Source organism: Lonchura striata, chromosome W, assembly GCF_050655825.1.
Source record: "Lonchura striata isolate lonStrDom1 chromosome W, ASM5065582v1, whole genome shotgun sequence".
NCBI lineage: Eukaryota > Metazoa > Chordata > Aves > Passeriformes > Estrildidae > Lonchura > Lonchura striata.
Genome location: NC_140743.1, coordinates 1872399 through 2016577, shown reverse-complemented (window position 1 = coordinate 2016577; position 144179 = coordinate 1872399). Strand labels below are relative to the sequence as shown.

Sequence of the window (144179 nt, the reverse complement as noted above, 5' to 3'; positions counted from 1 at the left end):
TACAAACATGATACATTCATTTTGATACATTCATTTTTGATACATTCATTTTGTTAGCTCAAGTGATCTCTGGAAAATCTCATATTTCACCATCTCTCAGAAGATTTTCAGATCTTTTATTTGATTAGGACAATTTCTCCTATAATGCCCTTCGATCCTGTGAGAAACTATAGACTGAGGTATTGTTTATTAAGATATATATAAAGGTTAGGAAACGAAGTGTGAGAAACTACAGACTAGGGTATTGTTTATTAAGATATATGTAAAGGTTAGGAAACGGAGTGTGAGAAACGACAGACTGAGGTATTGTTTAGGAAACGGAAGATATGCAAATAGCCTGCGGGCACAACATTTGCAAGATAAGAGAACCACAATCACTTACACCTGGGGACTGACAATACAAGATAAAGATAACCACAATTACTTACAGACTGCTTACGTAAACAGAAGGAAACTGCAAGAGGATCCAGGAATTAGCTTGCAAATTCCAGGAGAACAAAAGGAGGCCCCCAGAACTTCATGGAAAGGATGGAATAAAAAGAAGGCTGTTTGAACGAATCGGCACGGCAGAGGTGGAGCGGAGACTCCCCGGCCGTCCAGCGCTGTCTTTGCTCATATCCTACTTGCTGTAATTAATAAAATTCTAATTGGATTATGATCTGTTGCGGCGTAAATTTATAACAGATCCCACAGTAAAAATAGACATTTCTGGAATGCCCCTGAGATTTGGTTTGTATTGGGGTTCTGTTCTTTTACTTTCCCCTGTCTCCCTCAAAAGCCTTTATAGCATTTTGCCTTCAGGGTGCCGCCTCTTTTATTCCCGTGATTATCTTGAGGAAAAACAGCTGCCGTTACCAAGGGAACGGGACACAGGGCAGGAAGGAGTTTGAGGGGAGGAGTTCGCGCTGATCTTGGTCCTACAAGGCGCAGGCGGGGTCTACTGCTGGAACTGACAAAGGAGTGGGGGTCTTCCGGTGGAAACCAAACCGGGGCGTGGAGAGTGCGCACATGGCTCTTGGAGGCAGACAAAAGAAGGCGGAGCGGCCCCGGCAGCAGCGCGGCGCGGGCAGAGCAATCGGGGATGGGACAGCGGGGACAGCCGCGGGAGGAGCGCTCGGGGAGGGGACGGCCGGGACCGGCGGTGCAGCCGCGAGCGGCGAAACCGAAGCCGCGACAGGGGCTGGGGCGTGGTGCAGCCACGAAAGGTGGGGGAACAAGCGGGAACGCAGGAGTTAATACTTGCAAAGGATTCCAATCCTTTTCTTTCCTCCTCTTTCTTTTTTCCTCTTGTTTCTAGCCCTTTTCTTTTCTTGTTTTGTCTCGGGGGAGTTTCTGATATTTTAAAGATTTTTATTCTCCTCAGATCTCCCACACAGCATGCGGCATATTCTCTTTCTTCTGGATTAAAAGGTTCTTTTAAATTTACAAATAAATTTAGAGCCTGATAAATCTAAATTTCTAGTTGGATACTTTAAAATGGTCGAAGAGCCAACTCACGAACTCCTAATGTTGTTTTTCTCATCACCTTTTTATTTATCTTTTGACAAGTTATATATCTTTCAGTTACTTGTTTTGCTAATTGTGAAAAATGCATATTTTATGATTGGCTTTTCGCAAATATTACAATGAATATTATATGTGTAATGTTAGAAAATTATGCTGTATTAATTCTCTTAAGTAGTGTGTTAAATATAGTTTTAGGTTCCAACATAATGTTAAAATAGAGACTATATATGTGGGGAAGTTTTTTTTTAGGAATGAGATACTCGCTTCGAGGAACACCTAAATCTTCCAAGGGAGAGGAATTTATGGCTTCTTATCAGAAGAAACTAATTTCTTCAAGCCTTGCTCAGACTCAAAGATGCCAGGGGATTAAAGAAAACAGTTGACATACAACAGACAGAGTTTCTTGTTTAGAATAGAATGTATGCATAACCATAAAGAATGTATGAATGTGAAACAGTGTATTGGTTTAAGGGTGATTATTTTGTTCACAAGTCATGCTTTTCCTGACTTAGTGTCCAAGAGCATCTGGACCTCCAGAATTCTTTGCTATTTATTGTCTCGTAATTGTCCTAACTCTAAACTTTATTACTCCAATTGTATTACTATTTTTCTATTATTATTAAACTTTTATTTTTTTTTTAAACCAAGTGATTGGCGTTTTTCACACTAATCTAAAAATCTCAATACCCATAGTTCCTTAAAAAAATTATCACATAAAGCCTGAGTACTCCAATGGGTTTTCTGATGCATGTCTTCTAATTTTTCCTAGTAAGAGTTTTATTAAGCAATTGGCTTCCATCAGGAAGTTTCCATTTCCCAGATTCATCTTGCTGTCCTCCTAGCTTACTTAATTCTTTCTCCTCTGTTTCACTAAACTTTGGAATTTCCAATTTCTCCTTATTTGGAGTTTAAATTAACATAACTCTCTTGGCCCCATTTTCTGCTCTATCTTTAGCTTCTTGATCTGCCAAGTTATTTCCTCTTATTTCTGGGCTCATTCAATTTTGGTGTCCCTTAATATGTACTATAGCTATCTCTTCAGGTAATTTTAATGCCTCTGAAATTAGTCCCTCATGTACTAATCCCTTTCCTCTTGAATTAAGTAATCCCTTTTCTTCCCAAATTTTTTTTCAAATGTATGTACTACTCCAAAGGCACACCTTGAATCAGTGTATATATATAGTTCCTTTCTTGTGTGCTAAATATTCCAGTGCTCTTTTTAGAGCATATAATTCACAAGTTTGAGCTGAAAAGTTTAAGGTTAATTTCTCTTTTTCAATAGTTTGCATATTTTTCCCATCAACTACTGCATACACAGTATTTTTTCCTTTTACAAGGATTTGTATCCCGGTTAGCTAACATAACTCCCAAAGGGCTATCTTGGGGTATCTCTGCTAGTACCCTTTTACTCAGTTGTTTTTTTTTTCTTTCCTGTACCCAACTTAATGTTTTTCTGTCCGGTTTTTCAAGATCTTATCTATTTGTGCCCTGCCTCTGTTTCCCACTTTCTCTAGCAACCTGAATACCACCTTCTTCTGACTACACACGCAAAAAAACCCTTTTTATCACAGTACTATTCAATAAAATACACCTCCCTCCAAGGAGATTAATTGAAGCTCAAAATAAACAATCTACATCACATATACTTTCATTCATCTACATTTACTCACCTTAATTTCTCACTCACTCTGACACACATTCACACCCTCGGGCCTGTTCATGCTTCTCTACTCCTGTTTAGCCGAGTTTTTGGTTCTTGGTGCCTCGCCCACCTGGACTATGTAAAGTACTTTTTTTTCTACACCCCAGAACCTTAAGTACTGACACCCCTAAATTTCCCCACTGACTTAGGTTCAGCACTCTGTAAATGTTGCCCTTTTCTTTTATTGGACAGAGGAAGGAAACGTTAGCAAACATCTTAGACTTACTTACACGACGTGAATTCCTGTTGCCAGAGAATCATGTATCTGTGTAGGCCCCCACCCTGACCCCTTCCACCTCCCCAAGGTTTGGCTATCCCTCTTCCCTAGAGATTGCCTCAGAGTCAGGGGTTTGGACCTCCGCACCTTGCCCGATCTGGACTCCCCATCCCCCCTACCTTGAGGAATGGGTCACACGACTACCCCTTGCAGCCGTGGTGCTAAAAAGTCTTACCCCTTGTGGAGTTGCGTTATGTATATGTTTTATTATCCCTGTATTATGTATTGGTTTATTCCTTTGTACCCCCGTGTGCAACTTGGTTTATCCCCAGTTTTCCCGCCTTGTCCTCCCTTCCCGCCTTCCCAGTATCTATCCATCACCCTGAAAGAGGCATTTTACCCCCCCCCGGGTGCCTTGTCTATCACTCAGTGCCCCTTCCCATCCATCCAGAAGCTTCTACTCAGGGAACCGGGTGATTGGGCGAGGACCTGGGGCTCCCCCCATATCCTTCCCCCATTGGACCCCACCATATCCCCCCATCCCGGAGCCACCCCCTATCCCTATCCCCATTGGTCGTTGGATACCCCTCCCTCAGGGTTTATAAACCCGTGCAAGCACCTTGTGCTTGTTCCTGTTGGCTGGCATCGTTCTAGGATATTTGGCCCCGTTGGGCTACAATAAACTTGGACTTAGCCCCCAGCAGGATCCGCTCTTCATTTACCACCGCGAGGCTTGCTAGCGCTGCCCGGAACCCACAAAGGCACTCTCCAAACCCCAGCTGGGAGCGGCGGAGGGTGCCTCAATCGCCCACTCTCGCCCCAGAGAAGAGCTAGCCGGGGCTGAGACAAAGGGAACCGGGGCGGGAGCGCGGCAACCCCTTGCTTTGGGGTCAGCCTCTCTGGGCTTCTGTACTGCCGGGCCTCTGGGAAGTGCCCTGAATTTGGTTGCCTCTGGTGTCAGTTCACCTGTGAGGCTGTCTTTGTGTCATTCACACTCTTTAATTACAGCCCCCTCCACATGCCTGATGGAACAATGGTTTGTTTGCAGGTCACCTACACCTTTTTTCACAGCCCCCACCCACCCGGGAAGCTGAGGTTGTTTTTGTGTTTGACTCACTCTCACACACAACAAGACAACAACCTTCTACTTTCAAATCACCTGTTACAATTTCAGATGATACTGGCCAGCCCCGGTACTCTTGAATATTCCTCAATCCAGCTGTGTTGTCCAACCCCAGATTCTCTTGGGCATTGTCTTCAATCTGGCAGAATTTTTCTCAACCCTGGATGCTCTTGGGAATATCAGTCCCTTAACCCAGCAGGTTTACTCCTGGATGCTCTCGGGCATCTCAACCCAGCAGAATTTTTAGGATCCCCTTCTGCACTTTTTGCTTATTTGCTTTATTTTATTCTGCCTTCCCAGTGTATTATGCCGGGAAAACCCTCAGCTCCCTCTCTCCAAGGGGTCCTACCCCTTCCCTGAGACCCATTCCCAGGTTCCGCGGTGGGGGAGGGGGGGGGATTCTCACACTCTTTTTGTCACTCACTTCACCTCTTTACTGGCCCCTTTTCTCGAAAAGACAAAACCGCAGCATGGGAGACTCATCACTCACTTGGCAGGTCTGGGATAACCAGCCCGCCTCTCATTCACACACATTCATCCCCCCCCTTATCCACCCCGTCCAAAAAAATAACTACCTGTTGTTTGTCCTTGAGTTTCTGTCCTCCAGTACACTTTAGTCTTAGGGGCCAATTACTGCGGTTTTAGGGAGTCTTTTCCTTTTCTTTGTTTTATTGTCTCTTTTTGTCCACCGGTTGCAACCTGCCTCTGTCAGCCACCCAGAAGAAACAGAGCAGGGCTGCCAAATGGGCAGGGGGCACCTTCCCCACTCCAAATCCCCTAGAGCCCCGGCAGCGAGGTGTTACTTCCTGAGTCTCGGCACCAAATTGTGAAAAACGCCAATCACTTGTTTAAACATTTTAAAAAGTTTAATTGTAATTAAGTAGTTATTAAAAAATGTAATAAAATTAGAGCAATAAGAATTTGGACAATCAGAGTTAGGACAATAAAGGACAATAAAAAGCAAAGAATTGCGGACACCCGGATGCTTTGCTCAAGATAGTATGTCCACTAACGAAGGAATAACCCTTAAAAGCCATAGCCTGTTGCATATTCATATATCTCATACATGATGCAAATATTCCTTTCAAACTAGGAATTATTTTGTTTTCTGCCAACTTTACTCCTCATCCTGTCAATCAATCCTTTCAGCTCCAAGGTGTCTGGAAGAAGTCGGTACAGTCCAATAAAGAGGCCATAAATCCTTGTCTTGAGATTTTTTTTTTTGGTGTCCTGTTGTTGTTATCTATATGTGAAGAATTGCTTGGTTATCTTATCCATTCCTTGTGTTGGTCACAAAAAGGTATCTTATATCACATAGCTTCTATATTAACATTATGTTATGACCTAAAACTAACACACTACTTAAAAAGTATTAATACAGTACTACAAAATAACTTTTCAACATACCACATATAGTATTCAATTTAATATTTGTGAAAAGACAATCATTTAATATGGATTTTTCACATATAGGGGGTTTGAATTTCCTGGGCTTAGAAAGCCAGTTGGTTGGGATCTCTGCACCGCTCAGCTCCTTGACCAGTGGTATGTCTGCATTCTGGATTGAGCATGATTGGCTTAGGTCCCTTTTTGAGTTCAGATTTATCCTATGATTGTTCACTCAGGGACTTGTATACTTCTGAACTAGGCAAGCCAAACTGGATTTATGTTATGGCCAGATTTATCTCGCCCAACTACAGACCGGCTGTACTGTGACATGAAAATAGGTAAGTTTAACCATATTTCGATGTGGAAAGTACTGGTGTTCAAGTCCTGACCAAAGAAAAAAGATAATTTTTAACAAACTACTCAGTAGTAAGAGATTATAGCAAAAATTATGCCTGTGTGTGTGGGAGAGGGCAGGTCAGGCCTTGCTCTGGCGAGACAGTGTCCTGCCCCACACCCCTCAGCCCAAAGAGCATCCCAGACCTACAGTGTCTGTCAATCATTTGCCACACCAGAGGCAGTGCTCCACTCTGCCTAAACCAGCTCCTGAGTGGCCAAATGACCAGAAGTCCCACCTGGGAAGGGGGGCGGGGGGGGGGGGGTGGGGCAGGCCACAAAAGCCCAGAGGTATTTAAGGCTGCGCATGAGGCAAGCACATGTCTTGACCCTACCCTGCTCTTGGAGTTTCTATCTGGACACCACCTTAACCCAGGAATTGGTTGCTATATGTGTGGTTTTTTATCTCTTTTCTGTCTTCCTCTTCTTTGAATTCCCTCTTCTTGGAACATTTTGGGTAACTTAATATTAAATGGGTTTAAGTTTAGAGTTTGCTTAGTTGAATGGCCCAAAATATAGCTGTGAGAAGTGTTTTTTGTTGATTGGATGTTGTACTAAAACTTTTGACAAAGTTCCTTGATTTTCTATATTTTGCCAAGTAAAGTAACTTTGATCTCTTGAGAATATCTAGTCGGTATTTCTCCCACGCATCTAACCCAGAGTATAGGAACCTCTGTAAGCCCCTTTCAGCGAGTTGTTTGGGGCCTTACACCATGCTGTTTTGGAACTCAGCTTACAAGTCCAGCAAGTACCAAAAATTGCTTTATTAAATTGTCTAATGCTTGATATTAATGAGCAAGGAATATGTAAAATACTAGACCTCACCGAAGAAGAGTACAATATCAAGAAACATGAAGGAAATTACCAACCAGTCTGCTGGACTCTTTGGTCAATGCAGCCAAAAGATTGGTTTAATGAACTCTCCCCCTGGATTCTGGTTGGCACCACACAAAATTGCCTGCAATTTTAGAGACTCACGGGATGGGGAGCAATGACTTGCATAGAAGGAAATTTTTATATTGACTAGACTTATGCTTTTGATTACTGAAATAGCAATTGTCCGTTATATGTTTTCCTGTATACTTTCCTCTCCTTTCTCCTCTGTCTGCTAGATTAGCATCCCACTGCTGCCACAAGGTACCATTATTGTTGTGCTGGTCAATGTCTTGAGCCATGGGGTGGTATTGCTGGCTTGAAACATTTTGGGTGCATGTGTGGGGGGAAGGGGCAGGTCTGGCCTTGCTCTGGACACACACACACACACCCCACACGCCCCCCCGGACCTGTATCCCAGCCCCGGAGTGGCTGCCAATCACTGGCACACTGGAGGCAATGCTCTACATCCCACCTCTGGAGCCCCTAACCCAGCTCCTAAGTGGCCAGATAACTGGAATTCCCACCTGGGGGAAGGGCCCAGGAAAGCCAAAGGGTACTTAAACCAAAGCATGAGGCAAGCACATGTCTTGACCCTACCTTTCCTTGGATTTTATATCACTGCTGGAACCAGGAGTGGTAGCTGTATTTGTTCTTTTCTATATCTTGTCTTTCTTTCTTCTCCTTCTTCTAATTTCCTCTTCTCTGAGTTTTGAGTAACTTAAAAATGGATGGGCTTGGAGTTTGCTAAGTTGAATGGGCAAAGTTAGTGCTTCGTGAAATGTTTTATGTTGATTGAATGCTGCTCTAAACTTCTGCCAAAGTTCTCTGATTTTCTGAAGTTGCCAGTATTTTTGTTGTTTTGACCTCTTGAGAATATATTGTCAGCATTTCTCCCGTGCATCTAACTCAGGGTACATAAAAAAAAACATAAGTCTTTTTAAGAGGCTCATTGAGCAAGTGTTTGAAGCCTTACACTTGGTTAGTGATAGCCTTGGCTGCAGTGATTACAATATTGTGGTGTTTGGGACCTGGCTGTGCACACTGAAAATTAGTACTAAGAAAAAGGTTTTCGATGTTAGAAGAACAAATTTCAGCTTGCTTAGAGCTCACTTGTGAGGGATTCCATGGGAAGCTTCTGTGGAGGATAAAGGACTTAGTGAGTGCTGGGAGCTTTTCAAGAAAACTTTCATGGAAGCACAAAAACAGTCTCCTTTAAAGGTAAGGGAAGTAGGTGAAGCAAAAGACCTCCTTGGCTTAATTGAAAGCTTGTGAGTCTGCTCAAAACCAAAAGAGAAACATACCAGAGATGGAAAAGCCGATGAATACACCTTGAAATCTGTTAGGAAAATAAGGCCTTTTTGTTCATAATATAGAGTCTCTCATATTCACAGAATAGAGTTTTAATTAGAGTTTTTACTTGTCTGAACATGTTCTCATCTTGCCAGGCATTCCAGTGTCTATCTCATGCATTCCAGTGACTATCTCTCAAGGACGACTTCGTTACAAACTTTTTAGGGAGTTAAAACTGTTTTGAGAAAGCTGCTGCTAGGCACCCAAACACCTAAGCGAATAGATATGTTTCAAGGATAGTTCCGTTACAGACTTGGCAAAACATGCAAACGTGCCTAGAGATAACATTTCTTGTTTTTGAGGGAATTTCCAGGTCGCAGAAACACCCTTAAAGAAGACCACTGGCGCCACCAAGAGGCAGAGAATGACCACCTAACAACAGGGTGCGCCTGCGCAGAAGAGACACCAGAGCGTCACCAGAGCGTCACACATCCGGAAGAGACAACCCAATAAGTGGGGGGGAAACGGAGAGCTAGGCGCGGTAGTTGAAACGACTGCCGCCCAGCGCGCGCTGGTTTGCTTTCGCTTTCTGCTATTAATAAATCCTTTTAATTGGATTTGACAGCCTATTGTGCTCGTTTATAACAAAATCTACAAGGGCATTGCTAGGGTGTGCAGAGATTCAGTTAGAAAAGCAAAAGCTCAGCTTGAGTTGAAATTGACCAGACACATCAAAAGCTACAAGGAAGGGCTCTTCAGGTCTGTAAACAAGCAAGCAGAAAGAGAAGGAAAATATTGGTCCATTGCTAAACAAGAGAGATGGATTAGTCACCAACAACACTGAGAAGGCAAAGGTTCTCAACACTTTCTTCACCTCTGTCTTTACCAACACTGATGGGCCCCAGGACTTAGGAACAAGAATCCAGGTGGATGCAAACACAGACTCACTGGCAGTGAAGGAAGAGTTGGTATATGACCTATTACAGGAGCTTGACCCTGACAATTTATGGGCCCTGAAAATATCCACCTGAGGGTGTTACGAGCTGGCTGACATTGTTGTGAGGCCACTCTCCATGATCTTTGAGAAGTTGCGAAGACTGGGGAATCTGAAGAAGGCTAATGTCACCCCCATCAACAAGAAGTGCTTAAAGGAGGATCCAGGAAGTTATAGGCCCATCAGTCTTACTTCAGTTCCTGGGAAAGTTATGGAACAAATCCTCCTGGGGCCTATCACAAGTCAGATGAAACATGTGATTGGGAAAAGCCAGCACAAGGGCAAGTTGTCCTTGACAAACCTGATAGCTTTCTGTGACAAAGTAACCTGCTCAGTTGATGTGAGGCAAGCAATGAACACTGTCTACCAGGGTTTCCCCAAGGTTTTCAATACGTTTTCCTAGTCTCCTCCTAGAGAAACGGATGTGTTATGGTCTAGACAAGTGGTCTGTGCGGTGGGTGGGGAACTGGATGACAGGCCACACCCAGAGGGTGGTGGCAAATAGAGCCTTTTCAAACTGGCAACCTGTCACAAGTGGGGGCCCCCAGGGATTGATATTGGGCCCATTGCTGTTTAATATCTTCATAAGTGATCTGGCGGATGGGATGAAGTGTACCCTGATGAAGTGTGCCAATGATACCAAACTGAGTGGGGAAGTGGACACTTGGGAAGGGAGAACCACCCTGCAGGAAGACCTGGATAGGCCAGAAGAGTGGACTAACAAGAACCTTATGAAGTTCAACAAAGACAAATGTAAGGTCTTGCACCTGTGAAAACATAATCCAGGAGTGCAGCTGTCCTGGGTTGTAAGATAAGCTTGTATTCCATTTGCCATCTGTCGAAGGCGAACCGGTTGGACAGGTTTTTGTTATCTCTCTCAAAGACAATGGTTTGTCCTGTAGAGGCAATGGTTTGTTTATACACCATTGACTGATTTAATGAAGGGCTGAAAAAATGTAACACCGTGAGGGGTCCCACCCAGAGGGGAGAAGCAGCTCTCTCTCTCTCTTCGCGGGATTCCCAGAAAAGCAGCTCTCGCTCTCTCTCTCTTCGGCGGCACTCGCAGCGAAGCAGCCGGCGCGCGCAGAGGCGACGGCAGCGGAGCTCAGAGGCAACCCCGGCGCAGAGGAAGACCGGCCCCCACTGCCACCAGATCTTCAGAGGAAAACTATACCCTTCTAAAGATCACCACTGCAGCTGCAATTCATCAACCATTGCAAGGGAAAGCAATTGTCCCAGCAAAACTGACACTGGCATTCCTCAGGTTCTAGACTTTTTCTTTCACTGGTTTTGTTTGTACCGATTGCATTTGCCTTTTTTTTAAATTGTTGTCCAGTTTTCTCCTAGTAAAGAATTGTTACTCCCACTCCCATATCTTTGCCTGAGAGCTTTTTAATTTAAAGATCCTGGTAATTCAGAGGGAGGGGGGTTTGCCGTTCTCCATTGTACAGGAGGCTTTGCCCTCTTTCACAGACTCCTGTCTTGTCTAACCAAGACAGAATTTGGCGCATCAACGTGAGGCCCGAGGGCATTGAGAGGGAAAAAGGATTAACAGTTCTTAAGTAATTTGGTTTTGTTGTGTGTAAAAACATCTTCAGCATCACCATGTGGTCTAGTTTACCTTGGTTTGGGTGGCATGTGATCGTAGCTATACTTTTCCCATTTGCAGACCCTTATCTAAAAATGGGTCCTATAACTAAGGCTACGGTGTCTGTTATCAAGTTTGGCTTCTGGGTTAATTGGGTGAGGAATTCATGGATCTTTAATTTCCTCTGGAAGGCAGGTACATGGATTCATAGCTATCACACGTTAACTGTATGTTTTTGGGGTTACTTTAATAACGGTACCTACTGCGAGGAAATAGCACCTGGGCAAACTTTCTCTCAACCTTTTAACCATCTTTTTGGGTCTGCTCCACCAGTTCTCAAAGGGTTAAGATCCTTTATAAGTGCTAATGATACCATACAATGGGTGGTGTTGCTGATAGTCCTGTTATATTTAGCATTCAGAGATAAGGGAAGATTAACCTGGATAACTACCCTCACACCTACACCACAGACTCGAGATGCTGCTGCTCCAGAGCCTGACCCTGCCCCACAGCCCACCTCAGAAATGAACCGCCCAGATTGGGTGAGGGTTCTGGTTAAGGAGATACGAGAGATGCTGAAGGAGTGCATTTCCCCAGCTGGTGAGAAACCGGCCCTTTGCCTTGAGGAGGGACAGTCTAATAGTACAGCTGTGGAACCCACTAATATTACAACTGTCCAGGTTCCAGCTGAACCACAAGGGCAGTCACGGTCAGCAGCAGTGGCCCCGGTAGAAACAAGGAAGTCTAAGGTGAAAGCAGAGCACCCTGCAGATAGGGACAGGAATGGAGGAACCTCACAACCCACAGGGGAGCCAGAGATTGCTATCATCACCGAGTCCCTGACGTACGAAAGTCTTCGCAATCTGCATAAAGACATTGTGCGACGAGGGCGTGAGGCTTATGCTACCTGGCTACTCCGGGTTTGGGATCTTATGGGTACAGGCGTGCAGCTGGACGGTGGTGAGGCAAGGAACTTGGGACCCTTGACCCAGGACTCAGGTATAAATCAGGTTTTTGTAAGGGAACCAGGGTCCCTTTCTCTCTGGGAGCGGCTCTTAATGAGTGTCAGGGAGAGGTTTATCCACAGAGAGAGAATGCAAGAGCACCATCATAGAATGCGCTGGAAGACCCTCGAGGAAGGGATCCAACAGCTGAGAGAAGTGGCAGTATTGGAGGTACTCTTTGGGAGGGATGGACGACACAATAATGATCCTGACAAGGTCAGGTGTACGGGACAAATGCTGTGGAGTCTGGCAAATCTTGGGCCATCTCAATACGCCACCTTCATTGCAACGATCAATGCTGACACCCACCGGGAGACAATAGGTTCTGTTGCCAACAAACTTAGGAATTATGAGAGTATGATTAATGGCCCAATGCAGGCTCATATCTCAGCTGTGATTAAGGAGTTTAAAGAGGAGATGAGGGAGGAGATAAGGAAGGTTAATACAGCACCCGTGAGAGTCACAGGCCCCAGAATCAGCACCCAACAATCCCCAGCTAGAGAGAGAGGGTACACCCCAAGGGCTAATCTGTGGTTCTTCCTGCGTGACCATGGGGAAGACATGGGGAGGTGGGATGGGAAACCCACTTCTGTCCTGGCAGCACGGGTCCGTCAACTTAAGGAGGGAAACTCTAACCGGGGGAGTTCCACCAAAGTGAAGGTAGCCTCAACCTCCCGTGACCAAGCTTGTGGGTACGATCTGTCAGACCCCCTTGAAGGGACCTCTAGTATGTATGCCCAGGGAAGGAATGATAACCAGTGTTAGAGGGGCCCTGTCTCTAGCCAGGGAGAGGCACGGGAAAACCGGATCTTCTGGACAGTGTGGATCCGATGGCCTGGCACATCAGAGCCACAAAAATATGATGCTTTAGTTGATACTGGTGCACAGTGTACTCTGATACCATCGGGACATGTGGGGGCAGAGCCTGTTTCCATTGCTGGTGTGACAGGGGGATCACAACAATTGACTCTGGTGGAAGCTGAGGTGAGCCTGACTGGGAAGGAGTGGAAGAAACACCCTATAGTGACTGGCCCAGATGCTCCGTGTATCCTAGGCATAGACTTCCTCCGGAACGGATATTACAAAGACCCAAAGGGACTCAGGTGGGCTTTTGGAATAGCCGCTGTAGAGGCAGAAGACATTAAGCAATTGAACACCTTGCCTGGACTGTCAGAAAACCCATCTGCAGTAGGACTCCTAAGGGTGGAAGAACAACGCGTGCCAATTGCGACCTCGACAGTGCACCGCCGGCAGTATCGGACGGATCGAGATGCCGTGATCCCCATCCACAAAATGATTCGGGAGCTGGAGAGCCAAGGGGTGGTCAGCAAAACCCACTCACCCTTCAACAGCCCCATCTGGCCTGTGCGCAAATCTGACAAAGAATGGAGATTGACTGTGGACTATCGTGGCTTAAATGAAGTGACTCCACCGCTGAGCGCTGCTGTGCCGGACATGCTGGAACTCCAGTACGAGCTGGAGTCCAAGGCAGCAAAGTGGTATGCCACCATTGATATTGCTAATGCGTTTTTCTCCATTCCTCTGGCAGCAGAATGCAGGCCTCAGTTCGCTTTCACCTGGAGGGGCGTGCAGTACACCTGGAACCGACTGCCCCAGGGGTGGAAACACAGCCCCACCATCTGCCATGGACTGATCCAGGCTGCACTAGAAAAGGGTGAGGCTCCAGAACACCTGCAATACATTGATGACATCATTGTGTGGGGGAGCACAGCGGCAGAAGTGTTTGAGAAAGGTGAGAGGATCATCCAGATACTACTAGAAGCTGGCTTTGCCATCAAGAAGAGCAAAGTCAAGGGACCTGCCCGAGAGATCCAGTTCCTGGGAGTGAAATGGCAAGATGGACGGCGCCAGATTCCCACTGAGGTCATCAACAAGATCACAGCTATGTCCCCACCAACCAGCAAAAAGGAAACACAAGCTTTCCTAGGTGCCATAGGTTTCTGGAGAATGCACATTCCTGAGTATAGCCAGATTGTGAGCCCTCTTTATCTGGTTACCCGAAAGAAGAATGATTTCCACTGGGGCCCTGAGCAGCAACAAGCCTTCACCCAGATCAAGCAGGAGATCGCTCATGCTGTAGCCCTTGGCCCAGTCAGAACGGGACCAGAGGTCAAGAATGTGCTCTACTCTGCAGCCGGGAACCATGGGTTGTCTTGGAGCCTTTGGCAGAAAGTGCCTGGGGAGACTCGAGGCCGACCACTGGGATTCTGGAGCCGAAGTTACAGAGGGTCTGAAGCCAACTACACTCCCACAGAGAAGGAAATCTTGGCTGCCTTTGAAGGAGTTCAAGCCGCCTCGGAGGTAATTGGCACAGAAACACAACTCCTCCTGGCACCCCGACTACCGGTGCTGGGGTGGATGTTTAAAGGAAAGGTTCCTACTACCCACCATGCCACTGACGCCACATGGAGCAAATGGATTGCCCTCATCACTCAACGCGCCCGTATTGGAAACCTGAATCGCCCTGGGATTTTGGAGATAATTACGAACTGGCCAGAAGGTGAAAACTTTGGTCTCACTGATGATGAGGAGCAAGTACAAGTGGCAAGGGCTGAAGAAGCTCCACCATACAACCAACTACCAGCAGAGGAGACCTGCTACGCTCTTTTCACTGACGGTTCCTGTCGCATCGTAGGGATGAACCGGAAGTGGAAAGCAGCCGTATGGAGCCCCACACGCCAAGTTGCACAAGCTACCGAAGGAGAAGGTGGATCGAGCCAACTCGCTGAACTCAAGGCCGTTCAGCTGGCTCTGGACATTGCTGAAAGAGAGAAGTGGCCAAAGCTCTACCTTTATACTGATTCATGGATGGTAGCCAATGCTCTGTGGGGCTGGCTGGGAAGGTGGAGGAAGGCCAACTGGCAACGTAAAGGAAAGCCAATCTGGGCTGCTGATATATGGAAAGACATTGCCTCTCGGGTGGAAAAGCTGACGGTGAAAGTCCGTCATGTAGATGCCCATGTCCCCAAAAGTCGGGCTAATGAGGAGCACCGGAACAACGAGCAGGTAGATCAGGCAGCAAAAATAGAAGTGTCAAAGATAGACTTAGATTGGCACCATAAGGGGGAGTTGTTCCTGGCTCGATGGGCTCATGATGCCTCAGGTCATCAGGGCAGAGATGCCACCTACAAGTGGGCACGAGACCGAGGGGTGGATCTAACCATGGACAGTGTTTCCCAGGTTATCCATGACTGTGAGACGTGTGCTGCCATCAAACAGGCCAAGAGAGTGAAGCCCCTATGGTATGGTGGGCGGTGGTCCAAGTACAAGTATGGGGAGGCCTGGCAGATTGACTACATCACACTGCCCCAGACACGCCAAGGCAAGCGCTACGTGCTGACCATGGTAGAAGCCACCACTGGATGGCTGGAGACTTTCCCTGTACCTCATGCCACTGCCCGGAACACCATCTTAGGCTTGGAAAAACAAGTCCTGTGGAGACACGGCACCCCTGAGAGAATTGAGTCTGACAACGGCACCCATTTCAAGAACAGCCTTATCAACACCTGGGCCAGAGAACATGGTATCGAATGGATATATCATATTCCCTATCATGCTCCAGCTGCCGGCAAAGTTGAACGGTGCAACGGACTCCTTAAGACTACCCTGAAGGCACTCGGTGGGGGAACATTTAGAAACTGGGAAATTAACCTGGCAAAAGCAACCTGGATGGTCAACACCCGGGGGTCTGTCAATCGAGCTGGCCCTGCTCAGTCAGAACCCTTACACGCAGTAGATGGAGATAAGGTCCCTGTAGTACATATGAAAGGTATTTTAGGGAAAACTGTTTGGATTAATCCCACCTCAGGCAAAGACCAACCCATTCGTGGGATTGTCTTTGCTCAAGGACCTGGTTACACTTGGTGGGTAATGCAGGAAGATGGGGAGACCCGCTGTGTACCACAGGGAAACTTGGTCTTAAGAGAGAACTGGGTGTAAGATTTCATGGTGTGCAGATGGAAATAGAATAAGGGGTGGATAATGTCCTGGGTTGTAAGATAAGCTTGTATTCCATTTGCCATCTGTCGAAGGCGAACCGGTTGGACAGGTTTTTGTTATCTCTCTCAAAGACAATGGTTTGTCCTGTAGAGGCAATGGTTTGTTTATACACCATTGACTGATTTAATGAAGGGCTGAAAAAATGTAACACCGTGAGGGGTCCCACCCAGAGGGGAGAAGCAGCTCTCTCTCTCTCTTCGCGGGATTCCCAGAAAAGCAGCTCTCGCTCTCTCTCTCTTCGGCGGCACTCGCAGCGAAGCAGCCGGCGCGCGCAGAGGCGACGGCAGCGGAGCTCAGAGGCAACCCCGGCGCAGAGGAAGACCGGCCCCCACTGCCACCAGATCTTCAGAGGAAAACTATACCCTTCTAAAGATCACCACTGCAGCTGCAATTCATCAACCATTGCAAGGGAAAGCAATTGTCCCAGCAAAACTGACACTGGCATTCCTCAGGTTCTAGACTTTTTCTTTCACTGGTTTTGTTTGTACCGATTGCATTTGCCTTTTTTTTAAATTGTTGTCCAGTTTTCTCCTAGTAAAGAATTGTTACTCCCACTCCCATATCTTTGCCTGAGAGCTTTTTAATTTAAAGATCCTGGTAATTCAGAGGGAGGGGGGTTTGCCGTTCTCCATTGTACAGGAGGCTTTGCCCTCTTTCACAGACTCCTGTCTTGTCTAACCAAGACAGCAGCACAGGCTGGGAAAGGGGCCTGGGGGTCCTGGTGGGCAATTAGCTCAATATGAGCGAACAGTGAGTTGCTGTGGCAGAGAGTCAACAGGATGCTGGGTTGCATAAACAAGGGCATCACCAGCAGAGATAAAGAAGTCATTATCCCACTCTACTCAGTGCCTTGTCAGGCCTCACCTGGCATACTGTGTTCAGTTTTGGTCCTTGCTATATGAAAAAGATGTGGACAGGCTCAAGAGGGTCTACAGAAGGGCCACAAAGATCATCAAAGAACTGTGACACCTGCCATATGAGGAAAGGCTGAGAGAACTGGCTTCTGAGGAAAGGCTTAGGGGCAGACCTTATCACCATGTTCTAGTATTTAAAGGGTGGTGGTGACAAAGAAAACAGACACTCCCTTTTTACATGGAAAAGAGGAGGGGGGGTAATGGGTCCAAGTTACTCCTGGGGACATTCTGAATGGATACAAGAGGAAAATTTTTCACAATGAGAACAATCAGCTACACCATGTCAATTCACCACCAGAGCATCTCTTTCTAACAGTTTGCTTATGCAGCTATAACTTCACTGGGATATATATGTACTTGGCTTTTAATTTTTGTTTCACTTGCCTAGTGCTGACTTAGTAAAAATTTAACAGTCATTACCTCTTCGTATCACCTAAGCAGGGCCCAGATTCCCCTGTCTCAGGACATGATTGTAGCCTTTTTTTTTTTTTTTTTTTTTGCTACAGTATTTTAGCTAATGAATTCATAAACGAAAAACAGAATTCTCCTCTCCCAGCCTTCCCACATTTTACCACAAACACAAAATTACTGGCACACTAAAGGGTAAAAAACAGTAATGAAGAGCAGCCTTCTTTTCTCCCTAACACAGATGCATTAAGCAACCCTTAGTTATTAAAAATTAATATATATCTCTAATCCCTGTCAGAGGATTACTTAAGAACCTCTACTACATGAGCAGTAATTCCGGTGCTAACCCCAGGAGGAAGGAGGGAATTATTTAAGAAAAGGTACACCGTTACATACATGCATGTGTTTATAAAAAGCCCTTACATCTATCATCTCCTTACAAAGAGGAGGAACTAAAGAAGCAGTAATTTCAAAACTTCACTTTAAATGCTACTACATTCATTTTTAAATTCTTTGATTTTCACACAGTTCAAAAAATGGTACAAAGCAGCAGTATGAGCTATCACAGCTGAAGCCAAGCACTTTGAAAACAGTGTCTTGGTCCTCAAACAATATATTTGCCTGCTGGTGAGTGATGCTCCAGAAGAACAGCTTATTTTGACATTGCTACTAATGCCCTCTCCAACCTTCCCCCAACACAGTACCCTCTTAGTGCTGTCAGCGCAGTCTGTAGAAGAAACAGATTCAGCTTTTAAAAAACATCCTACCAACTTACAGACACCACACAACAGTGCAACAAGTGAGCACAATTGAACAGGACAATATTTCTTAAGACTGCTGTCCTGAAACAAAGTATAAACCAGTTCAAAACAATACAGAATTTAGGAAAAATAAATAAATACATTTCAAGCACAAAGTGGTTTTGTTGGTGGATTTTGGTTTTTTCAATTTTAGTACATGCATAAACATTCCACATTGCATCATGACAGACTTCAGTTGCTTTTCCAAGTGCTTAAAATGCTACACAGTCTAATACCTTTTCTTCTTTCTTCAAGGAAGATTTCTGACATAACAACAACCAAAAAACCCAAACCCAAACAACCACCAAACCAAAAAAACCAAAACTACTCTAGAACCCATTACACTGCAATATCTATCAGCATCACTCTAAGTTCAGAGAACTTATTTGCCATAGTTTTAAAAATCTGTTCGAGTTTTTAAAGCTTGTAGGAAAAAACATACAAAATCCTCAAGTCCAACAGTTAAAACAGCACTGCCATTTAAAAGGTAAATTCATGGAAACAATAGCTGTGAGGTAGTAATATTTTAACATCCTAGTCACGTTTTCTTTTCCTCCTTTGCCTATGGGCTTCTTTGATTTTCCGGACATTATCTGTGGTGTAGCATACAAGCAATTCCTCCTCTAACCAAAGAGCTTTAAATATTATCTGATGCTATCCAGCTAGGGACCTGTGTTTGTTTTGGCTGGGGAAGAGTTAATTTTCTTCATAGTAGCTAGTATGAAGCTATGTTTTGGATTTGTGATCAAAACAGTGTTGATAATTCAGGGATATATTTGTTGTTGATGAGTAGTGCTTATACAGAGTCAAGGCCTTTTCTGCTTCTGCTTCTAGTACCACCCTGCCGGTGAGAGTGCACAAGAAGTTGGGAGGGGACACAGCCAGGACAGCTGACCCCAGCTGACCAAAGGGATATTCCATACTGTATGACATCATGCTCAGCAGATAAAGCTGGGGGAAGAAGGAGGAAGGGGGGACGTTCAGAAGAATGGTGTTCTGTATTCCCAAGTCACCATTGTACATGATGTAGTCCTGCTTTCCTGGGGATAGCTGAACACCTGCCTGCCCATGGGAAATGGTGAATGAATTCCTTGTTTTGCTTTGCTTGTGTACATAGCTTTTCTTTCCCTGATAATCTGTCTTTATCTCAATGGATGTGTTTTCTCACTTTTACCCTTCTGATTGAAGCCCCTATTCCAGGGAAAAGTGAGCCAATAACCGTGTGGTGCTTGGTTGCCAACTGGGGTTAAACCACAACAGTCCTTTCTGATACCACACTTGAAGGGTTTGTGATAATGACAGATTGACTAGGATATGCTAGATAGAATTTATAGCTGTTATTGCTGTGCAGCTATTGATAGACAGGCTCCTGTGCTTGCCATGGTACTTGTTTGCTGTTGCAGATGATAGATAAATATGATTGTTCATAAATAATACAGCTAGGATGAGAACAGTTCTCCCAGCTAGCCGGATGACACTCCTGCCTTTAGATGAGTCCTGGGGTAAAATGGACTGTTCCATCCCACCCCCCAAAAGATGTATGGCTCATCCCACACCTCTGTACCCTCCCTAAAACATTAGTGCATGTAATCCCATTGGATATGCCTTATCCCAACCCACCTCGAAGCTCTCCTGATAAGGAGGCTTCGAGGGGCCACGCGCCCTCTTGGAACCTCTTCCCCCCTCTTGGAACTTCCTCCCCTCCTGGGGCTTCCCCTCTCCTAAACCCTCCTTTTGTCTCTCCCCTCCCCCATCCTCTCAGGGCCAGCCACATGCTACGCCTGGGAGCACAAGGCAGGACCTTCTGCACCCCCAATAAACCTCTTTCCCCAAGAGCAACCTTCAGAGATCTCTGCCTCCATCCATCCACACCGTGCTGGAGCGTGGAGTTCCCACAGTTTGCCTCACTGTATATTAGTCTACTGCTCATTAGTGGATGCTTTTCATAGAATTATATAAACATTTAAGTTGGAAAAGACTTCAAAGATCGAGTCCAACCATTAACCTAACACTGATCAGTCCACCACTAAATCATGTCCTTAAGTGCCACATCCACATGGCTTTTAAATACCTCCAGGGATGGCGACTCAACCACTTCCCTGGGCAGCCTCTTCCAATGCTTGACCACCCTTTCAGTGAAGACTTTTTTTTCTAATATCCAATCTAAACCTCCCCTGGCACAACTTGAGGCCATTTCCTCTTGTCCTATCCCTTGTTACTTGAGAGAAGAGATCAACTCCCACCTCGCTACAGCCTCCTTTCAGGTAGTTGTAGAGAGCAATATAAGGTCTCCCCTGAGCCTCCTTTTCTCCAGGCCAAACACCCCCAGCCCCCTCAGGCGCTCTTCATAAGACTTGTGCTCCAGCCCCTTCACCAGCTACATTACCCTTCTGTGGACACACTCCAGCACCTCAGTGTCTTTCTTGTAGTGAGGGGCCCAAAACTGAACACAGGATTTGAGGCATGGCCTCACCAGTGCCAAGTACAGGGGGATGATTGCTTCCCTGGTCCTGCTTCCTGCACTATTTCTGATACAAGCCAGGATGCCATTGGCCTTCTTGGCCACCTGGGCACACACTGGCTCACATTCAGCTGGCTGCTGACCAGAAGCCCCAGGGCCTTTTCTGCCAAACAGCTTTCCAGCCACTCTTCCCCAAGCCTGTAGCGCTGCGGGGGGTTGTTGTAACCCAAGTGCAGGACCCAGCACATGGCCTTGTTGAACTGAATACCATTGGTCTTCGGCCATCAATCCAGCCTGTTCAAATCCCTCTGCAGAGCCTTCCCACCCAACTTGGCGTCATCTGCAAACTTACTGAGGGTGCACTCAATCCCCTCATCCAGATCATCCATAAAGATATTAAACAGGACTGGGCCCAATACTGAGCCCTGGAGAACACAACTAATGACTGGCCACCAGCTGGATGTAACTCCATTCACCACCACTCTCTGGGCTTAAACATCCAGCCAGTTTTTTACCCAGCAAAGAGTGCACCCGTCCGAGCCATTGAGCAGCCAGTTTCTCCAGGAGAATGCTGTGGGAAACAGTGTTAGAGGCTTTACTAAAGTTTAGATAGACAACATCCACATCCTTTCCCTCATCAACTAAGTGGGTCACCCTGTCAAAGAAGGAGACCAGGTTACTCAAGCCTTTCATAAACCAATGCTGACTGGACCTGATCACCTGGTTGCATCTGATTATGATGGCACTCAAGATGATCTGCTCTATAACCTTCCTCAGCAGCAAGGTAAGACTGACAGGCCTGTAGTTCCCTGGATCCTCCTTCTGGCCCTTCTTGCAGATGGGCATCACATTTGCTAACCTCCACTCAATTGGGACCTCTCCAGATAGCCAGGACTGCTGGTAAATGGTTGAAAGTGGCTTGGCAAGCTCTTCTGCCAGCTCCCTCAGTACCCTTGGGTGGATCCCATCTGGCTCCATAGACAAGTAGTGTAGCAGGTCACTGACCATTTCCCCTTGGACTATGGTGGCTTCATTCTGCTACTCATTCCTGTCAGGGAGCTGAGTACCTGGAGAACAACTGGTCTTACTATTAATGACTGAGGCAAAGAAGGCATTAAGTACCTCAGCCTTTTCCTCATCCTTTGTCACTATGTTTCCCCCTGCATCCAATAAAAGATGGAGATTCTCCTTAGGCCTCCTTTTGTGGCTGATGTATTTGTAAAAATATTTTTATTGTCTTTTACGGCACTATCCAGATTAAGTTCTAGTCAGGCTTTGGCCATTCTAATTTTATCTGTGCATTACCTTACAACATCCTTCTAGTCCTCTTGAGTTGCCTGCCCCTTTTTCCAGAGTTCCTAAACTCTCTTTTTGTTCTAAGTTCCAGTCAAAGCTCTCTGTTCAGCCAGTCTGGCCTTCTTCCCCACTGGCTCATATTTCAGAACATAGGAATGGCCTGCTCCTGAGCCTTTAAGATTTCCTTCTTAAAGCACATGGATGTGTCCTTCAGGACTGCCTCCCAACAGACTCTGTCAATCAGGCCCCTAAACAGGCCAAAGCCTGCCCTCCACAAGTCCAAGGTGGTAGCTCTGCTGACCCCCATCCTTTCTTCTCCAAGAATCAAAAACTCTTATCATTTTGTGACCGCTGTGCCCAAGATGGCCTCCAACCATCACATCGCCCACCAGTCCTTCTCTGTTCACATACAAGAGGTCCAGCCTTCCCTAATTGGTTCACTCACCAACTGTGTCAGGAGGTTCTCTTCCAAACACTCCAGGAACCTCCCCTAGACCGTTTCCTCTTTGCTGTATTGTATTTCCAGCAGACATCTGGTAAGTTGAAATCCCACATGAGAACAAGGGCTAGTGATTCTCGGACTTCTCCCAGCTGTTTATAGCATATTTCATCTGCCTCTTCATTCCATAACAGACTCCCATCAGATCTGCCTTGTTGGCTTTTCCCCTTAATACTGACACTTAAATGTTCAACTCTATCAGTGCCATCATTAAGCTCTAGACAATCAAAACACTCCCTAATATACAGGGCTACCCCACCTTCCTTGCCTGTTCCTTCGGAAGTGTTTATAACCATTCATTGCAGCACTCCAGCTGTGCGAGTCATCCCATCATGTGTCTGTGATGGCAACTATGTCATAGTTTTCCTGCTGCACAACGGCTTCCAGTTCCTCCTGTTTGTTGCTCATGCTGTGTGCATTGGTGTAGATGCACCTCAGTTGGACTCCTCAGGCGCATCTGTAGTTTATAACACGTCAATAACCCTCGTGTCTTTGCTGCCACATGGATCTCCATCCCCTACCTCCACTAAGACTGCAGACCAAAGGACCTCACTAGTTTCTTAAACACTGGCATGCTGCCTCCAGACTTATCTCTAGTGAGCCTGGGTTTATCTTTTTCTCCCTTGTACTCTAGTTTAAAGCTCTTTCAATGAGCCTTGCTAACTCCTAGGCAAACATCTTTTTTCCCCTTTGTCCTGGCTTGTAAGATAAGCATGTATTCTATTTGCCATCTGTTGGGGGTGGGACAGGTACCTCCTGTTTAATTGGGCAGTTTTCTTATCTCTTCCAAGAACAATGTCTCCCTCCGGGGAGATATCTTCTGTTAATGGGCCATTGAATGACTCACTGCATGACTGGTAAAGTTACATCATCCCATTGTGAGATGCTCCACCCAGAGGGAGGAGCCAAGCATCCCTACCTACATAAAATCAGCAGTTTTGGGGACATCAGGGCAGCCTCTTCACTGGATTTCCAGAGGAGCAGCTTCTTCCCCGCTGGATTCTCAGAGGAGCAGCTTCTTCTCCACTGGATCCCCAGAGGAAGACCAGGCCCATCTACTCTATCACCAAACCGTCAGAGAAAACTACACCCTTCTACAGATCACCACTTCAGCAGCATTTCATCTGCCACTCCAGGAGGAGCAGCCACCATTTAACTGGACTATTACCAACACCCTGACTCCTCAGGGTGTCAGGTTTCTGACTCTATCAGTAGTTTTGTTTGTACTAATTACATTTTTTTTTAAATTTAGTTTGTTTTTTTTTTTCCCTAGTAAAGAACTGTTATTCCCATTCCCATATCTTTGCCTGAGAGCCTTTTAATTTTGAAATTGTGGTAATTCGGAGGGAGGGGGTTTACCTTTTCTATTTCACAGGAGGCTCTTGCCTTCCTTCACAGACTCCTGTCTTTTCAAACCAAGACGCCCTTTGACACAGGTGTACCCCATCTGTTGCCCACAGGCCTAGTGTCACATAGACCAACCCATGATCAAAGAACCCAAAATTCTGCCAGTGACACCAGGCTTGGAGCCGGGTACTGATCTGTTGGCTCTTCCTGTTTCTTCCCTCATCATTCCCTGCGACTGGAAGGATAGAGAAAAATATTACTTCTGCTCCTGATTCCTTAACCAGTCATCCCAAGGCCCTGACGTCTCTCTTGATTGCCCTCAGACTTCCTGTTGCAACTTCATCACTGCCTACCTGAAAAATTATTAATGGGTGATCATTTGAGGGCCATACCAGGGTAAGAAGCTTTCTCTTCACATCTTTAACCTGGGTCCCAGGGAGGCAGCAGACTTCCCTAAGAAGTGGGTCTGGTCTGCATATGGGGCCTTCTGTTCCCTTCATAAGGGAGTCTTCTATGACAACAAACTGTTTACTTTTCTTTATGGAAGCAGTTTTGATGCAGGGCATAGGCTGACTTAACCTCAGCAACACCTCCATGCTGCATGAACTATTGTCCTCATTATCGTTCAGCTCCACTTGCAGAGCCTCATATCTATTATGCAATGGCACTTGGGAAGGTGGGGCAGTCACAGAAGGGGACGTACTTGCTGCGCTGGGCAGGCACTTGCCTCCATTGGCCCCTATTCCTTATGTCACCATGTTCAGCTGGGAGGAGAGAGGATAGGGAATCCTCCATATCATGCACCCTGTCTACCTGTCAGGCCTGTCCCAGGGAAGGTAGGGTGCGATTCCAGTAATCTCTCTCTCTCTCTCACACACACTCCCTGATACTCCTCAACCTATTCACTTCCTGCCAGAGCTCTGCCACTAAGTAGAGGAGTCCCTTTACCTGGGCTCACCTCCCACAGCTGTGCTCACTACTGATTCCCAGTACTGGCATAAGAGCAGGGCACACCCTGCAGCCTGATGCATGTTCCCACTGGAGCTCTGGGCAGCTGTGTCAGTCACAGTGGGTGCAGAATTTAGAGAGGCCATAGCTTTCTGCCAGGTAGTACGATTGCTCTCTGGAGCATCTCAAAGCATGTAGCCATGGATGAGCTCACAAAAGAGCAGGTACACTCCTGGAGGACCTGCAGACATGGGTAAGGCTTTGTTGGAACAAATACACTCTTAAGGGACTGCAGTTCGTGGATAAGTCCAAGCCAGAACAGGGGCAAGGGGAGGAGTTCATTGCAATATTAAACCCTAGAACCTGGTCCAAAGGGACCAGTGGTGGAGACTGTAGCAGAAATACCTTTAAAATGTTGCAACCAATTATCTGAGTTGCCCGTTATAGGAATTACTATAGCAGGAATCACCTGAACCAGTGGAAGAGAAGTCTTACAAGAAGCAGTTGCAGTGCAGTAGTGACCAAACCTGAACTGACCTTGGTGCCCAGTAGCTGCACCCAACACATCATTTCTGTCCTGAGTGACCACTATAGCAGATGGAGCCCAAAGTCATGGACTAAATTAACTCGGTGGACATTTGTGGACATTTTGCAGGGGTGGTCCATAGACTAAGGGAATGATAGGTGTATTGTACCAAAGGATGGAAAGGGGGATGGTGGTAAATGAGGATATATTGGCTAGCATGGGACCTGACCATGATATAAATGGTATGGAATAAAGGGTGGAGAATGTGCTGGTTTTGGCTGGGATAGAGTTAATTTTCTTCATAGTAACTAGTATGGGGCTATGATTTGGATTTGCACTGTAAACAGTGTTGATAACAAAGGGATGTTGTTATTGCTGAGCAGTGCTTACACACAGCCAAGGCCTTTTCTGCTTCTCACACCATCCCACCAGGGAGGATGCCAGGAGTGCACAAGAAGTTGGGAGGGGACACAGACGGGACAGCTGACCCCAACTACACCAACTACCTGGAGATGGATGAACATCTGCCTGCTGATGGGAAGTGGTAAATTAATTCCTTGTTTTGCTTTGCTTGTGCACATGGCTTTTGCTTTCCCTATTAAACTGCATTTATCGCAACCCATGAGTCTTTTTCACTTTTACTCTTCAGATTCTCTCCCCCATCCCACCAGGGGAGAGTGAGTGAGCGGCTGTGTGGTGCTTAGTTGCCGGCTGGAGTTAAACCACAACAGGTCCATAATTTGTCTAACTTTTCTCGCAATGAGTAATGCCTATTAACACAAAATAATACCACTGGCCTCTTACAAGATTAATCCCTTGAACTGGCACTACTAATTACTGAGATTCTGGCATTGTATCTCTACCTTTAGGATGCAAGGAACATTAGAACTAAAATATTTCTTCAACCAAAGACTCAGAATGCTGTCATAATTACCTGCTACCCAGTGCTGTTACATAAATATAATCTCATATAGTCAGCAATTATGATCCTCTGCTCTCCAGAGTTCCTCTTACATAAAAAGACAAGCAAAGTACTCCATCTACTGCCCCCTTCTCTTCCTGTACAGTCCAGGGTCAGTGCCTCTTCTTTAGATGCTTTTATTTGAAACAGTTCAGCAAAAGGTGAAAGAGGACACCACATTCATCCTGCTGTGGACACCTGAAGTAGCCTAAAAGAGAGACCTTGAGTACAATACAACCAGCCTTTTTCTCCCCCTCTTTCAAAAAAACCTACTTGAAACTGGAAGGTAGGAGGCAATCTTCAGACACTTAAGCTTAAATTAGAACCTTCCTGGTTTTCCCTCACCCTTTCTGAATATACTCAAGGGACTGGTAGAAAAACCATGCATACCTTACATATAATGAGAGAAAGAGACAATGTACAAGACTTAATTTTCATTTACTATTCACCTGTGTTTGTCAATTTACCCTATCCCAATTTTTATGTCTTCCCTTTACTCTGCTCTTGCATTGCTGCCCTCTTCCAACCAACTCTTTCCTGTGGTGTAATTTGTTTCCCCTCCTTCTTCATTGATCAATGTGCTTCCAAGAGACAAAACATCAACAGAAATTATAAACTCTAGATCTAAAACAATAGGGCAAGGCAAATTAAGCTACAGAATAAATATGCTTTTAATATCATGTATACAGAAAGAGAAAATAATCAGTATTTGCTGTTGAAGAGCGTTTCTGCTCTTTTAAATACTTAATTCTGTTAGCCAAAACAGAATTCCTGCATTTGTAAATCCCTCTTTCAAACATGTCATATAAGCCTTCCTTCTCCGTGCTTCAAACAATTTTTTACATTATAGATATAAAACCCAGTAAAATTGAAACACCATTATTTGATAAAATATATTCTTGAAACAAGAAACCATACATTACATACACTGTACTTTGTTCAATTAGAAAAAAAGCCACAAACAAAACAACAGCCAAACCCAAAACCAACAACACTAAACAAAGACAGGAATGCATGAGATTGTACAAAACAGTTACAGGACCATCACAGGATCATGAAAAAAAAAAAAAAAAAAAAAAGAAGCAAAAGTGATGGATAGAGTAAGAATGACCTCTTCAATCCTATTGAAGTGAGACTGATGTCAGAACCCAGGGCAAGGGGAATATCCCCCTGTCTGCCCTGGGGTGCTCTGACTCCCAGGAAAACACTGACTTTGATCCTCATTCATGGAGAAAACTTCCAAAGCCTCAAGGTAAACTAGAAACCACAAAAGTGTGAAATAGATTGTAGAGATTGTAGATAGTAGTGTAGTATGTCACATGGGTGAGAAATTTAGGTTTTAGGATTTTTAGTACGTTACAGATGGGTTCAAGATGGAGGATATAGGGTGTTGCCTTGAATTCCTTTCTTCTCTCTTCTTCTTCCTCTTTCTTCTTGGGTTTAGGTGGTACCTTGTAATTGGGTAGAAAAATCTGCATTGGGGGTCTTTAGGGGTCAGTTATTGGGTTAGAAAGGGAACTAATCTAGGTGCCACTTAATTGGTTAGTTTAGTTTTTGATTAGACTTAAAAAGACCTTGCAGCATGAGGTTGTTGGCCATTTTTTTGTGCTGTTTTCACACATGCAAGGTTCTGGGCACAGACAGTGTGCTGGAGTTTTGATAACAATAAACAGAAGCTGAAGACCGAAAAAGTCCAATGCGTCTCTCGTTCCTGACACAGAACTGCTCCAGGAGGGTCTCCCCTGTCAGGGGAGCCCCCAGGGAGCTGCCCAACTTGGGGTCCGCAGCAAACTCACAACTACTTCTCTACTATGCAAACAAATTATTGCAATGATGCTGAAGTTAACTGACAGTGCTAACCTACTGTAGTAGGCCTGCAGGAATATATAATAAGAGTGAATAGCATGCTCTCAGGATGGGATTTCTACATGAAAAAATATCATTTTATGTATGTCGGCAAACCAATGTAAAGTCTACAGAGAGCATCTTCCAGGATATGTAGTAAATAAACTTCTCACACCCCTAGCCCTTGAGTCAAATAGTTGCATTTGTGCAGCAGCATATGGGACTTGGTATGAAAGTTTGATACTGTCTCTGGATATTCTCATTATATTTAAGAGCAATTTAAGAGAGATCCACAAAAGCAATATTTATTTTCAAACTATTTTACAAGAAAAGCAAGATAGCTTACTGAGAGTACAAAAAAATAATTGCTTGCACCTGCTAATTTTTCAAATCTCAATTGTGGTGGTGCTTCCCCCCCAGGCCACACTATGATCTGAGAAATGCTCGTTAGGCCTTGATGAACAGCATCTGGACTAAGCTCTTCTTGAGGTTATCAGAAACACTGTCTGCTCTCAGGAACTTGTGCTGTCTAATAAGCTCCTGTTTTTTAATAGCCTTGGAAACTTATTTTTCTTGCCTGAATTACAACCCAAATGGAATAACACTTTTGTTATCAAACTTTCAAAGAAAGTTACTGACCCGAATTGCAGTCAGGATGAGAAATTACTATGACTAAAGCCCACTCTCTTGCAGCCCTATAAACACCAGTCCAAAATGAGACACTTTGAGCTCTCTTGGATCGCAGCGGGCTGTGACCAGCAACCTCCCTCTGAGTGGGGCCTCTCAGAGCCAGTGAACTCTCAAATTTGCCATACTCAGAGGATTGCCAAATGATGATGGATCCTGGGCTGATACCCCCCCCCCCCCCCACTCCTCAAGGCTCAACCCTTTGCCCATTGAGAAGATGCAAGTGTATCCAAAGTGAGTACTTCACTGAATTCAAGGGGAATTTTTCACAGGTAGCTTGTACAGACTCTTTATGTCTGTGCACATGCAAGTGTGAATATGCTACAGCAAGTGTACCAGGAATGCTGCTCTCCTAGATTCTTAAGCACGTTAGATTTGTAAGTTAGGCTTATAAGTGAGTTACTGTTGTGCTTATAGTAAGTTCTATAGAATCTCTATTTAATTTGCTTAAATTAGGCTATCAATTAGGTGCTGTTAAGTTTAAGTGCTGTTAAACCTTTAGGCCTAAACTGCTGGTCAAGTCCAGGGCTAGGTTTAGCAAGGGGGTCCACTCTGAACCTTGTGACTCAATGGGAGGCTCTCCCTCATTCCTTTTTATCCTTACCCAACCTCCACATACCTAATTTTTTGTTGATTTTAGTTTTAGATTGATTTATTTTAGATTTTAGTCCAATTTTTCTCAGTGTGCTTTAACCATCTAGTAAGTAGTAGAGTCAACCTTGACAATGAACTTTGTTGTGCTTTTGCTTTTATATTAAACCTGATATCGTTGCCAGTGATTCTTTGAGTGACCTAACACACTCACTTGTGACAAATGTCTATGGAATAAAATTGGAGTATGCTTTGGGGAGATGACAGGAGAGACAAACTTCAAGAAAAACATCACTGGCAAACATTAAAAACAAATGTTCTGTCACAGAGTCACTAGTTCTTTTCAGTAGTCTTAGGTTTAGCTTCACTAGCTTATCTCTTAAAAAAAGGTCCCCCTGATCAGAACACACAACTAGGAAAAGTCATCTAATTTATACAAGGCACTAGGAAGAGAAACTTTGTTACAGAATTTCTGAGAGACAGAGGTCATGATTTATGTTTGGAATGAGGTTTGAGCTACCCAGTCAGACTAGGCCCTGATAAGCAGCCTTGATGGGGCCTCGAAGCCTTTGATGCAGTGCGAATTCAGTAGTGGCGCAGTCAGAAATTATGTTAAGGTAACTACAAAGTAATTATCTATCCGAGCATGAATTAGAGTAGACCTGCAGTGTGAAAAGTTTAGCCACCTTAAGGAAAAGGTAAACAATGTTAGCTTGCCGATCAGAGTGCCTTTGTTTTTGTAAATTATGTAGAAGTTTATATAAACTACCATCTTATCTCGAATAAACAGAGAACGTTTGATTAACCACATTGGTTCAGATCTGCATTTGTCCTGTCCAGTTTCCCGTTTTCCTGAGATTCCCTGGCTTTTAAACTTCATGACAGACAGTTATACAAGCCATGCTGCAAAAGCACTGTTAGAGCATTTAGACCCCTGTATAAGGTCTATGTTGATAAAGGACCAAAGAGAGGATAATTTATCACTGCTGATTTAGAGGGCATTAATTACATTAAACTTCCTTAACAATCTCCCAATTAAAAACCAACAGGAAACAGTATTATTTTGAGCAAAATAAAAGTTTAACCCATTAAAACCAGAAAAGATTAATTCCTGCAAGGTCTTTGAAAAGCATCTGAGATGACAGTCCACCCTATCTCAATAAACAAGAAGTCCAAGGAAGGTCATGTATTTGAAGAGCCCCTTCCAGAATGAATAGAATTAACAGACACTAAATGCCAAGCTCTTAAAACTGAAAGTTTGTAAGTAAGTTTATTTAGCCAAATACAATTCAAGTGAGCTTTTGTTTTATTAAAAAAAAAAACCAAACAGAACTACTCAATCTGATTTATATGTGTGAAAGATATTCATATTATTCATCACCACTAATATAAAGCAAAGGGAACAAAGAGTATTACTTTCAGGCTACCAAGAAGTGTTATTTCCTGTCCTCATCTATTCTGAAACACAAACTCTTTTCCTTTTCCCTGACTTAGACTGTCAACTCAAATCCATTTCTTGCCAATTAAAAATAAAGTAGGATGCTGAGACACAAAGACAAAACTAAAACACCTTCCTCCCTCAACCCCCTTCTTTCCAGGCTCACTTTCACTCCTTCGTTTCCAACTTTCTACCTCTTCCCCCCCACTTCAGGGGTGGGGAGAGAATCATAGAATGATTTTAGTTGGGAGGGACCTTAGAGATCTTCTAGCTCCAACCCCCTTGTGGAATGGGAGGTTGCAGTCAGTTCTTATCTGCCACTCCTTCCTCTTCACACTTTTCCCCCTGCTCCAACATAAGATATCTCCCACAGGATAGTCCTTCACTAACTGCTCCAGCATGTGTCCTCTCCATGGGGTACAGTCCTTCGGGAATGGACTGCTCCAGTGTGGGTCCCCCAGGGACTGCAGTTCATGACAGAAAACTTCCTCCTCTCCAAAGGTGCACTCTCTAGAGGCTGCAGCTTCCTCCAGGGCACATCCACCTGTTCTGTCATGAGGCTAGCAGTAGGGCTCTTTAAATACTTTTTTTTCTGAACATGAGCCACCTTAAACAGTTTTCTCATGAATCACTTCAAAACAACTCGAGTTAGATATCAAGAGAAAGAAAGGAGTGTTCTGCCTCCAGCTAGGGAATGCTTTCCTCCTTCGAGGCAAGTGTTCTTTGTGCAGCTGCATGCCAAGCCTTCCTAAATATGCCTTAATGCAAACTCCAACTGCATAGGAAGACTAAGAAATGCATATGTGCTTGTTAGGGGGCTCTCATTTTAGATAGGAAAAACCTGAAAAAACAAAAAAAACCAAAAAAAAACAAACCCAAATGAAAAAAAAAAAAAAAAACCAAAAAAAAAAACAACCGCAACGCTGTAAACAGTAACTTGGGGCTTAGGCCAGTTTCCCTGCTATACTGGGTGGGTCATGGGCGCCCCTCAGGCCGGGCCGCGCCCTACCCCCTCACATAGGAGCTGCAAGCGCGCACCAAGAGCGGCACCGGCCCCAGCGCCCGTTTGCTGCTGCGGCGGGCAGGTGAGCTCCTACTGCCTCCGGCCCCTGCAGTATTCAGCGCAGCTAGGAAACCGCTTGGGTTCCGCCATACCGTCCAAGTGGTCCTTCCTGCCGCTATGTCCCGGCGGCGCTGTCCCCTCCTGGCTCTTGCTCCTCCTCCCCGCTCTGTCCCAGGGCGCAGGACTGACATCACGCCCAGGGTTTCCATCCAATTAAGGGAGGAGGAGGTTGAGCGGGGTGGTAGCGTGATGGCGGTGGTCGAGAGGACGTAGGAAATAGCGACGGAGTAACAGAGCACTTACCAGGGTTCTCCCTGCCCGGTTTAGGGCCCTAGTGTTCAAGCCGGTGGGGGCTGCAGGCGAACCCACTGCGTGGGGCTGTAAAGAGCTGGCGGCCCAGGCCTTGTGGTGGCCGCAGGAGCAGTCTTCGACCTTAGGTTGCAGCACAGACCTCTTTGTGGAGTGTAGCGCCGTCTCGGACCAGGGCAGACCTAGGAAAGTCGGGCCGAGTCCACACACGCAGGTAGGCAGAGGCCCGTCATGGCTCCTTTCTCTTTCCCTGGTCCGGAGTTGTGCGGTGATTGCCGCTTTCAAAGATGGATGGAGTGGCGACTGGCGCTGAGAAGGAGTTGGATGCCTAGCGTGCCGCTGGGCTCCTGGAGCAGGTCGCTGTTTTCTGAAGAGGGAGGGAGCGAGCTGTGCGAACTGAGGTGGGCAGTCGGGGTTGAGCCTCTTTCACTGGGTCCAGCGGGGTCTGTGACGAACTGGCTGGAAGGCCTTCGCTCTTCGCTGGCCATGGGGGGGGGGGGCGCTGGGAGAAGCGAGCTCAGAGGACAGCGGCCGCCTTGCTAATACTTCCCGGGAGCCTTGACCAGGAGCAGCGCCTGTGCAGGTCGTGCTACCAGCAGAGGGCCATTTTCGCGGGCGGGAGGTGAACTCGCGAGAGGTAGGGAAGAAGCCCTGGCCTGGGCTCTCCTCGGGAGCTGTCGGTCACGGGAGGCCGCGACAGCGGGGTGCGGGTGGTCGGGGAGGATCGTCGCAGAGCAGGGAGTGGCCGACAAGGAGAGTTTCATGACCACTAAAGATCTTTCCTGGGGCCCAGGGAGTACCGGTCCTAGAGGAAGCAGAGTGTTCGTATTCTGGGCATGGGAAGGCGGACAGCGCGGATCTTGGCCTCGTTGGGCAGCCAACGGCCTATCTGCGAGGAACCACCAAGCTGCCTAGCTCGCCGCCGCGGAGGCCCCAGCCTAGCTCGCGGCCTCTCTGGGGTTACAGGGCTCATTCCTATCACTTTTTTCTGTCACTGCTTTTATTTGCTGTCTGGAGTGGCCCTGGTGTCTGAGATAGGCCTTGTGCACAGGGCTTTTACCATCCCGGTACGAGGCGGCCTCCACCTCCATCATGAGTTGGAGCATGGGCTGTATTAGAGAGCACCTCAAGGCAGGCAACCTGCAGGCAGGCCCCTAATCGCTTTCACGCCACTACATCTGTGAGAGGTGCTGCTCTTATTACCAGTGAGTTTATACTTGCACTCCATTTAATGTGAACCTAAACTTTTTCTAGGTGCATCTGACACAGTAGAGATCTGATCTGAAGATGTTTGAAGTGGTGATCACTCCATCTGTGGCATCTTGTTAGCTTGATGTAGTTGAGCCATTTTTTAAAAATGGGACAGTCTATTTTCTTGACTCTACCCCCAACAGAATGTAAACTTTGTGTCTAGAACTGCTTATGATATGTGGTTTGTGCACAAAATGATTTTGCTAATCATATCTTAGAGCATTAATAGTTATAATTTTTATTTATGTGTTTGGAGAGGTTGTTTTTCTTTAAAAGTAAGATTGGGTTGTTCTTAGGACTATGGCATACCAAAAGCGATTTTTCAGTTAAAAAGAAGATGCCAGATGTGATAAATACTCCCTTTTGGTGGTGTTATTACAGGAGAAGTTATTTTCAGTATCTTTCAGTTGCAATCATCAAATATTTCAAATTATGTCAACATTTTTCTTTACTACTTTAGGCAATTTTGGAAAAATCTTGCAGAGAACAGTTGAGTCATCTGGAAAACGGAGTACCAAGAAGTAATTTCTTGGCATCTGACTTCTAACCTGAGTGGACTTCTATTTATCTTTTAAACTTCTTAATATTTACAATGAATGGGCACAGTGATGAAGATGTAAGAAACAGAAATGGAGAGTCAAGGTAAGCACTTTCAGTCCTTGGTTACATATTCTCCTGTATTTTGTTTTTTAGAACTGGTTTACATTTTAACTTTGTGCTAAAACTTCCTGGTGAGCAAGTGGACTGACCATGCATTTTTACAGATGCTTAGTCTGCTTGTTAAAATCAGATAGTTTAATTTAATGACTGTCACAATCATGTATATACCTTACATAATACAGTTTTAATTCTATTTAAGCTCTATCAGCATTACTCTTTTTCCTCAAAAGTTGTCTGAAGTGTCAAAAGCTGAAACAGATTAGCTTGAAATGATAATGTAAAACTCATGTCTGTCTATAGAGGGCATGGCATGCATGCATAATACGTGCTGTATAAACCCTAAACTATGCTATCTCTAAAGTTGGAACAGTGGACTGTTAATTGCAGTGAAGCTTCCTTTTTTTTTTTTTTTAATTGAGTTGTCAAAGCATTGTAATGGAAAGTGTTAACTTCATGCTTGTTTTCCAAAGTGAAAGTACAGTTTTCCCAGCTGTTATCTTAATTTAAAAAAAAAATCCACTCCTCTAATATCAATGATGGTGTTCTAGGATGTGTAAAGGGTTCACTTGGTTGGAAAAGCCTGGTTAGAACTTTCCTGCTGCAAAATAAGGATAACAGTGCACTTGTAGGGGTGGAATTGACTTCTTGTTCAACTTAGAAGTGTTCTAGAATAAGTATCTACTGCACTAGGAAGTTAACGTTTCTAAAACTGGGAATATGATGAATGCTTCAGATTTAAGAAGGCAAGGTAAACTTACAAATAGAAGCTGTTGTGATCATGGTGTCAGTCTACCCATCTTTCTTGTCTTTCTCCTCTTTCTGATCACAGCCTGTTGAACCTGTTAGTTAATTTCATGAATCAGATGTCATAAAGAAAACTGAGTTCTGTGGGCTTTATGAAAACAACCAGTTGAGTAAAGGGGGTAGATCTAAATTATTGCCCCAAGTGAAAAAAATCCAAGAACATAATGGCCAGCTGATCATTCAGCACATGCTGGCCATTAAGCTTGCATGTAGCAGTGTGAGTAATGGGGTGGGAAGACAGAAGTGTTTAGGTGATATTAGGTGTAAATTTGTAGGAAACCTATGAACAGTAAAACTAAAGAAACTTAAAAAAATACACAAAAGTTGTTAATGTCAAGCTTTGATGTTATACCTCGAAATATTCTAGAAAGTCAGTAAACTTTGAATCTTGTGAATAATTTGTAAAATTTCTTTGTTGTGATTTCTACTTCTAGTAAAGATGGTACTTGTTTAGTTAGTAAACAAATTTTGGGTTTCTTCTAGTAAGTGGCAAAATATTCCTAATTACTTACATTTAAAAAGAAACCAAAACCAAACCAAACAAACCCCCCCAACCAAACCCAACAATAACCTTTCTCAGTTGAGTAGAGAAACATGAACAAAATTAAAGTGTGACCAAAGCTAGACTTCTGAAATTTTAGACAGTTATAACTAAAGACATCCAATAAACATTAACTTACTGGGAACCCTGACATCATTAACCCTGATGACTTTACATTTAAGAAGTTTTTTACTACTTTAAATGAGCCACCTAGCTAAAGATAATGTTTGAATAATACTGTATGTCAAACTATGACCACTTGTAAATACCACGATAACAAAGTTACTCAAAAGATGTAGCATTAATCAGAAGACTAAACCAACTAAATATAAAAAAAATATTGACAACTTTACTATAAGCAAATATCACAAAGATGTAAATTACTTAAAACATGATAGTTGCCTCTGAAGTAAGACTTTGTTATGCATCTTAAATTTGCTGCTGAATACAATTTAAAGCTTTAAAAAAGTTTTAAAATGTTAAATGTATTTTCCCCTTATGCTTGTATCAGTCAGTAACCCTGTAGCCTAATTCACAGACAGATTTTGGAAAACCTATTTGTGTGCTTGCCATTTGCTATCAAGAAACTCTTGAAGGGACCTTACTTCTCTGTAGGTAAAAAAAGATTGTGCTCAGTAGAGCTTATATGGAAAGTAGCTGGCTGGGGTGCAATTGTACTTCCTTTTTCCAGTAAGCAGAAAGTGACTTCTTGCACCAAGGTCCCTTACCATTGTTTATGTGCTTGAAAGCTGATGTTAGTGCAAGACACTAATTCCTGTGGATTGAATTTGCTTTGTTGATTCAATAGTCTGTGGACCATAAAAGATGGTTAAGTAAAGCCAGCTCTTTGTCAGCAAGCTTGAATTTGTTGTATAAACTTGTACCTTCCACAGAAGATTAAAAAGGTAAGTTGGGAGCTACTATTCTAAGTTCCTGCTTTCAAGAAGCCTAATTGGGAGTTAAAAACAAAGATTCTACAAGCATTATTAGGGAAGTATTTTCACCTATTGGTTTCTTTTTGGCAGAAGTATGTAATACAAATTAGAAAAAAAAAAAGAAAAAAGTGCATCTGTGTAGAGAGAGTTGTATTGGGTTTATGTGGTGAGGTTTTAGTAGTGAGGAAACTGCAGAGGCAGCTTTCATCAGAAGAGACATGAGGTTTCTGCTGTGCTGAACAAAGCCAGTTCCAACTGGCTCCAAAATAGATTTGCCACTGGCCAAATAAGAGCCAATCAGTGAAGCTGGGGCACCTCTGTGATAACATATAAGAAAGGCTCTGCAGCAGTGTGTGTATGTGAGAAGGGAGGGAGGTATGAGTAAGAAAAATGCAAGACAAACAGCTCTGCAGACACTTAGGTCAGTGAGGGAGGGGTGGGAGGTATTCCAGGTGTCAGAGCAGAGATTTCCTTACAGGCTGTGGAGAAGACCACTCCAGAGCAAATAACCATCCTGCAGCTCACAGAGGGCCTCATGACAGAACAGGTGGATGTGCCCTGGAGGAAGCTGCAGCCTCTAGAGAGTGCACCTTTGGAGAGGAGGAAGTTTTCTGTCATGAACTGCAGTCCCTGGGGGACCCACACTGGAGCAGTCCATTCCCGAAGGACTGTACCCCATGGAGAGGACACATGCTGGAGCAGTTAGTGAAGGACTATCCTGTGGGAGATATCTTATGTTGGAGCAGGGGGAAAAGTGTGAAGAGGAAGGAGTGGCAGATAAGAACTGACTGCAACCTCCCATTCCACAAGGGGGTTGGAGCTAGAAGATCTCTAAGGTCCCTCCCAACTAAAATCATTCTATGATTCTCTCCCCACCCCTGAAGTGGGGGGGAAGAGGTAGAAAGTTGGAAACGAAGGAGTGAAAGTGAGCCTGGAAAGAAGGGGGTTGAGGGAGGAAGGTGTTTTAGTTTTGTCTTTGTGTCTCAGCATCCTACTTTATTTTTAATTGGCAAGAAATGGATTTGAGTTGACAGTCTAAGTCAGGGAAAAGGAAAAGAGTTTGTGTTTCAGAATAGATGAGGACAGGAAATAACACTTCTTGGTAGCCTGAAAGTAATACTCTTTGTTCCCTTTGCTTTATATTAGTGGTGATGAATAATATGAATATCTTTCACACATATAAATCAGATTGAGTAGTTCTGTTTGGTTTTTTTTTTTAATAAAACAAAAGCTCACTTGAATTGTATTTGGCTAAATAAACTTACTTACAAACTTTCAGTTTTAAGAGCTTGGCATTTAGTGTCTGTTAATTCTATTCATTCTGGAAGGGGCTCTTCAAATACATGACCTTCCTTGGACTTCTTGTTTATTGAGATAGGGTGGACTGTCATCTCAGATGCTTTTCAAAGACCTTGCAGGAATTAATCTTTTCTGGTTTTAATGGGTTAAACTTTTATTTTGCTCAAAATAATACTGTTTCCTGTTGGTTTTTAATTGGGAGATTGTTAAGGAAGTTTAATGTAATTAATGCCCTCTAAATCAGCAGTGATAAATTATCCTCTCTTTGGTCCTTTATCAACATAGACCTTATACAGGGGTCTAAATGCTCTAACAGTGCTTTTGCAGCATGGCTTGTATAACTGTCTGTCATGAAGTTTAAAAGCCAGGGAATCTCAGGAAAACGGGAAACTGGACAGGACAAATGCAGATCTGAACCAATGTGGTTAATCAAACGTTCTCTGTTTATTCGAGATAAGATGGTAGTTTATATAAACTTCTACATAATTTACAAAAACAAAGGCACTCTGATCGGCAAGCTAACATTGTTTACCTTTTCCTTAAGGTGGCTAAACTTTTCACACTGCAGGTCTACTCTAATTCATGCTCGGATAGATAATTACTTTGTAGTTACCTTAACATAATTTCTGACTGCGCCACTACTGAATTCGCACTGCATCAAAGGCTTCGAGGCCCCATCAAGGCTGCTTATCAGGGCCTAGTCTGACTGGGTAGCTCAAACCTCATTCCAAACATAAATCATGACCTCTGTCTCTCAGAAATTCTGTAACAAAGTTTCTCTTCCTAGTGCCTTGTATAAATTAGATGACTTTTCCTAGTTGTGTGTTCTGATCAGGGGGACCTTTTTTTAAGAGATAAGCTAGTGAAGCTAAACCTAAGACTACTGAAAAGAACTAGTGACTCTGTGACAGAACATTTGTTTTTAATGTTTGCCAGTGATGTTTTTCTTGAAGTTTGTCTCTCCTGTCATCTCCCCAAAGCATACTCCAATTTTATTCCATAGACATTTGTCACAAGTGAGTGTGTTAGGTCACTCAAAGAATCACTGGCAACGATATCAGGTTTAATATAAAAGCAAAAGCACAACAAAGTTCATTGTCAAGGTTGACTCTACTACTTACTAGATGGTTAAAGCACACTGAGAAAAATTGGACTAAAATCTAAAATAAATCAATCTAAAACTAAAATCAACAAAAAATTAGGTATGTGGAGGTTGGGTAAGGATAAAAAGGAATGAGGGAGAGCCTCCCATTGAGTCACAAGGTTCAGAGTGGACCCCCTTGCTAAACCTAGCCCTGGACTTGACCAGCAGTTTAGGCCTAAAGGTTTAACAGCACTTAAACTTAACAGCACCTAATTGATAGCCTAATTTAAGCAAATTAAATAGAGATTCTATAGAACTTACTATAAGCACAACAGTAACTCACTTATAAGCCTAACTTACAAATCTAACGTGCTTAAGAATCTAGGAGAGCAGCATTCCTGGTACACTTGCTGTAGCATATTCACACTTGCATGTGCACAGACATAAAGAGTCTGTACAAGCTACCTGTGAAAAATTCCCCTTGAATTCAGTGAAGTACTCACTTTGGATACACTTGCATCTTCTCAATGGGCAAAGGGTTGAGCCTTGAGGAGTGGGGGGGGGGGGGGGGTATCAGCCCAGGATCCATCATCATTTGGCAATCCTCTGAGTATGGCAAATTTGAGAGTTCACTGGCTCTGAGAGGCCCCACTCAGAGGGAGGTTGCTGGTCACAGCCCGCTGCGATCCAAGAGAGCTCAAAGTGTCTCATTTTGGACTGGTGTTTATAGGGCTGCAAGAGAGTGGGCTTTAGTCATAGTAATTTCTCATCCTGACTGCAATTCGGGTCAGTAACTTTCTTTGAAAGTTTGATAACAAAAGTGTTATTCCATTTGGGTTGTAATTCAGGCAAGAAAAATAAGTTTCCAAGGCTATTAAAAAACAGGAGCTTATTAGACAGCACAAGTTCCTGAGAGCAGACAGTGTTTCTGATAACCTCAAGAAGAGCTTAGTCCAGATGCTGTTCATCAAGGCCTAACGAGCATTTCTCAGATCATAGTGTGGCCTGGGGGGGAAGCACCACCACAATTGAGATTTGAAAAATTAGCAGGTGCAAGCAATTATTTTTTTGTACTCTCAGTAAGCTATCTTGCTTTTCTTGTAAAATAGTTTGAAAATAAATATTGCTTTTGTGGATCTCTCTTAAATTGCTCTTAAATATAATGAGAATATCCAGAGACAGTATCAAACTTTCATACCAAGTCCCATATGCTGCTGCACAAATGCAACTATTTGACTCAAGGGCTAGGGGTGTGAGAAGTTTATTTACTACATATCCTGGAAGATGCTCTCTGTAGACTTTACATTGGTTTGCCGACATACATAAAATGATATTTTTTCATGTAGAAATCCCATCCTGAGAGCATGCTATTCACTCTTATTATATATTCCTGCAGGCCTACTACAGTAGGTTAGCACTGTCAGTTAACTTCAGCATCATTGCAATAATTTGTTTGCATAGTAGAGAAGTAGTTGTGAGTTTGCTGCGGACCCCAAGTTGGGCAGCTCCCTGGGGGCTCCCCTGACAGGGGAGACCCTCCTGGAGCAGTTCTGTGTCAGGAACGAGAGACGCATTGGACTTTTTCGGTCTTCAGCTTCTGTTTATTGTTATCAAAACTCCAGCACACTGTCTGTGCCCAGAACCTTGCATGTGTGAAAACAGCACAAAAAAATGGCCAACAACCTCATGCTGCAAGGTCTTTTTAAGTCTAATCAAAAACTAAACTAACCAATTAAGTGGCACCTAGATTAGTTCCCTTTCTAACCCAATAACTGACCCCTAAAGACCCCCAATGCAGATTTTTCTACCCAATTACAAGGTACCACCTAAACCCAAGAAGAAAGAGGAAGAAGAAGAGAGAAGAAAGGAATTCAAGGCAACACCCTATATCCTCCATCTTGAACCCATCTGTAACGTACTAAAAATCCTAAAACCTAAATTTCTCACCCATGTGACATACTACACTACTATCTACAATCTCTACAATCTATTTCACACTTTTGTGGTTTCTAGTTTACCTTGAGGCTTTGGAAGTTTTCTCCATGAATGAGGATCAAAGTCAGTGTTTTCCTGGGAGTCAGAGCACCCCAGGGCAGACAGGGGGATATTCCCCTTGCCCTGGGTTCTGACATCAGTCTCACTTCAATAGGATTGAAGAGGTCATTCTTACTCTATCCATCACTTTTGCTTCTTTTTTTTTTTTTTTTTTTTCATGATCCTGTGATGGTCCTGTAACTGTTTTGTACAATCTCATGCATTCCTGTCTTTGTTTAGTGTTGTTGGTTTTGGGTTTGGCTGTTGTTTTGTTTGTGGCTTTTTTTCTAATTGAACAAAGTACAGTGTATGTAATGTATGGTTTCTTGTTTCAAGAATATATTTTATCAAATAATGGTGTTTCAATTTTACTGGGTTTTATATCTATAATGTAAAAAATTGTTTGAAGCACGGAGAAGGAAGGCTTATATGACATGTTTGAAAGAGGGATTTACAAATGCAGGAATTCTGTTTTGGCTAACAGAATTAAGTATTTAAAAGAGCAGAAACGCTCTTCAACAGCAAATACTGATTATTTTCTCTTTCTGTATACATGATATTAAAAGCATATTTATTCTGTAGCTTAATTTGCCTTGCCCTATTGTTTTAGATCTAGAGTTTATAATTTCTGTTGATGTTTTGTCTCTTGGAAGCACATTGATCAATGAAGAAGGAGGGGAAACAAATTACACCACAGGAAAGAGTTGGTTGGAAGAGGGCAGCAATGCAAGAGCAGAGTAAAGGGAAGACATAAAAATTGGGATAGGGTAAATTGACAAACACAGGTGAATAGTAAATGAAAATTAAGTCTTGTACATTGTCTCTTTCTCTCATTATATGTAAGGTATGCATGGTTTTTCTACCAGTCCCTTGAGTATATTCAGAAAGGGTGAGGGAAAACCAGGAAGGTTCTAATTTAAGCTTAAGTGTCTGAAGATTGCCTCCTACCTTCCAGTTTCAAGTAGGTTTTTTTGAAAGAGGGGGAGAAAAAGGCTGGTTGTATTGTACTCAAGGTCTCTCTTTTAGGCTACTTCAGGTGTCCACAGCAGGATGAATGTGGTGTCCTCTTTCACCTTTTGCTGAACTGTTTCAAATAAAAGCATCTAAAGAAGAGGCACTGACCCTGGACTGTACAGGAAGAGAAGGGGGCAGTAGATGGAGTACTTTGCTTGTCTTTTTATGTAAGAGGAACTCTGGAGAGCAGAGGATCATAATTGCTGACTATATGAGATTATATTTATGTAACAGCACTGGGTAGCAGGTAATTATGACAGCATTCTGAGTCTTTGGTTGAAGAAATATTTTAGTTCTAATGTTCCTTGCATCCTAAAGGTAGAGATACAATGCCAGAATCTCAGTAATTAGTAGTGCCAGTTCAAGGGATTAATCTTGTAAGAGGCCAGTGGTATTATTTTGTGTTAATAGGCATTACTCATTGCGAGAAAAGTTAGACAAATTATGGACCTGTTGTGGTTTAACTCCAGCCGGCAACTAAGCACCACACAGCCGCTCACTCACTCTCCCCTGGTGGGATGGGGGAGAGAATCTGAAGAGTAAAAGTGAAAAAGACTCATGGGTTGCGATAAATGCAGTTTAATAGGGAAAGCAAAAGCCATGTGCACAAGCAAAGCAAAACAAGGAATTAATTTACCACTTCCCATCAGCAGGCAGATGTTCATCCATCTCCAGGTAGTTGGTGTAGTTGGGGTCAGCTGTCCCGTCTGTGTCCCCTCCCAACTTCTTGTGCACTCCTGGCATCCTCCCTGGTGGGATGGTGTGAGAAGCAGAAAAGGCCTTGGCTGTGTGTAAGCACTGCTCAGCAATAACAACATCCCTTTGTTATCAACACTGTTTACAGTGCAAATCCAAATCATAGCCCCATACTAGTTACTATGAAGAAAATTAACTCTATCCCAGCCAAAACCAGCACATTCTCCACCCTTTATTCCATACCATTTATATCATGGTCAGGTCCCATGCTAGCCAATATATCCTCATTTACCACCATCCCCCTTTCCATCCTTTGGTACAATACACCTATCATTCCCTTAGTCTATGGACCACCCCTGCAAAATGTCCACAAATGTCCACCGAGTTAATTTAGTCCATGACTTTGGGCTCCATCTGCTATAGTGGTCACTCAGGACAGAAATGATGTGTTGGGTGCAGCTACTGGGCACCAAGGTCAGTTCAGGTTTGGTCACTACTGCACTGCAACTGCTTCTTGTAAGACTTCTCTTCCACTGGTTCAGGTGATTCCTGCTATAGTAATTCCTATAACGGGCAACTCAGATAATTGGTTGCAACATTTTAAAGGTATTTCTGCTACAGTCTCCACCACTGGTCCCTTTGGACCAGGTTCTAGGGTTTAATATTGCAATGAACTCCTCCCCTTGCCCCTGTTCTGGCTTGGACTTATCCACGAACTGCAGTCCCTTAAGAGTGTATTTGTTCCAACAAAGCCTTACCCATGTCTGCAGGTCCTCCAGGAGTGTACCTGCTCTTTTGTGAGCTCATCCATGGCTACATGCTTTGAGATGCTCCAGAGAGCAATCGTACTACCTGGCAGAAAGCTATGGCCTCTCTAAATTCTGCACCCACTGTGACTGACACAGCTGCCCAGAGCTCCAGTGGGAACATGCATCAGGCTGCAGGGTGTGCCCTGCTCTTATGCCAGTACTGGGAATCAGTAGTGAGCACAGCTGTGGGAGGTGAGCCCAGGTAAAGGGACTCCTCTACTTAGTGGCAGAGCTCTGGCAGGAAGTGAATAGGTTGAGGAGTATCAGGGAGTGTGTGTGAGAGAGAGAGAGAGATTACTGGAATCGCACCCTACCTTCCCTGGGACAGGCCTGACAGGTAGACAGGGTGCATGATATGGAGGATTCCCTATCCTCTCTCCTCCCAGCTGAACATGGTGACATAAGGAATAGGGGCCAATGGAGGCAAGTGCCTGCCCAGCGCAGCAAGTACGTCCCCTTCTGTGACTGCCCCACCTTCCCAAGTGCCATTGCATAATAGATATGAGGCTCTGCAAGTGGAGCTGAACGATAATGAGGACAATAGTTCATGCAGCATGGAGGTGTTGCTGAGGTTAAGTCAGCCTATGCCCTGCATCAAAACTGCTTCCATAAAGAAAAGTAAACAGTTTGTTGTCATAGAAGACTCCCTTATGAAGGGAACAGAAGGCCCCATATGCAGACCAGACCCACTTCTTAGGGAAGTCTGCTGCCTCCCTGGGACCCAGGTTAAAGATGTGAAGAGAAAGCTTCTTACCCTGGTATGGCCCTCAAATGATCACCCATTAATAATTTTTCAGGTAGGCAGTGATGAAGTTGCAACAGGAAGTCTGAGGGCAATCAAGAGAGACGTCAGGGCCTTGGGATGACTGGTTAAGGAATCAGGAGCAGAAGTAATATTTTTCTCTATCCTTCCAGTCGCAGGGAATGATGAGGGAAGAAACAGGAAGAGCCAACAGATCAGTACCCGGCTCCAAGCCTGGTGTCACTGGCAGAATTTTGGGTTCTTTGATCATGGGTTGGTCTATGTGACACTAGGCCTGTGGGCAACAGATGGGGTACACCTGTGTCAAAGGGCGTCTTGGTTTGAAAAGACAGGAGTCTGTGAAGGAAGGCAAGAGCCTCCTGTGAAATAGAAAAGGTAAACCCCCTCCCTCCAAATTACCACAATTTCAAAATTAAAAGGCTCTCAGGCAAAGATATGGGAATGGGAATAACAGTTCTTTACTAGGGAAAAAAAAAAAACAAACTAAATTAAAAAAAAAATGTAATTAGTACAAACAAAACTACTGATAGAGTCAGAAACCTGACACCCTGAGGAGTCAGGGTGTTGGTAATAGTCCAGTTAAATGGTGGCTGCTCCTCCTGGAGTGGCAGATGAAATGCTGCTGAAGTGGTGATCTGTAGAAGGGTGTAGTTTTCTCTGACGGTTTGGTGATAGAGTAGATGGGCCTGGTCTTCCTCTGGGGATCCAGTGGAGAAGAAGCTGCTCCTCTGAGAATCCAGCGGGGAAGAAGCTGCTCCTCTGGAAATCCAGTGAAGAGGCTGCCCTGATGTCCCCAAAACTGCTGATTTTATGTAGGTAGGGATGCTTGGCTCCTCCCTCTGGGTGGAGCATCTCACAATGGGATGATGTAACTTTACCAGTCATGCAGTGAGTCATTCAATGGCCCATTAACAGAAGATATCTCCCCGGAGGGAGACATTGTTCTTGGAAGAGATAAGAAAACTGCCCAATTAAACAGGAGGTACCTGTCCCACCCCCAACAGATGGCAAATAGAATACATGCTTATCTTACAAGCCAGGACAAAGGGGAAAAAAGATGTTTGCCTAGGAGTTAGCAAGGCTCATTGAAAGAGCTTTAAACTAGAGTACAAGGGAGAAAAAGATAAACCCAGGCTCACTAGAGATAAGTCTGGAGGCAGCATGCCAGTGTTTAAGAAACTAGTGAGGTCCTTTGGTCTGCAGTCTTAGTGGAGGTAGGGGATGGAGATCCATGTGGCAGCAAAGACACGAGGGTTATTGACGTGTTATAAACTACAGATGCGCCTGAGGAGTCCAACTGAGGTGCATCTACACCAATGCACACAGCATGAGCAACAAACAGGAGGAACTGGAAGCCGTTGTGCAGCAGGAAAACTATGACATAGTTGCCATCACAGACACATGATGGGATGACTCGCACAGCTGGAGTGCTGCAATGAATGGTTATAAACACTTCCGAAGGAACAGGCAAGGAAGGTGGGGTAGCCCTGTATATTAGGGAGTGTTTTGATTGTCTAGAGCTTAATGATGGCACTGATAGAGTTGAACATTTAAGTGTCAGTATTAAGGGGAAAAGCCAACAAGGCAGATCTGATGGGAGTCTGTTATGGAATGAAGAGGCAGATGAAATATGCTATAAACAGCTGGGAGAAGTCCGAGAATCACTAGCCCTTGTTCTCATGTGGGATTTCAACTTACCAGATGTCTGCTGGAAATACAATACAGCAAAGAGGAAACGGTCTAGGGGAGGTTCCTGGAGTGTTTGGAAGAGAACCTCCTGACACAGTTGGTGAGTGAACCAATTAGGGAAGGCTGGACCTCTTGTATGTGAACAGAGAAGGACTGGTGGGCGATGTGATGGTTGGAGGCCATCTTGGGCACAGCGGTCACAAAATGATAAGAGTTTTTGATTCTTGGAGAAGAAAGGATGGGGGTCAGCAGAGCTACCACCTTGGACTTGTGGAGGGCAGGCTTTGGCCTGTTTAGGGGCCTGATTGACAGAGTCTGTTGGGAGGCAGTCCTGAAGGACACATCCATGTGCTTTAAGAAGGAAATCTTAAAGGCTCAGGAGCAGGCCATTCCTATGTTCTGAAATATGAGCCAGTGGGGAAGAAGGCCAGACTGGCTGAACAGAGAGCTTTGACTGGAACTTAGAACAAAAAGAGAGTTTAGGAACTCTGGAAAAAGGGGCAGGCAACTCAAGAGGACTAGAAGGATGTTGTAAGGTAATGCACAGATAAAATTAGAATGGCCAAAGCCTGACTAGAACTTAATCTGGATAGTGCCGTAAAAGACAATAAAAATATTTTTACAAATACATCAGCCACAAAAGGAGGCCTAAGGAGAATCTCCATCTTTTATTGGATGCAGGGGGAAACATAGTGACAAAGGATGAGGAAAAGGCTGAGGTACTTAATGCCTTCTTTGCCTCAGTCATTAATAGTAAGACCAGTTGTTCTCCAGGTACTCAGCTCCCTGACAGGAATGAGTAGCAGAATGAAGCCACCATAGTCCAAGGGGAAATGGTCAGTGACCTGCTACACTACTTGTCTATGGAGCCAGATGGGATCCACCCAAGGGTACTGAGGGAGCTGGCAGAAGAGCTTGCCAAGCCACTTTCAACCATTTACCAGCAGTCCTGGCTATCTGGAGAGGTCCCAATTGAGTGGAGGTTAGCAAATGTGATGCCCATCTGCAAGAAGGGCCAGAAGGAGGATCCAGGGAACTACAGGCCTGTCAGTCTTACCTTGCTGCTGAGGAAGGTTATAGAGCAGATCATCTTGAGTGCCATCATAATCAGATGCAACCAGGTGATCAGGTCCAGTCAGCATTGGTTTATGAAAGGCTTGAGTAACCTGGTCTCCTTCTTTGACAGGGTGACCCACTTAGTTGATGAGGGAAAGGATGTGGATGTTGTCTATCTAAACTTTAGTAAAGCCTCTAACACTGTTTCCCACAGCATTCTCCTGGAGAAACTGGCTGCTCAATGGCTCGGACGGGTGCACTCTTTGCTGGGTAAAAAACTGGCTGGATGTTTAAGCCCAGAGAGTGGTGGTGAATGGAGTTACATCCAGCTGGTGGCCAGTCATTAGTTGTGTTCTCCAGGGCTCAGTATTGGGCCCAGTCCTGTTTAATATCTTTATGGATGATCTGGATGAGGGGATTGAGTGCACCCTCAGTAAGTTTGCAGATGACGCCAAGTTGGGTGGGAAGGCTCTGCAGAGGGATTTGAACAGGCTGGATTGATGGCCGAAGACCAATGGTATTCAGTTCAACAAGGCCATGTGCTGGGTCCTGCACTTGGGTTACAACAACCCCCCGCAGCGCTACAGGCTTGGGGAAGAGTGGCTGGAAAGCTGTTTGGCAGAAAAGGCCCTGGGGCTTCTGGTCAGCAGCCAGCTGAATGTGAGCCAGTGTGTGCCCAGGTGGCCAAGAAGGCCAATGGCATCCTGGCTTGTATCAGAAATAGTGCAGGAAGCAGGACCAGGGAAGCAATCATCCCCCTGTACTTGGCACTGGTGAGGCCATGCCTCAAATCCTGTGTTCAGTTTTGGGCCCCTCACTACAAGAAAGACACTGAGGTGCTGGAGTGTGTCCACAGAAGGGTAATGTAGCTGGTGAAGGGGCTGGAGCACAAGTCTTATGAAGAGCGCCTGAGGGGGCTGGGGGTGTTTGGCCTGGAGAAAAGGAGGCTCAGGGGAGACCTTATATTGCTCTCTACAACTACCTGAAAGGAGGCTGTAGCGAGGTGGGAGTTGATCTCTTCTCTCAAGTAACAAGGGATAGGACAAGAGGAAATGGCCTCAAGTTGTGCCAGGGGAGGTTTAGATTGGATATTAGAAAAAAAAGTCTTCACTGAAAGGGTGGTCAAGCATTGGAAGAGGCTGCCCAGGGAAGTGGTTGAGTCGCCATCCCTGGAGGTATTTAAAAGCCATGTGGATGTGGCACTTAAGGACATGATTTAGTGGTGGACTGATCAGTGTTAGGTTAATGGTTGGACTCGATCTTTGAAGTCTTTTCCAACTTAAATGTTTATATAATTCTATGAAAAGCATCCACTAATGAGCAGTAGACTAATATACAGTGAGGCAAACTGTGGGAACTCCACGCTCCAGCACGGTGTGGATGGATGGAGGCAGAGATCTCTGAAGGTTGCTCTTGGGGAAAGAGGTTTATTGGGGGTGCAGAAGGTCCTGCCTCGTGCTCCCAGGCGTAGCATGTGGCTGGCCCTGAGAGGATGGGGGAGGGGAGAGACAAAAGGAGGGTTTAGGAGAGGGGAAGCCCCAGGAGGGGAGGAAGTTCCAAGAGGGGGGAAGAGGTTCCAAGAGGGTGCGTGGCCCCTCGAAGCCTCCTTATCAGGAGAGCTTCGAGGTGGGTTGGGATAAGGCATATCCAATGGGATTACATGCACTAATGTTTTAGGGAGGGTACAGAGGTGTGGGATGAGCCATACATCTTTTGGGGGGTGGGATGGAACAGTCCATTTTACCCCAGGACTCATCTAAAGGCAGGAGTGTCATCCGGCTAGCTGGGAGAACTGTTCTCATCCTAGCTGTATTATTTATGAACAATCATATTTATCTATCATCTGCAACAGCAAACAAGTACCATGGCAAGCACAGGAGCCTGTCTATCAATAGCTGCACAGCAATAACAGCTATAAATTCTATCTAGCATATCCTAGTCAATCTGTCATTATCACAAACCCTTCAAGTGTGGTATCAGAAAGGACTGTTGTGGTTTAACCCCAGTTGGCAACCAAGCACCACACGGTTATTGGCTCACTTTTCCCTGGAATAGGGGCTTCAATCAGAAGGGTAAAAGTGAGAAAACACATCCATTGAGATAAAGACAGATTATCAGGGAAAGAAAAGCTATGTACACAAGCAAAGCAAAACAAGGAATTCATTCACCATTTCCCATGGGCAGGCAGGTGTTCAGCTATCCCCAGGAAAGCAGGACTACATCATGTACAATGGTGACTTGGGAATACAGAACACCATTCTTCTGAACGTCCCCCCTTCCTCCTTCTTCCCCCAGCTTTATCTGCTGAGCATGATGTCATACAGTATGGAATATCCCTTTGGTCAGCTGGGGTCAGCTGTCCTGGCTGTGTCCCCTCCCAACTTCTTGTGCACTCTCACCGGCAGGGTGGTACTAGAAGCAGAAGCAGAAAAGGCCTTGACTCTGTATAAGCACTACTCATCAACAACAAATATATCCCTGAATTATCAACACTGTTTTGATCACAAATCCAAAACATAGCTTCATACTAGCTACTATGAAGAAAATTAACTCTTCCCCAGCCAAAACAAACACAGGTCCCTAGCTGGATAGCATCAGATAATATTTAAAGCTCTTTGGTTAGAGGAGGAATTGCTTGTATGCTACACCACAGATAATGTCCGGAAAATCAAAGAAGCCCATAGGCAAAGGAGGAAAAGAAAACGTGACTAGGATGTTAAAATATTACTACCTCACAGCTATTGTTTCCATGAATTTACCTTTTAAATGGCAGTGCTGTTTTAACTGTTGGACTTGAGGATTTTGTATGTTTTTTCCTACAAGCTTTAAAAACTCGAACAGATTTTTAAAACTATGGCAAATAAGTTCTCTGAACTTAGAGTGATGCTGATAGATATTGCAGTGTAATGGGTTCTAGAGTAGTTTTGGTTTTTTTGGTTTGGTGGTTGTTTGGGTTTGGGTTTTTTGGTTGTTGTTATGTCAGAAATCTTCCTTGAAGAAAGAAGAAAAGGTATTAGACTGTGTAGCATTTTAAGCACTTGGAAAAGCAACTGAAGTCTGTCATGATGCAATGTGGAATGTTTATGCATGTACTAAAATTGAAAAAACCAAAATCCACCAACAAAACCACTTTGTGCTTGAAATGTATTTATTTATTTTTCCTAAATTCTGTATTGTTTTGAACTGGTTTATACTTTGTTTCAGGACAGCAGTCTTAAGAAATATTGTCCTGTTCAATTGTGCTCACTTGTTGCACTGTTGTGTGGTGTCTGTAAGTTGGTAGGATGTTTTTTAAAAGCTGAATCTGTTTCTTCTACAGACTGCGCTGACAGCACTAAGAGGGTACTGTGTTGGGGGAAGGTTGGAGAGGGCATTAGTAGCAATGTCAAAATAAGCTGTTCTTCTGGAGCATCACTCACCAGCAGGCAAATATATTGTTTGAGGACCAAGACACTGTTTTCAAAGTGCTTGGCTTCAGCTGTGATAGCTCATACTGCTGCTTTGTACCATTTTTTGAACTGTGTGAAAATCAAAGAATTTAAAAATGAATGTAGTAGCATTTAAAGTGAAGTTTTGAAATTACTGCTTCTTTAGTTCCTCCTCTTTGTAAGGAGATGATAGATGTAAGGGCTTTTTATAAACACATGCATGTATGTAACGGTGTACCTTTTCTTAAATAATTCCCTCCTTCCTCCTGGGGTTAGCACCGGAATTACTGCTCATGTAGTAGAGGTTCTTAAGTAATCCTCTGACAGGGATTAGAGATATATATTAATTTTTAATAACTAAGGGTTGCTTAATGCATCTGTGTTAGGGAGAAAAGAAGGCTGCTCTTCATTACTGTTTTTTACCCTTTAGTGTGCCAGTAATTTTGTGTTTGTGGTAAAATGTGGGAAGGCTGGGAGAGGAGAATTCTGTTTTTCGTTTATGAATTCATTAGCTAAAATACTGTAGCAAAAAAAAAAAAAAAAAAAAGGCTACAATCATGTCCTGAGACAGGGGAATCTGGGCCCTGCTTAGGTGATACGAAGAGGTAATGACTGTTAAATTTTTACTAAGTCAGCACTAGGCAAGTGAAACAAAAATTAAAAGCCAAGTACATATATATCCCAGTGAAGTTATAGCTGCATAAGCAAACTGTTAGAAAGAGATGCTCTGGTGGTGAATTGACATGGTGTAGCTGATTGTTCTCATTGTGAAAAATTTTCCTCTTGTATCCATTCAGAATGTCCCCAGGAGTAACTTGGACCCATTACCCCCCCTCCTCTTTTCCATGTAAAAAGGGAGTGTCTGTTTTCTTTGTCACCACCACCCTTTAAATACTAGAACATGGTGATAAGGTCTGCCCCTAAGCCTTTCCTCAGAAGCCAGTTCTCTCAGCCTTTCCTCATATGGCAGGTGTCACAGTTCTTTGATGATCTTTGTGGCCCTTCTGTAGACCCTCTTGAGCCTGTCCACATCTTTTTCATATAGCAAGGACCAAAACTGAACACAGTATGCCAGGTGAGGCCTGACAAGGCACTGAGTAGAGTGGGATAATGACTTCTTTATCTCTGCTGGTGATGCCCTTGTTTATGCAACCCAGCATCCTGTTGACTCTCTGCCACAGCAACTCACTGTTCGCTCATATTGAGCTAATTGCCCACCAGGACCCCCAGGCCCCTTTCCCAGCCTGTGCTGCACTCCTGGATTATGTTTTCACAGGTGCAAGACCTTACATTTGTCTTTGTTGAACTTCATAAGGTTCTTGTTAGTCCACTCTTCTGGCCTATCCAGGTCTTCCTGCAGGGTGGTTCTCCCTTCCCAAGTGTCCACTTCCCCACTCAGTTTGGTATCATTGGCACACTTCATCAGGGTACACTTCATCCCATCCGCCAGATCACTTATGAAGATATTAAACAGCAATGGGCCCAATATCAATCCCTGGGGGCCCCCACTTGTGACAGGTTGCCAGTTTGAAAAGGCTCTATTTGCCACCACCCTCTGGGTGTGGCCTGTCATCCAGTTCCCCACCCACCGCACAGACCACTTGTCTAGACCATAACACATCCGTTTCTCTAGGAGGAGACTAGGAAAACGTATTGAAAACCTTGGGGAAACCCTGGTAGACAGTGTTCATTGCTTGCCTCACATCAACTGAGCAGGTTACTTTGTCACAGAAAGCTATCAGGTTTGTCAAGGACAACTTGCCCTTGTGCTGGCTTTTCCCAATCACATGTTTCATCTGACTTGTGATAGGCCCCAGGAGGATTTGTTCCATAACTTTCCCAGGAACTGAAGTAAGACTGATGGGCCTATAACTTCCTGGATCCTCCTTTAAGCACTTCTTGTTGATGGGGGTGACATTAGCCTTCTTCAGATTCCCCAGTCTTCGCAACTTCTCAAAGATCATGGAGAGTGGCCTCACAACAATGTCAGCCAGCTCGTAACACCCTCAGGTGGATATTTTCAGGGCCCATAAATTGTCAGGGTCAAGCTCCTGTAATAGGTCATATACCAACTCTTCCTTCACTGCCAGTGAGTCTGTGTTTGCATCCACCTGGATTCTTGTTCCTAAGTCCTGGGGCCCATCAGTGTTGGTAAAGACAGAGGTGAAGAAAGTGTTGAGAACCTTTGCCTTCTCAGTGTTGTTGGTGACTAATCCATCTCTCTTGTTTAGCAATGGACCAATATTTTCCTTCTCTTTCTGCTTGCTTGTTTACAGACCTGAAGAGCCCTTCCTTGTAGCTTTTGATGTGTCTGGTCAATTTCAACTCAAGCTGAGCTTTTGCTTTTCTAACTGAATCTCTGCACACCCTGGCAATGCCCTTGTAGATTTCAAGGTGTATTCATCGGCTTTTCCATCTCTGGTATGTTTCTCTTTTGGTTTTGAGCAGACTCACAAGCTTTCAATTAAGCCAAGGAGGTCTTTTGCTTCACCTACTTCCCTTACCTTTAAAGGAGACTGTTTTTGTGCTTCCATGAAAGTTTTCTTGAAAAGCTCCCAGCACTCACTAAGTCCTTTATCCTCCACAGAAGCTTCCCATGGAATCCCTCACAAGTGAGCTCTAAGCAAGCTGAAATTTGTTCTTCTAACATCGAAAACCTTTTTCTTAGTACTAATTTTCAGTGTGCACAGCCAGGTCCCAAACACCACAATATTGTAATCACTGCAGCCAAGGCTATCACTAACCAAGTGTAAGGCTTCAAACACTTGCTCAATGAGCCTCTTAAAAAGACTTATGTTTTTTTTTATGTACCCTGAGTTAGATGCACGGGAGAAATGCTGACAATATATTCTCAAGAGGTCAAAACAACAAAAATACTGGCAACTTCAGAAAATCAGAGAACTTTGGCAGAAGTTTAGAGCAGCATTCAATCAACATAAAACATTTCACGAAGCACTAACTTTGCCCATTCAACTTAGCAAACTCCAAGCCCATCCATTTTTAAGTTACTCAAAACTCAGAGAAGAGGAAATTAGAAGAAGGAGAAGAAAGAAAGACAAGATATAGAAAAGAACAAATACAGCTACCACTCCTGGTTCCAGCAGTGATATAAAATCCAAGGAAAGGTAGGGTCAAGACATGTGCTTGCCTCATGCTTTGGTTTAAGTACCCTTTGGCTTTCCTGGGCCCTTCCCCCAGGTGGGAATTCCAGTTATCTGGCCACTTAGGAGCTGGGTTAGGGGCTCCAGAGGTGGGATGTAGAGCATTGCCTCCAGTGTGCCAGTGATTGGCAGCCACTCCGGGGCTGGGATACAGGTCCGGGGGGGCGTGTGGGGTGTGTGTGTGTGTGTCCAGAGCAAGGCCAGACCTGCCCCTTCCCCCCACACATGCACCCAAAATGTTTCAAGCCAGCAATACCACCCCATGGCTCAAGACATTGACCAGCACAACAATAATGGTACCTTGTGGCAGCAGTGGGATGCTAATCTAGCAGACAGAGGAGAAAGGAGAGGAAAGTATACAGGAAAACATATAACGGACAATTGCTATTTCAGTAATCAAAAGCATAAGTCTAGTCAATATAAAAATTTCCTTCTATGCAAGTCATTGCTCCCCATCCCGTGAGTCTCTAAAATTGCAGGCAATTTTGTGTGGTGCCAACCAGAATCCAGGGGGAGAGTTCATTAAACCAATCTTTTGGCTGCATTGACCAAAGAGTCCAGCAGACTGGTTGGTAATTTCCTTCATGTTTCTTGATATTGTACTCTTCTTCGGTGAGGTCTAGTATTTTACATATTCCTTGCTCATTAATATCAAGCATTAGACAATTTAATAAAGCAATTTTTGGTACTTGCTGGACTTGTAAGCTGAGTTCCAAAACAGCATGGTGTAAGGCCCCAAACAACTCGCTGAAAGGGGCTTACAGAGGTTCCTATACTCTGGGTTAGATGCGTGGGAGAAATACCGACTAGATATTCTCAAGAGATCAAAGTTACTTTACTTGGCAAAATATAGAAAATCAAGGAACTTTGTCAAAAGTTTTAGTACAACATCCAATCAACAAAAAACACTTCTCACAGCTATATTTTGGGCCATTCAACTAAGCAAACTCTAAACTTAAACCCATTTAATATTAAGTTACCCAAAATGTTCCAAGAAGAGGGAATTCAAAGAAGAGGAAGACAGAAAAGAGATAAAAAAACACACATATAGCAACCAATTCCTGGGTTAAGGTGGTGTCCAGATAGAAACTCCAAGAGCAGGGTAGGGTCAAGACATGTGCTTGCCTCATGCGCAGCCTTAAATACCTCTGGGCTTTTGTGGCCTGCCCCCCACCCCCCCCCCCCCCGCCCCCCTTCCCAGGTGGGACTTCTGGTCATCTGGCCACTCAGGAGCTGGTTTAGGCAGAGTGGAGCACTGCCTCTGGTGTGGCAAATGATTGACAGACACTGTAGGTCTGGGATGCTCTTTGGGCTGAGGGGTGTGGGGCAGGACACTGTCTCGCCAGAGCAAGGCCTGACCTGCCCTCTCCCACACACACAGACATCCCAAAATGTCTCAAGGCATCACGTTTTTCCAGTCTGTGACACACGGCAAGTTCAATTTAACATTCTTTATTGCTTGTTGATAGTGTTTTACTCGTTGTCAAAAAATACAATCTTTATAGATATGCCAATTTTCAATAGTTTGGCTGCCTTGCCTTTTCTAGTCAGTAATTTTACAGGTCCAGGTATTGTTGTAACCCAAACAATGTACCTGTTCCAGATAACCACCCTTATCCTTCTCTCGAACTAGATTTCTGGGCCATACCTAGGACCCATACCCAGGGAAAGAGGAAAAAGTCAGTGTGCACCATGGGAAAATTACATTTAGTAAAAATTCTACTACATAGTAGTCTGGATTGCTTCATGGGTGGGGGTCAAAGATATAACAAAATTCGAGTAATTCCAACCTCCTTAGCATATCATTTCAGTCAGGGTCCTGGGTTTGGACCAAATACCTTTCCAACTTTGCCAAACCCTTCATTGGTTTTTAAACACAGAATCTTGCTGCTTCTCTTTTGTCAGCTTAAGCAATTATGCCTTCTTCATCTACAGCTGGAGAGAACTTTCCAGCTGTCACTTCAGCTCCTCCCTTAGCCCCTTTTCTCACTCATTCCAGGGGTCACCGACAGTTTGACATCCCCTTCTTCTGCATAATCATGCTTTACACATTGCTTACCATTACTACATGCACTTCCCTTGGTATAGTAATTTTATGCTTTGCTCTGAGGAGATAGGGAGAGGTATGCAAATTTGATTCCATAGTCATCTGAAAACCTAAGGTAAATTTAGGGAGGAATCTTCTCTATCCACTGTGGGAACCAGAGAGAAAACACATCATTAAACATTGCTTGCAACCAAATTTATAAAACATGTACAAACATAAATATCCTTAAACTATCAGGATAAAAACATGTAAACAATCGATGCAGCGAAGAACAGCAACTCTTCAGTCCTGTTGTCACTTCGTCCTCTCATGGAACACTTCTTCTCTTGGAATACCATGAGAGAAAAAGAAAACTCAATCCCACTTGGACCGGTCTTAAAAAGAAAGGACCATCCATCTGTTGGTATTTTGTGTTTTCTACCATAGGCACCTGTGGCCTTTAATCTGGAATGACTGTCAGTTCTGTTCCTTGTCTCTAGTGGCAGACAAGGCTCTATATTCACTACTACCAGAAGGTGGCAGTGTAGGAGTATTTTGCAAATATTCATTCAGAATACAGGGCAACTGAATTTCCATTTATTTTCAGGCAGCCTTTTAGGATATTTGGATTTGCCACCCTCCTCCAGTTCACTTATTGAGGGCAACACTGAGAGTTTGTTTTCTTTGTCTTGATACTTAAAGTTTGCAATAAATAACAATAACATGGAAGAAGACTGATGGGGCACCAGCTCTTTCTCGTGCATTGGTTGAAAACCAGCTGCCTCCCACACTTTCCTGGGAATTTTAGCACATTTTGGAGTGGGGAGAGGGATGGGTTCTCCCCCCACCAAGAAGTCCAAATTTTCACACAACAGATTGCTCGCTGGGCAAGAGACGAGGGCTCTTCACCATATTCTTCCTCCTTGGCAAGCTTTATTTCATTCACCCCCATTAGTGAAATTCTCAAAGCATTCTCTGTTTAGTTTTCTTTTCTCTTCGCACATAACCAAATCTGGTATAGAGTGAGATACATTACCGCGGGCTACACCTTAGGGTAAACAAATTTCATCTTTTCAAGAGGGCAGAACTTGGGGGGAGGAGGAGGTTGGCTTTGCTGAGTCAAACCCTTCTTCCAGGGAGTGGAGGAGGGTGACATCATGTTTGGGGAGGCCCACCTCCTCCTCAAAGCAGAAAAACCCTGGTTCATTCTTCACACTTTCCCCAGCAGTGTTAATGTGAAAATCTAAAGCTCTTTGTCTCTGGATGAGCTCCTTCAGACAATGCTTTTCAGGTTTGGGGCTAACTTCTGTGCATTCAATTCTCAGTCTGCCCTGAGGCAGGCTACTGTTTCAGCCTCCTAGGCAATTTGTAACTCAGTTAGCTCTTTCTGTTGCTACTGGGCAACATATTTCTCTCTTCTTGCATCTCTGAGTCCAGCCTCCACCCATATGAATAGCAGACCTTTTTCTCTACTACTTTTTCTTTTTGTCTTTTCTTTTGCCAAAATTTGGATTTTCTCAGCAACTTATTGCAGATAGTGCCCGATCTCCTGTTTGGGGCTGGACAAGCTTTATAAGCTTTTAGTAACTTTACCAGTGCAGAGCGGTTAAGGACAATTTTTACCTGTGTTTCCATTACTTTTCTGATGGAAAATATTGGTTTAGACTGAAAATTAATTTCTCCTTTATTCCCTGACTAGTGGTTATCTCCATATAAAATGGAGATAACCTCTTCATCACCTCAAGAGTACCCTGCTTCACTGCACCAATTAAACTGTAAGGCCCCAAAAAGTCACTTGATGAGACTCTTAAAAGGGCTTTTAGGATTTTTTATGTACTCTGAGTTAGGTGCACAGGAGAAATACCAACAAGATAATTTTTAGTAAATAGTTTAAACTACAGTCATATTCTACAGTGGGTGCCTTGCTTTTTTTTTTTTTTTCAAGTCAGGTTAATTATGTTAGTGTAATAGATGAGTAATGTAATAGTTGGCTCTCACAATTAAGAGATAGTTATTATGTAGATGTATAGTAATGTCATTGTAATATGTCACTCCCATAGATCCCTTTCCCCCTTGTAATAGCCTTAGTAGTCAGGACATTTAGAGAAGGCCAGCTTATTCCCAGGAGCTGCAGCGTAACAACACCTGACCTCCAATCAAGATGTAAGAAAGTAATTTCCACCAATAGACAGCAGAGAAAGAGTAGACTGACAAAACTTTGGGAGGGGCTAGGGATATAAAAGGCAGAGCATCCATTTTGTAGACAAGCACGTGGCTGGTATTCACGGGGGCTCCCAGCGCTGAAAACTTCTTCCTTAGTCAGTCTTTTGTTGTAATTTTTTGTTAAGGTTTAATAAACCTTTGAAATTTTAAAAGTGAGCAGTCGTTTGTCACAAATGGAGGCTCGTGCTGGGAGATAAAACCTCTTCTCTGTGGCCCGGGAGATTTCAGATTAATAGCGTGTCCCTGCCGATTTTGGCAAATTGAACGAACTCTCCTGTGACCATCGGTGATTGCAGGTCAGCACCCCAGAGACAACAAAGACTGGATAATGAAAAAGAAGAGAGAGAAGAAAAGCCCCTGAAAACTGCAGATCTATAGGACTGTGAGTACTAGTGCGAGTAAGAGCTGAGCGTATGCCTGAAGTGTGAGTAAAGTAGTGTGCTTGGGGTGGGTATGAGACTTAGAAAAACCTCATAACTATTTTTGGACACACTGTGTTATAAATTGAGGCGAATAATTTGATTCAGCCTTTTAAGATCAATTAATAATTTTATTAATTACAGCAAGCGATAGCAAGCAAACAGCACTGGGTGCAGTTGGGAGCCTGGCTCCGCCAAAAGCTGACAACCTTTCCTTCTCTTCAGTCCCTTTTTATCTTGCATAAGTGGGGGTGATGAGTCTCGTTCCACCGTGGTTATTAGTTCTAGCACAATGGGTTTCACAAGTGGGGGTGGTGTGTCTCCTTCCACTGCGGTTATCAGTTTTCAGCAACAATGGGTTTCCACTGCGGTTATCAGTTCCAGCCAGTCCTGCAAGATCTTTCACAATCTTTGTTTGCGGTTACCAGCCTTGCCCAAGCCTGCAAATTCCATGCCACGACCCCCCAACCCTTTTATCCTAATTTCATACTTTTGATGAACAAACAAGTCAATGCAGTTCCTCACAGTCCCCCATTCCATATTTTATCATTTTGTTCATCAAATTGTTTTATTTCTTGGTGGGCTAGAATCAAAGTCTCTTCTACTTCAGGATCTCTAGGGAGAGTTTCATATTTGGCTTTGATTAGCATCAGGTGTGCTGCTTCCAATCTTCTTTTTACTATTTCAATTACCTTGTTGAATATACATGGGCCAAATGTTAATCCTAACACTAATAATATTAAAGGACCCACAATTGTAGATAGCAAGGTAGTTAACCAAGGGGAGTGATTAAACCAGGTCTCATACCAGCTCTGCTGGGCCTCTCTTTCCCTTTTCCTTTTCTCAAGTCCTGCTTTTAGTTTTGTCATGGTTTCTCGTACCACCCCAGTGTGATCTGCATACACACAACATTCTTCCCGGAGAGCCGCACACAGTCCTCCCTGTTGTAAGAATAGCAGATCTAGTCCTCTTCTATTCTGCAGAACTACTTCTGATAAGGACCTTACTGATTTTTCTAATGCTGATATTGATTGTTCTATACGTTCCAAATCTTCGTCTACAGCAATCCTCAGGGAATTAAACTCCTTTGTTTGTTTTACTAGGGAGGCTACTCTTGTACCGACACCTACTCCCCCTGCAAACATTAAAACTGTCACTGCAAGTGCAGTGAAAGGCTCTCGGTTTTGTATGTGGTGTTCTGGGATGTTTTGTACATTATACATATATTCATTGGGGTGATAGATAATTTTGGGAATCACAGCTACCTGTATACAATAGTTAGAGGTTTCATTAAATATTTCTAAGGAAATACAGGGGGTGAATCCTCCTTTTGCACACCCCCAGTACCTACAGAAATATTCTCCAGGGTAATTGCAATATCCTTTCCCTGGGTTCGATGCTGGACACAAGTAAAATCCTGCGGTATTAAAACAGGGCTCTAGTTCACATAACTGTGGGGTGAAACTAGGGGGTCTGGATGTTATCTGACTCCGAATTACCCTGCCATCTATTCTGGTTAGCGTCCACTTAAAGGGCTGGTGCAGAGCCGGGGAACTCTCCCCCTTATGTATGATATAAAGCATTAAAATACTTATAATTTGCCAATAAGGGTGGGGTCCTGACCTTGTTTTTGTGGCATAATATCCTGTTTTCCCTTTTTGGGTTTGTTGCCTTTCTGGTGTTTCAGAGGCAATCAGACCGGTCATCTGGGGGAGCCTAGTACTCAGTTGGCAATAGTTGGAGCTTTTCAGCATTATTCTATTGCGGGGGGGACCTGGCTTTTTCCCCTCTGCCTCGCTCGCCGACCCGGTTGCTTCGAGCCGCGAGGTAAATTATCTTCTCGGCAGCAGCGGTACTCGCCTCGGCGTCCTTTCCCCTGCTCCTGCCTAACCTTGTACTGTTCTCTATTTTTATCTTTGACCGGGGGTGGGTGGCTCGGGACCCCCTTTAGTTCCCTCTGACAACACCTTTTTTAGAATTTGGGCAACAAATGGAGTGGGTTTGTTAATATGGAAACAAAAGTTTCCTGAAGCACTCCTTTGGTGTATATATATATAAATATATATATATATATATATATATATATATTTTTTTTTTTTTTTTTTTTTACCAGTCCTCAGACTCCAAACAAATCTTCTGATTTTTCAATTTTCTTGATTTTACCACAATTTCTGTTCAGACCCCAGTTGGTGGCTTCCCCCCTTGGCAATGGACCTGCCACCGTTCTTGGCAAATTTTACATGTAAAGCACTTAAAAGGACAACAATCACAATTTACCTTATTACAAATTATTAAATAATCGTTAAAATAATTACTAACACATACAAAAGGATAATAATTATAATTTACCTTATTATAAACTACTAAATAATTACTAATAAGTAGGTAATTATATCCCTTTTTGTTCTCTTTTGCGATCGACTTAAATGATGTACACAGAGTTCATAGATTTTTCTTAATGGTAACCTTCAAATTCCCAGGCTGGCTGTCTGCTTTCCACTGGTCATCCGTGGTGGCTGGACTTTTAACTCGACTGGCATGCGTCCACTCTTTTTCGGCCATCCGTATTGTAGTTTTTGTAGTCTTCTTTTCTTCTCAAATTTTACTAAAAGTATGAACTACTTTATGGGCATATTTAGAATTAGTAAAAATAGTCCCACTTTTTCCTTTCAATAAATTTAGAGCTTTAAGCAGAGCATATAATTTGCATGCTTGGGCCGACCAGCTGGGGCTAAGGGGACTAGATTCTACTGTCTTAAATGTTTTTCTCATCTATTGTAGCATACCCAGATTTTTTTTTTTTTTTTTTTTTTTCTCAGAACTTGAGAGAACTTGTCCACATATAATTGAGTCCCTTCTTTTAGTTTTTCTTCCTCAAGATCTGGCCTTATTTTTGTTTGTTCTTTTATTTGTTGGAGGTAATCATGTGTGTTAGTTCTGTAATTGGTTCTTTATATAAAAAAAAACTGGGCTGGGTTTTTCAGGCCCATTGTTTCTTAACTTAGGAGAGGAGACTAGGATGCCTTCATACTTTAGGAATCTGGCATCCGTTATCTATTTGTCGGCCTTCTGTTGCAAAACTCCATGAATGTTATAGGGAGATAAGATTTTTAGCTCACTTCTAAAGGTTATCTTCCCAGCTTCCTCTACTAGGAGAGCAGTGGCCACTATTGCCTGTAAGCTTGTTTTTTTGGTTTTTTTTTTTGGGGTTTTTTTTTTTTTTAAGCCTTTCTATTTCTGGTTTCAGTCCTTGCCTCCCCTCCTTAGATGTAGGATATTGTCTAATTCTGACAGGTATCTCTGGGTTCCTAATAGTTACTTCAAAGGGTTTAATACTTAATTTTCCTATACTATCAGGGGTGTACCAAACTTCTGGATTAATCTTTTTCTCATCTTCAGCCTGGAGAGGACACAATTTTACTGTCAGTTCTCCCTTATTAATCTCTATCCCTGTTTCTAATTCAATCATTAAATCCCTTCCCAGTAAATTATAATCTGCTTCTGGTACTAATAAAAATGACCCAATTCTTAATTTGGACTTACTTTTTAAGAGTACATCCTTGATTATAGGTACTCCAAAGGGTTTCCCTTTGGCTCTAATCACCTGTATTATTTCAGATGAAATCTTACACCCTTGGGGAAGGGTCTGGACGGTCGATCTTTCTGCCCCTAAGTCCACAAGGAACTCATATTCTTGCTGCTGGGGACTTTTTTTTTTTTTTAATTTTACCAGGGGCTCTGTTCTTTCTGTTGTCCCCAGCAGATAGAGCCCCTGACACCCCTAATCTTCCTTTAACTGCTCTTCATCAGCTATCCTTTGTCGGCATTCCCGTTTCATATGTCCCTTTTTCCCACAGTAAAAGCAAACAATTCTATCTCCTCCACCTTGTCTTCCTTCATGCACCTGTCGACCAGCTCCCCTCAATCCTCCTGGGTGGCCACCACCCCTTCTTTGGGGAGATTGCCTCTGTCCTTCCCTTACAGCTGCTAACATAATCTTAGACTGCTTCTTGTAGTTCTCATCCTTTCTCCTAACATAAACCTTCTGAGCCTCCTGCAGTAACTCATCCAGCCCCCTTGCTTGCCTCCCTTCTAACTTTTCCAACTTCTTTCGAATATCCACCCACGAATTTACCACAAAATGAACTTTCAACAATGTCTCTCCTTCAGGAGTGTTAGGGTGCACCCCTGAATATAACTGAAAGGCTTTTCTCAGCCTCTCCAACCACTCAGTTGGATCTTCATCCTTCTTTTATTGTTCCTTGAATACCTTTTGTACATTCTGTCCACAAGGGACAGCCTTCCTTATTCCCTGTATTATTATATTTCACAAATCGCCCATATGGGTATGGTGTAATGGGTCTTGATTATTCCACTGGGGATTATGTAGGGGCCATTTAATATCTGCTAATGGTCCCTGTTGATGTTCATCATCCCAGATTCTCATGCCCATTTCTCTAATCATTCTTCTTTCTTCTGCAGAAAACAAAATCCCTAACATGGATTGCATCTCCTCCCAAGTATAAATATTAGGTCCCAAAAATTGATCCAACCGCTCTGACACCCCTAAAGGATCTTCTAACAAATGTCCCATTTCCTTTTTAGATTCCCTAACATCCCCTGAGTTTAATGGGACGGATATGTACCCTATTCCCAGAATCTGGGCAGGCTGTCCTGGTTGCGCAGCATTCGGGTTAGGCACTATTCCCATTCCATGCTCTCTAAGGGGAAATATACCCAATTCTTGCTTTCCCTTTTGTTGGGTCTGGCTTCGGGTTACTCGCCGAGAACCCTCAGGGATATTTTCCTCCAACCTTTCTCCTTCCGGTCCCTCATCCTCCGATAATTCTTGGGTGGGTGCCGAGGGACCCCGGTGGTCGATTAGCAAAGGTTCCGGGACGGGGGGGTATAAAAGTTGTGGCGGTGGAGGTGGCAATGGAAGAGGTGGGGGTGGTGGCGGTATGTATGGAGGGGGAATGCCTGGAGGTAATTCAATTTCTTTTGACCTCTTTTTCTTTTTCTCGGTATTGAGAGCAAATAATTTTGCCCTTGTCTCTCCTCTTATCCAGAGGGCTGCATATTCACTTTCTTCTAGATTAAAGGGTTCTTTTGAATTAACGTAGATATTTAAGGCCTGACAGATCCAATCCTCAGAAGACCCAAATACTGGCCAATATAACTGATCCCCTCTTATTTGTTTCCCCCCCCAAACTTCCATGCAGTAATGAGCCATTTTTACTTTATCTTTTCCCTTCCTAGAAAAAAGGCATTCCAATATTTAATCATTAAGCCTAATGGACTATCCTCTGAAATATGGGGAAGTTTTACAGGGATTCCCCCACCCATGGGTTCAGCAGGCTTGCTTTTCCTCTGACCCATCTTCTGGAGTGCCTTTTCACACACACACACTTGCTTCCCTCAATTCGTGGCCCAGTCCGTTGCCGGATATGGGAACCGCACTACTATGAGGTCCGCACTTGCTTGGGGAGTCCGAGCTGCTGGCTTCCCTCTCATACATCACACTCGTCACACTCCAGGATCCCCACCCCCGACCAGGCGGTCCCGTTCTCCCAGAACAGGCCTCCTCCGGACACCAGGTCCTTCGGAAAATACTTACACCATCCGGTGTCTTCGCCTGGGGCTTCGTGCACAAAGATTAAGGGGGTAGCCGGCAGTTCCTTGCTTGCTATCGGATTTTAGGTTTGTCGATCGGAGTCCGGGGAGGAGTGTCCCCGTAAGGCCACTGTTAAAGCAAAGGCAGTGGGGCGCCTCCTCAGGAGACCTCCTCTCCAGGTGCGCCTCCTCAGGAGACCTCCTCTCCGGGTGTTCCGATCCGAGTCACGGCACCAAATTTGTTATAAATTGAGGCGAATAATTTGATTCAGCCTTTTAAGATCAATTAATAATTTTATTAATTACAGCAAGCGATAGCAAGCAAAACAGCGCTGGGTGCAGCTGGGAGCCTGGCTCCGCCAAAAGCTGACAACCTTTCCTTCTCTTCAGTCCCTTTTTATCTTGCATAAGTGGGGGTGATGAGTCTCGTTCCACCGTGGTTATTAGTTCTAGCACAATGGGTTTCACAAGTGGGGGTGGTGTGTCTCCTTCCACTGCGGTTATCAGTTCCAGCCAGTCCTGCAAAATCTTTCACAATCTTTGTTTGTGGTTACCAGTCAAGCCTGCAAATTCCATGTCCCGACTTCCCCCCCCTTTTATCCTAATTTCATACTTTTGATGAACAAACAAGTCAATGCAGTTCCTCACACACTGTAATTTCCGTAATCCCAATGTATAAAAGTCAGCTTCAGACAATACAGGGGATTTGTCCTGGTCTGTTGAAGCTTTAAGTTATTGGATGGTCGGAATAAAACCGACAGCGGGGTGCATGGTGGGAGGAGAGCGGGGACCCTGTGGCTGGCGGGACGCTTGGGGAAGAGGGAGTGAGAAGCTACAGGCAGGATGCATAGAAGAGAAAAGTAGGGACCCCGTGGCTGGCAGGACGCGTGAGATTGAGGCATTTGTAGGAGCTTGAAAGCGCCTGGGGATTGCCAGGTTGAGAGTCACGGTGTTGGATTGATGGCGGGGCTCGCCATTCCATGGAGGCTGTGTGGCTGCTCCACGTGGAGCAGTGGCGTGCTCAGGGTGGTGGGCTTCTGGTGCGCACTCAACATGATGGTTTCCAGAGCTTACCGGCTGAGGCTTGGGGGGAAGTGCTACCACTAGTGGCAGTTACTGGGGAGTGCTGGGTGCACGGGTGTCTGAACTAGCCCAGTGCTGCGGTACTTCCCAGGCGGACGGACCACAGGGGCTGTGCATGCACGCCTGCTTGCAGTGGCTTGGGGATGTCAAGCAGTGGAGCCCAACGGGGATGACCAAGTAGCTAGCGGAGAGCCCAGGGGCGGGGGAAGCTGGGGGTGGTGTTGGCGGGACTGCTGCTTGGGGAAAAACTGAGTGAGTGGGATTTTCTGAGTGGAGACCATGGGGAAGGAGGTGGGCGGGGTTCCCTCCCGACCCGCCGCAGTGGTCCCCAACACGCCGGTGCAGGGGAGGCCAGGGAGGCAAGTTTGCACAAAGTAGCGCTCACAGCCACGCTGGGCGTTGCAAGTTTCCAGTGCACACTGACCTAGCAAAGGCGGGGGGAGGCGGCAGAAGCCCAGAGCGGTCACACAACCAATCCCGCAGGTGGTGGGGGGAGCTGCTGGTGGCAAGTGGGGGCACCTGGCAGGGCGAACCGCGTGCGCAGGGTTTTCCAGACAGGAGCCATGGGTAGGAGGCGATCTGTGTAAGTGGCAGCCAGCAGAAGCCAAACATAGTAGCTCCCAGCGCTCGCTGCTTCAGTGGGAGCAGCAGTGGAGCCAGACACGTTTCGCACAAGGGTCTGCCGAGAGTCAGGGACTGGCTTGGCTGTGTTGGGGTCTGCATAAAAAGCCGCTCGAGAGAAGCTGTGTGCATAGGGTTTCCTGGATGAGAGCCATGGGCAGGGGGTGGTCTGTGCAAGGAACAGCTAGTAGAGACCCAGCGTAGTGACTCCTGGCTCTTGCTGCCCTGGCAGAGGCAGTGGCAGCATCGGACATGATTCGTGCAGCACTGCCGAAAGTCAGGGGTGGGCTTAGTTGTGCAAAGGTCTTGTAAACCGCAGAAGTCATTGGCCCAGAGGCGGCAGAGGGTTGCCAGCGGCGATTGGGATGACTTTTGCTGAGTGCGGGGGCTCCCGACAAAACAAACCCAATAGCACAGAATATCCAAGCCGAGTGCTGTGCAGGCCTGCATAGGTGGTAGCGGGCTGGGGGTCGGGAGTTGTCTCTGTTATGCGGGGGTCTCGGGGGCCCGCATGAGTGGCCTTCATCAGTTGCTCCAAACCGAGAAGCACCAGGGAGTTGAACTAATACAGAACTGGTGAATAGCTCCTTTCCCAATTGTCAGAATCTGTGGTATTGATGATTCTGAGATTGTAGAAAGTCTGTCTTTCTGCCCCGTTGCCAAAGAAGAAGTTATAATTCGTCTGTGCTGGTTTTCAAGGTTGTTTATTCTTGCTTATCTATAACATGTTCTGCTGCCCTGCTGCAGGTCTGTCCTGCAGGGCAGCGTGTGGGGCTCTTCCCCTCAGTGTGATGTAACAAACATATACCAGAAACTACGTGTGCTATATTTACAATAATGTGCCAATATCTATCATCTACGTTGAACAGTGTGTCCCCAGCCTAAGCCAATAGAAAAATGCCAACACTACAGTGAAACATGGAGGGCATGGAGAAGGAGAAAAAGGACAAGACACTCCCAATTTCCTCCCTCTTGTCCTCTTTGAACCCCTAATCTAGAGTCCTAAAATTTTACTTTTGCAGCCGTGCCACACTTAATTATTACTTACATCAAACACTCAGAGCTTGTAATTCATCCTGTAAGATTGAAAACTCTTTTCCATGGACAGAGATCAGAGACAGTGTCTCTTGGGGCTCTGTACAGGGGGTTTCCTGACCCCCTGACAGGGTCCCAGGCCTTCCAGAGCAGCCAGATTCCCACATCTCCCCCTCCTTTTTGAACCAAGAACACTTCTTTGACATCTTTGTCCATGGTCTGCCGCATGCATTGGAGCAAGCACGGTACAAGCATCAGAAGAATTACAATACCCTATAATTATGTACAAGTGTTTTCCAAATCTCCTTCTACAACTGTGAAGGGTAAAACAAATTGAACCCACCATCCATCTAAGATTTAATTTTTCTTTTTTTCCAGGTGTGTTTTCTCTTATGATACCTCTTCAAATTTATCACTCTTGTGTCCATGTGTTCACAATAGATGTTCAATTGCTGCTTTGTTCTCATTTGATATTGTTAGCTAACAAATTATTTGATGCAAAAGAAACTGTATGGACATCCTTACTCTGCCCACAACCTCTTTTGATCCAACTGTACCAAGGCTCTTTTTGATGCCACCTGCTGTGAAAGCAGAACTATTCAATTTTTCCAAGCCTTTTTTCTAGGTGTTAACGTTATAACTGTCACAATCTGGATCACTTCATTCATTATATTTCTTTTTTCTTGCTCTCTGTCGTGGTTTGACATGGGAAAAGAATTTTCTTGGAAGGAAGAGGTCAGTCCAGTCAGGGGTCAGGTTTGGATATTGACACTTTGGGTGACCAATTGAAAGTGGACATGTCTCTGAGAACACAGAGGGGTTAAAAGCAGAATTCCCAGGAGAACTCGCTCTCTTGGGTTCCAGTCATCGGAGAGTGCAGACCTCCCCTGCCCAGCCATGATCTGTGTGGGGGAGGGGAAGACATGTGGCCTGCAGAGGTAGGCCAGGGGGTGAAGGATCGGGAACTGAGCTGGGCCAGTTCCTGCGGACGGAAGGGTGGAGAATGTCTGAGATGTCTTTGTTTACCCTGCCCCCCCCCAACCTAGAGGGAAAGAGATAGAGAGCCTGCAGACACCCGGAAGTTTGCCGGCAGAGGAGAAGGAGGAGGGGGGGAAGATGCCCAGCGTGGGAGACAGCACAGCGTCCTGGGCCAAGAGATTTCAGCCGTCCGGGGAGTCCGGGAATTTTAACCCTTTCCTGTGAAATGAAGGCTTTGTGAAATATTGCTCCTCCTCAATTTGAAGGAAAGAGAGACAGCCGGGGACCTCAGTTGTTAGGGAAAGAAGGTTGGGGGGAGATGATGGAGTGGCTGTTGTCTGGACTCTTCTTGTTAGCCATAGAGTGAACCAACTTCTCCTCCAAGAGAGACTGCATTTTAGGGGGATGCAATGGTGAGCCAAGAGACTCCTTCAGCAACTACCAGTTCAGGAATGAACAGAGGTCAGCAGAGGAGGGTGTGAGGATGCCTTCCGTCTTCAGAGAAGAAGAGAAGGCAATCTCTGTTCTTGGATCCCTGGCCCCAGGGGAAAATGGGGGGGACTGTAGTCTCAAAATGAGACACTGGACTGTTGTTCCTGTTGGTCCTTGGCAAAGCATCCTTAAAGGGGCCCTATAAGCAGTCTCTGTCCATGCACGGTGGTGAGAGCACTGTGACATGGAGAGGAGAGTGTCACACTGGCTCGGTGTGTTTGGGCGGTGCCATGTGTGACATGGAAACAAAAGATGTGCAGCTGTGTTTCCTGGGGGTCTATGGTGCAAGGCAGACTCTTCTATCCCCTGATGGACTCAGTATTGATTATGTGGAAGGGTGAAGACTTGATTAAGGGTCCAAATGTGTCACGCTGTGATTTATTGGAGTTGGGTGGTGGGAGAAGCAATGTTTTGAAAGGTTTTCATTTCGAATTTTGTGTGGGGTTTTTTTCCCCTTTATAGTAGTCGTAGTAGTAGTAGTAGTGTAATAAAGTTTTCCCCTTGTTATTAAGTTTGGCCTGCTTTGTTCTGTTCTCAATCGCATTTCACAGCATTCAATTGATAGGTTACATTTTCATGGGGGCGCTGGCATTGTGCCAGTGTCAAACCATGACACTCTTATTAAAGTCATGCTGCGTGTTAGCAAAAGATCTCCCAATGCTGCATGGACCACCCTTGATTTTTGCAGGGATAGCAGGCCAAATTCTGTCCCCGCAAATTCAAAAACATCCCTTTTGGTAGAATTGTTGGATTTTGGAGGGATGGTTTGCTCATCATTTTGGTGTAATTACACCAGGATGATGCATTTCTGTAAAAGAGCTGGTTTGGAGTGGCATCTATCATGTGGTTATCTGTCTCTGACACTCCCAGTGGATTGAATTTGATACAGAATTTCCTTTTTGTTGACCCAAAGATGTCCAATTTGTCGGGTTCAAAGTGAGCCACAGGAAGGAACTGTGCCCAAACATGCCATCCGTCCACAGCATCCAAAAAAAGACTTCAGAACCTTTGGAGGGATGCTCTTTGGGATTGGCCATTCCTCCACTGGACACCTACAAAGTATGTTGAAAATGGTTTCCCCAGTTTTGAATGGGTCAGGCAAATGCTGTCCAGACCCGCTGCTTTTGCCAAAGTCTCCCACACATTTTCCCCTGGTTGTCTCATGGGAAAATCTGTCCTATTGCCCAAGGCAACAGGCGAAAGAATGAAGTACATGAACACTATCTGTCTGAACCCCATGTCCATGTCCCCACTCTCTGTGAGAAACTCCACAATGCAGCAACCCCCAAATAACACTTGATTATTTAAAAAAACCTCAAATCTCTAAGTTATCAATCATTGTCTGATGAGACGTCTGCAGTGTCCTTGTCTGCCTTCATCTGCATGCTTGCCTCTCTGCTTCTCGGGTCCACGTCCACTTGCATCCGCACCCGATAAGGTTTCACGTGCCTTGCTGACACCCACTTCAGTCCTCGCCCTAGAAACACAAGCGAAACCCTTGCCCCAAGTTATTAATGCAAATGGGCCTTCGATTTATCCTGACTCTGGGTTTCTGACCAAAACTAAAGGATTCTTCCTTATTTTTGCTTGTGTGCTGTTTGTAAAATGTCTGACAATTGGTGGAGTGGGCTCTGAAAAAGAACCATTTAAAAAATTCAACACATACAGAGCTTTGTTCAACCGCATATAAGGTGTTGTGCCTGCCTCCCCCCTTTTCTATTTATCCAAAGGGGATTTCAGGGTGTGATGTGTTCTTTCAATGCTTGCTTGACCTGAGGGATAATAGGGAATACCGAAAATGTGTTTGACTCGCCATTTTTTTCAGAAATTTGTCAAGCACCTTGCCTGTGTAAATTGGACCATTATCTGTTTTTATTTCTTGTGGCACCCCTAATGATGCAAATGCTTGTAAAAAATGTCTGCAGGCATGTTCTGCGGTTTCCCCTGTATGTAATGATGCAAAAATTGCCCCTGAAAATGTGTCAACTGAAACATGAATGTATTTGAGCCTCCCAAAGGATGCATATTTTGTGACATCAGTTTGCCACAGCGGAAGACTCTGCAATCCCTTCGGATTGTCTGCTCCTGCTGACTGCAGAAGCTGACAATCTGGGCAAGCACTGATGATTTCCTCTGCCTGGCTTTTAGAAAGGTGAAAGGATTCCATCAATGTTTGTGCATTTTGGTGAAAAAATGCATGGCTCAATTTTGCTTGCTCGACAATGTCTGGCAGTGTCTATGATTTTGTCTGCATGAGCATTCCCTTCTGCTAAAAATCCTGGAAGTGAAGAATGTGTTCTGATGTGTGTAACAAAATATTTGTGTTCTCCGTTTTCTAGGATTTTTTCTCATGCATAATAGATATGAATATAAAAATTTCATTGTCTTTGTGTTTTAAAAGTGATTCCTCTAATCGTTTGACCACATTTGCAACATATGCTGAATCTGTGATCAGATTGAGGGGTTCCTGAAATAATTGAAAAACCCTGACTACTGCTGCCAATTCTATGATTTTTGGTGAACCCTGTACCATTTTAATATCTGATTCCCATTTCCCCGTTTTTGGATTTTGCCATGTGGTTACTGATTTGTGAGTTTTCCCTCAAGCATCAGTGAACACTGTCACCCCTTTCACTGGCTCCTGACTTATTTTTGGTTTTTCTCTAAAACTTACTTTTGCATTTAACATTCTGTGAGCTGGAAAATAAACTGTGAAAACTCCTGGATACCCTAACAACGTGATTGAAAAAATCTTGTGACTTTTGCATTGTCCACTCAAAATATTTTTTCTTTAAAGGTAAATGAATGATTGAGAAATCTTTGCCTGACATTGTCAGCAACCTGGTCCTTGCCTCAATAATGATCTGAGCTGTCATCTCTAAATCTGTAAGAATTGTTTTTAATGGGCTGTAAGCGGAAAAAAAAAAAAAACCAAAAAAAAACCAACAAAACCAAAACCCATTTTCAACTCCTGTGAAAACACTAACAAAATCCTTGCCCAGAGTTATTAATTTGAATGATTTTTTCAGTTTGGTCTGTCCAGTGTCTGGGACTCTTCTCACCTTTCTCTCGATGATCAGCAAAATGGGGTCTACAAAAGAATTATTTCAAAAGATTAAAATATACAAAATCCTCAACCTCATTCCAGCCTTATTTTAGGCACTTCTTCACCTTTTTTTTTTTTTCTTTCTTTCTCTTCTTCTCTTTTGAAACAGGAAGGTTGAAATATATAAAACATAATATACAATAAGACAAAATACCTCAATGATAAAATGCATAAAACCTATCAAAATAGATAATAATTTAAGAAAGTTCAAAAGAAAGAGATTCTAAATAACATATATAAAATTTAACAATGCATAATCATTAGAAACCTTGTGCCAGCATTTCAGAGACTGCAAACAGCTGAAACATTTGTTTCCAGTGAAAATCCTTGGCATCCCTTCCCAGGCAGGGCTTGACAAGTTTCACCTCAAAGCTATGTCAGCTGTCACATTTGTAGGATCGAATTGGTGGATCAAAGTGATCTACATATCATTAATTTTTGTGTATAAACCTCTGGATTTTGCTGGCAAAACTCATCCGTCCAAGTTAAAATCAGGGCCTAGCCAGGACCCAAACTTTAAACTGGAGTGATGTTCTCTAACATATTATCTAAAACAAAGCTTATACCAACAATACATATATGATACTTAAAACATAACAACTGATAACATTTTCACATAAAATAAACACATGAAGTTCAAACTGATAAATTGATCAAATGACACAAGGATTCATTTTTCTTGAAACTTCTTTGAGGGAAAAGGATGTAATTTAGAAGAAATAATAAGATTTACAGTTGACAAGAGGCTGTCAAAATGCTTCAGGCATCTCCCTCTGAGATCTTCTGAAAAACATTTGAGAATGATAGAAAATAGAAATGCAATGATTCCACTCACAAGAGATATAAAAACAAACCAGAAGGTCCACCTAGGAAAATGCACAATACAGTTAAAATCCAAAATAAGACTTCAGAATGACATGCAACCTTGATAAGATTACATAAAGGACAATAAAACATACGAAAATTTGCTATGAAAAACAAAGCACAAAGTTTCACCTGATAACATAATAAAACCTCTTAACAATAACACTTATAAAACAATTAAATAGTTAAAAATAAAAGAAAGTATTTGAAAGGGGGGAAGGGCAGAAGCTCAGAGGAATTGCTGGGTTTCTCGCAGCCTGTTGGGAACGTGCACTGATGTATGAGGTTGGGAGAGGTCGCTCATTATCAGTGGTCTTGAAGTGTCCCAGGGACCCCAGATTAAAGGGCCCCAGGAAATACCAAAGAGAAGCTGGGGGCCGAGCTGGGTGATTCTTGCCTCAGCAGAGACCTTTGGCTGTCCCCGGCTGGGTTTGCAACACGTGGCCCTGCCCACGGGGCCGGGTCCTCCACCTTGCCTAGCATTGCTGAGTCCTAGAGCCCGCCGCTGGCTCTTCAAAAAAAAAATAAAAAAAAAAATAGGCGGAAAGAGCTTTGTTTTCACTAACAGCTCAAAGTACTGGGAAGCCACGAATCAACCTCAGCCCAAGTGATTGAATTAAGGGCTGTGGCCATGGCATTTCAGAGATTTCATGGCATTTCAGAGGTTTCTCAAGTGTTTTGAATTCGGTCCTTTCTGAATTGGGTCAATTTCACTCAATTGTTTTGAAAGCCTTGAGGATGTAATTTGGATCTGAATTCAATTTCATCACTCAAGCTGTCCATTGAGGACATGATTGCATAGGCAGAGCTTTGCATGATTCTTCTATTAAGTGCACACACCTTGCAAAGTAATTCTGATGAATGCCAATCAAGGCAAACCTGCTGCACCTTACTGGCTGGGACAAATCCCAGAGGCCTAAAGGCTTTGCAGCTCTGACAAACAGATGTTACTCATCTTGTCAAATTCAAATTTGGCTGATTTGGGTATGTGCACGTGTTGTAAATACCTTCTTTTCTGTCAGGTCATACTCACACTGGGAAATGGGTTTTGAAAAATTGGACTGCCAGTCTTTTGACAGTCTGCAATGAGTTGTTACTATCTTAGAGTTGGTAACTGATTCCTTGAAAATTATAAGTTTGGAAGCTCTTTGACCGATCTGAACCAACATTCAATGAGGTTTCGAATTATCAACTAGTGAACCTCGGAGTTGTGTTTGTCCTCTTCTTTGCAAGGTGTTCTGACAAACACTGCCTCCTTCTTTAAACTAAAAAGGGGGACATGTGGGACTCAGATTCAGTCAAAGAAAGAAACTGAGAGTTTCTAGCCAGGCAGAGGCCTGGGAAAGAGTTGGAGAAGAATGTAAATATTTATCTCTCTTGTTTTTCACATTGTTTATAGTTAAGTTCTATCACTGTGCGTCAAGCACGCTGAACCAATGGTGTAGGCTGTTTTCACTTCAGAACCTGTGAGAACCCCAGGTTTGGTTTGGGGTCTCATGTGGTGGTGAAGTCTCTCCTCCAACCTGTGCTTCCAAAGAAAAAATCCACAGTCTTTTGATGTTCGGTCTCAAGGCAATTTATTGCTAGTTATCTAACAGATTGTGTTCTCGGGCTGCAGCTGTTTGATCAGCGGCCCAGGCAGAGAAGCACACACTCCTGACACCCTAACTGTCCGGTGTCTTCTTCTTCTCTCTCCCTGCCCAGGGCTGCTGCTATCTTTTATATGATATATTACGTATAACATGTTTACAGTTATTCCCCAATACCTACTACCTATATTACAAAGTGCTTTTCTACTCTAAACCAATCTGTGAATGCCAACATCACTAAGAACATGGAGGTAAGGAAGAAGAAGAAGAACAGGATCAGCCCATTTTCCTCCATCTTAGAACTTCTGACCCCCATGTACAAAGTAAAAACCCCCCTGTACATGTGCTAAAACCTCCCTGTACAATACTGTCCTGGGTTGTAAGATAAGCTTGTATTCTATTTGCCATCTGTTGAAGGCAAACCTGTTGGGCAGGTTTGTTATCTTTTCCAAGAACCGGTTTTGCTCCTAAGAGGTAATGGTTTGCTAATGGGCCATTGGCTGATTCAATGCAGGACTGGTAACGTAACACCATGCTATTGTGAGATGTTCCACCCAGAGGGGGAAGACAAGCACTCTTTTATTGGATATAAGGGGGTACCTTTTTTGGGGACAGAGCAGCTCTTTACTTTGGGGGATTGCCAGAGAAGCAGCTCTCTTCGGCGGCACTCACAGCGAAGCAGCCGGAGCGCGCTGAGGCGACGGCGGCGGAGCTCGGAGGCAACCCCGGTGCAGAGGAAGACCGGCCCCACTGCCACCAGATCTTCAGAGGAAAACTATACCCTCCTAAAGATCACCACTGCAGCTGCAATTCATCAACCACTGCAAGGGGAGCAATCATCCCAGCAGGACTGCTACTGGCACCCCGAATCCTCAGGTTCTGGACTTTTTCACTGGTTTTGTTTGTACCGATTGCATTTGCCTTTTTAAATTGTTGTCTAGTTTTCTCCTAGTAAAGAATTGTTACTCCCATTCCCATATCTTTGCCTGAGAGCCTTTTGATTTAAAACTCCTAGTAATTCGGAGGGAGGGGGTTTACCTTCTCCATTGCACAGGAGGCTTTAGCCCTCCTTCGCAGATTCCTGTCTTTTCGAACCTAGACAAATACTAAAAAAATTTCCCCTCTACTTTGTAACTACTTTTACTATACTATCTAACCCTTTGTGACTGCTTGTTCCACCTTCAAAGTTGGTAATTCATTCCATGGCTCAAACTCAAAATCACAGCTGTTTCCAGCTGCCTGCCAGGGTCTAGAACGCTTCTGACCAAGGCCTGGAACCTCTAAAAATGTCTGAGAGACATTTTGAGTTCCCACAAGAACCAATGGATTTGGTCCTTGTGAAGCTCTGTATAAAAGAGCGGTGTATTTTGAATAAATCGGAGTTTTACTCTCAACAGCCTTCTGAGTCAGAGCCTCTTTGTTCCCGTCCTGCCTTGACAGCGACAACATACCGTCCCTACAAATCTTTATTGGAATTGTGGGGTTTTGATTTTTCATCCACGTTTCATTATGACGAGACAGCCAGGAGGGTTTTCTGTCCTCGCAGGGGCAGAGAGGAGAATGGACCTCCTTGGCAGGCCCCGGGGAATTTCCCTGGAGGGGACTCTGCTCTGCCTCGGCTTGCCACCTGTGGAGACAGACAAGGACCTGCTGCTGTGTGGATAAATGGTATGTATTGAGAGGGCCCTGGGGGAGAGAGAGACAGGACTGCTGGTCAGTCACTCAAGAGACGTCTGAGTGCCCAGCCTCGTTCCTGTGCCTGCAGGCAGCCCGGCCGATAGGGTGGCTGGGTTGGAGACGGGTTCACTGTTCCGACAGAGCGGTCGCTAGCGACTCTGGGGGTTAGTTGAGTGAACCCAAAGTTTTGTCCTTGTGGTGTCCGGACATTGTGTGGTTAATGTGTTTGTAGTTGTATGAGTGCGTGGTGTAAAAAGAGAGTGAACAAGTGAACGAGTGAGTGTATCCGCGGTGTGGGGGGGAGTTCTACTTGCGTTTGAAGTGGCCGAGTGAGGCCTGAGGCACTGGCTGGGATAAGCTGTGGGGGCAGGGAGTGCCCCCCTCAGGGAAGTGGAAAAAGTGGAGAAACGTGGGTGAGGAAGTTTACTGTGTTTAAAGGTGGTGATTTGTGTAGACTGTGCACATTTTAACCGTGGCTAAACGAACTTGGGGGGTTCCTCTGCCCCAATGGTTTGGACTTGATTCCTGGAATTTTACTGTGTTCTGTTATGCTGTGTTGTGTTGAAAAAAGTGGGCACTTTAAGAGATACCACGTTTCGCAGTGAGTTTGTGTGGTTCTTCCCCCGCAATGTGGTAATTTGATTCTCGGGATTGTATGGTTGTGTTTGTAGAGATTTTAGGATTTTGTTTGCAACAAGTGTAGCATTTTAGTCAGAAGAGCTACAGTATAGTGATTTATGTTTAACTGTAGTAAAGCAAAAGAAAGGAATTCCAGGAATTCCTCCCTCACAGCAACTTAAGCCCTGACTCTCCTGAATATGAGTTAAGGACTAAGGACAGGGTTCTCTGTGGGCATATCAGAGTTTTTGCTGTAACAGGCACAGCCTTTTGCAGGGCAGCAAAGTAAGTGTCAGTAGAAACAATGCTTTAATTAGATTCTGCAAGAAGAGAACTGGAAAAGACTGAGATTTTGTAAAAGAGAGTTTAAATAAAAGAGAAATGCCGAAGTGATAAACGGAATAGCCTGCAGGCAATTCCCAGGAATTTTTGGTGCACTGAGAGGCTGGCGCTGTTATAAATTGAGGCGAATAATTTGATTCAGCCTTTTAAGATCAATTAATAATTTTATTAATTACAGCAAGCGATAGCAAGCAAACAGCACTGGGTGCAGCTTGGGAGCCTGGCTCTGCCAAAAGCTGACAACCTTCCTTCTCTTCAGTCCCTTTTTATCCAGCACAAGTGGGGGTGATGGGTTTCCTTCCGCTGCGGTTATCAGTTCCAGCCAGTCCTGCAAGATCTTTCACAATCTTTGTTTGCGGTTGCCAGCCTTGCCCAAGCCTGCAAATTCCATGCCCCGACCCCCCAACCCTTTTATCCTAATTTCATACTTTTGATGAACAAACAAGTCAATGCAGTTTTTCACAGTCCCCCATTTCATCTTTTATCATTTTGTTTATCAAATCGTTTTATTTCTTGGTGGGCTAGAATCAAAGTCTCTTCTACTTCAGGATCTCCAGGGAGTGTTTCATATTTGGCTTTGATTAGCATCAGGTGTGCTGCTTCCAATCTTCTTTTTACTATTTCAATTACCTTTTTGAATGTACATGGGCCAAATGTTAATCCTAACACTAATAATATTAAAGGACCCACAATTGTAGATAGCAAGGTAGTTAACCAAGGGGAGTGATTAAACCAGGTCTCATACCAGCTCTGCTGGGCCTCTCTTTCCCTTTTCCTTTTCTCAAGTCCTGCTTTTAGTTTTGTCATGGTTTCTCGTACCACCCCAGTGTGATCTGCATACACACAACATTCTTCCCGGAGAGCCGCACACAGTCCTCCCTGTTGTAAGAATAGCAGATCTAGTCCTCTTCTATTCTGCAGAACTACTTCCGATAAGGACCTTACTGATTTTTCCAATGCTGATATTGATTGTTCTATACGTTCCAAATCTTTGTCTGCAGCAATCCTCAGGGAATCAAACTCCTTTGTTTGTTTTACTAGGGAGGCTACTCCCGTACTGATACCTGCTCCCCCTGCAAGCATTAAAACTGCCACTGTAAGTGCGGTGAAAGGCTCTCGTTTTTGTATGTGGTGTTCTGGGATGTTTTGTACATTATACATATATTCGTTAGGGTGATAGATAATTTTGGGAATCACAGCTACCTGTATACAATAGTCAGAGGTTTCGTTAAATATTTCTAAGGAAATACAGGGGGTGAATCCTCCTTTTGAGCAGATCCACTTGGTGTTTTTAGCGGGAACTAGCCATTTAGCTGGAGTATCTTCCCGTTTAGCTTTAGTAACAGTCTCACATAAATATTCCAGGTGTGTGGGTACTCTGATAATACATCGTCCCCTTCCTGTTACTGAAGCCAAAGTCATTCCTTTACCCCGGGAATCTTTCCAATTACATTGCGGGGGATTGCTACCATTAAGACGTCTCGCCATTTCAGATATCCCTACAGCTTCATAAAATGGAGGCCTAATATCAAAGCAGAGCCAACAGTGTTTTGTTAATTCTGGCTGAGTAGCATTTAAGACTTTATATACTCCCTCAACTAACTTCCAGAGAGTGTTAAACCGGGAATCCCCACTTGGCGGTGTTGTAGGAGTTGTAGTTTGGTTATCCGTTATCAGGTTCCTAGCTGTTAAATCCCCAACTATTACAGGATTAGGGCCCACTGCCTGTGTGTCTGCTGGTACAGGCCCTTTCTTTATGGTAAATACGCTCCCTCTGTCTTTTCCAGGTTCCCAATACCGAAAGCCCCATGATCTTCCCACCATCCATCCTGGGTCTATGGGCTCAGTTATGTTTAAATGCACAAATTGGCAACTCCCTTTCCACCCGCCCAAGAAGGCACCAGTAGAATCCTTTTGTGGAGGTGTACACCCATAGGGTCCCCATGATACTTTAAGAAATTTATCTCCTGCTGCTTGCCAGTCTGAGGCTATTGTTTCACACCCCCAGTACCCACAGAAATATTCTCCAGGGTAATTGCAATACCCTTTCCCTGGGTTCAATGCTGGGCACATGTAAAATCCCACAGTATTAAAACAGGGCTCTACAGGGGCTAGTTCACATAACTGTGGGGTAAAACTAGGGGGTCCAGATGTTATCTGACTCCGAATTACCCTGCCATCTATTCTGGTTAGCGTCCACTTAAAGGGCTGGTGCAGAGCCGGGGAACTCTCCCCTTTATGTATGATATAAAGCATTAAAATACTAATAATCTGCCAATAAGGGTGGGGTCCTGACCTTGTTTTTACGGCATAATATCCTGTTTTCCCTTCTTGGGTTTGTTGCCTTTCTGGTGTTTCAGAGGAAATCAGACCGGTCGTCCGGGGGAGCCTAGTACTCGGTTGGCAATAGTTGGAGCATTTCAGCATTATTCTATCTGAGGGGGGACCTGGCTTTTTCCCCTCTGCCTCGCTCACCGACTCCGGTGCTTCGAGCCGCGAGGTAAATTATCTTCTCGGCAGCAGCGGTACTTGCCTAGGTGTCCTTTCCCCTGCTCCCGCCTAACTTCGTACTGTTCCCTATTTTTATCTTTGACCGGGAGTGGGTGGCACGGGACCCCCTTTAGTTCCCTCTGACACCACCTTTTTAGAATTTGGGCAAAAAATGGAGTGGGTTCGTTAATATGGAAACAAAAGTTTCCTGATGCACTCCTTTTGTGTATAATTTTTTACCAGTCCTCAGACTCCAAACAAATCTACTGATTTTTCAATTTTCTTGATTTTGACACAATTTCTGTTCAGACCCCAGTTGGCGGCTTCCCCCCTTGGCAATGGACCTGCCACCGTTCTTGGCAAATTTTACATGCAAAGCACCTAAAAGGAGAACAATCACAATCTACTTTATTACAAATTATCAAATAATCATTAAAATAATTACTAACACGTATTAAAGGATAATAATTATAATCTACCTTATTATAAGCTACTAAATAATTACTAATAAGTAGGTAATTATATCCCTTTTTGTTCTCCTTTGCGATCGACTTAAATGATGCACACAGAGTTCATCGATTTTTCTTAATGGTAACCTTCAAATTCCTAGGCTGGCTGTCTACTTTCCACTGGTCATCCGTGGTGGCTGGACTTTTAACTCGACTGGCATGCGTCCACTCTTTTTCGGCTGTCCGTATCGCAGTTGTTGTGGTCTTCTTTCTTCTCAGATTTTACTAAAAGTATGAACTACTTCATAGGCATATTTAGAATCAGTGAAAATAGTCCCACTTTTTCCTTTCAATAAATTTAGAGCTTTAAGCACAGCATATAATTTGCATGCTTGGGCTGACCAGCTGGGGCTAAGGGGACTAGATACTACTGTCTTAAATGTTTTCTCATCTATTATAGCATACCCGGATTTTTTTTTTTTTTTTTTTCCAGAACTTGAGAGAACTTATTTACATATAATTGAGTCCCTTCTTTTAGTTTTTCTTCCTCAAGATCTGGCCTTATTTTTGTTTGTTCCTCTATCTGTTGGAGGTAATAATGTGTGTTAGTTCTGTAATTGGTTCTTTATATAAAAAAAAACTGGGCTGGGTTTTTCAGGCCCATTGTTTCTTAACTTAGGAGAGGAGACTAGGATGCCTTCATACTTTAGGAATCTAGCATCCGTTATCTATTTGTCGGCCTTCTGTTGCAAAACTCCATGAATGTTATAGGGAGATAAGATTTTTAGCTCACTTCTAAAGGTTATCTTCCCAGCTTCCTCTACCAGGAGAGCAGCGGCCACTATTGACTGTAAGCTTGGCTTTTTCTTTTTTTTTTTTCCAGCCCAATCCAATCCTGAGCTAATACACTATATGCTATATGCTACTCCCTCATTTACATTAATAAATAAGTAAAATGATCTCTTCAAATTTGGAATGCTAAGGACTAGAGCATTGACTTGTTCAGTTTTTAATGCCTCTAATTAATCTTCATCATTGGTGCTCCATTTCAATAACCCATCATTAGTTAATTTTTCATATAAAAATTTAACTTTTCTAGTATAATTTTCGATCCATTGTAAAATGGGGGTATTAAAAGGGGACATACATGGTTATAAAAGTCTTTTTTTTTTTTTTTTAAAGCCTTTCTATTTCTGGTTTCAGTCCTTGCCTCCCCTCCTTAGATATAGGATATTGCCTAATTCTGACAGGTATCTCCGGGTTCTTAATAGTTACTTCAAAGGGTTCAATACTTAATTTTCCTACACTATCAGGGGTGTACCAACCCTTTGGATTAATCTTTATCTCATCCTCAGCCCAGAGAGGACACGTTTTTACTGTCAGTTCTCCCTTATTAATCTCTATCTCTTTTTCTAATTCAATTATTAAATCCTTTCCCAGTAAATTATACTCTGCTTCTGGTACTAATAAAAATGACCCAATTCCTAATTTGGTGTTACTTTCTAAGTGTACATCCTTGATTACAGGTACTCCAAAGGGTTTCCCTTTGGCCCCGATTACCTGTATTATTTCAGATGAAATCTTGCACCCTTGGGGAAGGGTCTGGACAGTCAATCTTTCTGCCCCTGAGTTCACAAGGAACTCATATTCTTGCTGCTGGGGACCTATTTTTAATTTTACCAGGGGCTCTGTTTTTTTCTCTTGTCCCTAGTAGATAAAGCCCCTGACACCCCTAATCTTTTTTTAAACTGCTCTTCATTAACTATCTTTTGTCGGCATTCTCGCTTCATATGTCCTTTTTTCCTACAGTAAAAGCAAACAATCTTATTTCCTCCACCTTGTCTTCCTTCATGCACCTGTCGACCAGCTCCCCTCAAACCTCCTGGGTGACTACCACCCCTTCTTTGGGGAGATTGCCTCTGTCCTTCCCTTACAGCTGCTAACATAATCTTAGACTGCTTCTTGTAGTTCTCATCCTTTCTCCTAACATAAACCTTCTGAGCCTCCCACAGTAACTCATCCAGCCCCCTTGCTTGCCACCCTTCTAACTTTTCTAACTTCTTTTGAATATCCACCCACGAGTTTACCACAAAATGAACTTGTAACAGTGTCTCTCCTTTAGGAGTGTTAGGGTCTACTCCTGAATATAACTGAAAGGCTTTTCTCAGCCTCTCCAACCACTCAGTTGGATCTTCATCCTTCTTTTGTTGTTCCTTGAATACCTTTTGTACATTCTGTCCATGAGGGACAGCCTTCCTTATTCCCTGTATTATTCTCCTCTTATTTGTTTCCCCCCCCAAAATTCCATGCAGTAATGACCCATTTTTACTTTATCTTTTCCCTTCCTAGAAGGAAAGGCATTTCAATATTTAATCATTAAGCCTAATGGACTATCCTCTGGAATATGGGGATGTTTTACAGGGGTTCCCCCACCCATGGGTTCAGCAGGCTTGCTTTTCCTCTGACCCATCTTCTGGAGTGCCTTCTCTCACACACACACTTGCTTCCCTCAATTCGTGGCCCAGTCCGTCACTGGATATGGGAACCGCACTACTATGAGGTCCGCACTTGCTTGGGGAGTCCGAGCTGCTGGCTCTCCTCTCATACACCACACTCGTCACATTCCAGGATCCCTGACCCCCGACCAGGCGGTCCCGTTCTCCCAGAACAGGCCTCCTCCGGACACCAGGTCCTTCGGAAAATACTTACACCATCCGGTGTCTTCGCCTGGGGCTTCATGCACAAAGATTAAGGGGGTCGCCGGCAGTTCTTTGCTTGCTATCGGATTTTAGGTTCATTGATCGGAGTCCGGGGAGGAGCGTCCCCGCAAGGCCACTGTTAAAGCAAAGGCAGTGGGGCACCTCCTCAGGAGACCTCCTCTCCGGGTGTTCCGATCCGAGTCACGGCACCAAATTTGTTATAAATTGAGGCGAATAATTTGATTCAGCCTTTTAAGATCAATTAATAATTTTATTAATTACAGCAAGCGATAGCAAGCAAACGGCGTTGGGTGCAGCTGGGAGCCTGGCTCCGCCAAAAGCTGACAACCTTTCCTTCTCTTCAGTCCCTTTTTATCCAGCACAAGTGGGGGTGATGGGTTTCCTTCCACTGTGGTTATCAGTTCCAGCAGCAGTTGGTTTCACAAGTGGGGGTGATGGATCTCCTTCCGCTGCGGTTATCAGTTCCAGCCAGTCCTGCAAGATCTTTCACAATCTTTGTTTGCGGTTACCAGCCTTGTCCAAGCCTGCAAATTCCATGCCCCGACCCCCCAACCCTTTTATCCTAATTTCATACTTTTGATGAACAAACAAGTCAATGCAGTTTTTCACAGGCACCTTGCATGAGTACTTTTGCAATGCAGAGTTTGTGAGAAGGGCTAGTATTGCTGTTCTATGCCTCAAGTGTAAATTGAAGGTTCCTGATCAAGTAGATTCAGAACCTGAGATCTTAAAGCTTATGTGTAGAAGATCGCATCTGATAGCTGCGACCTGGAAAGTGTGTGTGTGAAAAAAACTGAGAAAAGACTGTGAGGCTTGGGTAGAAACAAAATAGTATAAAGAATAAAAACTAACCAGAGCAAAGAGGTTCCCAAACTAGCCCCTCTGGCAGGGGGGCTCACTGGAAGAAAACCACCAGTAGGGGCAGCTCAGAAAATTAAAGGATTTATAATACCTTATTGCAACCAATGCTGCTTTAAGACGGGAAAGCAAATAAGGTGAGGTTGACGCGATATGCGGAATAAATAAATAGACTCCACAACTCAATGTAGTTATGAAGTGGGTATGTATGTCAGCGCCCGGCACAAGCGAGATAGCTCTCAAAAAACTTGTGCCCCGAGCTGCCGTCTGTCCCACATCTTTATTCACAAAGGTGTTCCATATGCAATACATTACACAACTTTTCTATGCATATTCAACCCCTGGCCCCGCCTGTCCTCGCCTCTCATGCTAAATGGGTCCACACCCTTCTGGGCATACGTGGTTTGCTGTGGTGGTCCCGTGGGGGTCTCTGGTGGTCTTCTGAGGCTGAAGGTTGTAGTCTTCCTCTGGATTGACCTTTTGAACTTTTCCCTTCTGCGCATGCGCTTTTGGTCCTTTGGTGTCTTATCTGATTATGTCTGTTAGCCTTGACATGATTTGAGACAGAAGGCTCTCCTTATCTGGGTTCTTTTTCTTCCTGGAAACAGATGGGCCTTTGTCTGGGTTCTTTGCATTCCCTGGTCTTCCCTGGTATTGTCTTTTATGCAGGAAGCTCCAAAGATTTACATTTCCCTATGTCCCTTGTACCATGGCAGATGTTTCTTTCATGATACATTCATTTTGTTAGCTCAAGTGAACTCCGAAAATCTCTATTTCAAGGTCTTGTATGCTAATATGTTTTTCACCTTAAAGAATCACCCAGAATGGCATAGTAACTGTGGGTTCAGAGTTCCCTCTGACCCACTGGTGTTAGCTCTTGAAAAAGAAAACAGAGCAAAGAGAAGGCAAATCAATTGTGTTGTTCAGCATGCAGTATAAAGCAGCAATGTATTAAATCACACAAAGCTTATCATTTTTAAACACAAAAACATACATGATTTGTAAAAGGCTCCTCCTGAAGTAATGGAGGATGAGGAGGACCTCCCCAAAAGGGAGGAGGACTCCAAAGGTATACCCACTGGAACCCATCCCCCTCCTGGCAGTCCAATCTCATCCAGAACTAGGAGGTAACAGGCCTCTCTGTGAGAGGCAGCAGGACCAAAAGAAAGGAAAAGGGTGGAATTTTGGTTGATACAGGGGCCATAAATTCAGTTTTAAATATAGCTTTAGTACCTGTGTGTCATGGTTTGACACTGGCACAATGCCAGCACCCTCATGAAAATGCAACCTCTCAATTGAATGCTGTGAAATGCAATCAGGAAACAGAGCAGAGCAGGCCCAAGCTTAATAACAAGGAAAAAAAAAAAAACTTTATTAAGCTACTACTACTATAGAACGAAAAATAAAGAAAAAAACACACACTAACTTCAAAATGAAAACCTTTCAAAACATCTTTCAAAACATTCCTCCTCTCCGCCCCGTCCCCCCCCCAATTTCCAACAAACCACAGTGAGACACATTTGGACCCTTAATCAAGTATTCACGCTTCAATATAATCAATACTAAGTCCATCAGGGGAGAGAGGAGTCTCCCTTGCACCATAGACCCCCCAGGAAACACAGCTGCCACTTCTTGTGTTTCCATGTCACACATGGCACCGCCCGGAGAAAAAGTTTGCCATGGTAACACTCTCCTTTCCATGCACAGTGCTCTCACCACCAATGCATGAACGGACAGACTGCTTTTAGGATTTTTCCTTTCAAGGATGCTCTGCCAAAAGGGGAAAAAAACAACAGTTCGGTTTTTCATTTTTGGGACCACAGTCCCCCCCATTTCTTCCTCCCCTGGGGCCGAGGGTCTCAGGAACAGAGATCTTCTTCTCTGAAGACAAGGGGCACCACCACAAACCTCCCCAACTTTTCTCTGTTTGCTCCACTCCTGTCTTTTCTCAGCTGCTGAAGCAGGTCTCTTGGCTCATCAGCATCCTCCTAAAATAGTCTCTCTTGGAGGAGAAAATCAGTTCAGTCTATGGTTAAGAAGAAAAAGTCCAGCCAAAAGACACTCCATCATCTCCTCCCACCCAGAATTTCTCCTTCTAACATCTCAGGTCCCAGGCTGTCTCTCTTCCTCGCTTTCAAACCGAGGAGGAGTAAAATTTCACAAAGCTTTCATTTCTCACGGAAGGGTTAAAAGTCCCGACTCCCTGGATGGGATGGCTCTCTGCCTGGATTCTCCGGCCCCCACGGCTGGGCACCTTGTGGACTTGCGCCGCCCCCCCCCTCCCCCCTTTCTCCTCCTTCCCTGCATTGTACTGCTGACAAGCCATCGCTGTCTCTTTCTCTCTCTCTCTTCCTCTCTCAACTCTGGGCGGGGGGGGGGGGGGGGGGGGGGCAACGCAGTCATCCCAGATTTCTCCACCCTTCCATCTGCAGGGGGCCAGCCCGGTTCCAGCCCCTAAACCCTTTGGCCTACCTTCGCAGGCCACATGTCTTCCCCTCCCCCACACAGATCATGGCTGGGCAGGGGAGGTCTGCACTCTCCGATGACTGGAACCCAAGAGAGCGAGTTCTCCTGGGAATTCTGCTTTTAACCCCTCTGTGTTCTCAGAGGTGTGTCCACCCTCAATTGGTCACCCCAAGTGTCAATATCCAAATTGACCTCTTCCTTCCAACAAGATTCTTTTTCCTGTGTCAAACTATGACACTATGGAAAATGATTATGTTATAGTGTGAGGAACAACTAGCCAGTCTGAGAAAACATACTTTTGCAAACCTTTAAAGTAACAATAGGGTATTTATAAGTTTTTGTATATACCCAACTCACTAAACATTCTAGAATGAGGAGGTTACTCTAGAGGTAAATGATAAAAACTACATAGGGGTGTTAAGTTTAACATTAACAGCCATTGAAAATAAGGAAGAAATTAGTAAAGAGATATTAGGACAAGAATTTTTGAGAGTATGAGCCTCTGATGTACCACGGAGAGCAAAGAACGTCGTCCCGTCCCCCCCCCCCATAGTAATCAAGCTTAACAAAGGGACACAACCAGTGAAAATTAAGCAGTACCCCCTGAAAAAGAAAGGAAGAAATCAGCCCAATAATGAATAATACAAGATTGAGAGCTGTCAATAAGATAACAAAGGATTTATATCCTGTGGTAACAAATCCATATACCTTACTAACTTGTTTAACACCTAAACTAACCTGGTTTACTGTTTTAGATCTGGAAGGTGCTTTATTTTACCTCCCTATCCTCAAAGCTAGCCAGGACATTTTTGCATTTGAATAAAAAAGCCCTAAAAGTGAGTGCAAAACCTAGCTCACATGGTCCGTATGCCTCAAGGCTTCAAAATCCCCCACTCTGTTTAAAGAACAACTTAGAAAGATCCAGAACCTTGGGAAACTTCACAGGAAGAAGGAAGAAGCCTTCCAAATTTCCTAGAACTCCAAGGATACAGAGTATTAAAGAAAAAGCACAGGCATGGCAGGGTGGTGCCGGCTGTAAGTTTATAATTACAGACTGTTTGTCAGACAGAGATCTCCAGTAGACAAAAGAAGCCACAAGGGCCTTTCACCAGCTAAAGAGTGCCCTCATTTCTCCTCCAGCTTTGTGACTTCCAGATGTAAGTAACCTATTCTTTCTATTCTCCCATGTGGTTCAAGAATTTAATTCATACTGGAGGGCAGTTGCTTCCAAGCAACCAGGTGCAATGCCAGAGGATGGCCAGGTTGCCTCAGAACTGTAGCAACAGTCGTGCTGAATATACAAGAAGCACACAAGTTTACCCTGGGACAGAAACTGACTGTGCTAGTGTCCCACACAGTGTCCACAGTACTAGAAGTAAAGGGCGGCCACCGGCTCTCACCACAGAGGTTCCTGAAGTACCAGGCCATCATGGTAGAACAAGATGATATAGAAAGAGTAGTAACTAACATTGTCAATCCAGCTTCTTTTCTCAGTAGAAATCAAGGAGAAGCAGTACACCACGATTGCCTGGAGACTACTGAAGCTAATTACTCCAGCTACCCAGACTTAAAAGACACTCCTTTAGATAATACAGAGACCTAGTTCACCGATAGGAGCAACTATGTTGTAAGTGAAAAGCGACATGCTAGATATGCAGTCACTACCTGCAGAGAGGTAATAGACCAACAGGCACCTCTGCGCAGAAGGCCGAAATTATTGCACTGCCCCATGCCTTAGAAATAGCAAACAAACTCTAAATATGCATTCAGAGTTGTACACGTGCATGGAGCTGTCTAGAGAGAGAGAGGGGACTGCTGACCTCACAAGGAAAGAACATCAGACATACGCAATAGATAATCTGGCTACTAGAAGTATGCATATTAAAGCACACCAGAAAGTGAGCTCAGAATTGGGAAAAAGAAATAAGCTAGTAGATGGAAAGGCAAAGAAAGCAGTAAAGGGTGAAATAATTATAGACAGATTTTCCTTAAAGGTAATTCAGAAAATAATACTAATCAAAAGGGACATATATCCAAGAAGAGTAAGCTACCATTGAAGGGGAGCTAGAAATCCCTTCCCTTACGTAGTAAGGCAAGAGCACCAGAAAACACACTGGAGCCTAACTACTTAAAAGCTTTTATAAAGTGTAGCTCCTTTCCCAGAATGACCAAGGCTGCCAGTGTTACAGAGTGCATCGAAAAGAAGTGTTGACTTCTAAGTAGTATTTTCCACAGGCTTTGTATAACATGTATCTGATTTAAAAGATCATTACCAGGAATTTATATGCCACTATCACTAATGTAAACTGACAGTGTAATCCTTACCTCCAAACTAACGCCAAGAATAGCCCAGACAAAACTTAGTCATATTGGGAGGGGCCATAGATCTGAACAGCAGTAGTAAATTAGCTTTTCAAAACCCCCCATATTAAGAAAAGTGTCAGTATTTATGAGTATTAACAAATACATTTTTATGGTAACCAAAAGCATGCCCCACCAGAACTGTCAAAGTGACCAGAGTAAATAATACTGCTTTTGGAGTTCCAGTCACAATATTACATATAGCTGGAACTCAGAGCAAGGAGCTAAGTGAACCAGTACATAACATACAGCCTGAGAATTAAGTATACATTAAGTCTCTTACAGAAAAAAACTTTAGAACCACAGTAGGAAGCACCATTCCAGATGTTTCTCACCACCTTCACCGCAATCAAGATTAAAAAGCAGAATACCTAGATCCACCACACTCAAATAAAGCAGGCACCAGAAGCCCCTTAGAAATTGACACCAAGAACTGAGACTAAAACTTATTCAGGCAAAATGAGTGTATTGGGGGGGGGGGGGTAGTTTGTAATTTTATTTATAGAATTGCTTTGTATATAATTGTAATTAAAATTCTAGAATACCTCTATCCGAAACAATGCTGAATAGCCTTAGTCCCAGGTTCTAATCAGTATACTGGATCTATGAAAGAGCTGGCCACTGCAGCAGGTAGACTACCAAACTTAAAACAAGTTCTACAGTTATCCCTAAAAAGCTGGGTTCCAAGATCACAAGTTACGTGTCTTTAGCTTTCAGTTTTATACAAGCACAGTTTTGAATGCAGGCAACAGCAGCTTTAATCATATGGGAAGGGGTGAAAAGCATCTGTAACCTATAATCCTGCTTCTAATGTAGCCACTGCCTTGGTACTTACTGTATGCAATTATGCAATGCCACTGTTTATCTACCACTTAGAGATTCATCCAGTCACTGATCAGAAAACTGTGCTTGTATATACTAGCAAAGATTGTGTATGCTTGAGAACTCCTTGTGCTATTGTAATTGTGCCTAGTTGGTCAAATGTACATAATAAAGCATTTAAGGACACTTACTAATGTAAAGATTTGCATTAAATAAAAGAATTTACTTATCATCTTAGGGAAAGGGAGGAATGAGACAGAGTGAAAATGTAACAGGGTAGAAATCCATTTGGATTTAGGTGAAATGTGCTGCTTTGAGCTTGCTACTATAAGTAAAATATGCTGTTTAGTATAGTAACTGCAGCACTAGCAAAACTACCCCAGCTAAGGAGAAAGAATGCAAATTTCCACACTAAAAAGATAAGAGATAAGAAAGACTCCTTGGACCTTGAAACAGACAGCACAGAGTGACCCAGGAGTTCTTCCTGTACTTTCTGACAAAAACTGAGTACAAGTGTAACTAGCTGTAAGTGTAATGGGAAATCAGCAGAATGAATATGCATGAACCTATTGTGAAATTCTATGCATATGGAAATTAGTTAAGGGTAATTAAAAAGGATCGGGAGTTCTCAGGGGTGCGCATGTCCATTGAAGGGCAATGAGTGCCCACATGCGTCCAGCGATGTAATAATAAACATACTGTCCCTACAAATCTATTGGAATTGTGAGGTTTTGATTTTTCATCCGTGTTTCAGTTCCACCTAGAAAAACAGATGTTTGTGTATTTGTGTGTATATCACTACTTAGCTATGCTAGCTAGAGTAGGCCCTGGCTCTCTGCAGGAAACAGGACTCCTGTATGACTAACCAATATGATTAAGCAGAAGCCATTTATTGTTTACATTATGCACTTATACATTCTAAAACTACTGCACATGCTAGTCCTGCATTTCTTCATTGGTGCCTCTATCTTGTCCACGTGTTCTGCACATACTCTTCAAAGTATGTAATTGGTTACAGTCCAGGTGGTTCACCGCCCTCTGTTATCTAGTTCTTGCGGTCTTGGTATTCTGTTTCTCAGCCTCTTTTTTCTTAATTTAACACAGTTTATGTCTTAGTAACCTTGATGAATTCCAGAGGGCTCTGATAAGAATAACTAGAGATAGTTTGGCTGGGGCACAGTGTTGCCTAAGTTGTTCAGATACGTTGCTACAGCTCTCTGTGTACACTCTATTCTTGTAAGAAGAATTTGCCTCTAGGTATAATTTTGCCAAAAAGGTTTATGTAAAGTTGTATACAGCGATTTCCATCAAATTTAATAGGGTTTAAGTTTCCATTAAATCCCTATAAACAGGGGTATCTATAATGGCTGTGACCCACTGCTGTTATAGCACACGTTCCCTAGAAACTACATCTGTCAACACAGGATGCTAGGCTAAGTGCTAAATCTCTCTGTGATTGTAATACTTCATAGGCCATGCAGTTCCCTTGTGTCAAACATATAAGGCAGTGCCACGTACTTTATCTTCAGTTTAACTCCTCGGTAGAGAGGTCCTTTCAAGTACTACTAACTACTGAATCAGCTGTGGGAACTGCAGAGTGGGAGTGGACTCATGTCAACAGAATTCAAAGCCCAGTGAAAGAACCCAAAGAATAGACTATAATAGCATCCAGACTGAGTGAGAGACAACTGAAGAAACTTGAAGATGTTGAAAAAGTAGAGTCAAGCCTTCACCAGCTACCTTGAAGTTTGTTTTAACTAACACCTTGGGTGGGGAGTTTGAACTGTATCGTTTATTGATGTAATTATCCTATTTTAATAGGTAAGAATTATAAGCATCTGTTAAGGGGAGGTACACAGGGAACTGTAAAAAGTATTGGGACAGTTTCCTTAAGAACCAACAAGTAAGGTAAAACAAGGAATAGAGGGCATGACTGGGTTGGCCTCTGTGTTCGCCTCCGGGAAGGTAATAGCCCTGCTGCAGGTGGTAACCCCATAGGCATGGTAAGGTGGGAACAAGAAAGCCATACGAGACCTCTATCATTCCTCAGTTATCTTTTAATCCAACAGAGACTAAAAAAGCAAGACTAAATTTGCCTCTGTATCCCAATTTGTCCATTTCCAAATAAGATTTTTTTCTTGTTCCCACTGTCCTTGCCCACATCAACAGATGCTATAAAAAATTGTTTTTATTTCTTTTTTGAGAAGTAAGGGTAGATTATCAGAATCAAAAATAAGAGTTAATTGTTTGAGCCAAATGACTTATAGAAAAGGAGGAGTTTGTTATAGATGAGTAATGTAATTGTTTGCTCTCACAATTAAGAGATAAATATTATGTAGATGTATAGTAATGTTATTGTAATATGTCCCACCCCCCCTCCCCCACAGACCCCTTTCCCCTCCCCCTTGTAATAACCTTAGTAGTCAGGACATTTAGAGAAGGCCAGCTTGTTACCAGAAGGCTCAGCACAACAACACCAGACCTCCAATCAAGATATAAGAAAGTAATCTCCACCAATAGATGGCAGAGAAAGAGTAGACTGACAAAACTTTAGGAGGGGCTAGGGATATAAAAGGCAGAGCATCCATTCTGTAGAAAAGCATGTGGCTGGCATTCATGGGGGCTCCCAGCATTGAGAACTTTTTCCTCATTCAGTCCTTTGTTGTAATTTTTTGTTAAGGTTTAATAATTCTTTGAAATTTTAAAAGTGAGCAGTCATTTCTCATATTAGCATTATAGCATCATGCCTGAAGTAGGCCCTTGATGACAGGCATGGTGTCCTGGGTTGTAAAATAAGCTTGTATTCTATTTGCCATCTGTTGAAGGCAAACCTGTCGGACAGGTTTTGTTATCTCTCTCAGAGACAATGGTTTGCCCCGTAAAGGCAATGGTTTGTTTATACACTATTGACTGACTCCCTGTAGGGCTGGTAAGTGAGGGGGGTCCCGCCCAGAGGGGGAAGCCAAGCACTCTATTATGGTATAAAGGGGTAGCTTTTAGGGAGAGAAGCAGCTCGCTTTTTCTCTCTTCGCGGGATTCCCGGAGAAGCAGCTCTCTTCGGTGGCACTCGCAGCGAAGCAGCCGGCGCGCGCTGAGCCGACGGCGGCGGAGCTCAGAGGCAACCCCGGCGCAGAGGAAGACCGGCCCCACTGCCACCAGATCTTCAGAGGAAAACTATACCCTTCTAAAGATCACCACTGCAGCTACAATTCATCAGCCACTGCAAGGGAAGCAATTGTCCCAGCAGAACTGATACTGGCACCCCTCAGGTTCTGGACTTTTTTCTTTCACTGGTTTTGTTTGTACCGATTGCATTTGCCTTTTTAAATTGTTGTCTAGTTTTCTCCTAGTAAAGAATTGTTACTCCCACTCCCATATCTTTGCCTGAGAGCCTTTTAATTTAAAGATCCTGGTAATTCAGAGGGAGGGGGGTTTGCCGTTCTCCATTGCACAGGAGGCTTTGCCCTCTTTCACAGACTCCTGTCTTGTCGAACCAAGACACATGGGAAGCAACTTTGTTGCTCTTCAGCAAGTATAATTAAAGCTAGCAGTCATATTTTTTCATATCCCTCCACTTCAAAATAAGGAAGTTTTATCATTATTTGTTTCTTTCTTTAAAAGTCAACAGATGCAAATGGTTGGTTGATGTGCTGTCTACAGGAATCAGTTTGAATAACTTAATTTTTTTCCCCCTCACTAGTACGATTTAATTGGTGTTAGCAGCAAGGAGAGTCGTGGTTCTGTTTTGTGGGTTTAAATTATGTCAATTAAGTGTGTTCTAGTGCAGATGATCAAGCTACCACACACACACACATTCTTACTGGTTGACAGCCAGGTGAATTGTGCTGGCAGTGATAGGCTTGGACTTTGATATTAGCTTTTGGGTTTTTATTGTCTTGGATTTTGCTATCATCTTTAAGGTTGTTTCTTTATAATGCTTGCAACCCAAGTATACATAATTTAAAAGCATTTTGTTTGTGTGGCGTAATTCCAATGTTTCCCCCCATGATATCTCTAAAGTATGCTAGTGTTTAACCTAATGAGGAATTTCATTAAAGTGTCAGCTTGATTCCTTTGTAAATTTTTTTTAGAAAACCAAATGTTTCTATGCTTTTGAATAGTCATGAAATAAATGTTTAACTTTAAATATTATTTTATTTGAATATGTTAAGTATAGTCTGAAATTGATGTACAGGTGGCCTAATCCAGTGGCTCAAGAGTATGCTCAGGTCACTGATTATGTATGACTTTGTGCAAGTCATATAATTAGTGACAAATTCAGAGTTTTTCTGTGGTGTGAAAAACACCAATCGCTTGTTTTAAAATTTTAAAAGTTTAATAGTAATAAAATAGTTATAAAAATAGTAATAAAATTAGATCAATAAGAATTTGGACAATCAGAGTTAGGACAATAAAGGACAATAAAAAGCAAAGAATTACCGATGTCTGGATGCTCTTGGGCACTAAGCCACAAAAGCATACCTTGCTAACAAAGGATTACCCCTTAAAAGCAATAGCCTGTTGCATATTCATATATCTCATACATGATTCAAAATTTCTTTTTCAAAGGATGTCTTCTGCTTAGTTTCAACTCCACCCCTCATCTTGTAAATCAATCATGTTAAGTCTGGGTCTTCCTGATAAGGAGGCAATAATTCTCTTGGGATCTTAGTGTCTTGTTGCTGTTATCTCTATGTGAAGAATTTCTTGGTTATCTTATCCATTCCTTGAGCTAGTTACAAAAAGTATCTTGAGCTAGTTACAAAAAGTATCTCACATAGTTTCTATTTTAATATTATTCTATAACCTAAAAACTGTACTTAAAAGCTATTAATACAGCATAACTTTCCAACATAACACATATAGTATTCATTTTAATATTTGCAAAAAGCCAATCATATAATATGCATCTATAACATGTGGGAATTTTACTGCTGTTATTTTAACAGTATAAGGTGGTCTGCATGGATTTATTTTATGTGTGACAACATACCTTTGGTTTTCCAGTTACTTTAAAAAACATTTTATTTAATCAATTTTTTGGTTGTGTTTTGTATATAGATGGTCCAAATAATGGCATTAAATGTAGCTTACAAGCACTTCCTTACAGATACTTTTTCCACCTATTTTAATGAAAACAAAAATAAAATCAGGGGAACAAAACAGAGGTTATATTTTCTTTGAAGAAATGTGTACTCAAAAAACTGGGGAGCGACACACTGCTGATCTAAAAAGACTTAAAACAATTGGGTGTATGTGTATATGCAAAAATATGTTGTGTTTGTTAAAGTTAAATAAGGATTTGGGTGGGTGAAAAATAGTATTGTTTTACTCTTCCAAATTAATGATAAATGTTCTTCTTTCTCCTCTCTCCCTCCTTTGCCACTTCCTCTTTCTGCCCCAGCACCCAATACTTCTTTTAAGGTTTAGTGAAAGGTTTCTGATTAAATTGAATTTTCATTCCTGATTGATTTAATCCAGTGCATTCATTTGTATGCTATCCATGTGTCTGGGCTAAGCTTACAATTAATTTATACGTGAAGCTAAAGGTTTTTTATGTGACTTAAAAAAAAATCCTATTTAATTAGCCATTGTGTAATATCTTGTTAACTTCTAATTACAGCCAGTCAGATGATGATTCTGGGTCAGCATCAGCTTCTGAATCTGGTTCAAGCTCTGGAAGCAGTAGTGATGGAAGTAGAAGTCAATCCGGTAGCAGTGACTCTGAGTCTAGTTCAGAGTCTGACACATCTAGAGAGAAGAAACAAGTTGAAGCTAAACTACCACCAAAACTTGATGGATCTGAGGTAAAAGAAAACAAATTAACCCTTTGTGGGGAAAAAAAAAAACAAAACACCTCTTTGGAGAATAGTTGCAAAAGTAGTTTTGATTTAAACAAACAAAACCTCCATAATTTTTACTTAGAATGTTAAGTTGATTGGGTTAATGAATTTACATACTTAGCTCTCATAACAAACAAGGCTACTAAGTTATCATTTCTGTAAATATCTACAGTTAGATAATTACTTAAATTTTATAATGCAGAAGACCTATTAACATATTTTATATTTTTGAGGACAAAGCCACAGATAATGTTCCTATTTCTAATTTTTTTTTTAAACTTATCTCTCTAATGCTGTATTTCTTCATATCAATAAATGTGCAACAATTTCAGGGTTAGGTACATCTTGTTTTCTGTATGGGGAAAAAGTCTGCCAAATTTAGAAAAAAAGGGTGGTGTCTAGAAATCTCTTCAATGCAATGAATGAGCTCTCATCTGTTTCTCCATGTAATATGGCCTTAATTTGGATGATATGATATACATGAACGGTAGCAAAATATTTCCTACTGTAAGATTCAGAGGCTATTAAGGATACTTTTTTCTGTTTGTGGTTTTGGGTTTTTTTGTTTTTGTTCATATCATGGTTTTGATACTGTTTCTCACAGTATCCTTCTGGATACAATGTTCAGTATACAGCTAGACAAGTCCATAAAATGATGGGTGAATAATTGGCTGATGGATCAGACTCACAGTTGTAGTAAATGGAGTTGTATCAGACTGGTGACTAGTCATTAGTAGGGTTCTTCAGGGCTCAATATTAGGGCCCTTTCTCTTCAATGTTTTTATAAATGATCTGGGCACAGGATTTGAATGTACATTAAGTAAGTTTGCCAACAATACTAAACCAGGAGGAGCTGTTGGCTCCCTCAGGGGTAAAGAGGCTTTATAGAGAGATCTGGAAAGACTAGAAAACTGGGCAATCACCAATTGTGTGAATTTTAATAAGACCAAATGCCAGATTCTGCACCTGGGACAGAGTAATCCTGGGTATACGTGAAAATTGGCAAACAAGCAGCTGGAGAGCAATGCTGTAGAAAGAGATCTGGGGATTTAGGTTGATGGCAAGTTGAATATGAGTCAACAGTATGCCCTAGGAGCCAACTGTGCCCTGGGGTGCATTGCTAGTCAGTCGAGAGAGATGATTGTCCTGCTATGCACTGCACTGGTGTGGCCCCACCTTGAGTACTGTGTGCAGTTTTGGGCACCTCAATATATGAAGGATATCAAACTATTAGGATCACAAAATATTCTGAGTTGGAAGGGACCCACAAGGATCATTGAGTTCAACTCTTAAGAGCATGACCTGTACAGGGATTGAACCTTGGGGTTATTAGCACCATGCTCTAACCAACTGAGTGTCCAAAGGATGATGAACAAGATGGTGAAAGGTCTCAAGGGCAAGACTTACAAGGAGTGGCTGAGGTCACTTGGCTTGTTCAGCTTGGAGAAATGAAGATTGAGGGGTGACCTCATGGCAGTCTACAACTTCCTCACAAGGGATAGTGGAGGGGGAGGTGCTGATATCCTCTCTCTGGTGACCAGGTCAAGAAAATAGAATGAAGCTACATCAGGGGAAGTTCATATTGGACATTAGGAAAAAGTTCCTCACTGAGAGGGTGATTGGTCATGGGAACAGGCTCTCCAGGGAAGTGGTCATGGCACCAAACCTGTCAGAGTTCAAGGAGTATCTGGATGACACTCTTATTCATATGATTTAGTTTTAGGTAGTCCTGCAAGGAGCAGGGAGTTGGACTCAATCCTTATGGGTCCCTTCCAACTCGAGATATTCTGATTGTGTGTACTTCAGTATTGCCATATGAAGCAAAAATATATGAGCAAAGTGGCCTGGAAGGAGTTATCTAGATCAGTTTAAAAAATTACTTGAAAAAAAAAGAGGAGTTATCTTAATAATAGAGGCCTGCACAACTACTGTTATACTTGGTGTACAAATTGTGCCAACAATTCTTGTACAACATTCCTTTCTACAGAAGTCTCACTACTTTAAAATGCTATCCAGTATTATTAACGCATGCAGTATTTTGTAGTGAGTTTTTTATTAATAATGAAATTGAGATTCATCTTACTAGTGATGATGCTCAGCTTAAGAAAAGTAAGTATATGGTAAGGTTTAAAGTTTCAGTAGGTTTAAATGACTCTTGTATCTGAATTCCAATTCAGTTTTGGAAGTCCAGTCCAAGTATACTTGCTGTGCAGAGATCAGCAGTGCTCAAGAAGCAACAACAACAGAAGGCAGCCTCATCAGACAGTGGTTCAGAAGAGGTGAATAACATATAAGTTAGTAAATAAAATGTAAAAATGCATTTCTCATTACCCTATATGTTAGAATAAAATTATTTAGAGCCAAGTTCTTGTTCTCTCTGTGTTTAATAAGTCTGGTTTTAGTCTATAAAAGTAATGTTCAAATAACTGACATATTTATGAGGAAACATGGGGGGAATACTTAGTTGCATGTTTTCAGGTGAGTTGTGTCAAAATTATAGCAGTTTAGATTGGCATCTTAAGCTAGATATTCTGTGATGTATGGATAAAGTTTTCAAGTCACGTTATATTAAATTTAATTGTATTTCTTCCTTCTGAGTTCCATAAAGGCAATTAAAAATACTCAAAAAATTTCCACTATTGTTCCTATATAAAGATAGCTACTGAAGTTTTCAAAAACACTGGAGTAGAAAGCTAGATTTTTGCAACTTTTGTAACAGTTATAAAAGTATTCTTGTCTTTTAAGAACCATATTTCACTTTTATAGATTTTTAAAATCTAAATCATAGGCTCAACAAAAATTGACTTTGTGCAATATGAATATCTTTTAAGGGCACTAATGACTGTGAATTAGAATTTATTTGAAAGCAGACGTTCATATTTCCTTCATTATTTACAAAAAGCATTGTAATCACAAGTCTTCATTATTCTGTGTGTCTCTTTTTTAGTCAGATCTAGCTGCTCGTCATTAAAACTGAACACAGGAATTAATTATATATAGTTAAAATATTAGTTTATAGCTCTTGCTAACTACTCTTTTCCTGAAGACTTTTTCAGGGTAAAAATTATTAAAATTTAATCTTCAGATTGGTTTTAGGAAAATAATTTTAAGAGGGTTCATAGATTTATGTATTATTTTTTTGTTTAGTAGTGGAGAGAAAAGAAACATACGCACTATTCTAACAATTTTCATAGTGGTATTTAAATGTGAGAGTATATGAAAGGTGAGATAGCTCTCAAAGGGCAAGAGGTTTTATTAGGCTTTTGATAGAAACTTCATCTTGATTTATTAACTTGCAGCAGTCTAAACTGACTGTATGTAGGCACAATGATTATATTTTAAAACAGTTTTTTGTAGTGGTTTCTAGAGTTCTGCTGACATGGTATGTTTTAGATGGAGAAATATGAAATCAATACCAATCCTGATCTTATTCAATATCAGTGGGTACACTGAGGGGGGTGAAGAGGATAAGACATGAAGAATAGGATTTCAGTTTGAAAGTGGGAGCTGAATTATCTTTTTAATGCTAAAAATGCTTCATTCTTTTTGTGGCAATGAATTGTGTATATTCTTTTCTTCATCTGCAGTATTCATCAAACAGTGAAGATTCTGCAGATGACTCTTCCAATGAAGCTAAGAAGAAAAAACATAGAGAGTAAGATGTTTTTAATAAATAATATAATTTTTTGTTATGGTGACATAATGCTTATAATTAGCCAGTCTTAATTTCTCTGCACTTGAAATACAGTCTTGTACTTCTCAATTTTGATTAACATTTTGAAACATTTTGAAATAAATACTTTGAAAGCAATATATATATATAGATCTTAAAGGTCTTTTCCAACATAAATTATTCTATAATTCTATTATATCGCTATTCATTTCTGAGCAAGAGACTGTATTACCTACAGTGTTATTGGAAAACATTCATCACCACTTTTTATTTTTAAAATAGTCTTATTTGTGGCATGTTTTTGAGCTGAAGGTCCTCTCTGTAAATTATTGAAGAAATAGGAAATTAATTAGCTTGTCTCAGATAAAATTTGAATTGGAATCCCATAGTTAATGCCAAATTTTTAAACACTTTAGAGGCAACCTTCTCCCCAATTATTACAGGTTTGACAGTAATAAACCATATTGGCTAGTCAATCAATCTGAATTTAAATTGATCCGGTTTTAAGCTGTAAATGAAATAGTTTGTGAAAAAGATTATACCTTCTCATTGGTAGTGAACTCTTGTGTGTGGGAGGGGTGTTTTTGGTTTGGTTTTGTTTGTAATTTTGTGAATTTTGTTTGGTTGTTGTTGTGTTGTTTTGTATTTTTTTAATGAACAGTGTATAGAAATAGAATTGTTTTCTCATTCCTCTTCTCCAGTTAAATGAATTATCTCAGTATTCAGGGTTGTCAATATAATATCTTCAAGAAAGGGGGGAGGGGGCAAAAAGAGCCTGTTATGCAAAATAGTACTTCTCGAGTGAATTGTCATTCTGTCTTTTGTTACTTAAGAATGTGTTAAACCTAATAACATAATCTGCTACAGGAAAGATAGTTTAGGAACTAGTAACCAAATAACCCCATATATCCAGTGCTTCAATTTTGATTTATACCTATTTTGAACAAGTATGTTTGCAGCTGTTATCTGACATGCAGAGCTGATTTCTATATATAAACTTAGTGCAGACTCCAAGATGTACAGAGTGTGGTGTTCTATATGTTGTCTATATCTCCAAATAAATACAAGTTATGTATTTGCATAGGCGTGGGGGAGTTGGATGGTTTGGGGTGGGGTTTTTTTCTGTTTTATTGGAAGGAGAGGCTGTTGTTTTGGTGTTTTTTAAATTTACAGCTTACAGAAAAAAATCTTCTAAGGAGACAGATGATTCTGTAGCATTTGCAAGACACACAGATGTATTGACCACAATGAAAATGTAATCTGAGGACCACTGCATATTTAATTGAAAGAAGTGTCAAAGACCTGATTCTTAGGTTTCCTCATCTGAAATGGAATGAAAAGGAGAAGCTAGGGACCTCTTATAAAATAGGGAAAAGCTGGACAGGACAAACGCAGCTCAAGCCAATATGGTTAATGCTACATTCTCCGTTTATTGTTTATAAGATGGCAGTTTATATACACTTCAATACAGTTTACAAATTGTGAGCACACTATCATTGGTCAGCAAACATTGTTTGTTTTCGTCTTAAGGTGGCCAGAGCCTCACACTGCAGACCCGCACCAATTCACACTCAGATAACCCATGGTCACCTTAACATAATTTCTAACTGCGCCACTACTAATTCCTTACTGAGTCAAAGGCTTCAAAAGCCTCACCAAAGCCGATATCTGAGGCCTAGACTGGGGGGGTAGCTCAGCCTTCACTCTAAATATAAATCATGTCCTCTCTCTCTCAGAAATCTCACTACAAAAAGGTCTTTGAGTAATATTTTACTTTTGAAGGACATTAGTACCATTTGATCATCTTGGTCAAAGACCCCGTAAGACAGGTAATAGATAGTAGTATAAAGATTTAGCAACCTTTTAAAAATTCATGCCAGACTTTTCTTCCACCCACTCCCAAGCAATTAAGATTAAATTTCTCTGTACAGAGTCTGAGTTAAGATACTGCTGATCAGTGGGTGCATCTTTCCTCTTGCAAAGTAGAATATCTCAGCTAAGCAGGAGAACAGAGATACGGCCACTGGGAGTCACAAGTAGCTTACTCATAATATCTTGCATGAGTGTTAAGCACTGAATTGGAAGCTCAGATGGGGCTTTTGGGAGCCAGTGCCTCTGATTGCCATGGTTGAAGTCTTTCTGTGTGTTTCTCAGTCTGATTCTGTATTATTTTTTGTTCCTGTGCTGAAGTTGCTAATTATTCACGAGGCACAGGGGATATAGCTATTAGAGAATTTTGGATTCTGCAAAATATAATGTTATGGCTTTTATGACGAGCATAGGTAAGCTCCAGTAAATATGTATCTTTCCAACTAAAGTCATTAAGGGTGTCAGGTTTATTCATGTCAAAATAACTCAATTATTAAAGCTTTATTTTATACAGAAATCCATATTTTTGGTTTATTTTGTTTTTTACATCTGTCTCTTGATAACAGAATTCAATTCCTTTTGAAAACACTTGGTATTTTTACCTGTTATCCATCCATTATATTTTTCTGTCATTCCAGCTGAAATGACTATTATAATATTTTTATTTCTGTAAAGAATGTTGAAATTAAAGCAGCAAGCCTGTGGTGAATGCTTGATTTAAAAACAAAACAAACCGCCCTAAAAACTAATGTGAGTTACTATTTTGTTTCTCAATATGTACAGTGAAGACTGGCAAATGTCTGGGTCAGGATCAGTATCAGGAACTAGTTCTGATTCTGAATCAGAGGAAGATAGAGAGAAAAGCAGTTGTGAAGGTAGTGAATCTGACTATGAGCCAGAAAACAAAGTCAAAAGCCGGAAACCTCCAAGCAGGTAAGAAGGTCTTGCATTTTAGCTACTCTGGTGCTATTTCTAATTTGTAATCAAGTACTGTACTACTATACAGGCAAATGAAAACATTAATATTTATTACAGAACTTGAAGACTTTTTTTAATCTACAAAAGGTATTATTATACCAGTAGTTTGTGTTGAATACCTCTTTCCTGTCTGCTCCAACTGAAATCGGTGTAACTGAATAGTCACAAAAAACATGTATTCAGAAAGAAATATAGGAGGCTTATAGTTGTCCATGTTGAAACTCTACTGTTGTGTTGTATCTTATTGCCTTCAAGAATTGAGCCAAAAAGTGGCAAAAAGATTGCAGGACAGAAAAAGAGGCAGCTTGATTCGTCAGATGATGATGACTATGACAAGAGAGGATCTCGTCGCCAGGCAACAGTCAATGTTAGCTACAAAGAAGCTGAAGAAACCAAGACAGATTCTGATGACTTGTTGGAACTTTGTGGAGAAGATGTCCCACAGCCTGAAGAAGATGAATTTGAAACTATAGAGAAGTTTATGGATAGTCGAATTGGACGAAAAGGAGGTAATGTTGTTATCAGTGTTCTTAAGATGCTGCACCACATTGTGGTGCAATGTCAACAGCAATTATTCTCATCTGTAGGTAACCTGTCATGTTTGTAAAGAAGTTTTAAAGTACCAGAAAGTAATCTTATTTTGTTTTTCATACTCATAAGGATGTTTCTTTTCTAAGCCTTATAAAATAAAACATAGCAGAACTTAAGTAACTAGAGAAGTGGTCACAGAACTAAGCCTGACAGAGCTCAACAAGTCTTTGGACAATACTCTCAGGCACATGGTGTGACTCTTGAGGATGGGCCAGGAGTTAGACTCGATGATTCTTGTGGGTCCCTTCCAACTCAGCATATTCTGTGGTTCTGTGAAAGAGAAAAAATGAAGTGGAATATTGTTTAAATGCATAGCATACTGTTATATCACTATTTGTACAATTTATTGATATTTGATAGGTATAAACTCTATACAGGAGTGAATGAATGAATACAGGAGTGAAATTGAATGAATATGAGAGCTAACCTGTAGCCTGAAGGATGAAAGATGATGTTAGGAAGGCTGAACCATTGAGATTGTGATTTCAGTTATTTATTTTCAAATAGTCCCAATACAGTGCAATGGATGGTGGAATATAAAATTTCAGTGGTATGCTTGCATATGCATTTCTAGAACTAATTTTATGGATGATGGTAGGGGTTTCATATTTCCAGCATCTGATGAGATTCAATGTCCTGCTTGTGTGTTGCTTCTTTTTTTTTCCAGTGTATTCTTACTCTAGCCCCTTACTCTAATGCACAGTGTCATCACTTTTGGACTAAGCTTCTTATATTTTACATGCCTTTTACTATTGAAATGCTCTGTTTCTATATCTGTCCCCTGCATCTGGTTAGGTCCACTTCCTTATTTGGCTCTCCTCACATAAATGAGCCTAGTTCTTTCTGCTAGTGTGCTTTAGCTGTAATACTGACGGTATTTAATTAAAATTTACCCCACATAAGATTCTGAAGATGGGGAGGGGAGTAGTAAAATGAGTTTAGGGAGAAATAGTTCAAAGCAGCCCATCCCAAAGAGCAGGAAGTCAGGCAAAATTGCCAGTAGGACTGCAGAGATAAACAAGGAGCTCTTGGCAAAACTCAAAACCAAAGAGGAGGTATAGGGAAGGTGGAATACAGAGACACTATCAAAGCATGCAGAGACACAGTTAGGAAAGCCAAAGTCCGCTTGCAATTGAATCTGGCAAGGGTTGTCAAGGACAGCAACAAAGGCCTCTCTATAGGTGACAAAAGGAAGACTAAGGAAAATATGGGGATACTACTGAATGACAGGATAACACAGGACATGGAAAAGGCTGAGGTACTGAATGCTTTATTCATCTTAGTCTTTACTATCAAGACCAGTCTTCAGGAATCCCTGGTCCCCAATATCGGGGAGCAAAATATGAAACAAAGAATATGTACTGTTGGTGGAAGATGATCAGGCCAGAGAATACTTAGTCAAACTGGACATACATAAGTCAGTGGGCCCTGATGGAATGTACCCCTCAGTACTGAGGGAGCTGGCAGATATAACTGCAAGGCCACTCTCAATAATTTTTGATCATGGCAACTGGGAGAAGTGCCTGAGGACTGGAGTAAAGCAAATGTCATAGAATCATAGAACAGTTAGGGTTGGAAAAGATGTTCAAAGTTCATTTACTCCCATCCCCCTGCAATGAGCAGGGACATCTTCAACTAGATCAGATTGCTCAGAGCCCTGTTCAACCTGACCTTAAATGTTTCCAGGGATGGGGCATCTACCACCTCTTTGGGCAACCCATGCCAGTGTTTCACTGCCCTTGTAATAAAAAAAAATTCTTCCTTATATCTAGTCTAAATCTCCCTTCTTTTAGTTTAAAACCATTAGCCCTTGTCCTACGGCAACAGGCCCTATGCAACTAAGCCCCACACAGCTGCTCACTCATCTTCCCCTGTGGAATGGGGGAGAGTATCAGAAAAAATAAAAAGGTAAGAAAATTAATGGGTTGAGATAAAAGCAGTTTAATAGGGAAAGTAAAAACTGCACACATAAGCAAAGCAAAGCAAGCAATTCATTCACTACTTTCCATTGGCAAGCAGATGTTCAGCCATAGCCAGGAAAGCAGGGGCCCATCATGCATAATGGTTACTTGGGAAAACAAGCCGCCTCTCTCAACTTCTTGTGCACCCACAGCCTACTCCCTGGTGAGGTGGTATGAGAAGCAGCAAAGGCCTTGACTCTGTGTAAGCCCTGCTCAACAATAACTAAAACATCCCTGATATATCAACACTGTTTCTATCACAAATTCAAAACATAGCCCCATACTGTCTACTATAAGGAAAATTATTTCTATCCCAGCTAAAAGCAGAATGCCCTACTAAAAAGGTTGTCCCTATCTTCTTTTTTATAAGTCCCCTTTAAGTATTGAAAGACCACAATAAGGTGGAGTCTTATCCATGCTGATCAACCCCAACTCTCAGCCTGTTGTCATAGGAGAGGTGCTCCAGCCCTCTGATCATTTTCATGACTCTCTTCTGGATATGCTCCAACAGGTCTGTGTATTTCTTGTTCTGAGGACTCCAGAACTGGACGCAATACTCCAGGTGGGGTATCACCAGCAGGGAACAGAGGGGCAGAATCACATCCCTCGACCCATTGGCCATGCTTCTTTTGATGCAGCCCAGGATATGGTTGGCTTTTTGGGTTCTGATAGAACATTGCTGGCTTATGTCCAGCCTTTTATCTACCAGTACTCCCAAGTCCTTCTCCACAGCGCTGCTCTCAATCCCTTCATCCCCCAGCCTGTATTGATACCAGGGATTGCGTCAACTCAGGTGCCAGACCTTGCACTTGGCCTTGTTGAACCTCATGAGATTCCCATGGGCCCACTTCTTGAGCTTCTCCAGATCCCTTTGGATGGCACCCCTCTGGATGTAACCCATCCTTCAGATGTGTCAACGGCACCACTCAGCTAGGTGTTGTCTGTAAACTTGCTGAGGGTGCACTCAATCACTTCATCTATTGTTGCAGATGATAGATAGATATGATTGTTCTCTCAGCTAGCCGGATGTCACTTCTGCCCTTGGATGAATCCTGGAGTGAAATGGACTGTTCCATCCCACCCCCCAAAAGATGTATGGCTCATCCCATACCTCTGTACCTGCCCCTAAAACATTAGTGTCTGTAACCCCATTGGCCCATGCCTTGTCCCAGCCCACCTAGGAGCCCCTGATAAGGGGGCTCCAAGGGGCCATGTGGCCTCTTGGAACTCCTTCCCCCTCTTGGACCTCTCCCCCTCTCTTAGAACCTCTCCCTCCCCTCTTGGGGCTTCCCCTCTCCTAAACCCTCCTTTTGTCTCTCCCCTCCCCCACCCTCTTAAACCCGGCCACGTGCTACGCCTGAGAGCATGAGGCTCGGGCCTTCCTGGACCCCCAATAAACCTCTTTCCCCAAGAGCAAGCTTCCGAGATCTCTGCTTCCCTCCACCCACACCATGCGGAGCATGTCCTTCCCGCAATCTATGTCATTGATGAAGATATTAAATAACATTGGTCCCAATATGGACCCCTGAGGGACACCACTCATCACTGATCTCCATCCAGATATGGAACCAATTCCTTATCCATGAAATAGTCCACCAATTTAGAGAGAAGGATGTTGCAGGAGACTGTGTCAAAGGCTGTACAGAAGTCCAGATAAATGACATCTGTAGCCCTTCCCTTGTCCCCTGATGGAGTCACTCCATCATAGAAGGCCACTAGGTTGATCAGGCAGGACTTGCCCTTTGTGAAGCCATGCTGGTTGTCCCAAATCACGTCCCTGTCCTCCATGTGCCTTAACACAGCTTCTAGGAGGATCTGTTCCGTGATCTTCCAGGGCACAGAGGTGAGGCTGACAGGTTGGTAGTTTCCAGGCACCTCCTTTCTACTCTTTTTAAAGATGGGTGCAATGTTTCCCTTTTCCCAGTTACCTGGGACTTCACCTGGCTGCCATGACTTTTTGAATATCATGGAGAATTGCTTGGCAACTACATCAGCCAATTCCCTCAGGACTCTGGGGTACATCTCATCAGGTCCCAAAATCTTATTTATGTTCAGATTCCTCAGGTGGTATCGAACCTGATCTTCACTTGCAGTAGGAGAGACTTTGCCTCCTCAGTTCCTGCCTTGACTGAAGAAAAAAAGTTGTTGAGTACCTTATCCTTCTACTCATCTGTTATTACCAGGTTGCGTGTTGGAGTTGACCAGAGAGATGGTGTAGTTTCCCTCCTTGGAGATATTCAGAAGCTATCTGGGCATGGTCTTGGCAACTGGTTCTAGGTGACCTTTTTTGAGTATAGAGGTTGGACCAATGACCTCCAGAAGGCCCATCTAACCTCAACCACTCTTTGATTCTGTAAATTTTATTTATGGCATCCATAGTAATAATTGAATAGTAGACTACTAAAGTCTCAAGGCTGATTAAGCACAATTCTCAATATCTTATATTCTCAGAGATGAGAAGAACATAGCAAAGATGACAGCAAGCATTATTAGTGGAGCATTCTCTCAGGATCATTAGAAAGACTTAAGAATGCTAAGAAAATTCTCATGAGAAGAGATACTATAGGTTAGATGTAGTGTTTTTTGGTTGCTTTTTTTGAATCTTGTTGGTATATTTGTGCATGTGTTAATATAGCTACATCATAATTCTTCAAATAAGAAGACTTACATAAGTGTTGTAGATATAATTAATCAAGTTGCATCTTCATATAAGAGCATCACAAATTGCTTTCTGCAGTGTGTTTTTTTACTGGTTAATTTATGACAGTGCATCAAGCCTTATGGTATGGTTTCTTTATTAGCCACTGGTGCTGCAACCACCATCTATGCAGTTGAGGCAGATGGTGACCCAAATACTGGGTTTGAAAAGTCAAAGGAGCCAGGAGAAATACAGTATCTTATTAAATGGAAAGGCTGGTCACACATCCATAATACATGGGAAACTGAGGAAACACTAAAGCAACAAAATGTTAAAGGAATGAAGAAACTGGACAACTACAAGAAAAAGGATCAGGAAACAAAACGCTGGTGAGTATTTTTATAACGATTTACATGTTGCATATTTTTGTAACAATATAGATGTTTTTAAGTGCCTGTACAACAGGAAGACAAAAGCTCTAAAGTTGAAGCTTTCCTAACACCTTATGATCCTGTAAGATTCTGAGCACACCAACTTTACTTGAGCACGTGACAATACTCACACGTCTTGTCAAATCAGGGCTTTAAGGAAGCAGCTTCTGCACCTAGATTTTAATATATGTGTTATAAACAAAGTTTTAACAAGATGAGTGGTGGGTTTTCTGGTTTTGTTTTAAATCTTAACTTTTACTAATTTTGTCATTGATTGTATTTTGATCAGAGTTCTTTGGGAATTGCTGCAGAGATTAAAAAATACCAGAAATGGCTAAAACACTCAAAACATTACAGCATGTAGTTTTCTTGCTCAAACTTCTGTCAAAGCCTCAGAACCAAGAAATTTAAAAATTCCTTACATTTTAGTGCTATGTTATGGTATTCCAGTTTATGAGTATGTTTAATATAGTCTATGAACAGTAGTGGAATTTTTAGTGACTCCTAAGATAGATTCTTCTAGTGAGTCATCTGTGCTCTTCTGTGAAAATGCTATGTGAAGTACATTAACTGTATTGAGAACAGATACTGTAAATTATCTGCATGACTAGTATAAGATATAGCTGATAGTAGTTTCTCTTTATAAGCTTCCTCAGTCATCAGTGATAACATACGTAGGCCAGATGCAACACTTTTATAGCAAGAATTCCAGAGTTGTAGCTTCTCCAAAGAAGTTCTCTAAGCAGCATTCCTATGGTGCTTACATTCAGAGCTTTAAAATTGCCAGATTTTCTTAATTTTAGAACTGCACAATATAGTAAGTGCTGCAAATGAATTCCCATTTCAGGCTGAAAAATGCTTCTCCAGAAGATGTGGAATATTATAACTGCCAGCAGGAACTTACAGATGATCTACATAAACAGTATCAAATAGTGGAGAGAATAATTGGTACGTGACAAACTTCCAGATAGAAAACAGTCTTGAGAATATTACAAGTTTATTGCTTGCATGTTGAATTTATAGTTAAGAAATTTATGTTATTAATATCCCTAGCAGCTTAAGGCAAAACCAAATCTTTGATGAGGAAAAAAATTATCATACTGTCTTTGCTGTGAAACTAGTTCATGCTGTCTTATCACCTAAAATGAGTGCTTTCTTAAAATACAGAAAAAAAATACTGATCTGGTATCTCTGATGCATTTCTGCAGCTCATTCAAATCAGAAATCAGCAGCTGGTTATCCAGATTACTATTGCAAATGGCAAGGTCTGCCTTACTCAGAATGTAGCTGGGAAGATGGTGCTCTCATTGCCAAAAAATTTCAGACGTGTATTGATGAGTATTTTAGCAGAAACCAATCCAAGACTACTCCATTTAAGGACTGCAAGGTGAGTGTGTAATTTCAATGGATTTATACAGTCACAATAATTTTTTTAAAGCTGGTCTATTTTATGCATTCAAAAATACATATTATAAAATATTTTTGAATGCTGTCCATAACAATAATAGTGATAGATATATTTATATATGTAGGAAGTATTACTATTAAGAATAGACTTTGGTGTCCATGCCCATGGCGGGGGGGTTGGAACTAGGTGTTCTTTAAGGTCCCTTCCAACCCAACCCATTCTATGAGTCTGTATTTGCTCCTACTTATTTTATTGCCATTCAAAGATGAAATTGTTTATTACCTTAATTTGTTTTAAAAGTAACCTTTGTGAATGAGTTCTTGTAATTTCTGTTGTGGAATTTAGATCAGCAAACTAATTTTAGCTTGCAAATGGGTGGATATTGTTATATGGCTTAGATGTTTGTCATGAATAAAGACTAAACTTGGTGACCAAACAGAATCATACAGCTACTTTGTTTCTATAAGAAGATATATCGGTAACTTCACTTAGTAGTAGGACTGATGCTCAATTTGCTTTTGACAGATTCTAAAACAGAGGCCGAGGTTTGTTGCACTAAAGAAGCAACCATCTTATATTGGAGGACATGAAGGTTTAGAGTTAAGAGATTATCAGTTAAATGGACTGAACTGGCTTGCCCACTCATGGTGCAAGTAAGTAGTCTTAAATTAGTCTTGCTGGTTTTAACTTGAAAGCATTTATTAATTTTGTTTGTTTGTTTTTTTTTTAGAGGCAATAGTTGTATTCTTGCAGATGAAATGGGTCTGGGTAAAACAATACAAACAATTTCTTTTCTGAACTACCTGTTTCACGAACATCAACTGTATGGGCCTTTCTTGCTAGTCGTGCCACTTTCTACCTTGACATCTTGGCAAAGAGAGATTCAAACTTGGGCTCCTCAGATGAATGCTGTGGTTTACTTAGGAGATATAACTAGCAGAAATATGGTGAGTATTTATTTGTATCATTGGAAATATTAGCAGTAAATAAGACTCACTTCATGTTTCTGTCTTATGCTAATCTCCAATATTTTGATTCGGAATGAGCAAATAATTATTTGAAACATTGCATGTGGTTAAAATGCAAATTAAAAGCATAAATTTTGATCTGATATGAGTGAATGTGAAAAATTTAATTCTTGCTTAATAATAAAAAGGATTAAAAATACAACCTTGCATTTGAAAATAAATGGTCTTTTGTCATGCGATTATTTAGGTGCATAAAATAAATATTTAAGCCAAACGGGCATAATCTTAATTTGTTTCCTGAAAGGAAGACTATAAGGAACCTTATCCATTAAAGTTTAAAAACAAACAAAAAACCCAAACAAAAACCCAAAACACACAAAGAAATACACAAAAAACCCCAACCAAACAAAAGCTGACAAACACCCCACCACCACTGTTTAATAACTTTAAGTAAAAAAGCTTCACATGTTATGTTCCTTGTTCATGATCAGATTCTTGTATGTCACTTAACATCTATGTTGCTATAGTACCTGAAGTCATCCTGATCAATAAGACTATTTTTCTCTAGCTTATACTTTGCTTGATTCTTCTTGTAGATAAGAACTCATGAATGGATGCATCCACAGACCAAGCGATTAAAATTTAATATACTTCTAACAACTTATGAAATTTTGCTGAAGGATAAGGTAATGACCCTTACTTCTTCAGGGAGATACAAATAATATGTACAATGTAAAATTCCTTTAGAGTTGGCACATATTTAGGTTCTGGGCTGTTAAATGAATGGGGGAGTATGACAACTTTACTTTTGGAAGTATGAAGGTTGTTTTCTTTAAGCACTTTTAGATTTTATGTATGTGTGGTTAGACTTTCTGCCCCCTCCCTTAACCCACATATCAAGTGGGTAAAACTTATTTTTCTTCAGTTTGCTTGTGCTTTACATTGTTACCAAAATCTGTAAAAATAAAATTCCATAACACCAATGTAGCATGAAAAAGCAAACATTCTATATTTGGCTGAATGCATGAGGGGATATCTCCTCTGAAATACATACTAAGTACAGGAAATTTCCTGTTTATATGCTATATTTTACATACATATTCATAGGTTTTCCCAGAAGAATCATACATATGATAATCATTTCCCTGAAGTCATTAATATACGTTCCCTCCCCTTTATGCATGTGTTCTGTTCTGGGGCTCTTTGTCATACCTGACCACCTGGTGAACTAGTAAAAGTTGGCACAACTGGACTGGTTGTTTTCCAGCTCTTCTTCCTACAGAATAAGCATTGTGTGGTTCCATAGGCCAATGTTTTTTGAAGAATAAGCATTGTATTAACCCACCAACTGCAAGAAATTCTTCATGTGGCAACAACATTGCTGTAGTAATTTCTTTGCATCTCAAAATCACTATTTTCCTGTTAGTCATCCAGGAACTGAAAAAACAAACCAGTCCATAGCTCCAAACACCTGTGATTCACGACTCTGAAATCTCATGTTTTTTCTTTGTATTTGTGTGTGCAGTATTACATATATTTATATTACTACTCTCTTCCTGATGGTAGCATATAAAGTTATTGTTAAACTTAACAGCATATGATAATTATAGTAAAAAAGTTCTGCTTGCTGACTTTCTATTTAATTTGTTTGTACATGCTGAAAAGAAGGGAGTCAATAGTGGATTTATGTTGGGATATTTTGTCAATTGAAAATGTAAAGATCAGCTTTTTGTCTTCTTCCTCACCTGTAGTATAAACTTGGTTTACACTTTCTTTTAATCTTGGGATGCCTGCATAGCCTTTTGTTGAATCTAGCAAACAAAAAAACCCTAATTAATATAAAAAACATATAGGTGTCCTTTTTTATTAAAATAAAAGGAGTGATGGTGTATATATAACCTCATGTAAAATGTCAGACATTGCATAATATATTAACTCGTATAATGTCTTTCCCTCTCCCCAATTTCTTGAAGTCATTCCTTGGTGGTCTGAATTGGGTATTTATAGGAGTTGATGAAGCTCATCGTTTAAAAAATGACGATTCACTTCTGTACAAGACTTTAATAGACTTTAAGTCTAATCATCGTCTTCTTATTACTGGAACCCCTCTGCAAAACTCCCTTAAAGAGCTTTGGTCTTTGCTGCACTTCATCATGCCAGAAAAGTAAGAAATGTGATGGGGGGGTTTTGTTGGTGTTGGAGGGGGGGGAGTATTGTAGTGATTGGAGAATCAATAAAGAATTGCATTGTGAAATAGTTTTAATATTTTTTTATAAAATAGATGCACATATTTTTCATGCTGCTCTGGATAAATTGGTTTGGTAGCAGCTGTCACTTTTTCTGTTTTGGCAGTTCAGAAAAAGGATGGATTGATGTATGGCTCAAAACCTTGAAAACATGTTTCATCTTAATTTAAAAGGAAAATCATATGGATTTGCTGTAGGGAAATAGAATGGAGCTGAGGATCTCATCTTTTCTGTGTTAGCACCATGAATGAAAACCTCAATGCCCAATATCCAGTAATTCATTCAGGCACATGGTGTGATTCTTGGGGTAGTCCTGTGCAAGGCCAGGAGTTGGACTTGGATTATCTTTGTGGGTCTCTTCCAACTCAGGACATTCCATGATTCTATGATTCAGGCAGCCAATTTCCCCTTACGATTTGCATAGAATAGGTTGACATTATTCTATACAGACCTCTGTTTATATTTAGAATAAATAAGAGCACATCTTCCTTTCAAATATCTTGTAAATACAAAGAATTTTAGCTCCAATTAATTTTGGTGCTATGCATTGCATTGACTTCTTCAGAACCTTACAAACAAAGCAACTAAGTTTGTTGTCTGGCACCTATTCTTCATTTGATCACAAAGTGCATTCTCAGTCTGTTAGCACATATCAGAGGATAATCACATTTCAGCTAGTCCATACAAGCTGCAAAAGGTATGTGGTCTATTCTCTTGCACTTCCTCCAGCTATACAACTAATTTTCATGCTGCTCTTGAGAAATATAATTGAATTTCTATATCCTTCTACCTGTGTTTCCATGCAGAAAAGTAAAATGTTGTATTTTCACTGAAGAAATTAAAATTCAGGACTTCATTTTGAATTTTCATTCTGCGAAAGTTTGTTAATTTCTATTCTTCTATTTGCAGACAAAATATTTGGAATTTCTTGTGAGGTGTAAATTCAGAAACTTATTAATAAAACAGAGGGGAGTAGTGAAGAAGTCTATTTGTGTTTGTGCACATGGTGTATTTATGGTCTTTGTGTGTCTGTGTTCATGGTATGTCATTATCTTACCTTTATTCTTTCTATGTTGAAGGTTTTCTTCTTGGGAAGATTTTGAAGAGGAGCATGGCAAAGGGAGAGAGTTTGGTTATGCAAGTCTTCACAAAGAACTTGAACCATTTTTACTCAGAAGAGTTAAAAAAGATGTAGAAAAGTCTTTACCTGCCAAGGTTGAACAAATTTTGAGGATGGAAATGAGTGCATTGCAGAAGCAATATTACAAGTAAGTAGTGACACTTTTTAATTCCTGCTATTTTAATGACATCTCTATATAAAAATTACTGAAGTGTAATAATTTTCATAATGCAGTTTTAGCTAATATTTTGAGAGCTTACATCCTTCATATTTCCACAATTTTTTAGAAATTACTTCCATTGTGCACATTCTGTATCATAGGTGGATTTTAACCAGGAATTATAAAGCCCTGAGTAAAGGTTCAAAAGGCAGTACCTCGGGCTTTTTGAACATTATGATGGAACTCAAGAAGTGCTGTAACCATTGCTACCTCATTAAACCACCAGATGATAATGAATTCTATAATAAACAGGAAGCCTTACAGGTAATACCTTTAAAAAAAAAGTTAAGTGATTTTATATCTCTAATATGCATGCAATAATTGTATAGTGTTCTGTCAATTTATTTGTTCTTATTAAATTATGTTAAGAAAGACTGAATTCTCTATCAAATGTGCATCCTGGGTTTTACAGGTAAGTAAATTGATTGCCTTTCTGTTTTTTTCTTAACTGGAACTGAATAATTGAGAGAGCAGTACTAAATAGAATATCCTTGGCTTGAATTATGATCAAAATAAAAAAGGAAATAGTTTGAAATAGTCTGCATTTTCAGACTAAATAAACTGAAGACCTACTTTAAACCCAGAATAAAATAAAACAAAACAGTTAAATAAACAGATAAATTGAATATAAATGCAAATGTATGTGATTGGCAGTGGTACACCAACAATCCATGTGATAGCAGAAAGTAATCTGCTGAATCTCTTTAAGCTTAGTCTATTTGTTTTGTTGTTATAAATGAAAGCAATTATAGCATCACTACCAAAGATGGTCTGTGATTGTGTTGTGGGTTTATAGTTTGGGTTTTTTGTAAAGGTTAACTAATCTTTGTACTAAAATTGTTGAGAACCACAGCAACAAATAAAAGGACTGTTATAATTGATGCAGTTTATAACACCATAAATGTTTTGAAAGAGCAAGGTTTTTTTTCTGTAAACTTTGAAGTTTATAATGTAGAAACTTTCCCAAAACTACTTGATTGAAATCACAAGTTGTCACTGCACAAGCTATTTTATATTACAAAATTATTTTCAAAGCTAAAGGATGTTTACAACTTGGCATACGCTAACTACTCAAATTTATAATTAATCTCTTCAGAACCGTTCAGCCATTATTGCTATTAATTGCTTACTTGTAACAATGATTTCCTTGGCTCATCTGATTAAACTTTGTTACCTCTAATTATGAATGATACATCCTTCTCATTTCTGGCTTAAAAAATAAAAGCACCTAATTCCCAATTTTTTACTCCCCAAAATTCTATCCTGAGCCTCTTCAGCTAGAGGCCAAATGATTTCAACGTTAAATTCAGCATGCCACCTGAGTTTCTGTTCTAATTGTTTTGACTGGAGCTGAGAAGGCTGAACATCGTAACCCAGCTAAAGCATGTTGACTTCTATTAGCAGGATTCCTCTCACTTTTTTCTTGTCAGAAAAACTTGAATGATTAGGCATTGTTTAAAAATACTTAGAGGATCAAGTAGCAATGCTTAGGTCTGTTCAAAAGACAGAAAGTGAGGAGTAAGTAGTGCTAAGGTGGTCAGGTAATCTCGTTGTTTATTTCGTGGAAGAGAATTTGAGTCTGCACTGTAACTGCTCTAACTCATAGCACAGTGTATTTGCTGAACATTTTAATGAAATGTTTAGATGCTGGTTTATGAGCCAGAGCTGAGAAATGCATTTATTTGAAAAACATGCTAGTTGGTACCTCTGTTGATTTCAGTTAGAGCGCTTAAAGCTTTTATAATGAGTTTTTACAAGATCAGGACTGACTAAATGCTTATACAACTTTCATGTTCACTTAATGAATGTCTAACCATCTGCAGTGTATGTTAGTGTTGAGGTGAACTTACTTTGCGATACATGCTTTCTTGTCTTGTAGCATTTAATACGTAGCAGTGGAAAACTAATCCTTCTTGACAAGCTACTGATTCGTCTACGAGAACGTGGCAACAGAGTACTGATTTTCTCTCAGATGGTGAGGATGCTAGACATCCTTGCAGAGTATTTGAAGTATCGTCAGTTTCCCTTTCAGGTAAGAATTTTGCTGGTAGTAGTCAAGAAGCCTTTATTTTTACCATTTTATCTTTTAAAAAGTGTCCTTTTTGTAGAAAGATTTATGAAAGTTTAATTTTTCTGTACAGTAAAAGACTAACAATTACTATATGCCTAATAGTATTTTGAAATTAAACTGATTTATTGGAAGTGTTACATTATTCTTATTCCCCCCCAATTGGTTTGGCAACTGAGAATTCAAGTTGCTCCGGATAGACTATAATAGGAGTTCCTTTTTAACTGTATCATTCAATCTCTTTAGAGACTTGATGGATCAATAAAAGGGGAATTGAGGAAACAAGCCTTGGATCATTTTAATGCAGAAGGCTCAGAGGTATGGTATAAGTAGGTGGTTGTTGTTTGTTTAATCTACTCAGCTTTATTTTTTTTTCTTCTAGGAAATATAACAAATGTTGCACAAAAACTGAAGATAGAATAAAGTGAGGGATGTATTAGGTTGAAATTCCATTGATGTTGCAGAGACTATAAGGTTTACAACCCATGCAACAAAAAAGAAAAAATCCCCAAATTCAACCAACCAAACAACCAAACTTTAAAAAGCTAAGAGGAGGTTCAATAGGAAACACAGAATTTATGAAAATGGTGTTTATAACTAATATAATTACATCGTTACATTTTTAGATTTTTTTCAGTGCTCTTTAGCAAAGTAATTTTAAGTGCTGTTTAGAAACTGAAGAATTTAATTTGTTGTGTAGGACTTAATCCTTCAGTTTTTATCAGATCACTGAACTTGAACAAAAGTTTTTGACATCAAATACCTACTTAAGCAATGGGCAGAATTAAGTTGTGTATATCTATAGTAAAAAATGCGGTGAACCCCAGATGCGGGAAGAAATTATGATGTCTGGCTCCAGATCAGAAGGCTGAAGGATAGCTTTATTAAAACTATACTATATTACATTAATATACTATTTAAAGAGATACAATCCTATTCTACATACTTATCTAACTAACTACTAACTCATGACTCTGCTGAGAGTCCGAGACACAGCTGGATCCAAATGGTCATTGAACCCAAACAACCTTTACCAGAATCCAATCAAGCAATCACTTTAGGTAAACAATCTCCATACCACATTCCACATGGGGAAAACAAAGGAGCAGAGATAAAGATTGTTTTCTCTTCTCTCTGTGTTTCTCCTGAGAGACAGAATTATGTCTCTCTGTCCAGAGAATGTGAATGTCACATATATCCTTGCATAAAGAAAAAATATATTGAATTGCTTTAAATCTAGCTTCTGTTATCTTTATTTGTTGCCTCTTATATTCTTGCTGTGGAAGAAACTGAAGAACTGATTTCTAACCACTGTTTGTGTACCACTTAAGATTCCTGGTTTATTCCATACCTTTGATAATCTTAGCTCTTTTGTCCTATATTGACAGGGTTTTTCAGTAATAGAAGCATAGCATTTGTCAGTTGCTGCTGAACTTATGTTTTTGTTATAGTTGAGGAGGAAGAACTTCATAATGTAAACTTCAGATATTTTTTAAATTCAGAATTTAGTTCTGTTTTAAATTTCTAGTACAGACATATTTTCCTTTTTCTAGAATCCTTGTAGTTGTACTGTACAGTTTTTAAGATGAACGGGGATCCAAATTTCACATGGTATTCAAGAATGAAGACAAATTATGGAGTTGTGCAGCAATAAAATTGTTTCCTGTTTTATTCTTTATTTCTTTCCTAATAATACATTTCATGCCTTTTTTTTTTTTCTGATACTGAGTTAAAGTATTCATAAAAATATTTATAACTCCAAGGACTCATAGGACTCATTCCTTAGCAGTAATGGCTTCTATTAGCTTTGACTGTACTTAAATTTATTTCCTATTTATCTTTAGTTTCATATGGTTTTTATTGCCTTTCTCATAAGATCCTTCTGTAGTCCCTTGTAGTTGACTCTGAATAACTCCATATCATCTGCAATCTTTGTCACCTCATTGCCCATCTTATTTTCATATTCTTTATTAATATGTTGAAGAGCATTGACCCCAGCAGAATACTTTCGTTTTCTTTACAAAAAACATATTAACTTGGGCACACATGAGGCTTTAACAATAAGGGGTGGTGGTGTATTTTTTCGCAGTGTTTCGCTTGTTTTTTTTCTCCCCAAGTGGCTTTTGTTCATCTTCTAGAGTGCTGCTTCCTTTAAACCATGGAAAAGCCAATACCTGTTCACAAGTGAAGTTGATATCAGTTTGCTTTATACTTATACAAGGTCTGACTGGACTGGAGTCAATTGTTTTCATAGCAGCTCATATGGTGCTGTGTTTTAGATTTGTGATGAAAACAATGCTAATAACACACCAGTGTGTTAGCTGTTGCTGAACATTGTTTACATAGTATCAAGGCCTTCTCTGTTTCTCTGCTCTTCCAGTGAATAGATTGGGTGGTTCACAAGAGGTTGGGAGGAGACATAACCAGGCACATGACCTGAACTAACTAGAGAGATTCCATGCTTTATGACATCATGCTCAGCAATAAAAAAAGGTAGAGGAAGGGATTTAGGGAGATTAGCCATCTTTGGCTTGGGAATTGGCTGGGCATCAGTTCTGCCTATGGGATGGTGGCGAGAGATTGCATTTGCATCACTTGTTCTGTTTTCTTTCTCTCTTTTTCCACTTCTCCTTTGCTTATTAAACAATTTTTATCTTAACCCCCAAGTTTCCCTGCTTTCAGTCTTCCTTTCTTCTTCCCTGTCCCACTGGGGGTGTGGGCAAGAAGTGATTGTGTGGCTGCATGGTGCTTAACTGCCTATAAAAAAATACTAGCTGGTCTAAAGAAAACAGTGGACTGATACTTGTTGAAGATGAAGGCCATTGATACTGTCCCTCACAGCGTCCTTCTGGACAAGTTGTCCAACTGTGGGATGAGCAGGTTCATGATGTGCTGGGTGAAGAACTGATGGAAGGGCAGAGCTCAAAGGTTTGTAGTGAATGGAGCTACATCTGCCTGGTGACTTTTCACTAGTGGTATCCCTCAGGGTTCAATTCTAAAGCCAGTCAGTCCTGTTCAATATTTTTATCAATGATCTGGATGCAGGAGTTGAATGTACCATTAGTAAGTTTGCTGATGATACCAAACTAGGAGGGGCTGTTGGCTCTTGAGGTACAATAGGCCTTGCAGAGGGATCTAGATAGGTTGGAACACTGGGCAGTCATCAGTGGCATGAAATTTAACAAGTCCAAATACCAGATCCTGTACCTGGGATAGAGTCATGCTGGGCACAAGTATAGATTGGAAGAAGAGTGTGTGGAAAGCAGCCCTACAGAAAGGGATCTGGGGGTGCTGGTCAGCAGCAGGCTCGGTATAAGCCAGCAGTGAGCCCTGGCAGCCAAGAGAGCAAACCCCATCCTGGGGGGCATCAAACACAGTAGAACCAGTTGGTCAAAAGAGGTGATGATCCTGCTGTATTCAGTGCTGATGTGGCCTCACCTTGAGTACTGTGTGCAATTGTGGGCCCCACAACTTAAGAAGGAGGTGAAAGTCCTTGAATATATCCAGAGAAGGGCAACCAAGCTGGTGAAAGGGCTGGAAGGAATGTCCTGTGAGGAGCAGCTGAAGACACTGGGTTTGTCTAGTTTGGAGAAAAGGAAGCTGAGAGGTGACCTCATGGCTCTCTACAGCTTCCTGGGGAGGGGAAGTGGAGAGGGAGGTACTGAGCTCTTCTCCCTAAAATCCAGTGACAGGACGTATGGGAGTGGTTCAAAGCTGGGACAGGGGAGGTTCAGAGTTGACAGTAGGAAGCATTTCTTTACTGAGAGGTTAGTCAGACACTGGAACAGGCTTCCTAGAGAGTTGGTTGATGCTCCAAGCGTGTCAGTGTTTAAGAGGCATTTGGACAATGCCTTTAATAACATGCTTTAACTTTTGGTCAGCCTTGAAGTGATCAGGCAGTTGGACTGGATCATCGTTGACATTATCTTCCAACCAAAATAGTCTAGTCTATTCTATTCAAATAGAAATCCACTGGCTCTAGACATAACAAACAACTTCTTGTATTACAAGCCTAACAAATGTTTATGATATACTTAAAGAAATATATGAGTTCATAGTCTGTTCCACAGAGCATATAAAGAAGTGTCATATTGGTTCTTTAAAGGAATATTATAGCTAATATATATAAAGCTATTTATTCTTTTATAATTTCAGGACTTCTGCTTTTTGCTGTCTACCAGAGCTGGAGGATTAGGTATAAACTTAGCATCTGCTGACACTGTAGTTATATTTGATTCTGATTGGAATCCACAGAATGATCTGCAGGCACAGGCTAGAGCTCATAGGATTGGACAGAAGAAACAGGTACATGTGCTTGTCTTTTAAGTACCAAACCTGAAGGAGGAATTCATTATGTTAGCCATAAGCTGTCTGTCTGGCCCATCACAGTCCTCATGTATTTTGAGAATAACTAATACTTGCTAAAAATATCTAAAAATGTTAGTATTCATTATTTGCCTTTTAAATATATTTTAAATCTCCCTATACAGGGAGATAGCACAGCAGCTGTAGTATATAGATGGGTAGGAGAAGAGTTGTGGACTTGTCCCATGTTCATTGGCATTGTATTATTCTAGAAAGTAACTGCTGTACTTCAGGCACATCCATTTTGCTTTGTTCAATACTTTGTAGTTCTCTTTGGGTTTCTTTCTTGCAGAATACTTCAAGTAATAATCAGACAACACATTTCCTTGTGGCCATGATTGTGCTTAATCATAGAAACTTAGAGGTCTAAGAATGTTTTTTAAATATAATTTCTATAGAGACTGTGATAACATGATTGACTGGTTTCATATGTGCAATACTAGTTCAATAAGATTTAAATTTATAATAATGGCTAATTCTCCCTGTTTTTGCTCAAGGGTTTTTTGTTAACTTCATCTGTGTATTTTTTCATGGGTAACTTGTGAGCAGGCAAATAAAATCTTTTTTTGTAATATACATAGGTTAATATTTATCGGCTAGTCACAAAAGCATCAGTAGAAGAAGACATTCTTGAAAGAGCCAAGAAAAAGATGGTGTTAGATCACTTAGTAATTCAGAGAATGGACACTACAGGGAAAACTGTACTATATACAGGCTCTACTCCATCCAGGTATATTTGTTTATTCTTTCATATTACCTTATGCTTAAGTATATCTGACTATTTGAGTAAAAATGCAAGTCATTTCACTTGGTTAATAAAAGGCAAAAAATATGTGGTAAGGAGTTATGTAAGTAAAGACTGCAAAGTATATTGTCCATGTCATTTATTTTTTGCATATTAAAACTAGGTTTTTTTTAAGACAAAAGGAAATTTGAGTCATGGTTATAGTAAATTGGAACTGTTCACTAAGATAATGTGTTTATGTGAAACTTTCTGTATTTCAGCTCAACACCTTTTAATAAGGAAGAGTTATCAGCAATTTTGAAGTTCGGTGCTGAGGAACTTTTTAAAGAACCTGAAGGGGAAGAAGAGGAGCCTCAGGTAAATGGAACAGTGCATCTACACTTGGTGGACAGAGAAACATATGAATTGTTTTGTTGTAAAGAGAAACTTCTGTTTCAGGAAATGGATATAGATGAAATCCTGAAGAGGGCTGAAACTCGAGAAAATGAACCAGGTCCACTGACTGTAGGAGATGAGTTGCTTTCACAGTTCAAGGTATTGCTCTGTTCCCTCCCTCTTTCCTTAATTATACTTTCCTTTATTAATGCTATTTTTTGTTTTTCTGTACCTATTTATCTTTCCTTCATTTTCACATCATTCACACATCATGTGATGGGTGAGCAACTGGCTCATGTGTTGGGCTAAAAGGGTTACAGTGAATGGGGTGACATCAGACTGGAAACCTGTCACTATTGGGGTTCCACAGGGCTCCATCTTAGGCCCTGTGCTCTTTCAACATTTTCATAAATGACTTGAATACAGGACTTGAAGGGATGCAAAGTAAATTTGCAGATTATACAAAATTGGGAGGAGATGTTGACCCCGTCAAAGGCAGAGAGGCCCTGCAGAGAGACCTCAAGAAATTAAAGAAATGGGCAATCACCAACCATATGAAGTTTAACAAGGGCAAGTGCCAGATTCTGCACTTGGGATGGAGCAACTCTGGATGTATGGACAGATTGAGGAATGAAAGGCTGGAAAGCAGCACCATGGAATGGGACTGGGTGTCCTGGTTGACAACAAGTTGAATATGAGTCAGCAGTGCCCCAGCAGCCAGGAGGGCCAACTGTGTCCTGGGGGGAATCAGGCCCAGCATTGCCAGCCTGGCAAGGGAGGTGATTTTCCCACTCTGTTCTGCACTGCTGTGGCCTCACCTTGAGTATTGTATGCAATTTTGGGTGCCACAATATAACAAAGACATTAAGCTATTAGAGAGCATCCAAAGGAGGGCCACAAGGATGATGAAGGGCCTTGAGGGGAAGCCTTATGAGGAGCAGCTGAGGTTGCTTGGCTTGTTCAGCCTGGAGAAGAGGAGACTGAGGGGACACCCCATTGCAGTCTTTACGAACATCCTCACGAAGGGACATGGAGGGGCAGGCACTGATCTCTTCTCCCTGGTGACCAGTGACAGGACTTGAGGAAACAGCATGGAACTAAGTCAGAGGAGGTTTAGGTTGGGTATAAGAAAAAGGTTGTTTGCCCGGGGTGTGGTTGGGCACTGGAACAGACTCCCCAGGGAAGTGGTCACAGCACCAAGCCTGTCTGAGTTCAAGTGTTTGGACAATGCCCTCAGGCACATGGTGTGACTCTTGGGGGTGTCCTGTGCAGAGCCAGGAGTTGGACTTTGGTCCCTGTGGGTTCCTTCTAACTCAGCATATTCTGTGATTCTGTGAAATGTGTGAAACACTAAGTTAGCTCTTTGGCATGCAATGTCTAACCCATACAGGTGTCATGGTTTGACGCTGGCCCAATGCCAGGCACCCGCAAGAGTTGCTCACTCACTTTTCCTTGCCACAGCTTGGTAGAGGAGAGAAAAAAAATTAACAAATTGTTCATGAGTTGAGATAAGGACCAGGAGAAAACACTTCAAGGGCAAAACATGCTCAACTTAAGGTTGTAAAGCGAATTTATTGCTAACGGAATCAGAAGAGGATAATGAGATGTAAAATAAGCCCTTAAAACACCTTTTTCCCCTCAGCACCTCCCTCCTTTCCATTGACAGCGCAGGGAGACAGGGCATGGGGGGTTTGGTCAGTTCATGACCTGAAATTTTCTTCCACTACTCTGGGAGAGGAGTCCTTCCCTGTGAGACCATGGGGTCCCTCCCTTGGGAGACAATTCTCTGTGAACTTCTCTGGCATGGGTCCACTCTCACGAGCAGCAGTCCTACCACACTTGCTGCAATGTTAATTCCCCCCACAGGCAGACAGTCCTCCCAAAACTGCCATGATGTGGGTCACTCTTCCACAAGGTGCAGTCCTCCAAGGACAGGCTGCTCCAGCCTGGAAGCAAGGGCCCTCTCTCTCCACCAGGTCTTCCACTGGATCACAGCCTCCTCCAGGCATCCACCCACTCCAGCATGGGCACCTCCCCCATGGGCTGCAGGTGGATCTCTGTATCCCCCATGGACCCATGGGCTGCAGGGAAACAATCTGCTTCACCATGGTCTTCACCACAGCCTGCAGAGGGATCTCAGCTTTGGCGCCTGGAGCACCTCCTCCCTCTCCTTCTCCACTGACTTTGGTGTCACCATGTTGTTTTCCCTCACATGTTCTCACCTCCTCCTCTTCTCTGACTAGACGGAAAAACTGTGTGCCCTTTGTTTAGATTTTCTTCTTAAATATGTTATCACAGAGGTGTTACCGACCTCTCTAATTGGCCCAGCTTTGGCCAACTGCATGTCCATCTTCAGAGCCAGCAGGGATTGGCTCTGCTGGACATGGTGGAAGCTTCCAGCAGCTTCTCACAGAAGCCACCTCTGTGGCCCCCTCCTCCCCAAAAAAACCCAGGCCATGCAAAACCAATGCAACAGGGTAATTACTTCCAGTGCAAGAATGTAAAATACATTATATATTTTGCTAACAAAATAAGAAAGATATTTGCAAATACATTAGTCCTTGATTTAATTGTTAGCATACTGGGGAGATCTGTTTTTAATTTAATGCTTTGTGCTGTTAAGCACCTGTAGTACTTCTGAAAACAAAGAATGAAATTTGGATTTCTTAGCTGATGACTTTTAGAAACTTCTTTCAGCCCCCATACAAATATAAATGCCAGATATGATTAACTGGATAATACTTAAAATATTGAGTGAGTCCAATTGTGGATGGTGAGGTATTTTTGTTGGTTGGGGCCTTTTTTCTTTGTTTTTGTGTGTCTTTTTGTTGTTTAGGTTTGGTGTGATTTTGTTTGGTTTTGTTTAAATCAGGGCTGGACTTCTTTAGATCAGTAGAGTAGTAAATAAATTTTATGCTCATCATTCATTTGCAATATACTGTGATTTCTACAGTTTATTAATGTTTAGTTAGTTTGACATTATTATACTTTCATATTAACTCTGACATATAGTTAGACTTGCTCTCTGTTTTGAAGGAATTTAAGCCACAATCACAGCCATCGGGTATGCATTTTATCATGGTTTTATAGTTCTCAACTTGTAAAAAAAGAAAAATATTCTTATCTTTATATTCAGCCATGTTGTATGCAGTGTGTGTGTTTCATTTCTGAAAATATTTTCATTAGAGACAGTCCTTCATGAAGCATTTTATATGTGTACATTTTGTGTATATGCAAATAAAGTGTGTAATTCTGAACTAAGTTTTCCTAATATATTAATTACTGTCTCTTTGTATAAGTAAAGGATGTATTGATTTGGTGAAAATACTTATCTTCCAATATCTAAGGTGGCTAACTTTTCAAATATGGATGAAGATGACATTGAGTTGGAACCAGAACAAAATTTAAGAAACTGGGAAGAAATCATTCCAGAAGTCCAGCGGCGACGAATAGAAGAGGAAGAAAGACAAAAAGAACTTGAAGAAATATATATGTTGCCAAGGATGAGAAACTGTGCAAAACAGGTATCTCTGGGTTTTGACTGACTGATTTTGTTGTTATTATTATTTGGGTTTTCTATTGCAGTTGTTTTGGCTTGTACTTTTGGGTTGGGTGGTTTTCATGTGTGCACTCACACACACACCCCACCCTCCCCACCCCCCCCATTTTTGACAGTCTAGATAACATATTAATAAAATATTTATTCATGTAGCTTTGAACTACTTAATCTGAAATTCCAGATCAGCTTTAATGGAAGTGAAGGGAAACACAGTAGGAGGAGAAGATATTCTGGATCTGATAGTGACTCAGTCTCAGAAAGAAAACGACCAAAAAAACGTGGAAGACCGCGAACTATTCCTCGAGAAAATATTAAAGGATTTAGTGATGCAGAGATTAGGCGGTAAGATGTGGGGGGACATGCATGTTTAAAGGGACAAAACTTTTTTTTTGTTATTTTAGAGTTTGAAAATATGGAAACTAGTCTTTTTTTTTTCATTTATTTAGTTTACATTTTTTATTCTAGGCATTTAAGGCTTTACTCCTGAGTAGTTTGGGGTGCTGACGTAAGGAACTGTTATGTGCAGAATTTGAACCTATTTTGGTGAGGAATAACTTGAGTTCAAAAAATGTTCTAAAAAATGGTTCAACGAGTTTTGTTTTTTTAAAATTTCTTGCCATTGTATTTGTGTTAATGTTATATGATGCATTTTAAAACTAAACAAAAAAAATTGTTTTGATACGTTGTTGTGGTTTAACCTCAGTAGGCAGCTAAGCACCACACAGCTGCTTGCTCAGTCTCCTCCAGAAGGACTGGGGAGAGAATCAGAAGGCTAAAAATGAGAAAACTTGTAGGTTGAGATAAAGACGGTTTAATGGGGAAAGCAAAAGCCACATGCAAAAGAAAGCAAAACAAGGAATTCATTTATCACTTCCCACTAACAAGCATTTACTCATTTCCTGGAAAGCAGGGCTTCACCATGTGTAGCTGTTACTTGGGAAGACAGATACCATAACACCAAACATCCCCTCTCCCTCCTTCTACACAGTTTTTATTGCCGAGCATGACACCATATGGTCTGGAATAACCCTTTGGTCAGTTGGGATCAGCTGTCCCAGCTGTGTCCCTTCTCCACTTGTTGTGCACCCCCAGCCTACTCACTGGTGGTGGTATGAGAAGCAGCAAAGGCCTTGATGCTGTGAAAACACTGTTAAGCAAGAGCTGAAACATTAGCATGTTATCAACAATGCTTTGGTCACAAATCCAAAACATACTAGCAGATATGGTACTCTGAACAAAATTAACTTTATCTCAGCAAAACCCAGTACATGAGTGAATCTGTGCAGCTGGTCCCACAATATTTGATTCTAAAAATACTTCTTTGGGAAAAGGAGTAGAAATTGTTTTGCTTTATTTTATTTTGTGAAATGCTACTTTGCTTCTGTAATTTAAGTATTTATTTTTCTCTAAAATACTGTACAGCTTATAAAATATTTTTGATTATATAAATAACTTTTAAGAGCCTTGTTTCCTTTTCATTTTATCTAATATATAATTGTTTGCTGCTTTTGTCAGGGGTATTCTTGTGCTTGCATTCCTTTATCTTTCATGCAATGTTTTCCTAAGTCTTAAAATCACCTTAAAATTGCAGCTCGCTTCTCTTTATTATGAGAAACCTAACATAATATCTGAATTCTCAATTTACTATAAATCCACATTTGATTTTTATGATTAGACACATCACATTGCTGAATTCTTTGTCATGTGAAACTAATTAGTAAAGTAACTTTTGAAAGAAATTGTATCTTCTGTTGTTTTATTTATATAATTTATTAAAACAAATAAAACTGTTTTTAAATGTGGGTTGTCTTCATTTAGTAATCCATCCTAGTCTTTCTAGTTCTTATTTTCTTTTTATTGTCCACATAGCCTTGTACTAAGACTTTACACATATGTTTTTAAAACCAATGTAGTTAAACATACATTTTTTTAACTACAAAATTATTTTCTGTTATTAGGTTTATAAAGAGTTACAAGAAATTTGGTGGCCCACTTGAAAGGTAAACTAATTTGCTTATATTTGTATAGCAACTTGGTACCTTGTTTCCATTAAAATTAAACAGTACACCAAGAAACCTTAGGTTAAAGAGGAAATAGTGTGCCTAATCTTTTGCCTGTACTATGACATGAATTTAAATTATTTTTTCCTTTCATCATATATGGTATGTATGTAGACAGCCAGTTTGATAAATCTTTACATTTTGCAAGACTGCTTGCTTTTTCTTTATACTTAACCTACTATTCTGTTAATTCTGCATTAGTGAATCATTCAGTTTTTTTTGTTTGATAAGTGAATAAAACCATAGACTTAATAATAGTTCCTTTTCTATTTAAAAGAATGTGTTGAAATGCAACTCAAAACTGCATCAATAGGATCCTTTATATTTCCTGTTGTATAGTCCTTTATGTGAAATACCCTTTTTTATAGTTTCTGTATTCTTTTCTTTAGCTGCTTTTAACAACATGCATTAAAATTTTACGCAGCAAGTTTGGATGAATGATAACTTACAGGATCACTTTTCTAGTTTCAAAATCTGAAGGAGTCATTCATAATACTAAACTTTTAGAACTGTAAAAACATATTTGTTTTCTTCCAGGTTAGATGCTATAGCTAGAGATGCTGAGCTAGTTGATAAATCTGAGATAGACCTTAGACGTCTGGGAGAACTTGTACATAATGGATGCATTAAGGCGTTAAAGGACAATTCCTTTGGCCAAGAAAGAGCAGGTAAAGTGTGTTTGGGGGTGGGGAAGAGGAATAAAAAGTGTCAAAGATATGAACAATTCTTGCACTCTGATTATAACAAAACAATTGTGTTAGGGGAAAACATTAACAAAATGTTAGCATGCTAGGTGATTTAGAAAAAAGGATTTTAGTAAGAAGACTTTTTGGTTTTGTTTTTCTTTCCCCTTTCCCTGAGTGAGTTGTCATAGTAGAATGCAATATGGTTTTGCTTTACTGTGAAATTTAAAATTATTTTACTACTATTAACTGGAAGACCTTGAGGTTCTGGAGTTCAATTAAAGCATTTGGTTAAGAAAAATTCATTTCCTATAATTTAATGTCTGCTACTATAGCATCACACTTTCTTTTTTCTCTATGTTTGTCTATAAGATACACATAAAAGCTAAATATTTTAATAATTTGTTCCTTTATTTTAAGGAGGTAGATTTGGGAAAGTTAAAGGCCCAACATTCCGAATATCAGGAGTGCAGGTGAATGCAAAGTTAGTTATTTCTCATGAAGAAGAGTTGGCACCATTGCACAAATCCATTCCTACAGATCCAGAAGAAAGGAAAAGGTATTTTTTTTTTCCTAAAGGAACCCATAATGTAGAAAGTTATTCAAGGCTTTTATGAATATATTTAAGCAATCCAGAATGAGTACACTGGGACATCCATGCCACTCCATTACCTCTAAGAACTGGCAGCAGAAATCTGCTCCACATTCTTTCTTTATTCTTTCTTCCCTCTCCTTAGAAGCCAGTATTTGCTTTGGCTTCTGAACTGTATTCATTGGGGACTGGGTTCAGTTATTCTTAATTATTCCAGGCTAGAAATCAGATTTGTTGAGGAACTGCTTTGTGTCACCTCTGCCGGAGAGAATGCAATATTTGTCAAAATGGAGCAGATGGTAATTGTTAGTAGTTGTTTAGACCTATGAACTTTTTAGCTTACTACTTTGTGTATCATATTCCCTAGATTATCTGCTTATTCAGTTAGCAGTTACACTTGAGTAATATTCTAAGCTTATCTTCATGGTTAGCCAGTTCTGACTCAGTCCATGGTTACAGATAGATGACTGGTTTTTATATCTTAATCTTGATCTCCTTTAAAACATGTTTTAGTACTGATTTGAATAAATACTTTATAGAAATTGTAAGAAAGACTGATAGTTATGTGGATTACTTACTAAATATACCAAGATCTCAGTGATATGTGGCATATTCTTCTATCCCTTACTAAGTTTGAGAAGTTTGCTTATTTATGTTTCTAATTTATTTCTACTAGATATATCATCCCATGTCACACCAAGGCAGCTCATTTTGATATAGATTGGGGTAAGGAAGATGATTCCAATCTGTTAATAGGTATCTACGAATATGGCTATGGCAGCTGGGAAATGATAAAAATGGATCCTGATCTCAGTTTGACACAGAAGGTATGTCATCTGCAAAATTTCATCAAGGAGTTTTTTTTGTTTAGGTAATAATGTTAATAAGAACAGTTACTGAAAGAGTTTATTTTATGATAACTGAAATTGCCCAGAAGTTAGGTCAGTTGTACTTCTTTGTATCCTTTTGGTAAATTATTAGATTTTAAGATTTTGTGTATTCAGTTGAAGTATACCTTCTTAGAGTCTGCTATGTTTCTGGATTTCTTTGTGTCTCTATCACTTGAATTCTCTCTTCCATCTTTTGCTTCCCTAGTTTAAATGCTCTGGTTGTGTTAATTTGAATTGATTCCAGACTTTTGGAAGAAGAAGCAGGCAAATCAGGAAGAGTACAAGGATGTTGTTAGGTCATGTAGAGAGAAAATTAAAAAGGTGAAAGCTCAGCTAGAATTCAACCTGGCCACTGCTGTGAAAGATAATAAAAAAATGGTTTTACAAATACATTAACAACAAATGGAGGGCCAGGGAGAATCTCCATTCCTTATTGGATGCAGGGGAAAACATTGTCACCAAGGATGAGGAAAAGGCAAAGGTATTTAATGCCTTCTTTACCTCAGTATTACAGTAAGACCAGTTATCCTCAGAACAGCTAACCCCCTGAGCTGATAGACAAGGATAAGGAGCAGAATAGCCCCCCTGTAATCCAGGAGGAGGTAGTGAGCTGCTGAGCCACTTAGACACTCACAAGTCTATGGGGCCAGATGGGATTCATCCAAGAGTACAGAGGGAGTTGGCAGAAGAGCTCAGTAAGATGCTCTACATCATTTGTCATCAGTTCTGGCTAACTAAGGAGGTTCCAGATGACTGGAGGTTGACCAATGTGATGCCCATTTACAAGAAAGGCTGGAAGGAGCATCCGAGGAAGTACAGGCCTGTAAGCCTGACCTCGGTATCCAGCAAGGTTATGGAGTAGATAATCTTGAGTGTGATCACATGGCACATGCTGGACAACCAAGGAATCAGGCCCAGCCACCATGGGTTTAGGAAATGTAGGTCCTGCATAACCTGCCTGATCTACTTTTATGACAAGGCGAGCTGCCTAGTGGATAAGGAAAAGGCTGTGGATGTGTCTGCTTGGACTTAGCAAAGTCTTTGATACTGTCTTCCACAACATTCTCCTGGAAAAGCTGTCAACCTATAGCTTGGATAGGTGCAGTCCTTGATGGGTTAAGAACTGGCTGGATGGCCGTGCCCAAGGATCAGTATTGGACCCAGTCCTGTTTAATATCTTTATGGATGATCTGGATGAGGGGATTGAGGGCACCCTCAGTAAATTTACAGATTACACTAAATTGGGTGGAAGTGTTAATCTGCTGGAGGGTAAGAAGGCTCTGCAGAGGGATTTGAACAGTCTGGATCAATGCCCCAAGACCAATGGTATCCAGTTCAACAAGGCCAAGTGCTGGGTCCTGCACTTTGATCACAACAACCCCCTGCAGTGCTACAGGCTTGGGGAAGAGTGGCTGGAAAGCTGCCCAGCAGAAAAGGTCCTGGGGCTGTTGGTTGACAGCTGTCTGAATGTCAGCCAGTGTGTGCCCAGGTGGCCAAGAAGGCCAATGACATCCTGGCTTGTGTCAGAAATAGTGTGGGAAGCAGAACCAGGGCAGTAATTTTCCCCCTGTACTTGACACTGGTGAGGCCATACCTCGAATCCTGTGTTCAGTTTTGGGCCACTCACTTCAAGACAGACATTGAAGTGCTGGAGCGAGTCCAGAGAAGGGCAATGGAGCTGCTGAAGGGTCTAAAGAGTAAGTCATATGAGGAGCGGCTGAGGGAACTGGGGTTGTTTAACCTGGAGAAAAAGAGGCTCAGGGCAGATGTTATCACTCTCTACCTGAAAGGAGGTTGTAACGTGGTGAGGGTCAGCCTCTTTTCCCAGGCAACTTGTGACAGGACAAGAGGATGTGGCCTCAAGCTGTGCCAGGGGAGATTATAGTTGGACATCAGGAGAAATTTAATGGAAAGGGTTGTTAAACATTGGAATGGACTGCCCAGGGAGGTGTTGGAGTCACCATCCACCGATGTGTTCAAGAAACAACTGGATGTAGCACTTATTGCCATGGTCTAGTTGACAAGGTGATGACTGGTTAAAGGTTAGACTTCATGAGCTCAGTCAGAGGTCTTTTCCAACCCAAATAATTCTATGAATTCTGTAATTTTATTCTTGATCTTTTGGAGGGAAATTGGTTTGGGGATTTTGGTTTGGTTTCCCTATCACTGTTTTCTTTGCTTGAAAGTGACTTTCATTTGCAACATGAGAATTACTGTATTTGTCATATTAGTAGTGTAATGGCTGCTTAGAAGTAGTGAGAAACACTTAGGGAAATACTGGAGTGAAGCAAACACAATGGTACTGCCAACCTGTAGCTTTGAGATTTCAGGAGCCAGGGTTGTATATAAATCTGTTTAATGATATCCTGCCCCTGCCTTCCATTAATTGCTTGTTTTATGAAACCACTCTCCAGTCTTTTTTTTTTTTTTTGTCTTCTGCATATCCTGTGGTAATGACTTAATGTGTTGAGAAGCACACAGCAGAACTAGGAGATCTGTGGATGACAGTGGTACAGGAGCTCTGAATTTTTTAGATGAACTATGAGAGTGGAAACAGAAATCTGAGGCTAGTTTCTTGAGTTGACTGTAAATTTTGTGAGAATATTTTCAAGACTACATTAGTTGTGTGTTTGAGGAACAATAAAATGTTTAAGTTGTTAATTCCTTGAGCCTTGAGGCTGCCTGCATATTGGTAAGGTATATTTGGAGTGGATTGGGTTTTTACTTATTTTTTTTTTTTATTCAGCTTTTTCTGTTCCCAGTGCTCCACACTAGCAGCTTCCTAATCTGATAATGTGTACTTGTAGTTGATGCTACCATTGCTCTCCTCAGATTTTACCTGATGACCCAGATAAGAAACCACAGGCAAAGCAGTTGCAGACCCGTGCAGATTACCTCATTAAATTACTGAATAAAGACCTTGCAAGAAAAGAAGTGCAAAGACTTACTGGTGCAGTAAGTTAAGCTTAATATTCAGTAGCAAGATAACATAGTATATCTATGGGAATGTCAGCAGATACTTGTTTTATTTTTAGTTCCACTCTTCTTTGTGTCATTTTTCTCTGTATTGGTAACTGTATTATATGAGACTAACTCAAGGAATGTATTGCAAGTTTAATATTGTTTTTTTCTCCCTTATTTGTAAATATTCTTTACTGTTGCATTAGGCTTGGTCTCCAATCCTGAGAAAAGTGGTGGTCATTAGTGGCAATAAATAAATTAAATGCTTTATTTAACATAAAACCCAAAATCTTTTTCTGCAACTGTGATGCAGACACTTGTCAGTTGACATAATAAAGGTGCTAATTTACATTCAGGGCAATTCAAAGAGGAAGAAAGCAAGAAGTAAGAAGAATAGAGCAACAAAGGCTGCAAAAATTAAAGAAGAAATAAAAAGTGACTCATCACCACCCTCAGAAAAATCTGATGATGATGAGTATAATGAGGTAAACATCATTCATATAAAGACTTGAGCGTTTTATCTTCTTGAAATGCAATTTTATTTAGAAATCTAAATATAAAACTAATGCTTCCGACTAATCCATTTTTACTACTGATTATGATTCTTCTGGTAGCAACTTTTGTTCAGGCTCAGGAAAAAAAACCAAGATTGTCTAGAAAGTACAGCATAAATAAACAGTGTTTTGAGACATGCAAGTGAATGCTTCTGTGTATGTCAGGGCTTTCATTATCACAGAATGGGTCAGGTTGGAAGGGACCACTGGAGGTCATCTAGTCCAACCTCCCTGTTCAAGCCAGGTCCCCTAGAGTATGTTACTTGGGATTGTGTCCAGATAGTTCTTGAATATCTCTGGAGAAGGAGACTCCACACCCTCTCTGGATAATCTGTTCCAGTGCTCAGTCACCTGTACAGTAAAGTTCTTCCTCATGTTCAGGTGGAACTTCCTGTGTTTCAGTTTCTGCTCATTGCCTCTTGTCCTATTGCTTGGCACCACCGAGAAGAGCCTGGCTCCATCCTCTGACACCCTCCCTTCAGATAAGGGGATACTGATATGGTCCCCTCTCAGATCTCTCCCCTCCAGGCTGAAGAGACCCAGCTCCCTCAGTTTTTTTTCCTAAGTGCGATGCTCCAGTCCCCTAATAATCTTTGTAGCCTTCTGCTGGATTCCCTTCAGTAGTTCCATGTTTCTCTCATACTGAGTTCAGAACTGGACACAGCACTTTAGATGCACCTCACTAGGGCTGAATAGAGGGGCAAGATCACCTCCCTTGACCTGCTGGCAATGCTCTTTCTAATGCACCCCAGGATACCATTTGCCTTCTTGGCCACAAGGGCACTGCTGGCTCATGGACAGCTTGTTGTCCACCATGTCCCCCAGGTCCTTCTCTGCAGAGCTGCTTTCCAGCAGGTCACTCCCAGCCTGTACTGGTACCTGAGGTTATTCTTACCCAGATGCAGGAGCCTGCATTTGCCCTTGTTGAATTTCAGAAGATTCCTCCCTGCCCATCTCTCCAACCTGTTGAGGTCCTTCTGAAGGGCTGCACAGCCCTCTGAGGTATCAGCCACTCCTCCGAGCTTTGTATCATCAGTGAACTTGCTAAGGAGACATCTACCACTTCATCTAAGTCATTGATGAACAAGTTAAACAATACTGAGCCCAGCATTGAATCTTAGGGGACACCACTACTGTCAGGCCTCCAACTAGACTGCAACTGACCACAACACTCTGAGACCTGCCTTTCAGCCATGTGCTCAATCTGCCTCACTGTCCACTATGATAGAGGATGTCACAGGAAGACTGTTGAAAACCTTTCTGAAGTCCAGGTGGGCAATATCCCCTCCTCTCATCTATCCAGCCAGTTATCCCATTGTAGAAGGTGATCAGGTTGGGCAAACATGATTTCCCTTTGGTGAATCCATGCTGACTGCTCTTAATCACTTTCTCATCATCCATGGGGATAGACATGGCCTCCTGTATGAGGTGCTCCATCACTTTTCCAGGGATTGAGGTGAAGCTGAGTGGCCTGTAGTTCCCTGGGTCCTCCTTCAAAGATGATTGCGAGTGATCTAGCAGTGATGTCTGCCAATTCCTTTAGCTCATGTGGATGCATCCCATCAGGGCCCATGGACTTGTTGATGTTAAGTTTGACTATTATTCAATAGATATTGTTCTAATAGGCTACTCAACTTTCTTATGTTTTTATTACTTCTGATGTGTTTCTTTAGGACTCTGTTTTTGTTAGCTCATTTATTTATCACACAGCAGAAACCACTAGAGAGAAGAAATAAAAAAAATCCAACAGATTAGGTTTAGGAGCCACGTTGCACCTAATTTTGTGACTTTGAAGGTAGCTTAAAAAACACTAGATTCTTCAAAACATCTCTGAAAAATAAAAAGTTGGAACTCTGTTCCCTTCTCCTGTGACTGTGACTGTTTAATTCAGGGTCACACAAAAGTTACTGGAATAAAATTACCAGAACAAAAGTCTTTTATCATCACCATGCCCTGAAAAATCAGCTCAGTCTTGTGAGGCCTACTTCCTTATTGCTTTTAGCTTTCATCATAACTACTTTTTACAGGAACAGATTTCTTTGGTAATACAAAAGTTAAATGGATTTAGTCTCTCACACATGGCCATTACCCCTGCCCAATCAATACTTGTTTTGTGTCACTTTAGGGAAATGAGTGAGTAATCCTCATCTTGTTTTGAAACTGCATCCAGCTCCATTTGATAGATGTTAAACCTAAGTCTAAAGAAATCACACACAGAAAAAAGTACATTTTAATCTGATGGTTGCAAGACTTGTATAGTTAGAAACTCCATTTGATGTGATATATATGCTTGTGTATTTCAGGATGAGATTGTTTCAGTGAAATGTCCACATAAAAAAGTAAAAGCAGAAGAAAATGAAGAAAAGCCTGAACCAGATACTGGTATAAAGATGGAAGCTGTGGAAAAAAGAGAGACAAGAGAAAAAGAAAATAAGAGGCATTTAAAAAGAGAGAAAAAAGAAAAAGAGGATAAGAAAGAGTTTAAAAATATTAAAGAAAAGAGAGAAAACAAACTAAAAGAATCCACACAGAAAGAGAAAGAAGTAAAGGAAGAAAAGGTAACTAGGTTTATTTTTTCTTATATAGCACTAGAAAAGGCCACCAGGTTTTTGTGAATGATTTTGAGTTGAAAAGATATTTTGGATCAGTAATTTCATTGAAATCTTTTGCAGTGATTGCCTAATTACAGTATAATTTCAGCCCAAAAATAAGGTTTGCTTATCAGATGAATTTTCATGTTTTGTTCTTAGGCAAATGAACTCAAATCTGAAAATAAAGAAAAAAATAAAAAAGTTTCATTGTTGGATATTCCAGTTCATATTACTGCAACTAGTGAAACACTTCCAATATCAGAAGAATCTGAAGAACTGGATCAGAGGACATTCAGTGTGGTAAGCCCCTTGTTGATAACTTAGTGTTTACACTTGATATACTAAATGAGCACAATTTCTGATGTTTTTGGTTCTGCTATTAGGTGTTATAATACAGATGTCTATTGCCAGTAAAATCTTAGATCATTGAAGGCTTATCGACACTATACTAATTTCAGTTTTGTTTTCAGGTTAGCAGTTTTATTTTATTGCATTTATGCAGTATAGTGAAGAGTATTTGTCTAGTTGTGTGTGCTGTATAGTTTTAAAATACAGACTGTGAAGATACATCCTCAAGAGTAATTCATGGATACTGCTTCTTAAAGAACAGAAATGAATGAATTTTAATGCAGCTGCTGTAGTCTCTGACTTGATCTTATCAAATACCCCTTTGTTCTTTGTAAGCTAGCAATAGAAAGTTGCTCTTGAAGTATTACAGACTGCCTGCATTAGACAGAGGAAGGAACAAATCCTAAAGTCCTTAGAAATATCTTGCTGGAGTAATATCTCTGATACCGAAAGAATTTCAGTTATATCACTACTTTTGTCCACAACAGAAACAATATTGGAAGAACAAAAGGGAGGTATGTAAAAAACATTTTATAGGTTGATTGGGGACTTTGGAAGGATGCTAAGAATTTACTTCGAGCAACTACTTTTCTGCTATAAAAGTTCCATCATTCTGCTTTCAACAGTTGTCTGCTACTGCTAGACAGGTTTACTGGGTCTACTGTAGTGCTGGCTGTAAGAAGCAAATGATCTTGTTTTCTCATCACTATGGTACTGACTAGTTTACCTATGTGGGGGTTGTTGTTTTGCATTTTTTTTAATCTAAATGATGTTATAAGTGATTCATCAATAATTTCCAGGATATCTTGTGAGTGGCTAGGTGACTGAAAAATCACACAGTTCTCATGTACAATTGCACTTCTCTGTTCACGTCTACACTTAAACAGTGTACTTTGTAAATTGTCTTTTTAAAAGTTGCTTAAGCTGTGGTTATTGCAATAGGTAATGTATCTGCTTAATTACTTAATGGCATGATCTGGTAATGAAACAGCTTCACTGATTTTTGAGTTGCCCCTAGATGTTGACACAGTGATTGTGATGTTCTCCAAAATCCCTCATATTTTTGATTCTGGATCTATAGGCTTGTCTTCCTTCCTTAGTGGGAGTAATTATAGATTGGGTTTGCATATAGAATATTGTTTTGTCCAGGCCCTCTGTTCTGGAAGGTATATTTATCATTATGCCATGATCAGGTACAGTCTAATTAGCATGTTTATCTTTTCAAATGGAAATTACTGCTGTGGGTTGTTGAGTCTTACTCATTTGACTTCTTGTCTATCTTGTGGCAGGTAAAAATTTGCATTTCATCTACCTTGCCATTGTGATTGAATGGTATTTCCAAGCAAAGGTTTATAATTTAAAACATGCTAACTGGTTTATCTGTATTTACTATTAACATGTTTAAATTAGTGTGAAAATTCAAGCATATACATATGAAATATATCTATGAGTACGTGTTGTCATCACTGTTACTAATTTAGGCACACCTAAACTAGCTTTATCCTAGTATCTGCATAGAACTCAGGCTTAAAAGTTGTGCAGAGAAGGAATGCTGATCCTCTGTTGAATGCCAAGTTTAATTGTTGCAGAAAGTATCTACTTAAAATATATTAAACATTCTCATACCTAATCTTGGCACTGAGTTTGTATAGCTTTCAAGGCTCTAAAAAGTAAAGTAACTCTTGTCCTACATACTTGTGCTGAAAGTTAAACCCATTATTGTAAAACTTAGTAATTCCTTTCCCTCAGAAAATCTTTTATATTAATTTAGTGCTTTCTTAAATCTTTAATATGTGTTACATACAATTTAATAATTTCATATAGGAGTATATTTTCAACTGGATTTAAAAAGCTACTTTTTCAAATGAAATCTTATGGTAAAACTATGAGCTGCTAGCAAAGACTTGATTTTCATTTGGCATACAACAGTACTGTCTTTGCCTGTGTAAGGGTGAGTCATGTTTTATGATTTTAATATTCTTATTTTTTTAATTAATGTATTCCTTTTTTTAAAATTTTACAGTGCAAAGAAAGAATGAGGCCTGTTAAAGCAGCATTGAAACAATTGGATAGACCAGAGAAAGGCCTTTCTGAAAGGGAACAGCTGGAGCATACTAGGCAGTGCCTAATCAAAATTGGGGACCACATTACTGAATGTCTAAAGGAGTACACAAATCCTGAACAAATTAAACAGTGGAGAAAGTAAGTTATTCTGCATGATTTTTCTTGAAAAAAGGAAATTCATAATAGCTTATATTAAGTAGAATAATTTTTAATTATTTCTCATTTATTATTCTCCATTTATTTTATTTTTCTGCTGTATTAAATAAGGACTTATGAAAAGATTATAAGTGGTTACAGCTTTTAGTGGTTTCACTTTTTTATACTTGCATAGCAGTGCATTTTGTCTAGTAGGTGGAATCCTCTTACTTTTTAAAAACAAATGCAAAGAGAAAATAACTGTGTTTAGAGTATATTTCATATTTAGTGGAAAAGAGTTTTTATCATTAAAGAATCTGCCTTTTTCAACATTGACATTTGGTTTTGGTTTTTATTCATGCTAAAAATAGGCCATTATAAATGTGTATGTTGAACTTTGAATGATTTTGAGTTGCAGAATCCTTTATTCTTTTTAAAAATATACTCTAAACTTAAATCATATTAACTGACTTGATAAAAAACATTTATCATAACATACTCAGAAATGTATTTCAAAATGAAATAAGAGTTTTAAGTGTTCTTATGCATCTGTGAGGTGATAACTTTGGAAAAATTGAGAAAAATGTTGGTTTATAAACTTGCTATATTTTGTTAAGTTATTAATGTAGTTAGATTTAGTTTTATCATAATGTGCACTTTAATCCTTTATTATTGCAAATATGGTTGCACTTCCATATAAGAAACTCAGTCAAGTGTTTCATTTTCTTGCAGACTGTTAACAGAATATTTCAGCTGTTTGTACTTGCTTTATTTTAAAATATTGGGGTGAACTGAAATACAAAAACAATATCTATGTCTTAAAGACACTTTGGTAAATGTTATGTTTCTTTAAATGGAAATTCATAGTAGGATCATAAACTCATAGAATTACTAAGGTTGGAAAAGATCTCTAAGATCGAGTCCAACTGTTAACACAGCACTCTCACTGTGTTCACCACTAAACCATGTCTCCAAGTGACACATCCATACATTTTTTTAACAGTTCCAAGGATGGTGATTCCACCACTTTCCTGAGCAGCCTGTTTCAATGCCTGACTACCCTTTCAGTGAAGAATGAGTATAGTAGAGCTACTATAATATTAATTCATAGTAATGCTACAGTACCGTGCATAGATTATTAAAATATGTGTTTTATCTATCTTTAATAAGACATAGAATTTAGTAAAGGTATTCATTCTATATTTCTTATACAGATGTCACTGGGCACACCATTTGCATGTTTTGCCTAGTTTTGCAAACCTCTAGGCCAAAACTATAGTATTTAAATCATCACAGTAAAAGAGCAGATAGATGCTTCTTGAGCCTACACACTTGAGATGTTTCTGAACTAAAACCTAATTAGAACAGTACTATTCTGTAGTCTTTTAAGCATTCCACCTGTAAACTTTGCTAAAAGAATTCTAGACTTTAGATCTGGTGTCTGCAATGATAGAAGCAAATCTTGTCTTTAAGGTTTTGGCTTCTTGACACCAAAAGTGTTGCTTTGTTTTGCTTTCTTCTTTCATAGCATAGATTAGGATGAAAGATTTTGGCATGCTGCTTTTATCCTCTTTCAGATTTCTCATTTGGTTTCAAAAGCTTTGACCAGGCTTTAGAATTTCACGGGAAAAATCCCATCCCTTATATCTGTAGGAAATTGGGCATGTAGATCAACTTTCTTATACTGCAAGAGATTTAAAGTTCAGAAGAATCTTTACTGAGTAGTAAATACTCCAGTTTTCTGACATATTTCAAATAATCTTTCAGAAGAATTGCACTAGATTGAAAACTACATTTTTGTGTAATTGCCAAATCATTCTATTAACAAAACTGCCATTAATACTATTTTTCATGCAGTTTGCATTTTTCAGTCATTGTGATAAATATTACAAAATGGCAAATTATTAAAGTAATTAATTTCTGAAAAGTTTTAAATACAGCTAAGTAATGTTTGCTGTGCAGCTAGACAATATTCTGTGTAACAGACTTTACAGTTAATTCAGTTTACTGAAGTACTGTTAAAATAATTTCATTTAAGTCCATGTTGTTGTATGACACAATAAAAACTAACACATGGAAGAATTATAACCTCTCTTTCTTTTTCCTCAGAAACTTGTGGATTTTTGTCTCTAAGTTTACAGAATTTGATGCCAGAAAGCTGCACAAGCTGTATAAACATGCAATCAAAAAACGCCAAGAATCTCAGGTAATACTTTCAGACTCTCTAAATATACAAAAATATATTCTAAGTTTTATAATTGTTATAATAAAGTATCAATTGTTTTCACTCAATACACTTTAAATGTATTTTACTGTTCATAGTAAACTAGTTTGTTTTCTTAGAATATTTTCTGAATAATTCAGATGCAACTTTGGGATTTATTAATGACAATTTTTGTACTTGTCTCTTTTAGCAGCACAGCGACCAGAATATTAGCAACAACATGAATACACATGTAATTAGAAATCCAGGTAAGAAATCTGGAGCATATTATTGTGCTGGATAACTTAAATGATGGTATGTAAAATGAACTAAATTTAAAACTGTCTCCTAGAACTCCCATACTGATGGATATCATAGGGATAGGCTGACAGCATAACTTCAATAGTTTGCTGATGAAATTCAAATGAGCATGGACTGAATTTGGCACTTAGAGATTTTAGTAGCAAGTTATTTGGCCATTATCTTAAAGTAAGTAAATTAATTTTAAAAAACCCACACTTTTTTGTATTTAGTTTTGATAAGGGAGAGAGGCCAACTCAACACTTGTAAACTTCTTGGAGGCTCTATACCTGTTTGTAGCAGTTGTAATGTCACCATATCATAATAAAGATATTCCCTGAAGTTATGGTTAGCAATCAGTTTTATGGGATGTCTTTTGCTATTGACAATAATGCTGTTTTTCTATGCTCCCACAGTGGCCTTCTTGTAAGACTATTTTTTATATCATTTTATATAAAACCTAGAGTATGTTATCATGGGTTTAAAATTTATATATAATAATAATAATAGTATGGTAATAATGGGTGTCATGGTTTGACAATGGCACAATGCCAGCGCCCCCATGAAAATGCAACATCTCAATTGAATGCTGTGAAATGCGATTAGGAACAGAGCAAAGCAGGCCCAAGCTTAATAACAAGGAAAAAAACTTTATTAAGCTACTACTACTATACTACTATAAAAGAAAAAAAGAAAAGCACACACAAAATCCAAAAGGAAAACCTTTCAAAACATTCCAAAACATTCCTCCTCCCCCCCCCCCCCAATTCCAACAAACCACAGTGAGACACATTTGGACCCTTAATCGAGTATTCACCCTTCAGTATAATCAATACTGAGTCCATCAGGGGAGAGAGGAGTCTCCCTTGCACCACAGACCCCCAGGAAACACAGATGCCACTTCTTGTGTTTCCATGTCACACATGGCACTGCCCGAAGAAAATCTGCCAGTGTGACCCTCTCCTTTCCATGCACAGTGCTCTCACCACCAATGCATGGATGGACAGACTGCTTTTAGGATTTTTCCTTTCAAGGATGCTCTGCCAAGAGGGGAAAAAACAACAGTTCAGCTTTTTCGTTTTTTTGGGGCCACAGTCCCCCCCCATTTTCTTCCTCCCCTGGGGCCAAGGGTCTCAGGAACAGAGATCTTCTTTTCTTCTTCTCTGAAGACAGGGGGCACCACCACAAACCTCCCCAACTTTTCTCTGTTTGCTCCACTCCTGTCTTTTCTCAGCTGCTGAAGCAGGTCTCTTGGCTCACCAGCATCCTCCTAAAATGCAGTCTCTCTTGGAGGAGAAAATCGGTTCAGTCTATGGCTAACAAGAAAAAGTCCAGCCAAAAGCCACTCCATCATCTTCCCCCCAATCTTCTTTCCCTACCATCCCAGGTCCAGGCTGTCTCTCTTCCTCTCTTTCAAACCAAGGAGGAGTAAAATTTCACAAAGCTTTCATTTCTCACGGAAGGGTTAAACGTCCCGACTCCCTGGCTGGCTCTCTGCCCGGATTCTCTGGTCCCCACGTCTGGGCACCTTGCGGCCTTGTGGCCTTCCCACTCTTCTCCTTCCCCGTGGCATACTGCTGACAAACCGCCGCTGTCTCTTTCTTGAGAGAGAGAGAGAGACTCTGGGGGGGGGAACGCAGACATCCCAGATTTCTCCACCCTTCCATCTGCAGGGGGCCACCCCGGTTCAGTCCCTCCACCCTTCGGCCTACCTCAAGTTGGGCCGCATGGGTCCCCTCCCCCACCCAGCCACGGGCCAGGCAGGGGAGAGTCCTGCACTGCACCCTGACCGGAACCAAAAAGAGAGTTCTCCTGGGAATTCTGCTTTTAACCCCTCTGTGTTCTCAGAGGTGTGTCCGCTCTCAATTGGTCACCCCAAGTGTCAATATCCAAATTGACCTCTTCCTTCCGACAAGATTCTTTTTCTGTGTCAAACCACGACACGGGTATAATGTATTTTAGGAAAACCACTAAAAACCCTTAATTAAGAAGGTGTACCTCTAAAACTAGTGTTCTCACTAGGGCTGTCTCCTTAGGAACTTCCTACCATTCTGTTTCAAATTGCTCTACTAAGGGCACCTGGTTTGTACTCCCTGCTCAATTAGACCACACTGATTTTCTCCATTCAGTTTGTAAGGTTGAAAAATTTTGTTTTTCAATCCTACATATCTATGTTTCTAGCTTGCTTGCCTTCTGTTTCCATCTGAGGTCTCTCTCGGTTTGCTTACATTACTGCATTTATTTTTCAATAATTTTGATATTGTTTCTGTCAAACTATAATGCCACTTTCACATTGCTTTAAATCTGACAGATAGAAGTGCTGTTTGAATGGATGATGAAAAGAATTTTTACTGTATGTGGCTTCCCTATAACCTCTGCTTTATTAAACAGGTGTTGAAAGACTGAAGGAGAATGCAAACCATGATGACAGTAGCAGGGACAGTTCTTCTGATAGACATTTGTCACAGTACTATGGTCATCATAAGGACAAGCATCAGGAAGATGCTTATAATAAAAATGACTTGAGAAAAAGGTCCCATTCAGCCTTCAGCAATGGAAAAGACCACAGAGACTGGGATCACTTTAAACAAGACAGCAGGTAAATTGTTCTGTTAAAAATTCCTTTCCTAGTTTTTCACTATGCTTGTAGTAAACACCAGTGAATCTTTTCTAAGTAATGCAAAATTGCAAAGACATTTCTCTTATGCAGTTCTGTTGAATTGACATAATTGTAGTCCTTACTATGTGTTCAGTAATAAGTAATTTTTTTTCAGATACTATAGTGATGGTAAACGTAGAAAGCTGGATGACCACAGGAGCAGAGATCATAGGTCAAACCTGGAAGGAAGTTTAAAAGACAGTCGACCTCATTCAAATCACCGTTCCCATTCAGACCACAGGATACATTCAGATCACCGTTCCACTTCAGAGTATATCCATCATAAATCTTCCAGAGATTATAGGTACCACTCAGACTGGCAAATAGACCACAGAGCTTCTGGTAGTGGCCCAAGGTCACCATTAGATCAGAGGTCTACTTATGGGTCAAGATCTCCTACAGGACACAGATCTCCATTTGAACACTCATCAGATCACAAAAGTACACCTGAACATACATGGAGTAGCTGGAAAACATAACAAAGACTGCCATTTTCTGGACCATCTTTTAGCCATATACAGTAAACTAACACAGTAATTGCCTTATGTGACTTGAAAGATATGGACTGGATATTGTTAGTCACAGTATTGTTACTTCTTTCCAGGATGCAAGGTCTATTATCCCAACAATAGAAAAATATTTTTGTATTTAAAATTTCTGCTGCACTGTGCTGCAAATGTTGGTGGCAGGTGTTTTCTGGGGTTTTTCCCCCTCTTTAAGAAATTGAAAATGTTTACTTTTACAGGGACCTCAACACTGCCCCATTCAGACTGAATCTCATAAAACTGGTTTTAGGGTGAACACAGTTTAAATTATGTTTGCAAATGACATTTTAAACACAGACCCATGATCATGTTTCAGGAAGAGATGAGGAGGAGGTTTTTTTTTGTTTTCTTAGTAAAGAATTCTCAAGGACATTTGTTCACGTTTCAAAGCTATTTATTTACATTGTATACTGCAGTCACCTTGCCACTTTGCATCACAAGCTTGAATATTTAAGTTCTGTACCCATAACTGTAAAATAGCCAGGATTTCTTCTGTTTGTGGTCAGTTGTAATAATGCCTTTTTTCAAAATAAAATAAATCACTGAAAAATATTGCAAACTAATTGAGATTTTTTTTTTGCTTGTTCCTTTCCCTACATACTCAGTCTTTCTTGTCACAGAGTCAATATGCTAACACTTTTTAATAAAAATATTTTTATGAAATTGCTGTTCAGAATGCAAAAATGGTGATGGGAACTGTTTTATTCCATTTAGTGCCCCTTTTTTATTGGATGCTTCAGATACATGTTTTGGTTTTGTTTTTCTATAAAACTGACAATATTGTGATTTGTTGTGATGAAATGGGAAATATTCAGCTAAACTGTGGTCTGAAAAGTTTTTCAGTCCATAGGTTTTAAAGAAGGCGTGTTCAATATCTGAACACTTTTGAATCCAAATCAGAAAAAATGTATTGGAAATTTATAATTTTCCCTCTTGAAATGGGCAATAATGTCAAATGTGCTATGCAGCCAGTTAATATTTTAGATTTGAATGACTTTCTATTACAAGAATTATTACAATACACATTGTATATAGATAACTTCTGTTTGACAAATTAAATTTGAAATGAAATGTGAGCTTTTGTTTTCTGCTAGTGTTTTTCTACATCATACATCTTTCTCATGTAACCATAAAAATATTCAACTCAAGTACTAAATACACAACATAATTAGGGAAGATAAATGTCTACCCTGGCATCATGTGGTTGGTGCTAATATGTTGTTCCAATTTTTCTTCATCTTGCAATGCGTTGATGTCTTGGTTTAAGACTATTTAAGGGGTGGACATTCCAAAATTACTTACCTCTCCTTTTAGTTTTAACCACTCCCCTTTCACCAATAAGGTGAGACAAATGCAAGAAGATATAAGTGAAAAAATGGCAGTTTACTAAAAAACAAACCAGCAGCAGGCAAAAATAACAATAATAATCACTAGATACAAAGGTACTGAATCTCGTGGACTCCCCAAGAAGAAAGAAAACAAAATGGTGGAGAAACCCCCAAAATGTATGGTTCACCCTGCACCTGTAACCCTCCCCTAAAACATCAAATGCCTGTAACCCCATTGGCCCAAGTCTTGTTCCAGCCCACCTTGAAGCCCCCTGATAAGGGGTCTCCGAGGGGCCACACTCTCTCTTGGAACTTCCCTTCTCTTAGAGCATCCTTTTGTCTCTCCCCTCCCCCATCCCTTCAAGCCTTGCCACGTGTTGTGTCTGGCAGCTTGAAGCAGGACCTTTCTTCATCCCTAATAAACCTTATATCCCAAGAGCAGCCTTCAGAGATCTCTCGTCTCCATTCACCTAAACCGTCCAGGAGCATAGCGCTCCCTACAAAACCTCTCCCCCAAGATGGTGTCCTCTGTAGACAATGTAGTGGTCTGAGAGTCAAAGGCAGAAATGGTGGACAACAACCCCCCCAACCACATGTGAAGAGAGTGAACAAATAGAGAAAAACAGCACAGCAACTGAACCTCCATGATAGCAAAAACTCCCTCATCCCCCAAACAACAACTAACAGGGAAAAAGGGCGAAATTAAAAAAAACCCTAGACTCCAAAAAACAGCCAAATGTCCCTCTTATCTCTCTGACGGTGGCAGCTCTGTTGACTAAGGTGGCCAAAAACTGGAGGCTGGAACTGGATTCGCAGCTGGAACTCGTGGAGGGACTATGCCTTCTCAGCAAAAGCAGCAGGCAGCCAACTAGGATGACTCAGACTCTGTATCCTCCTGATTCAACCAGGCACTGCTGGTGGGCTGGGGCAACCATAT

General features: G+C 41.5%; 1 protein-coding gene and 1 long non-coding RNA gene across 4 annotated transcripts; both read left to right on the top strand.

The window, feature by feature from the left end:
- The first annotated feature begins 983 nt into the window (after nt 1-983).
- On the top strand, nt 984-10862 carry LOC146762981 (uncharacterized). Its single transcript, XR_014952661.1, has 3 exons — nt 984-1205; nt 6174-6275; nt 8859-10862. It is a non-coding gene; the product is annotated as an uncharacterized LOC146762981 (long non-coding RNA).
- A 21239-nt stretch (nt 10863-32101) lies between these two features.
- Nucleotides 32102-142990, top strand: LOC146762980 (ATP-dependent chromatin remodeler CHD1-like). 3 transcript variants are annotated; one of them, XM_085571297.1, is made up of 37 exons: nt 32102-32409; nt 33907-34088; nt 93895-94078; nt 96292-96393; nt 97702-97769; nt 100440-100589; nt 100890-101143; nt 105988-106213; nt 107103-107203; nt 107464-107642; nt 108189-108316; nt 108394-108610; nt 109228-109317; nt 110605-110795; nt 111957-112145; nt 112319-112481; nt 114097-114249; nt 114532-114603; nt 118441-118590; nt 119232-119380; nt 119656-119752; nt 119834-119929; nt 123118-123294; nt 123511-123671; nt 125288-125329; nt 125927-126057; nt 126493-126631; nt 127341-127491; nt 130387-130509; nt 130872-131000; nt 133373-133627; nt 133820-133960; nt 136032-136210; nt 138317-138413; nt 138625-138679; nt 141102-141309; nt 141485-142990. In XM_085571297.1, exons 2-37 carry the CDS (start codon nt 34039-34041, stop codon nt 141846-141848), a joined length of 5361 nt encoding a protein of 1786 aa, XP_085427423.1. In that variant the 5' UTR covers nt 32102-32409; nt 33907-34038; the 3' UTR covers nt 141849-142990. The 3 variants fall into 3 exon arrangements, with proteins under 3 accessions (XP_085427423.1, XP_085427422.1, XP_085427424.1); XM_085571296.1 differs by having other exon boundaries at nt 138622-138679; XM_085571298.1 differs by lacking the exons at nt 130387-130509; nt 130872-131000 and having other exon boundaries at nt 138622-138679.
- Nucleotides 142991-144179: the final 1189 nt, after the last annotated feature.

What these genes read in the sequence shown, in the direction of transcription:
- LOC146762980 (XM_085571296.1), top strand. Translation starts at nt 34,039, where the DNA reads ATGAATGGGCACAGTGATGAAGATGTAAGAAACAGAAATGGAGAGTCA. An exon ending in AATAGTGGAGAGAATAATTG is followed by an intron (nt 107,204 to 107,463) that starts GTACGTGACAAA and finishes GCATTTCTGCAG; the next exon opens with CTCATTCAAATCAGAAATCA. An exon ending in ATAAACAGGAAGCCTTACAG is followed by an intron (nt 112,482 to 114,096) that starts GTAATACCTTTA and finishes CTTGTCTTGTAG; the next exon opens with CATTTAATACGTAGCAGTGG.